Here is a 144,179-nt window from a genome sequence, read left to right as displayed (position 1 = left end):
CAGGTTCTCCGGCTTCCTCCCACTTCCAAAAACATGCCCTTCAGGTTAATTGGCCGGTCCGAAATTGCCTGTAGGAGTGAGCGTGTGTGTGCATGGTTGTCTGTCTTTGTGTATGGCTCCGCGGCGCACTGGTGTTGTGCTCAGTGTCCCCTGCCTCATGCCATATGCCAGCTGGGATAGGCTCCAGTGCCCCGTGACCCACTGCGGCAGATAAAGCGGAAGAAAATGGATGGATTGGCCACCACAGAGTCCAGACCTGATCCCCATTGAGAATCTTTGGGATGTGCTGGACATGGCTTTGCCCAGCAGTCAGATCTCACCAGTGGTGGGCCGTCAGAGCCAGCAATGCCTTCTCTGCTGGTCCAACATAACCAGAACTCATGTAATATTTACGATAAAAGTTAGTAATATTTAATGCATTTTCCTAAAATAAATATATTACATATATGTATACAGTATATAAATATATACACTGGGATAAAATATAACGAACACTGGTGTCGATAAAAGTGGGTGAACACTGGGTCAGTGTTCTATTTTTAGGTTAGAGAGGTTTTAACCAATCAGAATTCAGCTAGCTTGTGTTGCCAGGTTGAATGAAATCTGCCCAGGACCTTCAGAATCTGGAATGCAGGTCTCCCTGCACTGTGAGCGAACGGGAACATATGTTAATACACAGATGTGATAGCCAATCAGGTCACGAGTTGGCCTTCCGTCACCTGCTAGCTAGCCCACGTTCAAGGGCGGCGCTATGCAGACACACATTTGAAGATAAACTCTAGTGAGCAGAGGTAGTCCAATCCCTGAACGAGTTTCTTTGTTACTGGAATGGTTGCTGGAATTAAAACGCACAGATAAATTGTACAACCACTGGTTTGCGTCAGTGATGTTCTACTTAGTTTGACTAAGTAGAACATCACTGAAGGCCTAGGTGTGAAATGCACGGGCCGTCACTGGATCTCACCATTATCAATGCAAGATCTGGATGAAACGTTCATTCATAAACCTTGTGACATTGTAGAAGCTTATCTTAACAATGTCACAGGGAATCCATGCCGTAATCAAAGCTAAAGGCAATCCAACAACAGATGAGAGGGTCTGACATTTTTGTATCATGATCATGTCACCAAATTTTGATGATAAATTCTCAGCACCTTCATACATTGAACGTGAAAATGCAAAAGTAAAAGACAAAAAGAAAATTGACATTTTACTCTGCACGATTTATTGTAGGAAAAGTGAAATTGGATATGGCTCCTGCAATCAATGTCTTTTGGCAAATAATCACAAATGCAAGCAATGACCGTCTGACATTTTACTTTACCTTTCTGCATCCAGTATTATTACGTGTTTGATTTTCTCGTTGTGCGAGGTGACGTCTACCCGAGTTACGATATGTGTAACAGATGTTGATTGTTGTCCAAGCAAATCGAAACTCAGTAACGAAGTCAGAATAACGAGAGAAAAAAGAATGAGTGAATGAATGGATTGTAACGTTTCTTTAAAAGCCTAATATGCTTCGTTAAAACAGTCATCTTAGGTGAAGATGACTTCGTTTTATTTTAGTAAACACTATTTATAACTAGTATTTTGCATTTAAACCCAAAATATACGTAAAGTAAGTAAATTCACCAATGCAGTAAATAAACAAAAACAAAAAACGCATAGTCCGTCAACAAAAGCGGTCCGACTGTCGGTGCGCTCGATCAGCTGTCCGTGGTGAAACAAGCACATTTTATTTAGCCTGCAAAACAAGACCTACCCGACTGGAAAATGTGAACGTGGAGCAAGTTTCGCAATTTAGAACTGCTCCTTCACTTTTATCGACACCACTAAATCCAACTTGTTTCCTCCCACTCTGTGGACGTCAAGCACGAAAATTATATATTCTGTCGGTATAAATCAAGGTGTTAAAACGTCTGGTTCATCTGTCAGCTAGGCTCAAACTTCAGGAGAACAACCTGTTCTTGTTCAACTCAACCATGGACGCGATTGTGAAATTCGCAAACCAAAGCCAAGGAAGGGACCGTATATTCAGGTAAGTGGGTTTACAGTTTTTGTTGTAAAGCCGTCAACGTTATACCGGTGGAAATGTAACACCGAGTTACATTGTAAAGTAGAGCAATAGGTGGACACTGCAAATAAATGACTTGACCGTGTCTTCTATTTCAGGACAACCCAATATGCATGTACACTTTCGATATATTTACTTCGAAAGAACACAGAAAGAAATGACCTCGTGTCCAAACTTAAAAGTCTTGAAGCCACAATGAATTCTGGACGAAAATGTGAGTATGTCCTTGTTGTACACTGAGGGAGGGTTCAGATCTGTACCGACAGCTGACAATTCCGGACTGTTCTTGAACTCACCAGCAAGGGACGCATGTCCGCTGCGTACCGCCTCATTTACACACATGTGTCGCCACCACGTTGTCACACAGAGCTGGAAATGTGGGTCTCACCCCTGAGAGCCTGTCGTCCCAGAGCTGATGGGCTAAATAATTAGGTCTATAGAAATAAGTTCAAAAGAGTCAAAAGAAACCATCATTAGAACCCTTTAACTTGGCTTTAGTTTCTATGTCTCTCTCTGGAAGCTATACAGGTATTATTAAAAGTCTTTACATTCATTCTAAAACATTTTTTATACAGGACACTTATACAGGAAACCAGCCATGTTTGAAATTTTGACTTGAAAAATAACTGAAATTAATCATTATTCAAAATAGGAAGCAACTGTCTTTCTGTTGGCGACTCATTTTTTGGACTAATTGTGTTACATACATACGACATGGGATAGTTCTGGGTTCTCAATTCACTGTAATGCCTAAAGATGTGCACTGCTACCATTTGTTGTTTGGACTTTCCTACCAGCAGGGGGTGGGGCAAAGCATTTCACACTGATACTAAAGGAGACCTTGTATTTTCAACTTTAAACAAAGAGGTAAATGAAATAAGCAAAACACGGCACCTATTAGTGGAACCTTTCATGATTACCTGTGTATTTTCTTCTTTGCAGTTCTAGTGACACTCCCATTATTATTCACATGTTCTGTTCCACGTAGTCTGTAGTTAATGATCTGAAATGTAACAAAACCTGTTTTGATCAGGTCATATCTGTTCACACTACATTACAAATTGCACTGATGGTTATTTTCCCATTGTAAGCTGATGAAAACTTTATGCGCGTGGGTGTATCAATTGGCCTTGACAGCTCCCACATAGTGAATTTTGTCTGCTGTAATAATGAAGACATATAATTGACAAAGGTTAAGGTACATTGGTCGTCCATGCATTATTTTTTCTGTACGTTTGGAGCAGCTCTCCTGCTTCTGTGACCTTTCTGAAGATAATTATATATTAAGATGAAATTTTAAATGAGACTTGATTGTTACAGTTCTAATATATTTTTTCCCCCTTCTCTGTTAGTACTCAGACTGGGAAACACAATAACTTCCATTGAGGCTGCTAAGCGAACCATGCAACTCTCTGATCGAGTGCTGTGCCTGTGCCTAACCGTGGCCAACATCAACCGGGCCGTCTACTTTCTCTGTGATAATGTTGTGTGGGCCAGAAATGTCGGTCTGATTAACAACATAGACAAAGAACGCTGGAGCCTAAACGCCTCTCGCTGCTACTTCTTTTCACTAGTTATGAATCTGACTAGAGACATTTATGCAATCCTGCTGTTAATGGTGCAGAGAGGAAGAGACCGTCGCTTTAGACAGAAAATGGATCAGCAGCTTCATAACAATCCTGAAGTAGCTGATGTTGTCATTCCTCAGCTTGATGCTTTTCTTTTTCTGCTGTTAGAAAGTCTAAGATCACATCCAGATGTTGCCTTGGATGTGCTCAAAAATACATGTGATCTCTTCATTCCCTTACACAAACTAGGTATATACCAGACACATGCAGGTGTGGTGGGATTCTGTGGTCTGATTTCCTCACTGATCGGGATTGTAACTCTTGTTCAGCCCAAGTTAAAAATCAAACCATGATAAGGAGAGTTGAGCTGAACAGAACCAGAGAGAAAACAAGTTTAGTGAGATGTCATCCAAACAGCTGCACTTACAGGCTGAGTTCGATCGAGTTGCACAATGAGAGGTGCTGGCATAATTATTTTAGGATGAGCTAGAATGGCTTCACTTTTCTCAGGTCAGCAATAAAGGGCTCATAAGTTTTGTGTAAATTATTTTGATTAAGGGGTTCATGGAAATGATGACATCATGCCCAACATATTTGAACTGTAAACAAAGTACACAAAACAGGAAGCACTTAAAGTTGACAAAAACCCTGTTAATAAGGTAATAAGCTATTTATATCGTTTGTCATTTAAGAGCAAAGGCAGAACTTTACATTCCTCCAATATTTCATGAATTACTCCATACATTTATCTCAAAAGGTACTTCAACAATAAGAGCTCATTATTGGTGCAAGGTTTTTCATTCATCTCTTTGAAAAACAATTTAGCGATGTGAAAGTAATTTATCAGAGCAGCGTTGCTCCTGCATTCTCTCCATTTAGTGAATAAAATGCTGCTAAATGATTAACCTCGTTATACAAGTGATAAAGAAAACTGATTCTCAGAGACAAGTGTTTTCAAATTTCTCACCTTTTCTAAATCTTTTCTATTTAGCACTGAATGAACAAAAAACCATGAAATATCATTTATGGCTAAATACTGTGTTAATTATTTAAGAATTTCATGTTTTTATGTGCATTTTGTCAATGTCAAAATAATCTGTATCCACTGAGTAAATTGTAGAGAATGTCTTACAGTTACAGGTGCACATTACTGCAGAATCATAAAATAAATATTAAATTATTGAAATCATGTGGAATGGTTTCAACCATTTCAGAAGATTAAATGTCTTCACTGCTGTGGTTTGAAAAAGGTAATAAAACGCTACTCAATGTTTATAACTGGCATTACTTTAAAATACGATTGTATTTAATGATTTTATTTCATTAGTCATTTATGGTGGTGAATAAAGAACAGTTGTGGTTGGTTTACGAACAGCAATGCTGCCTTCTCAGGGAAACATGTTGATTTTCAAGGAACTTTATTTGTCAATTATACTGAGACAACAATACACTTTTTTTTCCCAAAAAGCTGTTTCCAAGAGGGAGATATTGTGAGCAAGTATTCACCATTTAAAATTGCAAAAATATATTCCATTTCCCTTTCACCATACTTTGAGATTTGCTGTTAAGAAAATGAACTAACTATGCAAAGATAAAAGACAAACACATACAAATCAATAAATAAAGAAAAGCTCTCCTAGCCGTAACGATTGCAGTCATTTCTAATAGGCAAAGTATTTGATTTCACATTTCTGCTGAGGCATTGTTTTTTCCAAGGAACAAACCAGTTAAAGGTACCAGTACATGATTTGTAAAACGAGTGTGTTCAGAAAATGGAAATTAAAACATAATTCAAACCATTCTTTCAAAAATATATGCAAATACTTAAACATGTGTTCAGCTGGTGACTTGGAAAACTGACATGTTAAAATTTCCATAAGATAAATGTTGTATTTTAAAATGATTTCATGACAGTACTGAAGAACTTCATACATTTTACTTTGAAAAGTGGAAACACCGTGAAATTACAGATGTGTAAATACTGCTAGTGTTGTAGGAAATGCAGAGTCAAAGTCAGCTTTTTGAATGAAAAGGCACCTTCAGTAGTTAACTCTTGCAGATTACCCTTTAAAAGAAACTGTCACAGTAAGCATTGAAGCCATTTTAACAAGGAGAAGGTTGCTGAACAGCCCCATATGGTACACATGGTAGTTTTCATTCATATGATAATAAATGATATTTTCCACTAACAGTGTCTCCTGTGATTTCAACAATTTAATATTTATTTTATGACTGGCTAAGGACATAGACCAATGTTTATCCCACCATTATCAGTTCATTCATGAATTCTGTACCTTTCTGCAATGAAGGAAATTGTTAAACACAAATAATTACGTGCATCTGAGCAGATCTTGTGTTACACTGGACAGCACCCTGACCAGAACAGAGTTGTCATTGTAATCATCAGACAATGATCCCAAGTAGTGTGAAGCTATTTGCAAAGATTATATTGACAAAAGAAACATGTCTGACATTAAGAGATCAAAATACTTCTTAAGAGAGACAAAACGATAATTTCCGTAGGTGGCCTGGGGCTTTAAAAAGCCCATTACTAAGTGGTCAATACTAAAAAATATTCTTGGTCCTATGTGCGAAGTCCCTTGGTCTGAATTCTTCACTATGATATAAAAAAAATCACTTATTCAAATGAGATGATAAATACTGTGTGAGTAAAAACATAATTTTTCTACAATAACTATTTGACAGTGGTGCTTGATAAGACTGGGCAGTGAATTAAAGTCCTTTACAGTTCATGTTTGAAATGAAGAAAAAGCAAAATGTTTAAGATGTAGATGGTGCAAAGAAACACACAATATGTGTCCAGTAACTTTCCTTCAGATTAAAAGAAATAGTCTGAGAAAGATATAGCTGTGCAGCCTAAACCTAAAAACATTACATAACAGGGATACCGCCATACTGGCAAATGACTGAGTATGTACTTTAAGGCAGAGATTATTATTACACTTACATTAATGCAAATATCCAGGGAACCCCGAAATCACTACTTTCTACTTCAGGCCACATCTAATTCAGGTGAAATAAAATGACAGGCTGTGGTTGTTCAGATTGTCCTCAATGCAAATAATTCCAGAGAGTCCAACATGAGTCAAGAGGCCCTGCTGCAGCCTCTAGAGCAGTGGTTCATAACCTGGTTTCAATTGAAGATTAAATGAAAAGACTATTCTTCCTTTTTCCTGGCTCTGTACCTACCAATAAACCGATCCCTACAGCATTGTGCGAAGTTGCTAAGAAGGGTTCGGTGCATGCGCACATGAAACTGGTGGGGCTCAGTTCCTCCAACAAGGTTAAGAACAACTGCTCTTGAGCTCAGCCTGCTTCTGACACCTAACTGAACCAAAGTGGTTTGATCTGAGTAACTGACCGACAGTGACATTTCCCCCACTCCACACACTCCAATTTGTTCAAGGCATCTCTATCCCATCCCAGCAGAATATCATCAAAATGTAACACTCACTGAAGTGACTCATTCTCATTCAGTTAATCCCTCATCAAGACTTCAAGCAAATAATTTTGTAAAAATAAAATAAAAAAGTGTCAATTTGAACAGCTTGATGACTGACAAAAATACCCTGCATGCTTTTTACAGCTGCATTTAAACTGATGTTCATAGAGCAACTTGTAGTAAATGTAGTCTTAGTGTAAATGTAGCATGACTGCTATGTGACATCTGCATCACTAAACAAACCTGTGATGACATAAGAGACATTTGAGTTAACGATGAAAAGGCAGTTTGTGGTAGGCGCTGTGTGGGTGAAATTTAAACCAAGTGTGCAGAATCACTTATCTCTAAACTATCATGGTGCTAGGAGGAATGTTGTTGGCATGTTCCGATACTTCTTAGAAAAGGAAACTGATTTTTGGCAGAAAAGCGACTAAGTAAAAACTCTTATGATCACAGACAAAAGAACTGGATCAGACTGTATAGCATTTACCTCTGCAAATTATGCTTTACATTCATTCTGTGATCTTTTAACTGATGAGACGGAAATTAGTTTTTGAAAGTTTTAGTTCCATTGAAATAAAGGTTGTCTTTATTGGTATTAAATTGTGTTTGCACTTGGTCTTCAAGTGAAATTTCACCTCCAAATCTAAAATACATATTTTCCACATTGACTGTAGTGCTGTGTGTTTTTTTTTTCTGCAGGTTTTGGCCAGTTTTGCTGAGTTACTGACATTCCAATATCCAATAATCATTGCAATGCCATCTCCTGAATATAATTAGAATACACTGGTGCTGGTTGTACTCAAAGAACTAAAACTTGAATTTAAAAAACTCAACAACAAAGTCTATTTTTAGAAGCCTGGGCAGTTTACTCAAGGTGATCCACACAACCCTGTGGCCAATGTCATGTAGGATGAACTGTCCCTTTAAGAGAGATACCTTGTGACCATATTAATATTAAGTGATCTTATCACTGTAACTGAGGTGATTGAATGGTTTATATCAACATTGTCCTATCACAAACACATTTCTCTGTAAAGTATAAACTTTAGTAGCATTTGCTTTTTTTCTGTACCATAGGTTGAATACTTATTTTTAAAATAAAATCATGTCTTTTATGATAAGATAGAGACTAGAATTAAAATGCAATTAAGTAGAGAGGATCACATCTATTTTGCATTTCAGAAAAAAAAAGATTTGGCTTTCACTGTCATGTGACTGTTTTACAGCAGAACAACTCCAGCCATTACAGCGAGAATCATTGAAAACCCTATTGTTAAAGGGCAACGTTTGATCACGAGTTGGTGGTCTCAGCCCACTTTTGAAATACAACCTCAATCCTCAAGTCCATCCACACTGTGAGGAATAAAGTGAAAAGTGTCTCAGCGACTGGCAGTCTTTGGGTCTATTAGGAGTCTTTTGGTCCAGTCATATTCCACCCGTCTGAGGGTAGAAGATGCTTAATAGGGGAGTTCCTGTGTTTGATCAAAATCTATGATCAGGCTTTTGATATGCGACAGTTTCTGATGGAGGTAAACACATCGCTTCTTCTCTTCCCGATAACCGGGAAACTTCTGGAAAAAGAAAAAAAAATGCACATCAATATCTAATAGCATAGGCAATATGCAAGGCCAGGAACATGCAAAATGATAATAAATTTGATTACAGATGATGTTAAACTATCCAATGACAGACAGATAGGGCAAGCTCCATTAAATCTATGTGTGACACAAGAATTTCCGATCAACTCCTGAGCTGTATCAATTGTTATACCAGAATATTCATCTCAATAAAATAAAACGGGAAAGGATGTTTAATCTCTGAATTAATTTACTATATTAACAAGACATAAATGTTGTATACTGGCATTGCTACACTTTTGTAGAAAATTAAAATGAACGGGTTCATTTGAGCAGTTGATACATTCATACGTAAAAAAAAATGTGGCTGAATTTACATAATTCTTACTTTCTTATATTTTTTGTACTTTTGTAGTATTTGGTCCTCCATAAGCTGAAAAAATACAAAAAGGAAAATGGTTAGTATATTTGATCTTTTCTTTGTTGTTTCATTCAAAAGAGAGCAGTTAAATGCTCCTGGTCCAGACCAGTACCTTGTACTCTTGTGTTCCTGGAGAGAGTGTGTTGATCTTTGAACCCAGCTGAACAAACATCTCTGTGATAGCCCCAATCCGGTCATGAAGCGCTCTGTATTCATCATACTCTGCACAGAAGTCGTCCTTGTACTGTTGACGCTGCTCCAGTGCTGTTATGCTGCTGTACTTTCTGTAAAGGACAAAAAGAAGATAACAAAATGTTTTAGGGCAGACATAATCTCCCGATATGAAGTGGTTGTTTCCTGATCTTTCCACTAGATGGCGCTCCACAACAGTGAAATGAGTTGCCTGCCACATCACATATTTAAGACCATGATGTGTTGACCAGATGTATAAATATAAGACGTAAGATCATTTGTTTTCAAAGTGATTCTCAGTGAAAGCTTTGTGACAGTTCATTTAGACATGTGTTTTACTCTCTTCTGTTTATTTGAATGCTTTGAAGCTGAACTTTTGGGATGAATTGGTTTGTTTTCTCAACAACAGTGGGTTAGACACCAAAACCTGAAGTCTTCACTGACATATGACATCAGAATCTCCATATGTGAAACCACAGAAGCTGGGACAAGTATTGGAATCTGAAATGTTTCCAAGACTTAATTTATAAAGTTAAGAAGTGTCCATTTATCTTACATTAAATAGTCAGGAAGTTCCTCCACTGAGGTTCGATTGACAGGTGATTTTTCTTCCTCATGGCCTGAAGATAGGAAAAATACACACCACACAAACACACACACACACACACACACACACACACACACACACACACACACACACACACACAAAACAAAGAAATGTTAAAACTATCTACCAGTGCAAATGCAATAATTTACCACATTAGGACTGATGGAGTCCTCTGACTGCTTCTGATAAGAGATCTGATCCAAGGCAAGCAGTCACGTCAGCAGCTCAGAGCAGGAGGCAACGCTGCCTGCTGATTCGCTTGACCATAGGTCACCCAGCTGTTCCACAGTCAATCATCAATAGACTAGAGCACGGAATGAGGACTGGAAGGCAGCGAAAGTTTTTCAGGTCCCAACAGCACTTACTGTTCTCTCGAATGAAAACGTATGAATTTCTCTTTGTTGGCTTCCAGCAGCGACTTCAGCTCAAACCTGAGGAATTTTTTTTCCTCTTTGCTAAATGAAAGCTTAAATTATTGTGGCTAGAACATATCATTTAAAACATTCACAATGGCAAAGAAAGCATGAATTAAATACAACAAAATCCTTCAGACAAGGGGAGACTACATATTTATCGCCATTTACCTTTGACATTTTCTTGGTTCTGTTTCAGGTCAGGACTGGTCTCGATCCAGTCTGGTTTTAAGTGTTCTCTTTCTTTGTCTTTGTGTTTTTTGGACCTCTTCTTTTTATGTTGGCCATTGAGGAACTGTTGGTCAGTGCAAATGTCAGTGTGTGGCAGCTTAGAGCTGGGTGTAGTAGGAGCTGGTACTGTCCTCTCCACTTTTGGAGTTGTAGAAATCCCGCAAAGTTTGTGAGGTGAATACAGACGATTTGGACTCCCCTGGAGATGATTGTTGGTCTTGTCAAACTCAAGTTTGACTTGCATGTTAGGATTTCCATGATTGGAGGATGTATGAGCTTCACTGGTGCCACAGTCACCACAGGAGGACGGCTGCAGAGGCAAACTCGGATCTAGTCTTTGTTTTTTGGGGGTGTGACAGTCTGTAGCGTCTGAGGGTAATGGGCGTTTCTACAAGGGAAAAGAGAGCAAAACGATTGACCTGGATTGGTATTATTAAGAGTGCAAATAGAAGTTTCATGAAATTTGTCAAAGTGCCAGCAGTATGTGCATAAATACACATTTACTTAAAAGCTTTAGTTTCATACTTGGGAATGTAGTTATTTACTGAGAGCTAGATGAATTAAATACTGTATGTAAAAATGATTACAGTATTCACAATTTCATGGAGGATTATGAACTAAAGAACTGCTTAGTCATGAGTTGTAATTGCATGCAGTTTTATCTGGTTTTTGATCGCTGTCAACTGATCCTCAGCAAGAAATACTGGAGAGAGCAACATATTAAGCTACTCTAACACTAACCAATGGAACATACTTACCATACTATAAATGAGTTGTATCTATCTTCTCGTCCATCTCTTGATAATTAAATAAAAAACATTTTTTCACCTAATTGCTAAAATATTCTTTAAATTCCAGGTATCATTATAGTTAGATAGTAGCCACTCATATTTACACAAAGATATAAGGGCTGGAATCTACATGTATTCATGTTTTGTACTTTAGTACAACTTTGAGATATTTGTATTTTCATTAATAATTTATCATTCGCAAATAAATTATGAGCTATATCATGTAAATAACATTGCTGATTGTTCCTCATACTTTTGGTGTATTAACTGAAATAAAAATTGAAATGCCGGAGTTTTACTTAGAAGACAGTATATGACATTTATTTAACCTCAACATCTGAGGACTTCTTCCGCCTCATATTCCCGTCATGTTAGTCAGTAAAAAAGGACATCCTTTGGCTATTCTTAGTCTTATAAGAAAGAAAGGGAGTTAACGAAAATGAAACTTTTTTTTTTTTTAAATAAATACTTACCACAAAGATATTCTTGGCAGGACTGAGTTGTGAACAAGGGGAGTCCCCAGCGGTTTTGTGGAATGAATGGTTGGATTGGGGGCTCTTCAGGTGGTTGTTGTGAGGTGGCTGAAGTTTCCTGAAGAAAGTCAGAACATTGTATGTTCAAGGAGACAGCAAGGTGACTGGACTTTAAGGCTAAACAGGAAGAAACACTAATGCAGATGGGGATTTCTGTAATCACTGCATTATGAAATTGTTTCATTATTTCAAACTTTTTGTATTATTGTTTGGTGTGTTTTCTGTCTCTGTTCATGAGGCAGCCAGAAAGACTAAACACAATCCAGCAAGAAGAACAATGGCAGCAGATTTCACCTCCTGTGGAGCCAAACCCTCTTCGCTGTTAATCTGCTTCCTACAGTTCCTTCCTCAAGCAGACAAGTCACCCCCTACCCCCCAGTATATTGACAAAACCCGTCTTTATCATATGGTATGTGTGAGTGTCATGTAGAAGAATTTAACATATTTATATTACAGTTGGAATGACAGCAACAGGAAGAGTTAGAATGAGAAGAACTTTTAAAGAATGAAATCTCAAGGGCAGGAATGTGAAGTTTTCTGTGTTTACAAGTTGTCAAACTCTAGTTTTATACTGTGTGGCCTGCAAGTTTACTGGTAGACAGACGACAAGTGAACTGACTGCTCATTCTGTAAAGCTCAGATTGGCTTTTCTAAGCTAATGCCATTTGGCAACATGATGCAGTGAATATTTTCCTCTGCTTTGATGTGTCCATTAAGAGATTCAACAGCGCAGAGAGGTAGTCATCTAAAAGCTCCCCGATTTCACAATGATCACAGCAGACCTCTACATTACTTCAGTGGTCTTCTTGTATTTATGCCAACACTGTCAAAATGCATCCATCCCTCTGCCGTTACTGCATTATCTACCAGGCAAGTCTTCATAGATCTTAAAAAAAAAAAAAAAAGAAGAAGGAAAGTAACGGTATATCAACCGAGAGTTTGATGAAAATATGGGTACGACTCTCTATACGAGAATTACAGGAACTGTCATGTGTTTACGGAGGAGACATTGTGAACCCTGTTGTCTCTCGTAGAGGTAGACCAAAACCATCAGGGCTGATGATAACAAAGTGAAGCAATGACGCATGAACAATAAACAATTGTTTGGATACCTGACTAAACTTCTGAATGAGCACCTGGATCAACGTGTGACAAGAGAACCTAAAGCCATGTAGAGGTCTTCACGAGATTGCTTCGACATTTCTGTTCCCAGAATCATTAAAAAACATACGAGTCATAAAGTTATGCTGAAATAACCCACAATGCTTTTCAAACCTTTAGAAAATTATCCCCATAAGAACGAATCCATTGTTGTCCAGGACTCAGACTTTTCTGTTGATGGCTTGAAATGGTGTCTGTCGCCATTCAGACTTTTTCGGTATGCAAAAGGAATTTAAGCCCCGAGCTGACACACCCAGTAACAACACATATTTCATGAATTTCTGTTAAAAATTCAGGGATAATGCACACTAGAATTAAATCTGCGTCCACAGCCAGCATTAGTGGTATGTGTGCCCTGTTTTAATATTGCTCTCTACATTCTGAAGAACTCAGCTGGATCGACATGACCAAAGCAATGATATCATGCTTAGACCTGTAGCACTGGTCTAATCATGGTGATTCCTTTAGGGATATAGCCTGAAGATGATAGCTCAGCTTAGTCTAAACAAAAAAGAAAGTCAACAGCTATATTCCCTCTGGTTACAAAAACATACTTGCTGGACCTCTAAAATTTCATTAAAGAGTAATAAGTACAAAAACAAAATACGCTGTGGATATCAGTGAACTTTAGGTGCTGTTATTGTTGCTTCTTTTACCATTTTCATTCTTTATTATGATAATTGCTAATTATCTGCTAGTTGTAGCTTTAGTACATTTCCCAGATGTAAACAGTATATTTATTTCAAGTCCTCTCAAACAAGTGTTTTGATGTACAGTATTCTATATTACTAACCTGATCAGCAGCCGGTGGATGAGTTGTTTCTCCTCCTCAAGATATCCAGGCCAGTCTCTCTGAACTTGTCTGTAGAGCTCGTCCTTCAGAGAGTAGCTGTGGTCTTTAGGGTTCAGTTTACCGACCTGAAAAACAGAAAGTTCAGCTTTGGTCAATAAACAAACCAAAATGTCGTAATTCTATGACATATTTAAATAAAACAAGAGCTTTTTTTCAATGGGCCTTTTACTGTTTACTGTTTCAAACCCTGCTCTTATCCTTAATTCTACTGAAACAATTTAAGCAAGCCAAATACTTTCAATTCAGAAAGTAGTCAGATCCCAGTTGGAGACACCCCACCCCTCTCGTGTCAAAACACAATCTTCTCTTCCCAAGATAATTAAAGCACAGCCCTAATTACAGCTACAAGTGGCAGCACAGTCTCCACTTGATGACTGCAGTGGGACACTCAAGCAGAGCGAACACAGGAAATATGTCTGAGATAAACTTACTGACAACACCATTTCAGATTAGCTTTACAGCTGGCAGTCTGCTCATCGCTGTCATTAGCAAAATAATTTGGGGGCTAATTTATTTTGATAGTTTCAACCACTGACTTGGTGGTACTCATCTTAGCATTTTTCTATGTTCTTCTAGTTGTTGCGTCTGTATCATTACTCAACAATCTCACCTCATCTAGCACTGAGGTCAGGTCAGCCTTGTCCTTTAGACTGGCCCGTTCCCTCTCCAGCCACAGGAACAGCTCAGGTTTCCGGTAGGGCTTTAAGGCCAATAAATGCAGGATACGTTCCCTCAGGGGTCGGTGTGCCACAGGATTGAGAGCCAGGCTCCTCTTGTTGCTGGGGGAGTGCTTGTTGCTGCTATCTGACCCTGATACCAGAGCCTGCTTCCTCTGTACCTTCACACATTTACCTGCAATCAAAGCAAACGGATGCTCATCAGTTTCAACAGGACATTTCTGATGATAAGGGCAAGTTTTTTTTAATCCATTTATAATATCATAATTTTCACAGCAGAAATACAAAGCTACTTTCGGAATGACTATCTTAAGTAGTAAAGTGAACATAAAATCACTAACCCAGTACTTAGAGCACTTATACACTCCTATACAGAGAAAGACTCATTCCTTTAGTCTTAATTATGTTTCTCTGTTGTCTTGTAATCTGCTTTACATACGTAGCCTTATGTCCACACATTAACACCTTCAACTCAAAATGATATGCAGTCATGTACCTTTCTGTGTCAGTGTGAAGGAGCAGTGTTGCTGTAATAGGAAAACAAGGGCTGACAGTCGTGTTCGCCTGCTGCTAAATAAACAGTGGAGCAGAGAAACTAAAGCAACTGACACAGAGAGGCCCTTTCTTCTAGTTGCAGCACTAATTCAGTTAGACTCATGCAGACTGTAATCTCATTACAACATTAAGCCATACTTTGGAGGTTTCTATAGGTTGAATAGTAACAGAACTTTCACAGAGACGTGCTAGAAGTATCGCAAGTATTCATGACTTATTGTAAAACATCAATACTGTGAATATTTCCGTGTTCTTAAAGCAATAATAAATAATTAGTTTTTGAAATTTGCAGAATTTATAGTAATATTCCTCATAAAATTAGAAATTATATTACTATGAATCTAGAATGCAAAATGCACAGGCAGTTTAATCATTGACCTTGAGTCGGGCCAAAGTTTTAGGAAAATACCCCGCCTGCACTGAAACAACCTGCACTGCCACATTTCAGGCAAGCAGAAACGAGACACTATGTTTCAGCAATGATAAATTAAAGGAGCCTCGGGGAAGTTTCAAAGCACTGCAAGGCAGTTTCTGACAGTGATGTCTCACTGACTGCTTTCCACTACTGTGGTTGTATATAGAAGCAACACACACATTTCAGTTGTAATTTGTCAGTGTCTCCTTCAACATAAATTAACTTTAAATCATACATTATGTAAATTGCAGACATTTTTCTGCAACCTGTAATTCTGAGCTGGTGTGCCATTAAAAGAGTCACCACCAAACGACTGTGTTTCTGTGTGATCCACATCTCATTCGGTCTTCTTTCTCGTATCTACTAGAAGGGAACAATGAGTAATTACATGTTTCTAACCAGGATCACATACGTACATGGACATACTAAATATTTAGTAGAGGTCTCAGTACAGAACCAGCTCCAACAGCTGGTTTCCATAAAAAATGTCTAAGCATGTGTCCATTCATAAAAAAGATGCAGAGCACTGAAATTGACATGGGGCTTGTAAATGTCATGAAGCACAGTGGATATATATTTTCTAAACCAAAGGCATGACTGGTTTTATCAAAAATTAAGACTCAAGCACTGAGGTGGCAAATAAATACCAGTAATTGCAACATCCTTCCTTTAAGTTTAATATTTAAGACGTTTGATCAATTGGAATTTCACTAAATTCTAGTCAAAACTTTGTCAGTACGAGACTTGTTAACACATATTTCTGAAAAACTTAATCACATTAATGGTGCTGGCAGGCAGGCTGGCACAGTGCCTGAGCAATCTGGTCAGAATGAAAGGAAAATTACACGAAAGAGAGGCTTGCTCCTCACATGAATAATTACAAGCCAGCACTTTGATCAATTATGTGATAACTTCCACGCCATATGGCAGGGTGAAATGGTGAGAAGCATTGGTTTAGAAGCTTCCTGGAACATGAAAACTCTCCAGGTATCTGTCCTTGATCCTTACGTGTTTTAAAGGCTGGAAGATAGAACAAAATCTATAAAAAGTGGTACCTCTACTTACGAATGTCTCTACTTACGAAATTTTCTACTTACGAAACTTCTCAGCAGGAAAATATTGCTTCTAGTTACGAAGAAATTTTGACTTACGAAAGGTAAAAATACAGTATGGGCTGATACTCGCAGCTCCCACAGGTTGCTGAACGCAACATTCTCATAGCTGCTCTGCCATTGGCTATCACCTAATATCTTCCTGGCATCCCATTGGCTAAGAGGGACCTCTGTGTGGAGCTAAATCGGTGTTTGTGCAGGGTTCTCATCATTCGGCCCTCGACCCGTGAGGTGTTCTGATAGTTTTGCGCAAATATATTAGCTTTTTGAGTATTCACTATGGACCCTAAGAAAGTGACGGAGAAAAGAGGAAAAGAAAAGACGAAGAAAAGGGTTATTTTGTCCATACAAACAAAGCAAGAGATCATAGAAAAGCATGAGAAAGGGATGCGTTTGGTTAATCTCCCCAAAGAATACGCCCATAATGCATCTACAATCGCCACGTTATTAAACCAAAGGAAGCTATAAAACACCAGGAGTTTAAGGCATCGTGTCGGTGGTTGGAGAAGTTCAAAAGGAGGACTGTAATTCACTCTGTTGTTTGGCATCGTGAGGCAGGAGCGCATGAACCAAAGAGGGCAAAAAACAATGGGGACAGCAGTTAAAAGGTAAATGACCATCATTTTTATTCTTTACTCAATTCTTTGTTGTTTATGTTATGCACAACTCTCATTTACCTTACAATAATCTAATCGTAACATGTATTTTTTACATGTTTTGATGCATTTTCATGCTTTATAACACATTTATGTCGGAATTTTTGGGGGCTTGGAACGGATTAGGGCATTTACATGGAAAACGCGTCTCTACTTACAAAATTTTATACATACGGAATTTCTTCCGGAACCAATTAATTTCATAAGTACAGGTACCACTGTACGACTATTAAGCAAAGCTCACTTGGCCCCGGCTTGATCTCTATTGCTGAACGGCTCCAGATGTCCTTCTCCACCTGAGACATGCGCTCTCGGGTTGTTTGGTAGGAGTCATCTGTGGCACAAACTGTGATCTTGTCCTGAATGCTGCCTTGACCCTCCAGTTGATCCCTGCCCTCCCTGTGTGAAGGAAAAGAGACCAAACTTATAAAATTTCTCATTCGGTTCAAAAGCACAAACTGAAAGGATTTCACTCTTATTCAAACTGGTTCAAACTGTGACATTTGTCTGCATGTAATTTTGGTAAAATGGTAAAATGCATTAGTTCTAAAGGCCAAAAGAGTTCCAGTTCTACACCCAATTTTTAACAACCCTATGTTTGTCCCTTTAATGTCTGTTGTGGCAACATGCCTCAAGCACTTAAAGCTAATTTACGCGCTATGGTGAAGAAAGACATGGATATGGACATAGACTTCTATTTGTCTTCTATATTCCTTTCACACATATGTGGAACCATGAAAGAGAATTTACTGTTATGAAGCAACACCACTATTTGTACTATAGCCACAATACTAGAAAGATATGACAATGAAAGAGAAAAGGTGAAGCAAGAAGCTTATTTTTTCTTTTGCCACATTATATTTATTAGGTTCATTATCATAACCTCTTCTGGGCTGTCACTACAGTTGTTGTTCTCAAAACTTCACTGCCCTACTGCTGTCTTATTAATGTTAGCATAACAATCATTACAAAAGAGTGTAGGCACTAAGGGATTGCCCGTTTATGGGTAGACATATCTGTTTACATATGGAAAAGCAGCATAAATGGGCCTTGAGTATTATTATAGTTTTGTTTAAATGTATACAATGGTACTTGCCTGCTGTTGCCACATAACAAAGAGATGGTTGACTGTGTAAAAGTCTGTGCAATTTACCCAGAGACATACTGGTGAATGCAGTCAAAGCTGGATTGAGGCTTGTCTTTGCTGTCACTGGACAGGTAGAAGGAGAAGACTCTGAATCCATCAGGGGATTCAGGGGTCGGCACAGGGATCTTTATGTACTATCAATAAAAAAAACAGAATATGACATATGGAAAAGTGAAAACAAAGTTCATCATTTTCTTGAAGTCATGGTAACTTTAAAAGTTTTACAGTTCCAGTTTGACTCAATGTGTTGTGTAGTAAGCATCTTTTTTCTTTATCTCTTCCAGATATATCCAAATCAATTTAATATCAAAATGGAAAAATACTGTTTAAATTAAAACAAAGTGTAGAATACATAATTAAAATGTATTTGGCTAATATGGTCTTGTATGGTCTTTTTTCCCCACAGTCAATATGACCAAAATAATCTTGGATTTGTATGTTCTCAATTATCCAGATCTTGGTTATCCAAAGCTGTTTAAATCAATCCACAATCAGTTCTCAGAACTAAAGAAGCCTCTTGGGTGAGAGGTGATTTATTATTTATTTAAAAAAACTTTCTTCCAATCCATTGGATTGATTTTAATAGCTTTGGATGACCAAAATAATCTCCCACTTGGGCCAATCCCAGTCCACATGGTAACTCCTAGGTCAGGTATGATGACTTATCACCAGGCACGGAAGAAGCCTGATAGACAAAACCTAACAGTAGGATAACACATGGCTTTTAAACTGAGTGATAACGTCTGCTGCCACTGTCCCCACAATAAAAGACAACAGATTGGTCTGTGATTGGAGTCTAGTCATCAGAAACCTGTTACATAGAATGACCTAAAAACCCACTTCTACAATTCAACATAGAAAGTCATTAACCAACAGATAATATGACCTTTAAAACACATTTCCGAGTCACTCTCTTCCATTCGGCCTGCAGCTGTAAATGGACAGTTTAATACTCTCGTTCACTGGATGCCCTAGATTAAACAGAAACTTGATTAATAACCATCATGCATTGCAAGCACAAATAGCTTCTTGGTTGCCAATGAGTCGCAGTGGTTTCAATAGCTCTAGTTTCTCCTGTTTTATTTAATTTTGCAGCAGACCTTGTAGCGCCACCACAAAGTTAAGCATACAGGTGCATTTGTGGTCAGATCTAAAATAACAACAACAACAAAAATGCTCCCAATAAGTTACTTCTAAGTCATGCTGTTTCCGTGGTAGATGTGGCAGCTGAACTATAACTGTCACAAATGTCCAGTCATGCAGCAAAGCCGTCAAGAGGTTTTTTTTTTTGCAGTTTAGAGCCAATGAACAGCTTCTCTCCTCTACACCCCTCCTCCTCTTCTAAAAGCCAATGCTCACCATTCACCCTACCCCCATCCTCTCCCAGCTTTCGCTCATGTGCACACACACACACCCATGTCAACATAAAATGCAAAGCAGCCCACAAGGCCACGGACACTCGAGACACACTGCTGACCATTAATTCTGACCTATTTATGTCTGGCCATTCCCTTAACGTGTTAAAGAAGATCCATACGTATGCCCATTTTGCTTTTAAGGTTATTAAGGGCTTTTAGATAAACAAAGCATCAACGAAAGCAGGGACAAGAAAAGAGGCAAGCTAAGAAGACAGAAGTAGTGATTGCAATGACCAAGATAAAAAGCAACAGCTCAACAAGTGTGGCTATTGACATATAGAAAGGCAGAAAAACTTATTTAGATTTTTTTTATGAAGAGACCTGATGCATAAAATGCTGTTTTATCGTAAAATTAGAATAAAAATTTACACATTAAGAATAGTAATAGTGCCACCATGTCCTCTCTTTCAGCAGGATGAGCCCCCTCCAGCCATGCTTTAGGTTTGCCTGTCAACCCCTTCCATGCCACCGTGCACACTTCACATTCTAATTCTAATCAATGTCACTTAGGTCAGACTGCTCGGAGGTCATTCCTCTTTTATTCACAGCTTCATAACCATATGTCATTTAACCCATAAGTTCCCAGTTCCTGACTGCAAGCAGTCAAGAAGTGTAGCTTGTGCTTCTAATGCCAGGGTCACAATCTTAAACCTGAAAGTGCAGCAAGAGAAAAAACGAAAATGAAAAATATAAATAATTCCCAAATGAAAATAAATACCATTTGGAAAACAAGATTTTGTTGTAATTTTCATATATCTGTACAGTAAATACAAAGCTACTGCCACTTGTAAGCTGATTTTAGCACAAAAACCAGAGAGGAATAGTAAGCAGCAAAAGCACCTAATTACAATGTTATTGCTGAAGATCTGAAATGAGTTCCTGCCTTTTAGTGAAATATTTCGTGAAAGTGATCCTGGAAAATTTTGTTGACAGTCTGCCTTAAGTGTAACAGTAAAAAGAAAAAAAGGCAATAAACTGAGTCAATACTAGAAGCTGCAAAGTGTTATTTGCTACCATTAGCTAACATCAACCCCAACAGCAAAACTGAACGCTTGCTTACAACAATTACCCGTTACACCCTGTTAAAATAATTAATAAAGTGCTGCACTATGTTAATGCACACTTTAAATGGTGTGTTTTTCAGCAATAGAGATGTTCTCATAGCATCATTAGTTGTGAAAGAGAATTATATTATTTCACACATGCACACATATTAATTGCCAGTTGCACAAAGCAATTCATAAGGGATCAACTGAACAGCCAAGAGCTGTAAAGACAACTGCAAGCAAGAAATGGGACAACATGGGACAATGGACAGCACCATCATATATAAATTTAACAGTAGCATAAAGCAACAAACGCAAGTCTTTCTCTGCAGACTGCTGAAAGGGATAGAACCTCACAGGTAACACTGCTCTTAGAGTTCAGTTCTTCTCGTACAACTTGTGTTGACTTTTGATAACAATTGGGTAGAAAGTGTCCTAACCAAGAATATACCCCTTTTCTACCAAGACAGTCCCATATGTCTGCTTCAGTGCCTGACCTGAAACCAACTCCCTGTGTTTCCACAGCCAAAGACCAACTCTCAGCCAGAAGAGCTAGTGCCAGGGTGAAAAGGATTCCTTGCTGGTGTACAGACCAGAATCAGTTACGTCAGAGGCTGAGGTGTTAAAACCAGTCAGAAAGTCATGTCCATCACTTCTAAAAACAAAGATATCGTAGCATATTGTAGAAAACAACTGTAAAAATGGACATTATGACTTAACAACAAGAAAAATGCCTCCTTGCAAAGTGGTATTTGACAAAACAGCAAGAAATTAAACAGAAAAAGCCACTATTTGAAGCTCTAGTGCCTCTCTAGCCAGAGGAAAGCCAGATTGGTTGTTAGATAGCCAACTCTTTAGGGGACTAGAACCAGCACCCGGTTTAAAGAGGCTTTGCTGATTCACAATATACAGAAGCAGTCGGTTAGAGTGTGATCACGCACTGACCAACCAACCAGAGCGTCAATATCAAAATCAACATAAATTCTCCTAACTTGCCATTTTAGTTTGCTGTTAATGCAAATGTTTCTCTCTTAATCACGTCTGGTATTATACTGTATATCTGGACAATAGGTAACATTTTCAGTGAATACTAACTACACCAACAAACTCAAGCTGTGGTCTCAAACACTAGAGGTTTATAGATTACTTTAAACAGACACTTGGGAAAGCACTAATGATCACAGCTTGTTGGTTACAAGTTGCCTTTCTCATCATTATCTCTCTAATCCTGATGAAATTGACTCACTCTTGATGTGTTTAATCAGTGAAAAGGCTTGTGCCCAAAAGTTTTTGATCCTGAAGCTACTGTCAGTCAAGTAGTAGGTGTAGATTTACAAAGAGATGCTGAGTCAGAGACCTCTTATATAAAGGTTTACTTTGATCCCAAGGTTGTGTGTGTGTGTGTGTGTGTGTGTGTGTGTGTGTGTGTGTGTGTGTGTGTGTGTGTGTGTGTGTGTGTGTGTGTGTGTGTGTGTGTGTGTGTGTGTGTGTGTGTGTGTGTGTGTGTGTGTGTGTGTGTGTGTGCGTGAGTGTGAGTGAGGTCAAATATCTAGATTTCTAGCAGAGAGAAACTACTGACAGTGAAAAATCTGTATTGTCACATCCTGCAATCAACAACAAACAAAAATAGAAGGAAAGATTTTGGATGTGTGCCCCTGTCTTTGAATGTGAGCAGCTTGGTTAATGAGTCACAGTGAGCTAACACATGAGGTTTTTTAAGTTTTCAAATTGGCAAACAGAGTTCAGACAGCTGATAAGAGCCCACAGAAAGCACAGCTCCAGTATTCCCTGGTCATTAATATATGAGTTTGTATAATGTGAGTCATTCACAGTATATTTTAATTTTGTTGTCATGTATTGATATACATGTATTGAAGATATAGATAGATAGATATCTACTTTATTCATCCCGAAGTAAATTGTGACAGTTGTGTAAAAATAACACTTGTGTAAAATGTAAATAAAAAATTAAAACATAATTAAATTATTTGTATGTTTATAATTTAAACACAAATTGAAGGAGTTCAAAGACAATTTAGTTAATGTTCAAACTTTTCAACGTTTTGTCATTTTTAAACATATTTCTGGGTCAATTTCAGGCTTATCGCTGTCTTAAGGTACTTTTCTTTAAACATTACCCAAACCCTACAGCTTTTAGAGATTCCTGAAATTTTACAATGCTTGACACACACCTTCAGTTGCTCAACAGGTCTCCATTGTCATACCAAGTGCTTCATAATGTGTCTCACATTTTCAGTGGGGAAAAGATGTGAGCTATGAGAAGGGTAGTTTGGTACCCTAACTATTATTCTGAACTTTTGGTGAATGTGGATTGGCTTGTCTTATTCACAAACCAACAAAGATATCATTTGGATGGTGGCATGTGTTCTCCTAAAACCTTTATACAACGTTTAGCATTTGCAGCACCATCACAGTTGTCCAAATTACCCATATCATGGGCCCTCACACCGCCAATACCATCAGAGATGCTGGCAGCAGAACTTTGTGCTGGTAACAATCTGAATGGTCCTTTTCCTCTTTTGCCTGGAGGACATGATAACCATGAATACCAAAAACTATATGAAATGTGGACTCAGACCGAGGAACACTGTTCACAAAGAACACTGTTCACTGTCAATCCATCAGATATCAGCTCAGGCCAAGAGATGTCTATGGGTTTCTACATGTGACTGATCTATGCCTGGTACTTCACATTGTATGATTTCAACTTGTATTTGTAGATGCAACAACAAACTTTTTGCTGACAAAGGTTTTCTATAGTCTTCCAGAGCCCGTACAGTAACATGTTCATAAATACAGTATTTAATGCAGTACCGCCAGAGGGGTTGACGGTCACTGGCATTTAGATGCTGGTTTTCATTCTTGCCATTTATGTGCAGAGATTTCTCCAGATGTTCAGAATAAGGGGTTTATGAGCATTCCAAAACTTTCTCAGTCCACATTTTGTAAATGGATTGGTGACACACATTTCAGAAGGACATATTTACAAAAATATATGAAGTTGTTGAGGTACAACTGTAGGTACTAATCTCTTTTTTGCAAACCAACAAGGAGGGAGCAGAAAATTACCGCTTACAATTTTTTAAAATGAAAATAAATGATTAAAGTGCTTTTTTGGAATGAGTTGGTACCTTGCAGTAGCATGACATACTGGCAATTGTTGCTTTATTTAAAGCACCGGTAAAAATGAAAGTCATGTTCTTGGACAATGCAATTAACAATGAATTCAAGTTTTATTCATTTAAAGTTTAGTAAAGTGTATCTGCTTAATGTCATTTCAGCTTCCTCCTTACTAATTCCTTGTTACTCCTACTCATCTTTGTTTAGGTTAACGACGTAACAACTCGTCCAGGTCATAACTAGTGAAGGTAGTAAATACCACATGCTAATAATATTGTTATTATTATTGTGTGAGTTTTGTTTGATTTATTAATAAGAGAAAAGCTTAATGGGGTATTATTGTCACCATTAATGGGTCCTATTAACATGGGGCAACCAAGTAGGACTAAAATGGCAATCGTTATCACCTTGTCAATGCAGCCCCCCATGAAGCGTACAGGCCGATACAATAATGTCCTCTGGGGCCACAGCCCATCCACATCTGCTACTCTAGGGTCTGTGTGTTTGGAGATGTCAAATTCCTTCGAGCAGTTATAAGTTGTGAACTGGAGTGGAAAAAAAATCAAAGCGGGAGGAGCAGTTGAACAAGGACAAAGGACCACATCCATGATGTCCTTGTAAGATTTCATCTTTAAGTCCATGGCCATGTCTAAACAGCTTGTCATCTTTTATGGAGTTAAAGACTTCTTAACCCTGCTATTTGGTTAGGAAAGGAAAAAATTGCTTCACTGGACAGATCTACAACCCCTCCAGTTTTGTGCTTTTGCAGGCCAAACATCTGCAGGGGAAGATGAGAGGATAGTCTCTCTCTGTCTTTCTTTGCTCTGCAGACGAAAGTGAGAAGGCGAGGATATGGCTCTGGTATTTGGCATGGCAACACAGAATTGGGAGCAAGCACATGGATATGTGATTTACATTGAAGTCTTTGCCTCCTGCCTCTGTCTGTCCTGACACTAGTAACCATTGTCTTCTCATCTGAGTCTACTCAGCCATAGCAGCTCTAAGAGCTACCCATCTTTTGTTCTAGAATCTTCCCCCACAAAGCTGAGTGCAATGGACTGTCGTCAGCCCGCCTGGATTATTCATGAACAGCAGGGACGTATGGCTGTGTGTTGTTGGGGGGCTCACAGAGGACTTGGGGGTTTGAGCCTGTGTGGAGGGGGTCTATGGTGGCGTCTAGTGAAGACAGTGCATGAGAGATGGCCCTAAACAGTGTTCCTTCTGGAATGTGAAGAGCAACCCAGCAGAGAAGACAGGGATGGACCCTGGCTGGAGAAAGTATATCTAATCCCAATCCCCATTTTATTTTAGGGTTATGTGTTATAAATACATAGAATAATAGATTGCACAGGTTCAGGAATTGGCCTTATGGTAAATAAAACCAAACATTTTACTGTCTGCCATGTATCCTGTCAAACACACTGTGGGGTCAGATTAATTAATCTTATCCACGATCCCAAAGCACCATTCAGTATGATATACAATTCCACTGTGACTCATTTGTGAAAAACGCATGACAAAACAATGAGATGTGATTTCTAACGGACTGAATGGTGCATGCAATAAGTTGGGTGGATATGGTGGTTCCTGTGCTTAGGGCTCTATTCATTGAGGGGGGTTGGTAGAGACAGGAAAGCTAAAGAAGGAGGGGTGGGGACTGACGGGAGTTAGACTGGGGATATGGGGATGGGCAACAGTCGAACATCCCCCAAGGAACTGCCTGTTATGCCAAGCAGAATCAGTCTTTTTCCAAGAAGCTGGAGCTAATCTGTCAACATCAACAAACACACTCCCCACCCCGACACCCCATCTCCCTATACTGTAGGTGCCTTCTACTTAGTGCAAAGAGGGATGGAGATTTACATTCACAGCAGTTGATAAGGAAGTACTGTATTTCCAGTGTGTAGAAAAAAGAACATAAACTACAGTCACACTGAGATTCTGTTTTTCTGTACAATGATTCTCCCATTATAATCTCACTAATTTGCATCTAGCAGTCAGGATTGTTAAGAAGAAAATTTCCTGTGCATGTTTGTTATTCGACCACAGATGACCCAGTGACACCAGTTGTGTGTTTAGCTGTTATGATGGAGCAACTCCACAGAATCACTTGAGGCACTAAACTCCCATTACCAGACATTCTCTCCATGCAGACAGGTAGTCTATAATCTTTTAGCAATCCACAGATCGTGTGTTGGGAAGTACATCAAAACCTGATTAACCTGTGGGGAAACTCTTCCCAAAACCTTCTGATCGGTCTGTCACCACTGCTATCCCCTCTCAGCATTCACCATTTGCTGATTAATTAGTATTTTTACCCAAACTCTACTGTATGACACTGGATTCTTAATTTCTTCAGATCAATCATCCTCACCTAGTCGTGCACCAATTCACAGGTTTAGCTTGTAAAAAAGGAATCTTTTTGTTTTTCATTGGACGAGAGGAAGTCATGGGGAGCGTCGGGTCACTTCGGCTATTTCCGTCGGCATGCTTTGGCTAAATTCCGTCGGCAGGCGGAAATAGCGGCGTTAGCTAGCGGAAATAGCGGCGCTAGCAAGCGAAAAAGTTCTAAGTTTTAGCCTTTTTTCCGTAAAAATAAGAACGCCACTGTGGCTACACAGTCTGAAAACCTCGTAGCCAATCTGGAATTTACTTCGCCTATGGCGAAGTGGCGAATGGCTAGCGCAAGCCCAGAATGCCAATGGTTTGTTGTTGCTCATAGTAAATCTTTCTTCTTGAGTTAGGTTAAATTGAGCACAACTCAACCAATCACACAACACAACACAAGTCTAAACATACAGTCTTTATTCACAGTGGCCTGTGCTTGTTATCCTTTCATAATTTCCAATTTCCCAGTTTGATGTTTCATATTCAGGACTGGTGATCCCAGCTTAGCTTGGAAAATAAATAAATAGTGCAAATCCACAACAGAGCAAACAAATTTGTTTTCAATTCACTGTATTTTTAATTCCAGCCATATGTTTTTAACTTTACCATAAATTACATTGCCAAATCAGTTTGGATCAGTAATTTCTGATCTTTTACAGCAGTCTTGTCGACATAAAAATACTTTAAAAGACTGCCACAGTCATCGTAGCATCCCTAAAGATCCCTTGTGTGAAGCCAGAGAACATAAAAATGACAGAGAAGCTAACTAAAAGGTCCTCTTATAACTGCAGGATCTCATGAGGTTTGTTCCTAAAATACACTGTGCGATCTAAAGCTACTAAAGCCAAATGCCTCTGCGTAAACACAGTGGGCCTCAGAGAACACAGAGGCTTAACACATCTGGATGAATAGAGCGGCGTGTGCCCTTTCAGAAACACATGGGACAACTCTGCCTCTCTCTGCTATGCCACTGGGAGAGGGCGGCTCTCAGACCACATTCCTTTTATTGTTATTCTAATTAGCTTCCAGAAAAAAAGGGAGAGAAAAAAAATGACGTGCATGCACACATACACAGTCACATACTGCAAAAGCTTATTTGCAGTATGAGCAAGAGGTGAAGCAGAGCAGTGTGGTGGTGGAGGGGGGTAGAATCAGAGCAGCCATGTGTGAGATAGAGGTCCTGATGCCTCCCAAGGTTTCATGCAAGGCATGGGGGGAATGGCAAAATAATCAAGAGGGCAGGCAGCAGGGAGCGCAGGGGAAGCTCAGCCTTCACATACAGTCGTCACGAGAATATCTTCAAGAGCACCTCCGCTTTCCCTTCATCCCAACGTTGCTGCTTTTATGTGACAGCTGTGCACATAAATACAGACTGGACCATAAACAAAAACAATTACTCCATAAAATGCATTTCAGCATTTATGAGGTGAGGGGAAAATTAAACGGGTGTCACAGCAAATAATTTTTTTTAAAAATCTAACAGTTACAGAAACAGCGTTACACTTACGAAACTTGCATTCATTCATACAAAATAAACCAATTAACAATATGTCATGATGTAACGGGATGTATAGCGCTCGAAGCCATCCAGGAATTTAAAAATGAAGCACTTTCACAATGGATAAAACATATTTCCTAATCTATGAGCACCCTGCCCAGTGGAACAAATAAATCAGAACTTGCACAAGTTTTATTTCTCACTAAATGGGTATAACTCATGCCAACAAGGAGGCGCCGTTGCCAGGCCTAAAGGAAAATAAGCACTAGGATGTGAAATTCCAAGCCATGGGAACCCAGACCAGCTCTGAACATATTCCTTAATCACTGGTGAGTATTTCAAAGTAAAAAAATATTTCTTTTCAACCTTCTGCTTTAACATAATGAGAAAAATGTCTTATCTACTTTGTTGATTTCTTTATATTTGCATCATATATTCCCCTTTCTTAAATTTTGTTTCATTCCTTCATACAGTGGATGGATCAAACTATATGCTTCACTTTTCTGCAAAAACACAGTTTTAATCATGTTTCTACCCTATTTAGATGAGTGAGAGCAAAGGTAGGATAGATACGCAAGACAGAATTACAGTGCACATTTTACAGTCAAGCACCAGTTTAAGAGGAATCGCAGAGGTTGTATCTTTCCTCATATGATTATGAACCTTGCAAGGAATTGACAATACCTATGGTTAAATTTTACAGGGTTAGAGAGAAACGCAGGCGAAAATCTCAGTGTGCTATTTCTCAATTGGAAATCTAGCCCCTGATACTGCTGAGCCCTGGGGTAATGCCAGGTTTGTGGCCCAAGTAGACAGTGATCTGAAACAAGCAGTCATGGCTTCTGGGTTCAAGCTCTATCAACTGTCTCTGACAGCTGTCAGTGAACACAAACCACCTCACATGACATCAAGGCCTCAATGTTGCTTTAGAGAAAGAGACGTGCTCCAGTAAACGCTTTCCCAGGAAATAAAATACATGGGAGATCATGGAACATCCAGCATGGAGAAATACAGTACATCAGTATTGTTATCCTGTCAGTATGCTGTATGCCGAAGTGCCATGTTCACCAACATCCTCCCCCCACTAATAGCTTAATCTGGCCTCCCCCACCACCAATAGATGCAGCTACCTCATTAATGCCCAATTGTCCAGCACAGAAACTATTGTCAGAGGGGGAGGGAGCCCGTGCTTGAATTCTGCAAAGCAATTTGAATATATAATGTACGACCCATGATATAATCACCAAATCCTATTCAGTGGTTAAAGAACACTTAAACTGCTCTCACTAACATGTCTTTAGAAGAAGACTTTTACAGGCAGGTTAATCTGCTGCTCGTTTTACAGACGCCTCGTTACATGCTTACATGTTAGTTGTGTTTTGAACATTACACACCTCTTCCATAAAATTCCACTGCTCTTGAATCATTCCTGTGTTTCAAATCTTTCATGTCTACACAGAGACAACAGGCATGGAGACATAGGGGGCTCCCTGGGGTTTGCCAATTCCCCAACCTCCTCCCCCCTCCCTGAACAAAGCATCCCCAGTTGCAAGTCTGACCTAGTAACCTGGCAAACAGCCTGGGGGTACAGCACACCCTGTCTTAGGGCTTCCATGTGAGCACACAGGGCCAGCATTTATGTACATAGCAAAGTCACTTTCGTCAATGCAATCCGCTCTTGCAGGGATTAGAACAGCTCCTTTTAGACGGGGGGGGGGGGGGTGTGATTATGTGGTAAATGTGTAGTAGCCTAGCAGGCAGCACCAGGCGGGGTGTAGTAGTGGCCCAGCTAATCTGTCCAGATACAGGCATCTTTCTTTACAGACACTTTGCATGAATGTAGGCTCTCGCTATCACCACCAGCTATTTTATTAGATTATGTACCATGTTGCTTTAAATACATATAAAGTCAAGAATAACTGACATGGCATATCATAACTAAACTATATAACAGATTTTCCTCATGCTTTGGTTCTGATTCTTTCAAACAAGCCTATTCTCCATCTTTGATCCCTGGCTGACTGAGTTTCAATGTTTTAAGAAATGAAAGAGAGACAACAAAGTAAATCAACCGAAAGACACTCAACATTTGGAAAGTCAAAAGGTCAACTTATTTTGCAAATGCATGCTGCTTACTGAATACATGAGGATCAAGCAAGATGTGAGCAGGGATTGTCACATGTGTCCTCCACAGAAAATCAGAACCAATTAGGGCATTTAATTTCTGAGGTATTAGAGAGTGTATGCAAAACACCTTACCCCCTGGCTCCCCTTGAAGCAAATCGCTGGCTGATTTGATATTGATGCCTGAGGAGAAGAGAAACAGTAGTCAGGAATCGTGTTTATGTCTACTGTAATGGAAGACTAATACACTAAAAGTAAAAATAAATGGCCATTGTTTCAACTTTCATGCATGGATTTCTCTCCATAATTTAAGTCTGACATGAGCCATAGCAGTGTTTGGAATAAAGGCTGAAAACAGATCCTGCAGAAAGACTGCATCCCATCTGAAAGCATGTATATTTATATAAAAAGTGCTTTTATAAGCCCTTCATGCCGCGGTTTGTAACTCTGGACCTTTCAAAAACCACAGTTTACCTTAAATCATAACAAATGTATTGTATCTTTTTCCCAACATATGACCAAAGAGCATATATCTGACTGTGTAGCAATCAATGCATGCTTAATAGTTGGAGACGACGACGTGTGAAGTGCAGCTGTGCTGGTGATTGACAGAATTCTTTATTTATTATTAATCGTGTTGTTACAGTTTCCTCCACAATCCATTAGCTTTAAATACTACATTTTGATTATAAATATTTCTTTACATATCTACCTTTTTTTTCTTACTGATGGTAATCAACGATTTAATTCATGGCTCCAAATAATATTAGTTGTCATCTGTTTTGATAATTGATCAATCATTTCAAGCAACACTGTTAAATGTACAAATTTCCTGCTTAAATTTTGAGTTTGCGAGTTTTGTAACATGCAAAAAATGTTTTAACAGCTTCCTCCTGCCAAAGTATGTGGACTAGTGTTCACTGTATTCATTACTTAAGACGATATAATTATTCATTGTGTGAATTAGCAAATATGAATGAATCTTTACAGCGGGGTTCCTTTGAATGGCGTTTTGCAGTCATGATGGAGATGTACTTTTGGAATGCCTGTCTACTTTGTTTGTATGTTTGTTCATCGGCATGATTAACCTAAAACTACTCGACTATTTTCCATTCCTCCAGTTTGGAAGGCTGGGAAATGGGCCAGGAAAGAACTCATTATATTTTTGGTGTGGATCTAAGTAAAGTCAAGGACTTTTTTCCTTATTTTAAGAATAAACAGATAGGGTGTTTTAGATATTTTCCCAAATCAAACATACAGAACACCAGACTTTGTGTAGGGTTGTGGTTTGAGTCAGGCAAATGAAACATACTGCACATGTGAATGACTGTCTGACAGGAGTGTCTTTCTAGGTCAAACTGCAGACATAGAGAGATTTCCAAGTTTGCTAAAAGATATTTCTAATTACCACACAATATATGCACTAGATATTTTTTTTCAAAGAACCTGGCTACCCGAAGGTTGTTTAATAGGTTTAAATGAATCTATATGACATTGATAAATGATTTACTCTTTGATAATTAATCTATTATGTACAATAAAAAACTTGATAAAACTGTTTTCACAAACGGTGTCGTGATAAAATAATGAAATGAAAATAGAGTATTAACCTGAATTTATTTTAAGTAGTTTATCATGTAAGTCATTTTGTAGTGTTGTAAATATTCTGTAATATTTTATCAACAAAATAATTACTAAATTCTTTTATTTTTTTTGTAAGGACTATAAAATTCAATGCATAGTAAATCTTCTCTTTTTTTTTGGAATACACTCACTTATAACACAGTCATGAGACCGTAAATCACATTCAAGTGGTACAAGATCTCCCACACCACTGGACTGAAGTTTTCCAGAGGGGGTCCTTGGAAAACCTTTTACAGTGACCTCTCCTGCCTGCTTTTGGTGTTGAGCTCTCAACCTGTGTGAGCTCTAGAGTTTATCATGCTTCATGGACCAATGAGCTCCGCAGCTGGGCGGGATTCCAGGCGTGTAAAAGGCAAAAAAAACCCAAACAAACAATTATACACAAGAGCCTTATAACCACTTGCTGAGTCCAACACGGACTGTACAGCTGGATCTGCAAATGCAGGAGGAAACACTCAATCAAACTTTCCCCCAACCGCACTCAAAACTGTGGGATTAACACTCTTATCTGGAACTGCTCTGGGACAGAACAGAAAATAATGACCACACAAACAATAAAACACACACCCCCTCAGAGGACATGCGTAATTTGCTTGATATCTTCTTCATTAATTTGTTCCCGAGAGCGATACGCGCAAAAACAGATTTTTCTTCTTAACATTTAATGACTGACAATAATGGGTCGGCCGACAGTAAAAAATAAAGAATTTTTAGATGTGATGAATATATATAAAAGGAGAGAAAACAACAGGCTTTTTTCAAAGTTCATGGCACGATTACAAATCTCTGGCATAAACTTCAGTGGCTTTTGGTTTTTCGGGAAATTACGCGCTGGTGAGCCAAAAGACAAGCACAATTTAGAAAAGCCTGTCGCTCCTTGTACACATTTCACTATGAGCTTGTTAGTGTTTTAATGACATCGCTTCATTCAACAAAATCGGATAAATATCCTGTTGTGTACTATAAACGAAGCATTTACTGCTTTTTACTTAACAGACTAGATTTATCTTCATTTGTCCAGGACCACAGAGCTCAGGACTTACTGCAAATTTACTTTATTGCCATCTGAACAAATCCCAATTTGGATTTTTCAGTTTCCTGAGTTGGAACGCGATTTAAAAAAAATAATAAAAAATATAGATAGAAAAATACTCCGAAGTTCCAGCCGATAGGGCGTCTTACCTTCAGGTTCTGGTAGGCTTCGAGGGTTCGGATGGCGGTGTCAGTCAGTTTGACGTGATAAAGAGTTGGATTCGGAGTGTTTTTGTTGATTTGGCCACAGGAGAGTCCGTACCTATGCTCCTGTCTCAGCGCTGCCATTTCTACAACTGAACTCAATTGGTGACATTCTGCCTGTTACGTCACAGAGGGAGGGGGCGGCGCTAACAGACGAGCGCAGCGGCACGCATCACACGCTCACGCGCCTGCACGTACACGCGCGAAGGAAGTACGGAACTATTTTACTTTCGCTTTCTCAGACCCCTGTACGTAGTTGGTACCCTCAAAGCGTCCTGCGTGCACGTTTTGGGTTTTTTTGTTATTTGTTTTTTTTTTAAATTAAAATGTGGAAGAATTATATTCTTTTCATTATTCATATTCATGTGTGTACAATAGTAATTATCACATTCACCACAGAGGTTTGTAGTATCATTTTCATTCTTTTGTCTGTTTTCAGAAGCATGTCTAGATATGTTTCCATGAAATCTTTTGAGTTTATCATTAAAAAACTATTTCACAGAGTACTTGTGATGTTGAATGAACAGAAGGGCAAGATGTCAAAGAAGAAACTGTCAACTTTTGAGCAGATTCAGTCAAAACAACAGTCAAACTAATAGTGATAGCAAATTGATTCCAACTTCTCGGTGTATGGTTTCCTAGACAGTGGGTCATGTTATATGGGTGGAATTGTCATTTCAGTCTTGATTTCAGGCACAATAACATAATGGGATAACAGTTTCAAAGGGCTGTTTTCCACCCTGAGTGTTTTGTAGTATTTAAAATAAAAATCAAATCAGAAATTAATTCTGAGCAAATACTCTGTGGTTGTAGAATTCTTCAAATTTCAGATTGTATGGCATGGGCAGTAAATATAGGACATTGCAAATTCTTTTTCAACCATTTGTACTTCATTGAATACACAAGATACATACAGTAGTCTTCATGCACAAGCACACAAAAGTAAGCTTGAAGATCCTCTTCAACCACAGCTGATATGTACAATCTAGGAAGTGAGAGACAAACACGTTTAATTGATAGACACACTTTTCTCGTTGCATGCTCATGAAAAATGAGCACTTTTCATATTATATCAAGCACCACAATAAAGTAAGGGTAATACACTTTTTTAGGTAGTCTTTGCTTGATGTGTTATCTGATCTCCTGCCTTATCACATGCCTTATCACATGTTCTGATTGTCTACATCTTATTTACGTCACAGATTAGAGAGAAATGCTGTTTAACAGCTAATAAGCAATGCAAAAGAGTAAAGGGAGAGTCTTGACCAACAGACAAACAATAACAGATATTTCCTTTTTCAGAGACCTGTATTTATACTCAGGTTGCAGCTAGAAATATTTTTCATACTTTGTTGTCCTGCCAATTTTTTCTAGATTAATCATTCTTTTTTAAATACCTATCACACATTCTAAGATGAAAGCAACATATGAAAAGATCCACAAGAGATCCAATTTACTATCAAACGAACAAAACATTGAATATGGAAATCTGCGGGCAGATTCTGTACATTTTTGACATTTTTAGTTTTATATATATATATATATATATATATATAATACAGTATATTATATATATAATACAGTATATTATATATAAAATACAGTATATTATATATAAAATACAGTATATGTCTCATTGGGATTTGGGTACTTGTAGTCCATACTGGGTACAGATGTTCCTGTACACTATCACAGCTACTTGGTTGTGCTTTTCCCTGTATGCTGAAATAGCGAGCATCTTACACCCTGCTACCACATGCTGGACTGACTCTGGGGCTTCTTAACATAGCCTGCACCTTGGGTCAGATCTACTGTGGTAGATGTTGGCCTCTATTGTTCTTGTACTTAGGGCCTGTTCTTGTCTTGTGCTCCCATGATCAGTGCCTCTGTGCTGTCTGTCGGTCCAGCTATATATATTCCCTTGGTATGGAATGTGTATGTATGTGTATATATATATATATATATATATATATATATATATATATATATATTGCTGGATAGTACAGTGGTTAAGTCAACTGACTTGAATGCAGGAGGTTGTGGGTTCGAAGACCCTTAATGCTATACCAGCCTACCTCAGTCATGAGCGAACACAATAAAGACAGAGTCATACCGGCTCGGACGTTGCCCAGGTTAACAAGGTCCTCGTCAGTTTCTAGGGAACCAGGGCAATCTAATGAGAAATGGGTTACTGGGACAAGACACACCTGGAGCCTCCGACAAATACCGGAGCTAAGTTGTCAAGTACCTTCAGAAGATCTGCTAGAAGATGTGAATGCTGCAATAAGAACCATCCCCACAGGGAACATAACTGAGACCAACAAGCTGATCCACAGTAGAGCAACAGTAATCCTATGCCCTACAGGGCATATAAAACAATACCCTCCATTGAACAGACGGTTAGAGGCCAAGATAAAGGCGACACGGTGAGTAGTCAGCCAGCTAGCTGAGCTGCAGAAGGGGAACATGGTGAATAAAGGGGTACCCAGGAAATACAGCAAGCTCTCCATACCTGAAGCAATCGAAACTGTCAAACAGAGACTAACGGCTCTGGCTACCTGACTGAAGAGATACACCAAAGAGATAGAGGCCAGGAGAATAAAGAAGACCTTCTCCACTCAACCAGCAAAAGTGTTCTCTCAGTGGCAGGGAAATAACAGCAGCCGGTCAGACCAACCAAGAGCTGAGGCGGTGAAATACTGGAAGGGCATATGGGAAAGAGAAGCATCACACAACACCGATGCCCAGTGGTTAGTGGACCTGAGGACTGACCACAGCTGGCTCCCAGAACAAAAACCAGTAACCATCTCAATGGCAGACATCCAAGAAATATCGCTGACAGCACTCCATGAGCGTCTAGCAGCATAGATTAACCAGCTGCTAAGGGATGGGACACACCCAGAATGGTTGACTGAAGGCAGGACAGTCCTGATCATGAAAGACCTACAGAAGGGATCTACCCCTTCCAACTACCGGCCAATAACCTGTCTCAGTACAACATGGAAGCTCCTGTCAGGCATCATGGCAGCTAAGATGAGTAGGCACATGGATCAATATATGAGCGGGGCACAGAAAGGAGTTGGTAGTAACACCAGGGGAGCCAAGCACCAGCTACTGATAGAGCAGTGCACAGAGACTATAAGAATAGGCAGACCAACTTGTGCACCGCCTGGATAGACTACCAGAAAGCCTACGATTCAATGCCACACACGTGGATACTGGAATGTCTGGAACTTTATAAGATCAACAGGACAAAAGAGCCTTCATCAAGAACTCAATGGGAATGTGGAAGACAACCCTGGAGACTAACTCCAAGCCAATTGCCCAAGTTAACATCAAGTGCGGCATATACCAAGGGGATGCACTATCACCACTGCTGTTCTGCATAGGCCTGAACCCCCTCAGTCACATCATCACAAAGAATGGCTACGGATACCGATTCCGAAGTGGGACAACAATCAGCCATCTCCTCTACATGGATGACATCAAGCTGTATGCCAGGAATGAGCGACAAATTGACTCACTGATCCACACCACCAGGATCTACAGCGACGACATAGGGATGGATGTCATTCGGATTAGACAAATGTGGCCGGATGGTATCAAGAAGAGGCAAGATGATCAGAACTGAAGGGGTTGACCTACCAGGGGGCAGGATAGAAGACATCAAGGACAGCTACAAATACCTTGGAATCCCACAGGCTAATGGCAACCATGAGGAGGCCGCAAGGAAGTAATCCACAGCCAAATACGTCCAGAGAGTAAGGCAAGTCCTGAGAAGTCAGCTGAATGGCAAGAACAAGGTCCGAGCCATCAACATGTATGCACTGCCTGTCATCAGATACCCCGCTGGGATCATAAGCTGGCCAAAGGAGGAGATATAAGCCACAGACATCAAGACGAGAAAGCTCCTCACCATGCATGGAGGGTTTCACCCCAAGTCCAGCATCCTGAGGCTGTACACTAAGCGGAAAGAGGGAGGCCGAGGAATAGTGAGCATCAGGGCCACTGTCCAGGATGAGACATCAAAAATCCAAGAGTACATCAGGAAGATGGACCCAACAGATGAACTGCTCAGTGAATGCCTTAGACAGCAGAAGCCTGAGGAGGAAGAGGAGGAGGAGGAGACGACATGGAGGGAAAAGCCCCTACACGGCATGTACCACCGTCAGATAGAGGAAGTGGCTGATATCAAGAAGACCTACCAATGGCTGAATAAAGCTGGACTGACAGACAGCACAGAGGCACTGATCATGGCAGCACAAGAACAGGCCCTATGAACAAGAGCAATAGAGGCCAATATCTACCACAGTAGATCTGACCCAAGGTGCAGGCTATGTAAAGAAGCCCCAGAGTCAGTCTAGCATGTGGTAGCAGGGTGTAAGATGCTCGCCATTTCAGCATACATGGAAAGGCACAACCAAGTAGCTGTGATAGTGTACAGGAACATCTGTACCCAGTATGGACTAGAAGTACCCAAATCCCAATGAGACATACCACCAAAGGTGGTTGAGAATGACAAGGCTAAGATCCTGTGGGACTTTAGCTTCAGACTGACAAACAGTTGCTGGCTAACAAACCAGACATAGTGGTGGTGGACAAAGAGCAAAAGAGAGCAGTGGTAATAGATGTGGCGAGTCCAGCTGATGCAAACATCAGGAAGAAGGAACACAAAAAGACTGAGAAGTATCAAGGGTTGAAAGAACAGCTGGAACAGATGTGGAAGATCAAGGTTAATGTGGTCCCTGTGGTGGTAGGAGCACTTGGGGCAGTGACCCACAAACTGGAAGAGTGGCTCCAGCAGATTCCTGGAACAACATCTGAAGCCTCAGTCCAGAAGAGCGCAGTCCTAGGAACAGCTAAGATACTGCGCAGAATCCTCAGACTCCCAGGCCTCTGGTAGAGGACCCGAGCTTGAGGATGACACACAGGGGTGGTATCTGTGTATGTTTTTTATAGTGTAAAATAAATGTTTGCACAAATACAGTATTCACCCCCTTTAATATTTCTGACAAAATTTTTGGGAGACAATTGTTTTAACTTTTTAAGAATCACATTTCCATTATATTTAAAAGTGAAAGCAATTGTTTCCCAACAGATATTAAATTACATTAAGTTACACCCTCTATACAGTATATCCTTATTCATAGATTGCACTAATGAAAATCATTATGTGACACGACAGTGAAGTCCTTAAGAAGCTCAGAGATGTTCTGGCAGATTAGGATTTTTTTTTCTACTAATCCTTTGGATTACCAGAGCACAAACCTGGTGGCTGGGAGTGCTTCGTTTTGGTGAACAAATTCTTTACACTGATCATTTTTTTGTTTGTTGTGCTCTCACTGCAACGCGTAGATTAAGACGGACCCAAGCTGGGAAGAAGAGAGAGAGATCAAGTGCAATAGAACAGCAAAAACTACATAGCTGTCAACAGAATGAGGTTTTTCACCAAGCCGTGAATGAAGCCAGGAATTAGGGATGCACTCGCGGTTGGATTTGACAAAACTGATTATGCATTACATTATGAGAGTTTTGTTTTTTGTTTTTTTAACAGCGTGCAAATGACTGGAGCTTTTTCACAGCACTACCATTAGCTTGCTTGGAGGATTTGCTGATCAAGGAGGATCATCTGTTTTGCAGGCTAATGCAGACGGTTTCTATTGCTGTGTGTAAAGAAATGGAGACAGAGCCATGTTGTGAAGAGCACAAAGACTCGATAGTAAAGCCTACAAAGCCTGAGGTAAGGCAGGCCATTTCTGAGGCTTCTAACAGGCACAGTAACATTGGGCACCCCTGTGAGTTTGCAGAGGAGGGCAATGAGCTGTTTGAGAGCGAGCAGGCTGCAATGGAGAGCTGCTCAGATTTGAGTAAAAAAACTCAGATAAACCCCCCCTCTGATCATGAGCAGGAAAGAGTAGGCAGAAAATCCAAGGAACAGAGGAAACTGAAAAAAACAAACAGCTGGAAGATGGTTCGATTCCAAGACCCTTCCATGGATGATGACGTGGTGGAGAGGGACAGCTTGGCAGAGTGTCTCTTTCCAAAATACGCAGAAAAGGAGTGGACTTCCTCCACTTTCCAGGAGCTGTTCATGGCAGAAGATTGGCAGGACATCACAGGTGAGGAAACATCAGTGAACAGTAGACATTCTTTAGACGTGGTATGTACAGGCCTTTTCACATCCCTTGATTATTATTTAATAAAAAAAATGTGTGTGTGTTTCGGGCCGGTACCCATATATGTGATTACTTACAACTAGAGTGGGATAATTTCCACTTTGGGGGACTAATAAAGGTTGATTGGTATTCGTAAAATAATATGAACTTTTAATTTGGATTTGTCTGAGGTCAAGCTTGATATACGATTCTTCCTCCTCCTTTGCCAACAAATTGCACATCTACACATGTACTCCAACACTACCATGTTTTCTTACTTCCTGCAGAGGATCGACTGTTGAGGAAGAAGGTGCTGGAGGCCAGCGCTCCAAACACCATGCACCCCACATGGGGCCAGGAGGTTACTATGAAGATGCAGTGTGTCCTGGAGGACCGCACTGTGGTGGAAAAGGACAGGAAGCTTGTGTTTGTTATTGGAGAGGGAGATGTAAACCAGGTTAAGTGATTTTGATCCTGTTTTATATTTCTTCACTTGTGATTTGTGACAATACAAAATGGTAAAATTGGTAAACAAGTATAAAAATGTCAAAACTCATCTTCAGCTGAGATCAATAAGAGTGTTGTCAATGGATGTCAATTTTGGGTCTGAAAATTGCTGGCTTGAGTTCCTTTTTGTTGCTATGGCATACCCTCACAGTCCAAAAATGTGTTATTCAGGTGAATTAGTGCCCGCAACCCCCGTGACTCACTAAAGCGGAAGAAGTGGTAGAAAATTAATGAACGAATAGATGGTTGGTGCCACTACGCACCAGCTCTCTGATGAACTGGCGTCTCTGTGTCAGCTGGGGTAGACCCCAGCCCTCCTGTAACCCTGCAATGAATAAGCAGTAATATGCAATGGATGGAGGGCTATTCATTCATTCATTCATTCATTCATTCATTCATTCATTCATTCATTCATTCATTCATTCATTCATTCATTCATTCATTTTCTCCAACCGCTTCATCAGCTTTCGCGGGTCTTGGGGAGCTGGAGCCTATCCCAGATGACTGAGGGTGTGGGGCGGGGGACACTCCGGGCATGACACCAGTGCATCGCAGACCCACACAGAGACACAGACGCACGCACACACGCATACCTAGGGTCAATTTAGGACCGGCCAATTAACCTGAAGCGCATGTTTTTGGAGGTGGAAGGAAGACGGAGAACCCGGAGAGAACCCACACAGACACAGGGAGAACATGAAAACTCCACACAGAGCGGGTATCGAACCAGGAACCACCTTGTTGTGTGGCGACAGCGCTACCCACTGCGCTGTCGCAGGTGTATGGTGTTTGGAGCCCTATGGATAAATATTATCAATAATAATATTTTGTGAAGATGGGGACATCTCTTCAGATTGAGATCACTTCTTGTTTAAAAAAAACAATATATATTTTACAATAATGCAAACCCACATGTATGAAAATATTAGTCCACACATGGGTGATTAGTGTATTAAAGACAGTAAGATACACAATCCAAAGTTAAAGAAGCTTTCTATAATAATGTAAAAAGTTCAGTCAATACATAACATTTTGCTGTTGGTCTCTGTAGGCCCTGGAGGAGTGTGTCATATCCATGCAGACGGGTGAGATCACATTACTGCTGGCAGATTCACAGTACGCTTATGGATTTCTGGGAAGGTAGGGATCTTCCAGTTGTTGCTGTTCAGTATGACACTTTTGAATTGAGTAGAAAAAGACACAAGATATGGCCAGTTCTCTATTTCTGAGTAGCATCTCGACAAGAGGCACAGGATCTTCTACCTGTTGCTGTGTGGGGGTTTTCCAGTGGTAACGGGGTTAATGAACCCTAAACAGGAGCAGATGGCTTCCGCTTAACACCATTCAGAGGAAGCTTATCAATTGTGTGTTTTTAACCTCCCAACCTGTGGGAGGACACCACTCATGTTACGACCAGTGGTTTATAACCGCCGCACCATTAAAGTCACAGTATACATACAGAGGAGATTGGTTTATTTCTTACCAAAAGCTGCTGTTTATAACTTTTATATTTACCTTTGAGAACACAATAATATGAGAACCAAAAAGTAAGGAACCAAAAACAGTTTTACTGACTTTGTACAATATTACAGTACACCCCTAAAAATATTTTTAAATGATTGGTGAAACGTGTTTGTAGTACAATTTTATTTGTTGGCTGGTTGCTTATGTAGTAAATTGCTTATTTCTAGCTAACATAAGGTTTTAAGCAAATGTTAAAAAAAACTATAATTGTTACACAGTAACCATTAATTTCATCCTCATAATAATATCTGCCCTTTATTAAGTAATAACTAAGCACACACTCATTTAGATGAAATGTTATCAGGCAGTTTCAAACACTTAAAGTCAACTAAACCATAAAATGTTATTCATATAAAAGCTCAGTAAATCCACAGTGCCATGCTAGAGTAGGGCATAATGTAACATTAACAGAATCATAGTGGATTAAACCAAACCAGAATTCAAATTTAGCAGAAGGGGTCCCGATGAACTAAATATATGATTAAAATGTGGTTTTATAGGCTGAAAGTAAAGCATTACAACTGAATGTTGTTGGCCATCAATCACATGTACTGAACTTTGTGTTGTGAAAATGTGTTGTTGTCCCGTGTGTGCATATACAGTTTCATCCTCATCCATGTGTGAGGTCCTGTTTGTTTTATTGGAGGACTGTAAAGGAGACGATGGGACATGGGGCTTGTGAGGTTAGAGCACAGTCTCAGAGGTGTTGTCTGCTTTCTTTTGCATTTGGAGCAAGAGGCCAAAAAAAAAAAGGAGTTGGCAGCATGAGTTAAGTTAATGATTGTTGGGTTACAGCTGATTAGGATTGTGTGCTATGAATTTACTTTAGGAACACAATTACAGTTTCATGCCAGGTCTTTAAACATTATTCACTGACTGAGGTTGCTTGTTGTCCTGAGTGTGATTTTCACCAGTTACAGAGCTTGTGAGCATTTGTCAGATAATGATTTGACACAAAAAGTTATTAAATTAGGAGCACACAAAATAAAGCAGCATGTTGCAATTTCAAATAAATTCCACGATAAACAGGACAATGAAAAAATCCTCAGTCGATAAAAAGAAAAGTTTCTGTTGAAGAGCCCTGAAGGGAACAGCTCGACATAAAATCTGTTTTCCTACTTTCTGTTCTGAGAGTTAGATGAAAAGACAGATATCAACTCATAGCTGCATGAAAACTTATGAACTAAAACCAGCAGCAGATTAGCCTAGCTTAGCATAAAGCTTGGAAACAGTACAAATCTACAAACCCATTCAATAAATAACACACTATATCTTGTTTATTAAGTACCCAGCATTTCATTTTACAGTGTGTTTCATGCCAGATTGTTTTAGGGCTGGACGAAGTTGCCAGAAATTCCAACTGAAGGGAGTTATTGGTCACAGCAAAGAAACAGCCTACAGATAAATGGCCATAAAACAACAAATTATCAGTTTTACACTTTTACATTAATCAGTTTTACTACCTTGGTTAGAGCCAGAAATTCTGTTTCTCATCATTTTCCAGTCTTGGTGCTCACTTAAGCTAGCTGTTTGCTGCATGCAGCCTCAAATTTAATTTTTTGAAAAGAGAGCAGATAAGCTCGAACTTTTTTTCTTTCTTATCAAACTAAAATCCTACCTCATCCTTTCTAGCATGTCATTGTGGGGAAAAAATATGTATTTATTGAACCTTAATCAGAAGTATTTAAAAAGCAAATAAGCTGAGGTAAATCAATATCAGAAGCTGGGACAGACATGATGTTTCAGAGTAGACCTGAAAAACTCACCATGTTTGTGCTGTAAAATCTAATTAACCTTTCTGTTCTGGCAGATTGATTGATTGAACTCTGTCAGTCTCGTGTTGCAATAGTACTACTAAGAGCATTTGACTGTGATTTATCAGCAGTGTGCAAAGCTGGTCGAACTGTGATTCAACACATTGGAGTGGTCTGTACCTCGGTGTGTAGGTGGTGGACTAGCTGCAGTGTGTGGTGTGATCAGAGCTCCAACTGCTGAAAAGGTGAAAAAGAGGATAATGAAACCAGGTCTGGAGCTTTCATCCGATGGACCACAGCACACAAGCCGGTCTGGACTAAAACCTCTGAAAGCTGAGAACAGAACTCCATGCTCACCATTGCGTATACCAGTAATAAACGTCAAAGCTATTCCCCACAGATATGCTTTTTAGTTATGGGCTGGCTTATGGCAGGTCAGTATCCCACAGCAATGAAGCTCACATCTGTTAGTGTCTGGAATACCTCTATTTTAACACATAGAAAGTAATTCTGCTCAACCCAAAAGTCTTTAACATTAAGTGTCAGCGGCACCTTACAAGACCTGCCATACAAAAACAAGGCATCAGAGCTGCATGAAAAGCTATTTCGGGTTAAACCACAATGTTGATATTTTTGGAGTAGGCTGATAATACTGTTTTGCATGAGCTGACCTACTTTTTACTGTTATTACTTCGACAGAAAATAAAGATTGTTTAAAGGAAGAGTACATGTTGTGTAACAACATAATACACAGCATTTAGGGCTAAATTTGTCATTTGCCAGAGGGTGCGATGCCCAAGTTACCCAGTTTAGAAAAAAGCTTTGCTAATACTGTATTCTAACATATTAAATGTTTATTGTGTTCACCATAAGGCAGCATGGTGGTGCTGTCATTAGTAACGTTTCAATTTAGGTTCATTTATGTGTGGAGTTTCAATGTTCTCCCCGTGAAAAATAGACAATCATGATCCTCTCCTCTACAATAAAATTAATGGAGGAATGGATGGATATTCACAAGCTTTCTTTAAAAGGAATTCCTGGTAGTTGTCAAAGCTTTCGTTGACTCTTTTTCAAAACCTCTTCTTCTACTTTCACAGGTCACAGGTCACGGTGTCAAAGCACACAAAAAAATCAACATATTAATTTGTAGTAGTGCTAGAGACAAAATCTTAAATTTAGTGTGTGAGTATACAGTAATAACCTAAATATCATGGCTACTGATCAAAATGTTGCTAATTATGCAAATCATACAATGAGGCCTTAAGGATGCACCTGAAGGAAATCTTTGTTCACACTTGATAAAGTTTGGATGTGTGGAAGCGTTTCACAGAGGCACACCCAAACCTTAGCAGGAGGTAGAGCTGAAAAGGTTAAGATGGTTCAGGCAGAGAGGCGTGTTGACCAAGCATTTCATAGAGCTAACTAAGCATTGACCTAGAAATGTGATCAGTGGTATTAAGGCTGGTGATGAGGAAGGAAGGATTCATGTAGTCATAGCAACCTTGTGTGTCAGTGTGTCAATTACAATGTGTGCATGCATACACGTTCTACTTGCAAAACAATTCCAATCATCCACTTTAATAAGGTGCTGGCAAGAACTGGCTGCTCTACTTTTCAACTCTCTCACCACTGGACAGGTACTGTGAGTCATTTGCTACAGAGCTGGATTAGAGTCTGTCAATTTATTCACGCAAAGAATTTTCCTTTTAACACTCTTGTGTCTCTTTGCTGGCACAGCAGACTGACTACGAACTACACCCAGGCCTTCATGCTGTGTTGCAGGCTGGTTAGTACTGACTGCTGTAGTGTGCTCCAGATAATATCAGGCTTGGGTGTCAGTTTGTCTGTCTGCAACAACCAATCAACCAATGTTGCCTAAGTTTTTGGATAAATTTGAATTTTATCACAAGGCCACATGAAAGACAAGTTTATGTCCCTCATTTAATCTCCTTAGATGTTTACCTTTTTCCCGACAGACTTATCTCCTATCAATAAGGTATTTGTTGTAGCATAGCATTGCTCTGTGTGACATTTACTTCTTCTTTTAGCTGTCATAGGATATTTCCAAGCATAGTAAATGTCACCTGAAAAATGCCTTGATTGAATTTTAGGTACATAGCCTAGATGATGATCTGACATATTTTCATGTTTTATTTTTATTTCTTGCACATTTATTGGAAAAGGTGACAAAACTGTGTAGTTGTAGCGCTAGACTGGGGGCCCAAAGGACCAAATTGTAAAGATATGTGTTTGTGCTGGTCACATACTGCAGTCTTGCAATAAAATACTAAATAAAAAAAAAGATCAGATACAAATATTATTAGCAAAGAGAACCAGAATTCAAATTTCTCAAGTAAAATTACGTTATTCTTATATTATTGGTTTCAATGTTTTATTATTTCATGCAGTTCTTATCAGACTTCATTGGTCTTTATTACCTAAAAAAGGGAGACAGTTTTTTTTAAAAGTTGGTTTTATGTTTCACATTATAAAAATAAATATTACTGTACTGAGACAATCCATTATCTTGTGAAGTGCCATATCAAAGACACATCTGTACCTGCTTCCCTACCCTCACCTCTTATTTGTAACTCTCAGATGTTGGTGTCAAAATATACTGTCTGTTCAGAGCACTGTCATGCTTCACTGACATTACCTCTGGTCCATGATGCCACCAGCTATGCTGTGTTGTATAACCATGATATTGTGACAGAGTCTGGTTTCCAGACCGTGTCATGCAGGTGGGGCACATGGGAGAAACATGTGAGTTGACAATTCAGCCCCACAAGCCACTTTCATACCCATGCAAGGCAATCATCTATACCTGGTATGCAAAATAGCACACCAGGTATTTAGGAAATTAGGGAGGTTTGGGGTTAGATTACTGGTGCAAGAGTCATTCACCCCATGTGTCTGTTTACAACACGCTTCTTTATTGTAATGTGTGCCAACAGCATTGTATTCATAGCTGCTTTCAATGTTCTTCGTCATTGCTAGAACACAGACGCTGTCTCTGGGAGTCTTTAAGTACCCAGACCACCCAGCCCACTCGTCAGTTCTGGCTGAGAGACTAACTTCTTATTATGGCTGTATGATTTTATATGCACATTTCAATGTACCAAAGAATGTAACTTTCCCATAACCTGAGCTCAGACAGAATGTTTCATTATGGACTTAGAGTTGCCAGGCAACTCATAAACCCACTTTACACATTTGGTCCTTGTAAGACCAGTAGAATGGAAGCAGATGGGAGAGTGGGGGCAGGCAGCTACATTAGTTGAGTGACACACCCATTCAGCATGTAACAGGTCTACATCTCCATCCAGGGTTTTTCTTAAGAAATTCAGTGTTGAGGGCAATGCTTGTAACTTTTCTTGCAACATTCTGATTCTACTCTAATTGATGCTTAATGTTTTTTCTTGAGTTGTTCTTCAATGGTCTAGAAGATCTTTGAGCAAAATCTGTATTAGCTTTGTGATGACAGGAAAATGTTTTCTTCTTCTGCTCCAGACAATCCTTTGTTGTTTTCTTTTTTCCATCACCAAAAATGCAAAAAACTGACTTTAAATCATATAGTCCCCACAAAAACATTACATTACTAGTATTACAATGATGTATTTGCAGAAATAAATGGTTGAAAGAACCCTGTCTAATAATATAACGTATAGCATTTAAGGCTAAACGGTAAATGGGAACGCTCTTATTACTCAATTTAGAAAAAACCCTGGAAAAGTCAACATGTTGCCGTTTTGCTTTTATTTCTTTTAACTGTGGCAGAAATCAGTTTCCAGAATGGGATATGATTACCATAAAGCACCATGTACTGTTTCTGTTAGGGATGTCAGGTGCTGCCAGTGAGCCCAGAGGAAGAATCTCCAGCCGAGTGACGAGTGGCACTGGTGTATGTGTGTGTGTGTGTGTGTGTGTGTGTGTGTGTGTGTGTGTGGGTGTGTGTGTGTGTGTGTGTGTGTGTGTGGGTGTGTGTGTGTGCGTGCGTGCGTGCGTGTGTGTGTTGTCATGGTGTGCTTGTTAGGAGGATGTGGAGAGTGACTCATCTCACTGAGACGTCAGAGCTCCGTCATCAGTCGTCTGCAGCGGCCTATCACGGGCACACACACAAACACACACACAGACACACACACTGAGCAATAAACTTTCAAAATATTCCTCTCAGTTAATGACTGGCACACTTCCACCAGCATCCTCCTTGTAAATTCAGACTCGGATGTGTGGTGATGAAGCTTCATGGATTAACTCAATAGATCTTATTGGAAAAGGAATCTCATGTTTTGTGGCACTGGTGGATCAGTTGCACCACAGTGTTGCTGTATATGTTGTGCAAAGAAAAGGTTTTCAATGTAAAAAAAGACTAAATGATTAAAACCTAAAAATCCTCTCTGTATTTTGGGAGACTTATGCCATTGCCGCTGGCTCTGGTCACATAAAGTCAAGCCTTTCTTCTCGTGGAACCATGGTTCTCTCACACAGGATTGATGTTCCAGGTCTCATGTCTCTACACAGGCATCAGACAGACTAAAGGAGCGTGTTGATGGCTCAGCAGCTACATTTGCATCACTTTGCAGACACAGGCGGCCTCTCTGTGACAACGTGACTAATAACTCAGTTAGAGTTCAGTGTGCTGTTATTGATTTGCAGCCTGTGCAGGGAGAAAACAGGATCTAGATAACAGACACGCACACTGACTAAGCCGTCATATTTCTCACGGATCACAATATGACTCTATGGAGACAGTGGATAATTATGATGATGTTTTTGTTTCATGTACATACTCTGTTACTTCATTGAAGTCTAAATGCAGTTGTAATTTATGTCCTTTTGAATGTCTCAGATACATCCCACATTAAAAAGCTGAAGGCCAGATGTAATTGCACGGAGCCACAAGAGTGAGAACTGCTGCTTTAAAGTCACATCTCATTTAATCATCAGTCAGCGAGTGCAATAACTACCACCTGTTTGTTGTGGGATCAAAATAGGAAAGTGATATTCAAAAGAAGGTGACATTTTCTTGGTGTGAGTTATCTGCTTTCAGCACAGACACATCTTACAGCTCAGACCTAAAAGTGTAATTAATTTCTGATCAGTATCACTAAATGACATTTATTCCCCTGGCAGAATGTCATAGCAATGAGAAGCCTGCGGTCCGAACCATTAATATTTACAACTTTGTAAATACAGAGATACAAACAGAAACCCTGTTAAATGACATTAAAGTTTCAAGTATATTTTATGTCCAATCACACTTTCTAGAAAAAAAAAACATGTCTTTGATCTAAATCCAGATTATATTGCTCCTTTAAACAGGGAGCACAAAACCCTTGTTTAATATTCAGATTCATACGTTCACTGAAGGAGACAGAATGAATGTTAAGGATGGCAGTAATAGGAGAGGAGGACTTTTATCTCTCAGAGGGAAGGAGGTTTGGCTTCTTGCTCTGTTTTTGTTGTAATTGAGAAATCTTTGAAGTTCAGAAGTGTAATTCATCCTCTGCAGAGATTTAGTCTTTATAAAGAGTAGACATTACAACTGTGCAAGAAAACACCAAGTTGTCATAGCTGTCAATTATAGAATCAACGTTAGCTCACTGATGGTCCACTGAAACTAAACCTCATTTCCTGAGAAATTGCCACTTGACCACACATTTACGCCTCAGAAATGCCTATTTGTTCCAAGTGAGTGATAAATGGATTGAGAGATCCATCCTGGTTATAAGATATCTTTGGTAACAATGACACTAATTTACAAGATCGTGACCTGACGTGTCGTCGTGAGACAGATTGCTCACCCCACCCTGACAGTGACTCATATCTTTAGAGGAATAATTCACTTAGATGCTGCTGAGCAGAAGAGGCCAAACCTGTGAGAGGTTTCACATTATTGCATAAGGTTGAATCTTAAAATTGTCCTTCCTTCCTGTGAGTCAGATAAAGCTATAAAGCTTTGAATGTGTGTCATTTTTTCCACCCACTCACTAATTCACTGCAGAGGTAGAGCCTATCTGATTGAATTAATAAAAAATTGTGCTTGGATTCTTTTTTTTAGTTGAAAATTTAGATTTTTACAATGAAGAAGGGGTTGAAGCAATAGATAATTATGTCCTACCATTCTTGCCACTTTCTATTTCTAATTTACATTTAACCCTCTGCAGTGATGTGAGGATTTACTGTTTCATATTTCTTTGAGCGACATTCTTTCTAATATAAATCAATCTTTGTAACATGAAGACATCACACATGGTGCTGGAACACTGCTCTCTTCACAGACTTACCTGCACTCATTTAAATGTTTTGGCTCTCAACAGATATAGCTCAGCTGTGTTCCTGGGAGGAGGTGGATACTTCACCTTAGGGCCAGGACTGGCATGTAACAGTGTGAACAGTTCATATCAGAACATAGCGTCACAGATTGGCATTGATGCTGCCATGAATAGATTAGATTGAATATTTTTCCAGTGAGCATTCTGCAATTTACAGACTTTGTCATTCTCACCCATGCAACAGACAAGTGATACATGTGAGTTTAATTATGTTCGAATCGTACTGAAAGCTAAGCAGAGGATTAAGCCTGATGATTAATAAAAGAGGAGTTAATCAATTTTGAAGTTGTAGTTACGGTTAAATATGTCTAAGAACACATATCTGTCAATCATTTTGAGAGACTACATTGATGGAAACACATATTAAGGTGCATATCATTACTTTTCCTCACTTTGTTGAATGACTACAGGAGGAATACAGCACAGTGTGCACAGGTTCAGGATCCCTTGAGCTGATTGTTTTACATACACATGTTCACAAATGGCTGAGTATCACCTGCTGGGGCCCAGACCACAAAAAAGCTCATGCCAATTTTGTCAAGTTATTTTCAGGAACTAATCCTTAAATTATATATCTTTTTGATTATGGAATCACATGACATGTCCAGGTGTGTGACTGTAGGGCTGACCAACTGACTACTTTCGGATTGAACTGTTGGGACTTTGTGCTCTACTGAGTACCTTTCTAGTTGCTCCTGTCACTTGTGCTTAAAGGTTATAGGACATGAGGTCAATTGCCTGAAGCAAGTAGTAACTGACACACTTTGGATGCATTCAGGCACAGTATGTGGATTGCTTGTGTTGTGGCAACAATTAAAGACCAGCATGCTATTACAGAGGATTCTGGCCCTAAAGCATTAAAATTGCTAATCACCCACTGAATTTGTTACCATGGTCATGAAAGCCTTGCGTCTATTGGTCACCCCAAAGCTACATCCACGTTTATAGTAGATAGTCAGTAACAATAGAACTGTTGTACGCTAACATTTAAGTAGCTGCACCACAGCCTGAGCATGTATATCTGGAAACAAGACACCCAAAGTAAAACTATACATGTAAACTATGAGGCTTTACCTTCTGCTCTGTGTAAACACAGCATGAGCGAACATAAAGGTAAATAATTTTGGTTTTGGATTTTAAAATTCAACTTTAACAAAGTATCATGAGATAATACATTTATCCCTAGTTGGATTTCAGTTACACGTTTGAATTAGGAAACACTAAAACACATTATAATGAGAATAATCCTAATTTAATATTTACAGTCTAATAAAATCATGTATCGAAATCTGAAATCTGAAATTTTACAGCAACCACACTCCCCTACTATTATACTGTATAGTCATGCTGTGAGCTATACAGACAGCCCATGGCTGAGATTGGAATCATTTTAACTGGTTAACAAAATCTGCTGTACATTATAAGAAGACTTTTGACAAGCTCAACAACCAGGATGCAGACACTGGCTGCCCTTGATCCCTGTGAGCACAGTTTCATTGGTTCATTGCTGGAGGAGGACATAAATACAACAAGGAGAGGAAAATGCCTGTTGAAAGGAACAGCTGAAAGGTGTCATGTAGACCTGTGATCATTAGCAACAACTTAGTCCCCCCACGTCTGACTGTAATAGATGGCTGTTCTTTGTAAATTAACTAGTAAGGCAACGGGCAAGGAGAAACAGCTGTGAAGCCTCACCAGCGCCAGGATTAAAGCTAAGCTCCTTTGCATGACAGCATTGTGTCCATCCAAGAGTCAAAACAGACAACGAACAACAGCAGCAGCCCCGTGTTTCATTCACTCTCAAAAATAAATAACCTCATAAATCCTCTTGGATTGAACACCAAATTTTATGGCATACTTATCCACTATCTGAGGTTGTAACCATAGCAACGAGTATGAGGTACATCATTGGCCTTTCCAGCTTTTAAAAAAGAGAAGATGACGTCAAACTGTCCGCTGTTTTCCCTCTGAGGGAGTTTTTCCTTTCATTCAGAGCAGCGAGGGGTCTGCTTGACAGATAACACGGTGAGTCAGCAGCACTATCATACACCTTAATGAGGAAGTTTACTAACCCTCAACACATGGATCACATTTATCTTCCCATGAGACAAGAGGGAAAAACCTGTCATTCTTATCGCTTCATTTGTATGAACGCAACAAGAATGGAAACATTCCCCCTTTAACCAGAACTGTTTATGGTCACAATACAAGACATACAACCATGTCGACTAAATGTCACACACAGAAAAAAAAAAGTGCTGGTTGATAAACAGTGAGTGTAAATGTAGATTATAAACTCATTTTATCTGTTTGTTGAAAGTTGTGACAGTTCACTGTGACATTCATACCCAACTTGTGTATAGACAGCTTGACTGTGATAAAAAATTATATTTTCATTATTATCTCTTCTGGGGGACACGGTGGTGCAGTGGGTAGCGCTGTCACCGCACAGCAAGGCGGGTTCACGCCCCGCTCTGTGTGGAGTTAGCATGTTTTCCCCGTGTCTGCGTGGGTTCTCTCTGGGTTCTCCGGCTCCCTCCCACCTCCAAAAATATGCGCTTCAGGTTTATTGGCTGGTCCCAAATTGGCCGTAGGCGTGAGTGTGTGTGTGTGTGTGTTTGTCTATGTATATGTGTGGCTCTGCAGTGCATTGGCGTCGCGCCTGGAGTGTCCCTTGCCTCACACCCCTAGTTAGCTGGAATAGGCTCCAGCTCCCAGCCACCCGCCACAGCGGATGAAGTGTGTTTAGAAGATGAATGAACTAACCTTTTAACATTCATCAAACTAAAAAAAAAAAAAAAAAAAACAGAAAAAATTAAGAGAAAAAGTAATTATCCAGTCTCCACAATCACCTCTTCTACAATCATGCATTTCACTTTTTTTCCTTAGTTTTTTCAATCTATAAAACTCTTGGTCTGTAAAAACTGGTTCACTACTTCTTGTTTTATTTTTCATATATAGGCTGAAGCTATCCAGAAACACGTTGAGGTCAGGAAAAGATTTTGCTACTTTTGCCCTTGAACCTTTTGCATCTTGCAGGAATTTTTTTTAATTTTTTGCGAATCATATTTTTCTGTTATGGCCTCTTTCAGAGAGAAAGAAAGATCTGAACTTTCCTGTAATTTTTGTTCGTGTTGTAGGACTGGTCTATGCAGTTGGAATCAGAAATCTTGGAGCTGTGCTGTACTTATTCCTGAGCACCATAAGCATTAATTCCCATGGTGTGATATCACAGAAATCTATGTAGATACAACAACCAAACGCATTGTTTAAAACCAAAGCTCAAATTAATGTGATGAGTGCTCGAGTCTGTTTGGACAAGGGGAGAGGCTGACCAGATCCTGGTGCTCAGTTTTAGGATGAGGACCTGGTTCAAGTTGCCAGTTCAGGTTTCACTGGGATCTGATGGAGGGATCTCACCCCATTGACCAACCTCTGCTTCCTGTTTGCACTAATAAGACCCTGGGGGCTCCTTGGCTGAGCTTAACATAGCAGCACAGCAGTGTGGTGCTGATAACCAGTCACCCACATGACTCCGTTAACCTTATAGATCTGTCAGCACGCTGGATTGCCAGATTACACAGTCTGTTGCTAGTCATGTTGCTGGACCGTACCATTTACGACATCAGCACAGGATAACGATCACATCGTTCCACTGGTTTGAAGATGTGAAACTTTACTACAAAGTTCTTTTGCTTACTGGTTCATATTAGCTGATGTGCTTCATGACAGTCTGCCTAAAAGATCCTCTGTTGATGTTCACCTGCATGTGAAGAGCAGCACTGTGGGAGAGACTGTTGAATATAACATGCCATTTGCAGGTTTAATGTACCACATTTCATTTGTGCAGCTAGCAACTGGTTCAGCTTTACCTGCATCTGATTTGTAAGATGTAACTCATCATTTGTCATCTGATGTGTCCATCTGTGTGTGACTTGTGAGCATCAAGGTCGGGTGTCTTTTCTCTGAGGAAAATCAGTATCTAATGACCAAACGACACAAGAGGTTCTGCTATCGACCTGCTTACAAAGAAAACAGTGTTTTTCTCAGGTTCTGACGTCCATCAGCCCATTTGGAAATGATTTAATATCCTGTTTCCTTTTCTCCTATAATGAGACATCCAGTTAATCGGTTTAACCTGTACCTCAGTGGTCACTGATTCTGACAGCTGATGTGTGTTTACACATATGCGATTTTCTGATATGTGTACGTAACAATTAAAAAATGAGAATTAAGCAAGTAAGCGCATGTGACAGTTAAGTTAAACTTTGAAGTACATGTATTTGTACTTAACTTATTTGCTTTATATCTTAGTTAGTAGTACTGAGGGGCGGCACGGTGGCGCAGCAAGGTGGTTCCCGGTTCGAGTCCCGCTCTGTGTGGAGTTTGCATGTTCTCCCCGTGTCTCCGTCGGTTCTCTGTGGGTTTTCCAGCTTCTTCCCACCTCAAAAAAACATGCACTTCAGATGCATTTCCTATTTTAGAATATTTTGGAGATTTAATACTCAATCAGCGGAAAATTCATTAAGTCGTTACAAGTGAAAGTCCTAAACAATTGTCAAATAAATAAATACGTACCACACAGTTTAGTGTTTATGTGTAATGTGTAGCATCAGTATATTGACTGTTACATGATATTATATAACAGTCTAACAATCCCAGGGTTCATTCCAAAATAACAAATTTTTTTATCGATTCTTCTTCCATTACTCTACTGAAAATAGTTTGCACACAGTTGAGTAGATTGCTATGTAGACATTATTTATGATGTGTGACAAAGACAAACACTAAAATGATATTCAATAATTTTTTTTTAAAAAGAAAATACATTTTAGTGCGTATGAGTATTTCATTAGTAAATTAGCAACAATTGGTTTCCTCACACTTTAATTTGGAGTTGATTTCAGACCATTTAGTCTGGACCCAGGCACCAGTAGGGCACAGGAGGCCAGACACTGTGCAGAATATTGTTATTCATTGCAGTGTTATGCAACGCACAGCCCTGAAATATTGTGCAATAATTTCAGATAGGAGTATGCAAGGACAAGGAGAAGCAAAATGTCAATGCATTGTACAATCTGTTGAGTAAATCATTGTGTCTCAGGATTTGTGTCTTCGACATGGGTAACATTAGCATTAAAGAAAGATCCGTACTGCTCAGATGTATGACTGATTCAAACGGACTCACATTACCCAGTGGAACCTTCCCTGACCTGAACATAAAGCTTCAGCGCTTGTTTCCTTTTAAGCATATTTCCCATTTCACGTAGTTAATATAAGTAGACCATCCAGCTGCCATGCTTTATATTTCCTTCATATAATAATAACTATAATAATAACAACTTCCTCTCTGCTGTTGGTTGACCTGTTAAACAACTTTTATTCTCGTAAACTTTCAGTGGCATGTGAAAAGATGTCAACCGGACTAAATGCCTCTGTTAAAAATAGGCTTCAACACCTACAACACTTGCATCTACTTACTCATAGCCTTAAACAATAATGTGCCTGAGCACCACTTCCTGTGGACTTGAGTGTGGGGATCTGGCTCAGGTTTCTCAGGCCTCGGTTCAGCTGCTGGTTTCACTCGCGTGTTTTTCCTGCGACAGCGGACGTGGGCTCCTGAGAGGAGAGGTGAAAGGGTAATTGGATCCTACCTGCTGACGCAAACCTCCCAGCAGCTCACGATATGACTAATTGTGTTAGACAGACATTAATTGTGTCAGGGGCACACGATGTTTGAATAAATCATGTCTTGACACCACTCCCTGTATCATTTTGCAGCTAACTGTCACTGGGTGGAGCTGGTTTAAAGCTGCACTACCGTCAGACCCTTGTTTCAAATGTTGATTAGATGAACTCATGAAATCTGGATATTCTTTAAACTTGCAGTAAAAGCATATTATTATTATACTTTTAAAACTACATTAGAAGTGTTTTTGAAACCTCTTGTTTGCTTGTGCTGTAATTGATAATAGTGGCCACTTTAAAATCAGTGTTTCTCAATACTTTCATACTGTCTCTGCAGGCAGTCCCCCCGTGTCTCTCTTTCTGTACATACCTATGGAATCAGGGCTTCCACACAGTGACTGATAATGGACCATTGTATGGCCAGAGGATGCTGGTGATTGAAAACCAAATTAACTTTTCTTCTGAGTGGGTCTTGAGTAAGCTGAAGCCATTGATGACTTGTGGGTTCGTAGTAGTTTTGAATTCCTCTTCTGCTTAAATGAGCCAGAGTGTATTTAGTATTAATTTAGTGTGGAACAAAATCATTCATTAATTTGCTTTACCAACTTGTCCTATGTATAATCAGACATTGGGCAGGAGGTAAGGTTCACCCTGGACGAGTCGCCAGGTTATCGCAACGCCACATAAAAGCAAATTCACCTATATGGTATATTTTTGTGATGGGAGGAGACTGGAGAATCCAGAGAACCCACACAGACACTGCAAGAGAAAAAATGACTTAAGAACAAAAATAAGGTCACTTTATTATTGTATGGATTGTGCAACATTATAAATGCTGCACTAGAATTTAGTATCATTCCAGTAATGCTGTTCAAAGCTGCACATATGATAAATCAGCTCCAATCATTCATAATTTCCAATAGGGATCTCCGTCAGCAAGAAATGGCTTTCACTGAATGAGAAATGAAGAATAAACTGATCACGCCATGAATTGTTATCCATCTATACAGAAAACAACTTTCAGAAACTGAAATGACACAGAAACACAAACAGACAGAATGTAAGGCAGTTTTTTTTAAAACACATTTTCACATTTTAACACATTTTCAGGCAGTGTGTTTGCAGATGTCCTTTGAAACACAGCAAAAGAGTGATTCCTCACCAGTGCTGTGGGATTAAAAAAGGTTTTCTTCAAATCAACTAAACTAAAATCACTGGAAAATTCAACTCAAGTCATCATTATAGGAACTTCTTCAGTATTCTTTGTTTCTGACTAAACCACTGCAGTCATATCTACACAATTACGCACAAACAGAAGCTCTGCAAATAAAACTGTTTGTAGATGTGCAAAAAACTTAGTAAAATGTAGCGTAGCAATCAGTTAAGTCCTCAGTGAGGTACAGTATTCACCATCTGTGAGGGTAAAATCATTTTGCCTCACATAATGTACCAGAACACAAAGACACATACTTGTAAAATAAATGCATGTAGTTGTACATGTGATCAGCAGCATGTTCTGTTAAGACCTCGGGATTTTCTGTGAAAAAGAAGTAAATTTATTTTTACAGGAGACGGTTAAGACGGCAGAGAAAGGAGGGGAGCAGGGAGATAATACAGGATTAGGAGCAGCAGCAGAGGCTGAGAACAGAGCAGTACTTTGAGCTTGTATGTAACAGTGTTTGCTAGTTGTGACTGATAACGTCAAAGCTGGTGTGGATCTAACATAAAACTACCATGGTCAAATCTCAGCTGTTGACATTTACTGTGCATTTACTGATGGTGTAGAGCCAGACAACTTTATAATCACAGATGAATCATTTACTTCATAAATATTAGAAAATAAAGAGAAAAGGAACACAGACTCTGGTGTCTTTGCAACAACTGGAGTGATTCAGTAGTACTAGGACATATTAATGTCAAAAAATAATGAAATATTTGCTATTAACAAGTTTGTAATACAGTAGACAGTTTCCATGTCTAAATCCAGTCAATTATTTTAGTTGTGAACTCTCGCGGTAGTGACATTTTATACATATATTATAAAGCTTAAACTTATGAATGAGGCATTGACTTCAGAATTGAGTGATCAGTGTGTGTTTAAAAAACAACACAACAACAAAAAACCCCTTCTGACCCAAAGTTTACTCCCTTTAGACACTCCTTTACTCTTTCCTCTGATGATGAAGTTTGTGATTGGTTTGTTTTGTTGTTTTGCACACAGGGAGCCTGATATACCCGCCTGGGCTCCTCTACTCTACCAGCTCCAGCTGCTGGACTTCAGGGAGAAACCAGACCCATCGACTCTGCCCATCGCAGACCGCATCCGCGTTGGGAACCAGAAGCGAGAACGAGGAAATTTTCATTTCCAGAGAGAGGAATACTGCCTGGCTGCCCGAGCCTACCTCATCGCTCTGGATGTGCTAACAACACACATCACAGGTACATCAGCATCAAAACCGTTATTCATTCAGAGGAAATATTTCCTTGCTGTAACTTATTCTACAAATTTGTCAAAAGTACTGATGCAGGTATTATGTTCTCAATAAAAGGTAAAAAAAACAAACAAACATTAAACACAGCATCTCTCTAATAGCAGCCCAGCATGTTATAACAGAGCAGTGAACCCTCCGTCCAGCTTCCCACTAATCACATTATCTCTATGCAGAGCAACATCTGTCCGCACCAAGTGACATGAAACATGTTTTACTTTATTCTTTTGTTTAATCAAAACTAATCAATTTTCATATTATTTTGCCTCTTTAATCACTTCAATCATTCATGAGGCAGGATGAGCCTGTGAGGAAAATGTGATTGATCAAGTCAGTGAAGAGAAAAATCATGAACTGTTTCATAATATAGCAATAACGGTGGAACGGCGAGTAAACTCAGTGTGCCGCTGAAAATGGAGTTTATCGGGGGCATCAAGATTATGTAATTAGACGTGAAGATGATGAGCAAAAAATAAAATGGTAACCAATATTTTAACTCTTCTGGGGTTATTTTGGTCCCATTAGATGACATATGGAGTTTTGATATCATTCTAATTGAACGAACAATGAAGCACTCACCTGCAAAAATGTTGCACACTCAGTTTTTTGCAGATTTTCTACAAGACTTTCAGAGGTTTTTGTGTAAATGGGTATAAATAAATCAAACTGAGTTGGTTTAAAAGTATTTTATCACATGAATGCAGCGCTGAGTGCTCTCTAATCAGAGAGAAAGGGAGAGAGAGAGAAGCAGCTGTTTCCATTAAAAAAAGGGTAAGGGTTAGAGAAGAAGAAGAAGAAGAAGAAGAAGATACTGTTTATTATCCCCTTAGGGAAATTACATTTTCCACTCCAGTCTGTTCCAACACACACATGTGTATATGGTACAGGCCCTGGGACACATGCAGGTGGGGGGCCTGTATGGCATGCGGGTGGATGGTGGGGGGTGGGGCAGCAGGCAGTTCCTTACTGGTGTGCCCTATGGGGTGTGCCTTGCTCAGGGGCACCTCGGTGGTGCTCAGGAGGTGGAAGGACACCCCTCTACTGTCTCTAGTACGCTCCAAGTTTTTTTTTGGTCCACGTGGGGTTTGAGCCGGCTGTCCTCCGGTCCCCAGCCGAGGAATTAGTGGACTGAGCTACAGCCGCCCCCACCAGGGTTGGGTTAGGCCATCCATTGTCTGAATTACAAGGATATGTATGGAGAACCAGTTTGTTCATCAGGAGCCAGATATTTCCTCCCAGTAGTCACTTAAGACAACCCAATCTCTAAATCTAAAAATATCCCAATGGAGATCCTAAACTAAACCAAAATCAGCACAAATATTTCTTTTTTATAAGGTAGATATTTGCTTTTAATTCACCATAGCAACTGAAATCTAAACCTGTTGACATTGCATATACAGTCTGTTCTGTTGCCCCTAAAAGACAATAAAAAGGTGTATGCTACTTTAACAGACCTACATTGTAAGAGATTTTTGACTGGAGTGACCAAGTTCAATCATAAATTGGAGACATGAAGTAATCAAACACTGGTTGGACACAGATGTAGCCCCTGACTGTTTGTAGGGACTAAAGAGGTGATGGAGGTGCTCAAAAAAGGTATGAAGAGTGTGTCATATTCACTGCTGCTCCTTAGTCTGGTCACCTCTGCTTCCAGTTGGACATTCTGTTGGTTTTGTGTGTTTGTATTTTTATCACTAGTAAAGAAACTTAATATTAACAGCAGAGTAAATATGGGAGATTGTGTGATTGTGTCTGTACAGATGGTCAGAATGGCAGTGTGAAGGCAGAGGAAGAGGAGGTTCATGAGTACAGAGTGAAGTGTTTGAACAATCTGGCTGCCACTCAGCTCAAACTGGAGCGATACGCTGAAGCGCTGCAAACCAGCCGTGACGTCTTGGCCCTGCAGCCAAATAACGTCAAGGCCCTCTTCCGGATGGGGAAGGTAGGCGCCCATCCTGTCATGTTAAACAACATCTGTAAATGTGAGGGGGCTTTAATTTGATCATTATCAATCCATAAATGATTATTGCAGGATAAGAGTTACTGGTAGGGAATGTATTTTGTTTATTATGGGATCTGATTTAATTAGGTTCGAGGAAAGCAATCGCTGCTACATCACCACTGTCTGTTCTCTGCCGGCTCTGACTTATGATCTTCTCATGCTGTTCTCACATCACAAGTTTTCTAATCTCTTCCAGCTCCTGTCAGACAAGGGTGACTATAAAGAGGCGATGGAGGTGCTAAAAAAGGCCTTGAAACTGGAGCCAACCACCAAGGTAAGATTATGAGGGTGAGCCCCCCATCATCTCAGTGCTTTTATTCCAAATGTCCCTGTGAATTCCTCACATGCGAAGGAAAGGTCATTCTAAAATTAGGCCATTACTATTACAGCCACTGAATCCACCAATCAATACAAATGAACAGCGGCTGACTCAACATTCAAAAATATTTATGTTTTAGTTTCTTTACTGAACACATAGTCACACAGTCGATGAGCTAATAACTCATTACACAACTCAACTGTGTTGCAATTACTCAAGCACAGAAGCTATACATTCCTAATCAATATAATTTTGTAAATCGACCCGCATCTGACAAAATAATGATCTAAAACATTCAAACTTAATGCCACATGTTTTTCCCATGTTACCTAACATGATAAATAAATACACGCACAAGAACCTCACATAAACAGAGTATGTTTAATATGGAGATTTACCAAAACTACAGGTGCCGATAGTTCTGTAAATGTCAGCAAGTTGATAATAACTATAGACTCACATTTGCTAATCATTATAAAATTATTTACTGAATGATACAAATGCAAGGATAAGGTCAATTTAATGCAGTTATCACGAAGGGATCCCACAAATATCAATATATGGTGATGCTAGTGTAAAGGCGGGGTGGAATTTGAGCCCAAAAAATGGACAGCAAAAAACAGGAGACAGCAGATGAGGATTACATTACCAAGTCTACACACTTTGTAATGTAAAGCTGGAGTCGTACAAAGAACTGAGTGAACAGCAGCAGGGATCTGGCAGGCTGGGTGTGGCGGGGCTGCGTTCACATAGAGTTGCCAGATTGCTGCAGGAGGAAGAGCTGGAGGAGGCTCTGTTTCCTCACCGGCACACCTGAAGTCATTCAGCAAGCCACACCCACACACACAAACAGACGATGTAACAGCTAGATGGAAATACAAACAAAGTGTCATCCAACCAATAATTATTGAACAATTTCTGTCTTTGTTGGCTGACAGTATAATCCATAAAAGCTCAGTGTGAACATATCTAAAATTAAATGTTGATTTATGCAACAGTCATAACCCTCTGCCAACAGCCAATAGCTGTACATCTAGTTCAGTACCACGCTTATTCAGAAACATTTATTGCACATCAGACAAGAAATTATTATTAGTGTACCTGACAACTTGTTTTTTATTGAGCACTTAATCACAAGGCAGAACCCCATGTGTTACATATGAAAGTTAGAATTGAAAACTGCTCACACAAGGTTACCAGTGAGCAACTCCTGCTTAAGGCCTGTTCTGTCTTGTTTGTTGGGTTTGTCTAATCTGCCAAATCCTCCACAGAGGCTTTGGGAAACTACACATCTGGCAGTCTGCAGATGGGACTCAGTAAAATTACCACATATGAGCTAAATATTGTCAGTCAATCAAAGTAAAGCGATGGTAAAAACAAAATAAAAAAGTATTTGCTGCTTCATAATAGAGTCCACGCTGGAATTAAGATAACTCTTCTCTTTACTACAACAAAAGAAATTATTTTCTCTCACTGCATTGCTGTGATTGGTGGGAGTCAGTTAAGTGTGAGACCTACATTTCCATCAGTTGTTTACAGCTCACTTTCACCAGTATCACAGTGACCTATGGAGCACATCGCTCACTGTCTCAAATATACGTCTGGGCTTGACTAAACAAAACCAGAATACATACTGCTTTGGTAATTACACCCTCTGTCAGTGATGGATTAAATGCTTTGGAGAGAACTGATTTAGTTGTGTCCCGTATTTTGGGGGTGAACATTAAAACACAACTGTAACTATAAACCACAAACGTGGATGCATATGATGTTTCTTTTTCAATACAACTTGTATGATAACCTCTAACAGAGGCATATAGAAATATATGAAATACTTTGTATGAACATTAAGAAACTGATTTAAAAGGCTAATTTTAAATGCATCATTAAATCATACAAGTACAGTAATTTGTCTTCTTGGTTTTTGGCCTCTGTCTTTAGGTCCATTTTTAAGGCTTTGCGAGTAAGACCTCTGCTCCCACCTGCTGGACATTTTTAGAACTACACCTATTTTGATCAGGATAGAGTTGGCATGTCCTTTAGCTATTAGATTTAATTTTTTCTTTGAAGGAACAAGGAAAATTTATAAAATCAATAATCTACAATCTGATAAGATCTATAGAGAACAGCTATTAATGAATATGTATTCAGATATTTTCTCTGTTCTTTAGGTGATCCACGCAGAGTTGTCTAAACTTGTCAGAAGGCAATCAGAAGGCAAAGATATTAAAGAATGGAGAGCTAAACCAGCTGAGATGCTCGGAGACAGCATCACTCCTTTTATAACTCCTTCTCAGAAGAAACCATCTGTAAGTCATGACATAAAAATTGTAAATATGGTTGATTCTGATAAGCAACAAACTGAATTCTTACCATTTTTGTTGTGTTTTAGGTTATTTCCTGGAAGTTTATACTAGGAGCTTTAGTTGTGGCCTTGGGCAGCTTAGTGACATCAGTGGTTTTGACTGTGAGAAACTGACATCCTCTGCAAGAAGTGCTTTGAAAACCCTCAATCTCATCAGATGCATGCATGTCTTTTTAAGTCATTTGAAAAGAACTTTCTACTGAGAAGATAAAAGAATGTGTGCAATGCCGCCGCAATGAAGTGTGAAGTTAAATCTATAAATATGAGTTTGACACTGTACTAGAACTGTAAAAGACATTTACCGTATTTATGAAACGTCATCATCCAATAAATTCATAATACCAGCCCTGATGTTACTGATGAATAAGAGAGAAGTTTACTTACAGTTTCAACTGTTTTATTTGGTAAAAAGGACTACTTTGAATTTAGGTATACAAATGTTTTTCATATCACATTTACTAAAAGAAAATGAACTTTTCTCACCAAACTACAAAAAGAAAAGTCAATAAATGATAACAGTTTCAACATTACATTTCTAAAAAACCTTTGATCAGTGCTCCAAAAACTGAAGATTTTGAAAAGGGGGAATGTAAAATTGCTTACATAAACAATGCTTGTAATGATGTCCTTAATAAAAATGTTTAAAATATATACCTTCTCTATTTCTCTTTGAGTTTATAAGGACCATTGACTATGATAAAGGGTATGAAAAAAGTGCATCAATTTAACATACTATTTATTCTGTCTGACAAAGCATTAAAATATCATTTAGTATTTAGCATGAACCATCACTGAATCATCAGTGTACCTACATAACTTTATTATCAAATATATACAAATCTTTGAGAAATAAATGCGTGAAAACATTCTGTTAATGTTCCACAAGTTAAAGTCTTTGATCTAAAAGTTGGCACTGATGAAACTCACTTAAAATAGTTAAAAACAAGTAATGAAAATGTTGTTCATCACAAATCAAACAATGATGTCCTTCATGGTTCCGTCATGACTATTGATATCATCTGATGTCGTCTACAGTCCACAGCAGGTGTTAAAAGTCTTTGCGTTGAATGGAGATAGTCTGACCGGAGGATCTGGCTGTCGACTCAGTTTAACATTTTTCTTTACTTCTCTGTGGAAAGTAAAAACAAGTGTTGTCATGGTTTGTGAAGTAAAACCTTCAAACTCAAACTGTCTGGCTTCCTACCTCGCTAGATGCAACACAGCCTCAACAACATTGGTTCCTTCCTTGGCACTCGTTTCACAGAACAAGGCACCATATGCCTGCAAGCACAACATTGACATACCTGACTGCAGTCAGTTTGTTTAGACACGTGGGCGGACTGGGCATCTGGCTAAACACTTTTTTCATCAAGTGCACTGAAAATGTACAAACCTGTGCCAACCGTTCTCCGTGCAAACTGCTCACACAGCTTCCCTCCGGACGCTCCTCCCGCAGGTCGACCTTGTTTCCAATAACACACATGGGAATTTTTTCCTCTGCAGTGTCCTGAATTAAAAACAGAGGACTTTGTAGAATATATGCCCACTTTTTGGCAGCATTCTTCTTTGTCAACCTTTTAACATATTTAAAAGGCATTTCTACAGTTACCTGAATTTCATCCACCCATGCTCTGACGTTCAGGAAGCTGCTTTCTGAAGTGACATCGTAGAGGAGCAGGACTCCATGAGCTTTGCGGAAATAGGACCTGGCAATACTACGAAACCTACAGTAAAACAAAAGATATCTCTTTGTTATTCTTCTGTATTCCATTCTTGAATCGGTATGAAGAGAACAAATTGGCATAGCTTTTGTTAAGGATACAGTGCAGTACCTCTCCTGCCCGGCTGTGTCCCATATCTGTAGGCTTGTCTTTTCTCCATCCACTAACATCCTCTTCATTTGGAAATCAACTCCTTAGTACCAAAACAGAAGAGTTAAATATCTGAAATCAAGCAAGTGTCGGTGTCTGATTACACATGCTTTCTTTGACACCCACCCAGCGTTGTCTGAATGTCCCTTCTGAACTCGTTGAGCGTCAGACGTAACAGAAAACTCGACTTTCCAGCTCCTGCATCACCAGCTAAAACCAGGCGGTACATCGGAGTAAGTTCCTCTGTTTCGTCTATGGCTGCTTCTAAAGGCTTCACAAATAGGATGATAAGAAAAACTGCTCGGTTTCATGCAGAAACTTTCAATTATTATTCACTGAAAGCATCTTTTGCTAAATCTGTTCAATGGGAGATTTAACCAGCAGCTAGTAGCAATTAACATATTTAATAAGTAAAGAAATCAAATAAACATGTCCTCAAATTGGAGGATCAATTCATTTCAGGTTATTTTAATTTGTATAGCGCCAGATGAAAATAAAAAGTTATCTCAAGGCAGGGAAAAACCTGCTATTATAGAATCGAACTTGTCCAACATAAACAGACATTTTTGAGATGGAGGCAAGGAATAAACTTCATTTTAACAAGCAGAAACCTTGAGCACAACCAAAGAGTCATAGTAGGTCGCCATCTGCTTTGACTACATTTATATGGTATTTGGTTTTTTACAAAAGGCACCAATGTCATACTAGACACCTGTTCAGCACTGGTGTGTTCAACATTATACCTCTTTTGCATGCTAGGTGCATGTATGCTATCAAGAATGGCACGCTTGAGTGGTGGAATGCCACTGGCAATTTGTTCTGGGAAATAAAGAGGTGGCAATGAGAAAGGTCTTTGTTGTGGAACTAGTCCGCAACAAAGACATCTGAGATTTCAACCCTTTTTACATTTCAACCCTGTGTAAAAAGGGTTGAAATCTCAGCTGTGATTAAAAGGAACACAAAACCTTTCCACTAATCTTATTCTTTCCATCCATCCTATTCTTTGAAACTGGAAACTCCTCCTTTTCAACAATAACAAACAGATCATTCTTGGATTAAACCCCCAATTTATTTGGAATGAACAGGTTAAACAACTCCAGTTTAAATAATGCAATGCGACAAATAATAAAAGTGTTTTACTCTTATATAACAAATTACACTTTAACTGACTGTTGTTGTCACAAAATTATTCATTCGCTTAATGACAGGCATTAATTTCTTTAATATTCCTAAATTTATCAGCTCATTCAAATCTCAGCCAACATGGGATTCAAGTCAGGAGACTGTGAAGGACTTTGGAATGGTCCAGCATTTCTTTTGTAACGGATATTTGATGAGCTTTGAGGTTTGTTTTTTAAAGTCCAATGACGCGCAAGCTCCACCTTCCTCATGGTAAGGCATGTTCTTCTGTGACTTTCTGGTATTTGATGGAAGCCACCATACGTGCCAAACTCACTGCCCGTGGGCCGCCACATCTTTTTTATGTTCCCATGAGAGCTTACAGTATGTGTTGTAAAAGAAATTGGGAAATAAATTAAAGCGTAATTTCACATAATGTTAATTCTGTGACCTGTGAAGTGATAAAATACCACCACTATTTTGATTACAATGAAATATAAAATAATGCCAGGTACGTGAGAAATAGATTTCACCCAAAAATGCTCAAGGAGAGGAAAATCAATGCAGAAAGAGGGCATTGTCAAGAAAAATATCCTCTTCCTGCAGCTTTCCGAGCTTCAAGGTATGCATTGCTGAAGCAGCGCATGATAAATGTGTGTGAGTCGGTGTTTCCTAACCAGATACAGAATTTTTAAAAATGTAAGTTTGTCAATCTTACACTGAATAAAAGGAAACCTGACTACACAGCTTTTTTGGGAAAGTAAAGGGAGTTATTGAGTTGTCAGATCCAACCTGGTTTTGTGATTTCGTTGTTATGTGACATAACCAAACACGTCACCCAACTAAATCAGAGGCTGCAGGATCACAGATTTCCAGTGAAACTTGAAAACTCTGTGAAAAGAACAACTTGATCAAGAATATCTCACTAACAGTCCTGTCTGTCAGAGCATCTCTGGTTTCTGCTAGTTTTCCATGCTCTCGGTTGGCTGCCAAAAGAAAACCTGTTAATTAAGGAGTTTGATCGTCACGTCTCTGACTTCAGAGCACCGCACTCAGGCTTTGTCATCTTTGCCAGTCCTTTCACAGCTGACGCCAGCAGCGCACCCCCTCACCTCCAGATGAAGTTAATAGAACTTCAAAGTGACAGTGACCAATATGCTCTAATGAAGGCTATTACCATCTACTCCACTTTGACTTGATGCCACAACTTCTACCTGCGTGAGGTGAGGTTTTCAATAATGAATCCTAATACGACCAAACACTGTTTTCCCATATTCTTTATTTAATGTGTAACAATATTGTCATTTTGTTTTGTAAAACATATTTTGAACTTTATTTTGAATTTATTTTATTGAGGAAAACAGAATTATTGTATAATCTTTTCAAATTGATCTTTTCATGTCAAAATATTGCAGGTACTTGACAGTTCAATAAAACCTGTTTAGCCCCCCACATGGTTTGTGTCTTGGATTTTTACCCTTTTGTAATCGGGTTTGATACCCCTGATACCACTGCAGGTAGGCTGTTGTTTTCAGCTTGTGCTTCATTCTTCTTCCCTTAAGAATACAACTACAGCATTTTCCGCACTATAAGCCCCACCTAAAAGCCTTTAATTTTCTCAAAAACCGACAGTGCGCCTTATAATCCAGTGTGCCTTATAACAAAGTGTGCCTTATATATGACACTTCCATATTATTTAAATGGTCTTGGCTGGTTTTATTATTGCAAACAACCAATAAATTATTGCTCAATTTGCTCAAACAAAATAATTTGGATCTGGACCATTTTGCTTAAAATTGTGAGCAACCATGATGATGGACCACAAGTGGAAGTTTCTTTGTTTTGACGACTTGGGGACCACTGACAATGTCACTCACAGCACCCCATTACTAAAAGCATTTAAACCTCATGCAGTTTAGTTCACCTAAATCACAAAAAAAAAAAAAAAAAACCGCTTGTTGAGGAGGTCATGACTACAAAGAACCATTTTACCTTTGTGGAAAATGCTGACAAGCGTCTTCTTATGGATGAAGCAATGGAGCTGGCCCTGCTGGGAGTCACTGACACCGCTGCTTCAGATTTCACCTCAGATATCTGTAAAAGAGGAAGCATGGACTTCAGGACGTCACAACTCAGAAACACATTAGCTTTATCTCATGTGACCTAACTGAACCTGTGTATTCTGACCTCCACATCAGATGGGACATAGGAGTAGCTGTGGTGCACAGTTTCTGCTGAGCTCTCGCTGTCATCACTCTCATAATCGCTGCCTGTGCTCCCAGCTGTGTCCATCACCAGAGAGACTCCACTGTCCAGGTACTTATCAGCCCAGGTGGCCACGTGAGAGAAGGTCATTTTACTGGCATCCGGCTCCGAGCTACACCGACACACTCAAGCTGTAAGCTGTGACAATTTAATTCTGACTCACAGACTTGTGTGAGAGGCTTGAAGTACCTTCCGTGGTTGAGTGTGCTCTGACGGAGGGGTTTCATTCTTCGGGCTGGTATTTCATTTTGAGGCGACAGCTGTGAACATAAAGTCAGGAGGAAACTTTTCTTTTATATTTGACACAATTCATCGGAGCCAATCGGTGTGTGTCGTCATAAAAAAAAAAAGACTTACTCTCCTTTTGGATGCACTGGCCAATGCAGAACGAAGCCCGTCATTGCTGTCATATAGCTTTTTGTTTGTTTCTCTGGTGATATGTTCAAGGAAGCAGAAGATAGGTTCAGATGCAAATATTGACTTACATACTGTATGACACGTTTGTTGTACTGATGATTCAACTGGACCTGATTCTACTTGATTTGTCAAGGCTGGATAAGCCACAGTAAGGAAAAACCACAAAAAGTATTCAAAACTCATTTTCATGTATTCATTCAGTCTATCGTTCTCCTTTGCAGCTAATTTACAATTCATTGTCCACTAAATACATTAAACCCTATTCTCATTATCACCATTAAGAGGTTAGAAAAAAAGAAACATTTTAGAGATAAACGCCTTTGGATGCAAAATATTTATACAGTATTAATAATTCCCTGTAAAGACTAGTGGTCACATTCGGTCTGTGGATTGTCTTCTGACAGTGTTTATGAATATGCTGCAGAAGCAAACTGTGATTTTTTATTTATATGATAAAACAAATCATGTACAGTACATGTTCGATGGAAGCAGAAGCCTTGCATCATTTCCACACCAAACAATTAAACACAATCCAAATACAAAGGCATGAGTGGAGGGGAATTTGCAATGCACAAATCATGTAGTATAAATGATGTGAAGATGGGAAAGTTAATTGTCTTTACATGAGTTGAAATTTTTCAATTTGGCAAAGACATTTGTGCAATGTGGCGTCAAAGCCTATTAGCTTTGAGAATGTCCATAAATCACACCCTGGGCATCAGTGGACATCCATGCAGAAAGGTTCATCATCATTTCTACCTATCAGCCTATCGTGGCTGCATGTGGACACCCAGAGCCTTATGGTATAAGATCATGGTGTGATCATGGTGTTCTAAGACTTTCACAACAAATACAAGGCAGTAATTATATTTATCTAAGTTATGACTGAGAACAGAAGGAGAGGCATAAAATAAACTTCTTTGATATATTGCTTCTTCTTTTTCTCTCGCTTTGGTTTTTCATATTTGGTGTGAATCTCAAAGCCTGAATTAAAACCCAATCTATCTGCCTGGCGTGGGACTTACAGAGGTCAATAGGATATATAGGATATATTTTGTTGGGGGTTTTTTTGTGAAATGAACCTGTGAAACATATGACAGTTGTATTTATTAACTTTTCATATTTTTTCAGAAACAGCAGATTCATTACTTATTTCATTAAAAGACTTATTACATTAAAAGACAGACTTACTGGAGAACTTGAATCTGACTGGAATATGACTGGTACTCCAAAAGCATCTTCTTCAAATCTACCGTTTCTCTGTAAAGATATACAAACTACATTTGCTAAAAGTTGGATCATATTTTTCCCTGAAGTGTGTGAGCTGAAAAACCAGGCCTCACCTTTCATGCTGAACTTTCTGGTCTGAATACATGTTCTTCAGCTTGTCCAGCTCTGAGTGCAGAATGGAGATGTCTGTCTGGGCTTGCAGCAGACAGGTCCGCAGATGATCATTTTCCTTTGAGGAGGTTTAGGTGATGAACTGGAACAGTTGTACACAACACAGCACGTGACTTGTTCAACTTAAGCAACCCAGACTGACTTACCTGAGAGAGATCTCTGAGCTGTCTGTTGAGGCTGGCCACCTCCTCCTTTGACTGTTTGAATTCAGAGTCCTCTTGGCTCTTGATAAATGACATTTATACAAACATCTTGATAAAGCAGTGGCTTATTTTCATTGTTCCATCTTTTAGCACACAAGGGAGCAGAAGGAGCATTGGTATCGCTGCTTCCACATTATCACAGACGTGTCTGTACGGCTCCTGTATGTTCACTGACACATGGCCAGGATTCCACTTTCCTGATATTTATATCGTACCGTATTGAAGAGGATATTGTAATTGTAATCAATAACTTGCACCATGTAACCATAACTTGAAGTTATCACTTGAAGTGAAGATCACTTAGCCTCTAATTGACCTGCTGGGTGACGGCCTCCACTATCAGTATTAATCAAGTTCAGAGATGACCAATCATACTTCTAATAATCTTGTCATGCAATAAATGTATTCACAATAGGTATAATGCAAACTGTATTGTTTGAAAGCCCACTCTAGTTAACAATTTAGCTACTTGATGCACATACAGAAGCTCTGTTTCTACAGGATGCTGAAATTTCCTAATGCAAAAGTCCAACTCTTTAAAAGGAACAGGCCAATATTTCAGACATGTGACACTGGAGCAAAGTAATAGTTATCATTACTTTGATAAGCTCTTGTCACAGGTGTCAACCGTAAAATCTGAAACACACGACAATGTGTAAACACTTACACTGATGTCCTAGACACTTGCCATAACCATCCCCATAATCAACTTCCCTAAATCTAATCTTAACTTTTGATTTTGCAATTGTCTCTTTTTAGATGGGAATGAGACTTTTGTCCAAAATCACACCAACCATTCACAGGTAAGCGGTTTGAGTATCCTTTAAGTCACTTTTTCATGCAAAAGAGAACGTGGATCGCATTTTAATACATCATCTCTGATTAATCTTGAATTAACTGCATCCAAGAAGAACTCAGGTCAATGTTATCTTAAATCTTAAAATAAGTTGCTTCAATCTAGAAAAATGCAGGCAATCTTTTTAAACCAGAGCTGCTTATGCAGGAGATTTTGTGTTGTCCCTTGTTATGTAAGAAAACATCATGTCTTCTTCATACAGTTTGGTCACAATTGGAGAAGAAAGTAAAGCCGTCTTGTGTGAGAACACCTACCTTTAACAGTCTTTCCACGGTTGCATGCAGGTCTGTCATCTTATTCTCATGCTTCCTCTGAACAACTGCCAACATTTCTTCCATTTTTTTTCTTTCCTACGAACATTTAAGCAGACAGGTCAGAGGTGCAGACTGCTCAGGCCTTGAAGGGGGTCTTTCATCTGACTTACAGAGGCTCTTTGTGAATAAAGCTGTCCTGCCTCCGTGTGCTGTACCACAAATATGCAGGTAGCTCACAACAGCCGGAAGAACCGATAGAATATTTAACTTTTTACTGTTGAATTTAGCAGCGAATCATTCTCCATAAGCAGAGCAGATAAGACTTACCACTTCTCTAACCCTCTCTTCTGTCCTGGCTAGCTGCTGCTGGATATCATCCTCCAGTTCTGCCAACTGACTGCTGTTCATCTCCTCTACCCTGTTTGAAAAGAAAAGCACATTCAGGTACAGTTTGTGTTGCTGATTCAGAGCCAGTCCTCCAGCAGCAGTCCCACAGATGAATGCAGCAGGAAGAGAAAGTAGAGTCCATTCAGTTCTATGTCAGTTCTACCTGACTGCTTTCAAAAACACTAGTGGTGAATGCTCTGCTCTCGTCAGACAACATGACCATGAACCAACCACAGGTGGGGGAGGGCCTGTTTTCAACTTGCTGGCATCAACTGTATTAAACACCTGACTTATTTATTTTAATTATATGTAGATATATAGTTTAGTAGATTTATTATCGAACAAATGGCGAAATACCGTTTTTAAAAAAAAAATATTTTTAAAAATTCGGAGCAATAGCATTTTAACTATTAAAATCTTTCTACTTCCTTGATTGAGGAATGTCACCTTATTCATGCCGTGTGAACAATAGAGACAACGAAGACATACTGTGGCATTCAATTCCTGGAACTTTAGGATTACTTTACAGATTTCAAGGAAATGAATAAAAAAGACTCACATATTCCTTAAACCTCTCACATAACACCTAAAATATTTACAACCAGATTATCTTGAATTGTAGCTACCTCCTAACAATTACACGGGGGTGACCCCACCATGGTTTTCAGGAAACAGGTCTCTTTGCAGGTAACGTTTTTATTATGCGTTAATGTTGAAACTACATTATTCTGGAAAACATTGCAGTTAAAAGAAGAAAATTTGGCATGTTGGCATGCTTACACAAAGTGGTAAATAATATAAGTTTAATAAAATAATGTTCCCACAAGCAAATTTGTCACCCAGGTCAAAATTGTGAAAACTGTGGAGTATCTCTCCATTTCCATCAGCACAGTAACTATACTGTCTGATGGGAGGAGGAGGAGTCACACACTTCAGTTTTATAAAAATCACTGATAAGATTGCTTATGGTGCCAATCCTACAAACTAGACCTGGATGCTCTTGGCAAAACAAACACTGTGCTCTTCTTTCATATATAAAATGTGATATTAAAAATAGAGGAAATTTCATCAGATACACACAGTGTGTTGCAGAGTTCCAGAGATAATAATATTTCTCATCATTCAGGGTGCAATAAAGGTCTATACTCTTGTAAAAACAGCAAACAAGAAATAGCAACAACAGCAAATAAAACAACTTTGCTTTCTCTTGCACAACTCAGGCATCTCTCTACTTTCACTTTCAGGAATGAAATTCTGACACCAGCAAAGACCAGCTGGACAATCATAGGTGGACAGGTATGCAGATGAAGGAGAGTGAACACTTCATGTGACCCTGAATGGCTCCTTACAAATCCTCATGTTGCACTGTGTTCACTGTGGAGATGATGCTGTCAGTTGTGTTCACTGTTTAGATATTTATCTGAATGCAGCTTGAAGTGCAGCACAAAGTGATATGTTAATCACTAAATTCTTGTGTTTGAATTGCAATTGCTTTACTGTACTTCTTTCCATTTCACAGTTCAGATGAGGGGAACAATAGAGGCCATCATAACAAAACACTGGCATTTGTCCTTACCGCTTTAAACCACTCTCCAGCCGTTCACATTCTAGTCTGTTGCTCAGGATTTGATTGACCAGAGAGTGGATGATTTCCTCATATTGCTGCAGCAGAGTCACATCTGAAGAGGAGTGAATGGCCTGGTAAAGATCAGCCAGCTGTTCCCTGAGGCTGGGAAGAGAATAGTTACTACCGACAACTGGACAGCAGTCAGAGAGTAAATACCACCACCAACGACAGTCAGTCAACCCAGACAATACCATGTCAAATCCAAATCCGTGTTTTATTCATTTATATCCTGTACATAGACTTATACATATATATGTATATACTGTACATTTACATATATACATATGTGTATATACTGTACATATACATATATATATACACATATACATACATATATATGTGTGTGTACAGTAAAGATAGATAGATAGATAGATAGATAGATAGATAGATAGATAGATAGATAGATAGATAGATAGATAGATAGATAGATAGATAGATAGATAGATAAAATGTAATCAACATTTCTTTGGCCTATCTTGACACAAGATGTCAACATATTCTGCTGGCTGCTTTTCTAGATTTCATACAGACAACCAGACAAACCGAAATAAATGAGCAGGTCAGGGTGTCCTCAAGTACCGAAAAAGTTGACTTGACATTAAAACTTGACATTGGCAGGATAAAGTGGAAGGTGTGCACTACATTTTCTTACTATCTCAACTTAATCAATAATATAGTCTTCTGCAAATATTTCAGGTAGGTCACATGTTTCAGATCTACCTTCGGGACATTCTTACTCACTGTTGACTGTTCTTGTTCCGCCTAATGTGTAGTTCACTGACCTGTCGGAAAGGAGATTTTCCGCATCTACTTCTCTAGCGAGCTCTTCCCACCGATGGTTCTGGGACGACCCGGCTCCAAGAGACGCCGGGTCCAGAGTCTCTGAAACCTCCCGAAACCTGGAGGAGAACTTTTTATAGTCGATAGATCCGACTTTATCTATATCGAACCCGTCGAACAGAATCTGTATCTGGTTTTCAGGGACGTTGAGCTCTCTGCAGACAACGGTGAAGTCCTCGAACTCAATCTTACCGGACTTGTCCACATCACATGCCGAAAATAGTCTCCGGAGGCTGGGTCGCGCCATAGCTGACCGAGTAAAACATGAAAAATATGAAGTGAAGTTTAACTCCCTTTTAGAACTAATTTCGGCTGCGTGTTATTCCAATAACATCTCAGGTGAAATGTCATGAATGTCTCACAAAGATACTCAAGAGCAGTCCATTGGTCCAGATTTCCAGGTAGGCGGGCAACATCCGATTTAAGAGACTAAATAACAGAAGTGCTGCTGCTCGCATCTAACAGCTGCTCAGGGTTGGACTGTTAGGTTAGATGCGTCAGTGCGTCAAGTAGGGCTACTTGAACGCACCACGAACTCAACTTCTTTTCTGTTTACCTTTAAGGTGTGTGGAGCGTGTGAGGTTTATCAGACACTTCCCTTTGTTCAACTTAGTGACTCCACCCTGTGAGATTAAAACAGTTCTTAAAAAAAGACAAATATTGTGGAAGTAATTATCTAAGACAAATTTAAAACTGAGCAATGTGGTTTGTTTTTTGATTCTGTAAAGAAGGCATTTTGTTATGTTTCATGATGCTGTGTTCTTTTGAAACGTTTAATAAATTACCTGTACAATAGAACTCGTGTTTTTGGCATTTGTTTTTTTTTTATGTTTGCAGGATTAATCATTCTGTGGATTTGGTTACAGATGTGTGTTCTGGGTCACCGTGCTTCCACCGTGTGAGATGGGGCCTAGAGATCTTGTCCTATCTAGAGGCAGTGAATGTTTTCAACAGTCATTCTGTCAAATATGTAAATGTAGTATATTTTATTAATCCCTGTAGGGAAATTGTTCCCACACTCAAGATCACACTGTTAGTTTCATCTCACGCATGTGTAGTGTGGAGGCCCGTAACACAGACACACACACACACACACACACGATGGGCGTGTGTTGGTGGTGGGCGCCCTAATGAGCAACTTATAAAGGGGACGTCGCCTTGCTCAGGGGCACCTCGGCAGTGCTTGCTTTGGAGTGCGAGCTGACACCTCCCACTCTCAGCTCACAGTCCAAGGTGACTGGGTGTGAGCAGGAATCAAGCTGCCAATCCTGTGATCACTGGACGACCCGCTCTACCAACTGAGCCACTGCCACCCGTATTTTATTTTCATAAACTAGCAAATATAAAAGTAGTGGTTATTCATGATTATATTTATAAACATCAGATAAAATCTCCTACGGTTTTAACAAACTTGACATAGCTTCAAAAGTTACTGATCTTAATCTTCAACTGACATTTTTCATTTTGTTCTTTAATAACTATCAAACTTATAACAAAACCAATGTGAATCCACATTCTGTGGGTATTATGAGGGTGAAACAATGAGACTCTAATGGAGGTCATTATGTTCCAGTTTTCTGTATCAAAAACAAAAGCAAAAGCATGAACATCATAAATTTCTCAGGTGGTGTAATTGGAATATTTGAACATTTTAGTCTGTCAGTGATCAGTGTGTCCTCAAGGTTAGGGTCAGGGTTAGGGTTAGCACTGATTAAAACCAAATTCCTCATTGTAAAATACTGACTTCACCACCAGATATGATCTAGTCAGACATTAGTTGAAAATTTGTATTTACTATAAATGCAATTGGATTTATGTATGTATTCTGCATCTGCCTCTGCCTAAATAAAGCTAGAATGGAATGTACTACAGCTCAGTTACTCCACTATCACTGTACCTAAAGTCAATATCGTAATAGTCTGACCATCATAAAATAACTCCTGGAAAATAAAAGCCTGTTCCTATCATTTGTAACGTTATGGCTGTCTTGTGCTTGTGCTGGTTCTCTTTTCCTCTCCTACCTTTGACGTGTTCAAAGGCTCATTCAACATCAGAAGAGGTAAACCTCCAGAGTGGGAACTGCTGGTTGCCATTCCCCTAATCCTGGCAGTGGTTTTCATCAGTTGTGTTAATACATTTGTCATTTTGCCATTTGTTAAAATAACAAACAAAAAAATCTTTTTTGATTATTTTTTTATTTGTCAGCTCTCAGGGTGACTTAAATGTGGGGCAAAACAGGAATCACATTCTCATTGAAGATATAATTCTGTTTTAAGGATCTCAATACATCAATAAATTTTGAATATAATTTGACAGTTTTAGAAAAAAATTGACGTTAGCTGTAAGATTGTATAATTATTTGCTAGTTTGTAGTGCTAAATGTTGCATTATCCAGTACACATCTAGCAAAATTACTGTTCATGAAATTTACAGCAACTAGATGTCACATTAGAGCCATATCTTGCAATGTTTAAGAAATAAAAAAAAACACTGGTGTAGAATATGCCTCTGTACTCAGATCTGTCTGAAAATGTATAAATGCTTATTTGGTCCAAAATCCAGTTTCGCAAAGCATTTATTGTTAATTCTTTCTGAAGTTTTTCTGAACGACCTGACTAACAGTCAATCCATTGTTGGAATGTTCATGGAGGACTGATATGCTTGATAGCAGTGGCGGGCGGTTAGCGCCAGAAGGCCTTCTCTGCTGTTGTAACATAACCAGAGATCATGAAAATATTTATGATAAAAGTTAATTATATTTTAATGAATTTTTCTTAAATAAATATATTCAAATATATGTATAAATATATTATTATACATTTGGATATAATATGACATAGGCCAACACCAGGTAAGTGTTCTATTTTTAGATTAGAGGGGTTTTATCCAATCAGAATTCAGCTAGCTTGTGTTGCCAGGTTGAATGAAATCTGCCCAGGACCTTCAGAATCTAGAATGCAGGTCTCCCTGCACTGTGAGTGAATGGTAACATTTAGTTAATAGACAGATGCGATAGCCAATCAGATCACCAGTTAGTGACACTAAGGCCTTCTAGCCGGCCTCACGTTCACTTGACATATACGTGTCCTGTGATTGGATACAAGCTGTGTGATTGTATTGGAAATACACAAAGAGACTTGTGTTCCTGCTGGAAAATAGCCTGCTTTATACACGATAGAGATGATGCAGCATCTAGTATTGTGTTAGTGTATGTCTGTATTTCGTTTCTCTAGCTGTGGTGTCATAAATGATGGATATTTCAGTCGGTTTTGTTCTGTGACGTAGTACGGCCGCGGGTTCTTCTGTGCCAGTGATAATAAGAGGGGCTGACGCAGAAAAGGTATTCCATGCCTTTGGTACTTCTGGACTGTTTTACTGATTAATTAGTGACAAATTGTACCAACAAGTCTATTAAACAGCTTCAGCTGATCTAGAACGCAGCAGCTTGTGTTCTAACTAGATTAAGAGATCATATTTTCCCTGTGCTAACATCTCTGCATTGGCTCCCTGTTAAAGCACAAATGGAATTTAAAACCTTTTTTACTTTTAAACCACCATATCTTGAAGAGGTCATTGTCCTTTATTGCACCACTAGAACTATGTGGTCTGAAAGTACTGGATCTCTTGTGGTTCCAAAAATGTCCAAAAGCAGATCCCATAGCCATGCTGTCATAAACTGAGACTGCTGGGGGAACCTCCAATGACTCACTGAGCTCCTACCTCTCCTTCTGTTTATTCACATTCCATCAAAACGTGTCACTAACTTCTCCTTTTCCCTGTAGTTGTTTGCTCTCTCTCCTTTTGTTCTTCCTCCTTGGTCTACAAGAAAATTAATGAATGAATGGATTAATTGAACTGTATCGTAGAGATAAAGTTTTGCGATCCCTCGAATATCCATCGACATAAATACACAGCATAATGACAGGGTGTGTTTTGTGTAATAAAATGAGGATACATTAGGATAAAAAAAAAATATTCATTTGATCTTTATTTGAAAAATTAAAATAAAGTGCTTTTTATGTACAATACAAAAAAGAAAGAAACAAAACAGTAGTGATGTATAATACAAAAAATACAGTTCACAATATTTTTACATTGGCAGCTGAATTTAAAAAACAATTTGTACATAAAAACTCTTTTTACTTGCAATACATGTTGACAACAGTCTGAGCGACTTGTACTGTCACAAATACAAGTCCAAACTACAGTGGTTTATTAAGGGAGAGCGGACGACAATACTTTCACTGTGGCGTTATTAGTTTAGGTTTGTATTCAAATAAAACACATTTAGTAACTGCACCTATTTGACTAAATCACTGCCACTTTATATTTGTTCTGCACTTGACAAATTTAATGTTGTTCTGACGACAGCCACACCACCAGAAGCTGCCATTTGTTTTTTTAACAGTCAACACACGAGGCTCTTGCTCTACATGATTGATTATTGATGAACAGACATTGTTCACACAAAGTCGTTGTTGCAGTGCCTTTTACAAGAACTGTACTGTAATGTGTTACTATTATTTATAGTTCAATAGTTTTAAATTGGCCAGTGGTTATTGATGTGCTACAGTTTAATAATAAATTTTTGTCCCTGACTGAATTTGAAGCCACCGTAACAAACAGTAAAATGAAGAAAAAACACCTTGTGAGCACATGCTGTACACCGTTGACCTCATTTCTGGTCAGTCTGGTCTGTCACACCTACAGTGAAGCATTTAACTCTACAGCACTACTACCTGGTTAGTTCATTATCCCAAGAGGCACGTCTCTTGATTATTGTTTCAGAAGGCATTATCCATTTCACCCAAGGCAGATTTTATTTAAATCCACAACCTGCATTATACTAAGGCTTTTCAACAACATGTGCAAATCCTATGCAATCCAAGTTAAGCAGTTGGCCTTTCTTTATTTTTTTTTCCTTGGAGTTTTTAAGTTGCTGGTCGTATTTCAACATTAGAGTCAAACCTAAGTTAGACTCAACATTGTCAGTCATTACAAATGCTTTCAAAATACTCCAGTTGCTCCTAAATGTGGTGGTTCATGTAGTTTATAATGGGTTAGTTATGAATCAGAAGATGGCTGATCAAGATAATTAAAAAGCACAATGTCTGTTTTTCACGCTGATGAAAAAGGAATTATTGCCTTTGTAGTTGCCTTTAAAACCAATCAGAGGGCATATCAAACATAATGTGTTATTTAAAATCCAATCATAAATAGGGACATTTAATTCTCCTTCTCCTTCTGAGATTTGTGAGAAATATTGAAAACATTAAACGACTAATTACTTAAAGTGTATTTCTGTAATATAAACATTAGACCATTGTTCTTCTCAAAATAAACCAAAACGGCAAAAATCACTTGCATACGTGGAGTGTAATATGTCAGTGTAATGTGAGTGAGTGTGCTGGGGGTGTGTGTTTGCAGTGCCACTGATCATAAAGTATTTAACAGCGCCAACACCTTTGTGCTTACTCAGTCTCGAGGTGAGGTTTTCTTGGTGTTTACCCCACTTCACATTATTTGCTTTGCATAGGCTGCCTATCTCATGAAGAACAGCATGATAACACCTGGAATGAAATTTTTCCCTTTATTACATTTGGTGACAGATACCCCTGACTAATGTCAGCCTTTTTTTACGGACTAACAATATCAATACATAAACAAAAACATATTATATGCCTTCATTTATGATGACGTAATTTTTTTTGGTGTGTAGTGTTTGAGGTGGTATGAGTTCGGCATCACATCACTGAGGTGATTCCTTGCTTTTTTTTTTTTTTACTTCAAAGTTTTTTTTATCACAACTCTCTGAAGTCCTCCTCTGTCACTTCGAGCAAGTCTCTTAGTCATTCTTGCTGTCTCTGGATCGTTAGTCCTTCCCAGTATGTTTACTTGGCTGCAGAACAGAACGTAGCCTCAGTCAAAGGGAGTCTCTTTACCAGATGACAGAGTAAAAATAAAATGCAGAGCATTGTGTCAACCAGAGTGAGACCTTGCGTATCGCCCTCTTTCAAGGCATCACCAATAGATTTTATGGACGGACTGTGCGGCAATGCGATGAGATTCAGTCACCAAACTGCCGTTGTGACACCACCTCTACACTTGTTACATTCCTGTGAGTCGCACGCGAAGACTCCAAAGTTTGAAGGCAAAATGGAATCCTTCGGTGTGCTTTGAATGCGCTCAAATAAATGGGAAGTAAGAAGAAAAAATGAAATGCACATGGACCACAGAGATGAGAAACAAAAACAACAAAAGTGCAAAAATCTGTGAAATGAAATGCCTCCGTGACGAGTCTGATGTTCCCTCTCAGGGTTATGCTCATCTCAAGTGCGCTCGTTCTTTTTAGTTTAAAATGAGTCTCTCTGTATTTTGTGACGCCAGCCTCACACTATAGAGTCTTTAATTACAGAACCCAGTCTGACTCGTGGCCGTGGACATGTGGGAGAAATCTCTACGTGACTCTCTCTCAGGTTCAGAAGCTTCTTCTCTGCCTCGGAGAAGCTCTTGCTGTTGTCAGGTGATGAGCACTCGTGGGGTGGAGTGCTGCAGATGTAGTTGTCATTAAGGGTCTGGTAGCCCTTGTGATCTGACACAGATGCTGTGACTGTGTTGCCATTTAGCGGCAAGTTCTCAGCTGGTTTTACAACTATTCTGGGTTTCTTCTGTTGCATGCTAGGGCACTCTCCCTCCTTCAGCATGGATTTCATGTGGCTACGATTCCTGTAGACAACAAATAGAGAGAATACCACGAGGGAAAATGCCAGGAGGGCACACACCACTATCAGCTCGTTCCAGTAGGACTTAGTGTTGATCTGCGGTGAGCGGGCTTCTCCTGGCAGGATGACGAATTCCTCCTGGGAGATGTGTGGTGTATGTGAACGTCCTGTCGGGGTGGTGCTCTCCAGCCTGGCTTCGCCCCTCACACAGTAGTTTGCCAGCAGCTGTCTGAAGCCTTCCTCCACCGACCAGCACTCATAAGTTTCCTGCCTGTCAGCGTGAGCTACCACTACTAGCCCCCCCTCTGGGCTGGGGTAATGGAAGTGACCTGTGTTCTCTCTGAACTCCCACCTTCTTTCTGCCAAATTGGAGCGCAGCTTGCAAGGCAGTATTTTAAATGTGTTGGCAGGGATAATGATCACCTGACATGAAGCCATTCCTGTGTAAAGGAAAGCAGAGACATAAATCAAATAATTTATTACATGAAATAAGCAGTTGCAGAATTCAGAGCACAGTGTTTTGACACAATTAGCATATTTGCAATCCAGACTCAAATAAAAAGACATTGCTGCTATGTAAATCTATGGCGGTGCAGAAGAGTAAACGTACGTGTTGGCTGAGGTCTAGCAAACCGCGGGCTTGACACTGTTTTGTTGCATATAGCTGTCGTGTCTGCTTCATCTATATCCTGCTGCCAGGTGCTGAAACACATAAATTCAATCAGAAAGTGACATTTTGAAATGTATTTGTTTATTACAGAGGGAATACATACAACGCTGACATTACATCCACTGAGTGGCAGTGTTACTATGTGACATAAACACAAAAAACACATCTACAAGAGCTATTATGTGACTGGTGACACAAAAAGAATAGATTAAATTAAGAAGAATTCTGAGCCATATTTTTATAGACTGCAGAAAGCTTAAGAAAAACAAACAGATTGCTGTAAATTGTGCCAACACCTGCAATCCAGACAGTTAATCGAGGACCTGCTGTTTGTTGAGTAATCAACATAATGTATGTGACCAGCATATCCTCATATCTATCACATTTGTCAAGAAGCTTGTTACCGGTAACACAGAGATTCTCACTTCATACAGTTGTCCTAATGCGGTGGCACATCCCTACTGTCAACCTCAGAGGCCATCTCTCCAAGTTTACAACCAGAATAACTGCTGGTGTCCATGTCACTATTTTAGTTAAACAAATCTGGAGGAATAACTGCCCATCATATCCTCTATTGAATGTATCTGAAAGATTTAGCTGCTAAGCTGTTCATAAATCATTGTGCAGGAGAGTGCTTACTTGCTCGGTGGAGTCTGTCTCACATCCACACACTGTCTCCCGTTCCAGGCGCAGTACGGATCCCTGGAGAGGATGCACTCCCCACAGCTCTGATAATTAGTACAGTTTGCTACTGGGACCTCCACCAGTTCAGAGAAAGAAGAAACGTAGAGTCGACCCTGTGGAAGAGAGACACCGAAGCAGGGACAGAAAGGAAGTGCCCCAAATACAGTTACTAGGTTAATTTCATCCAGACTCTAGCTTGGTTGACCTTGTTCTAAAAAAAAACACCCACGTAATTTCAGAATTCATTTGCCTGAAAGATGAGCCAGTCCTCAGAATGTGACACAATTTTAGCTGCTTATCCCTTGAAACTGTTTTATGTAATTAGCTTATTGATTATGAACATGCTTTAGGCACAGGCTTGAGACGACTCGGGCAATCACTAACCTGCCAATAACTGTGTTTAAAAAGCATCTCATTAGTTCACACTATGTGTGAAACATACTAGGCTTGTTTTCTCTCAGCATACTGACCCACCTTTTCAGTGTCCAGCTCAATGTGCTGCACTGGTTGAGACCCACGGAAAAGCACCATCTCCTCAATAATGTGCATCTTGTTGTTGATATTAATGGCTTTGTGAAGTCTCCCATCATCTATTTCAAGACACAGGACAACAAACATTAGCTCAATCGGTAAAACAACATACTACAGACGAGTTGATGATTGTTTCTGTGTGATGACAGGAGTGCAGTTACGTACATGTGCCAATGAAGAGTACATTGTAATCCTTTCTTGCTGCCTGTACTCGATGGACAGCTATCTGTGTGTAGCGAACATTACGTTTGAGCAGGAGAGGCTGGCTGCGGATCACATTGTCCATCAGGAAGTGGTCTTTGATGAAATTCAGAACCTTGTCCGGCATGTGCAGTGAAGAGGAGATACCTTGCTCCCTGGCAGCATTTGTGACACACTGTGAAAAAATTATTTTGAGGCAGTTACAGACTAGAAAATGACACCAAATGCAGCTGTGCAGCAACTCAGCTCTTCTGCCCAAATTTTGCTGTGAGTCATCTGTAATATGTCTGCCACAACACTACAGTAATAGTTTTATGAGCTCTATATTTATATTAGGACGGAACATGAGGAGTATTTGGGTCATCTGTCAAGGTTGAAGACGATAATGATGAGCAGACATGGATGTGTAAAATTCATTTCGTGTCATTTTTGTGGGTTCTCAAGGTGAGGGCAGCATGCTAATGCTCACCACTCCAGGACGAGGCTCTGGGACCGGATGGTTGTATGTGTACCACTGTTGAGTCTCTCGATTGACTTCACGGTATCGACCATTAAATGCCTTTTCCACCTGATCCATAGTGAAGGAACACACAGCAGAGCTTCCTGAAGCGCCTTTGTACCTATCAGACAAGAACAAGCATCAATGATAGATCATTTATTTCACTCTAATCACTATCTATGTTATGTAACTACTTATCCCACGCATGGTCATTGGGTGCTAGGGCCTATCCCAGCTGACATGGGATGAGAGGTGTAAATTAAAGCGGGTCCTCACCACTGAGATGTGAAGACGCCATAAAACAAAGTGCTCTTCCAGTCCTCTGGATGGGGCGTCAGCACAAACATGTCTTGGATTATGTTGAAGGGGAATCCATCATCAGGCAGAGAGCACAAGAGCTGAGCCTTCAGGAAGGTCGTCCACTTCTTCTGCAGCACCCTCTCTCCTCCCATGTCACCCTGCAGCACAAATAATGTGGGTGTGGAGCTGTTTAGTAAGTCATCAGCAGAGGGCGCAAGAACACAATACTGACCCCGTCTGAACTGAGAGTGTTCACAATCTGGTGTGGAGATTAGCTGGGATGTGACTGGCATGTCAAAGACATGAAATTATTATATGTACCATATAGTGTAATGCCATTGTATACTTTACATACCATAACAGACAGTATATATTATTTTATGTTAGAAATTTGGCATTTATATTTATTTTCTGGACTACAGCTGTAACATTAAGACAGCAAGTGATGTGTAGCACAAGACCTCCTTAACATGCAGATCAATCTGATCAATATGATATACATATGTGCAGGAAAGCCACTACATCTTCAGTAATAGTTGTTAAGAGGACATGATGTAAAGTCTGTAACGTATTATATTCCACAGGGAGTCAGACCTTGAGAAGATGACTACAGTATTTTCTGCACTATGAGGTGCACTGGATTATAAGGCACACCTTTAATGAATTGTTTATTTTATAATTTATTCCATTTATTAGGCGCACATAATAAAAAAATTAAAATAGATTTAAAAAACTAGTGGCTGTAGTTGCGCTATCTGTCCACTAGATAGAGCATTCATTACTGTGATTACCTTTAATCAGCTGTGAGCAGTCCCTTTTGTCACGTCAATGAGGCCATTCTGAGCCTCATCAAGGAAACCTGATCACTTGATCACTTTGCCATCTTAGAAAGAAGTCAATACGCATATTAAAAAACCTGACATTAAAATCTAGTTAAAGTCATTACGAGTGGACCACTCAGTTCGAACAGAGCTGATTATTTCCTGATCCGAAGTCCGAAGCTGATATTTAAGCTTCGACGTTCGTCTTCCTTTATTAATTAGATATTGTTTCTAAACTATTTTTTAACCAGTTTTTAATGTCAGGCTGCTAATTTACTGGCAAATACGCTGCTGTTTTACTCATAGAACTGACTTTAAAGTCGGTGCCTCACCGTCCAGAATCTCACAGCACGTCCCTGCCAGACAAAAATACACAAGCTTAAATCCCCGCCACACACACACACACACACACACACGTGTGTAACGTGTTGTTTCAGGTATCAACTACATTTGCAAATCAATTGCAGCACACCAGACACCTTCGTCTAGCAGTGACTCTGCACTTGAAATTTCAGAAAAGGATGGAAGTTCAGCTTTGAGGGTCTTTCATTCACCTTTATTCCAGTTTCCAATCCAATCCAATCCAAACTTTATTTGTTGAGCACTTTACCACAACCGCAGTCGACCAAAGTGCAGTTTCTCCGTGTGTTTCCGCAAACTAATAGAATGGACCATCACTAGATTCCAGATTACAGCACAATGGCATTTTTTAGACCAATTAAGTTTAAAGTGGGTTATTTCCGGTGGGTTATTTAGCCGGTCACCGGTGTTCTCCGCAGGCTGCTCTGCCGTCAGACAGCAGGTCAGTGAGGTCAGCTGGTCAGGTCAGCTGCCACTTCGGCGACCGACGCCCCTTGACTACCGTTGTTAGGGGGCGTAGTGCGGCCAGAATACCGTGTGAGGGTGCCCCTGGTGGCGTAGTGTGGCATGACTGCCGGCCAGACTGCCAGACTTTTTTTCAGCGATCTTGTTTATAACCAATACTAATATTAATATTAATCCATATCTAAGGCGCATCAGATTATAAGGCGCACTATGGGATTATGAGAAAATTAAAGACTTTTATGTGTGCCTTATAGTGCGGAAAACACTGTACACAGATTTTACCAACAGAAGCCAAAGACCTTATTCTTGCAAAAACAGCTGGAATTTAAAAGGGGGATTGTCTCCAGCAGCTCCATCATCTCTTTACATTCAATTCAATTTTGTCAGGGGTAAAGATCAAGCCGGAAAAAAACACTCAGAGAAAATAAGTCATTAAGAGAAGAGGAATACTCTAAACATTAAATCATGTAAAGCTTTAATTGAGACCACTATAGTGCTACATTGATCAGAGGAAATGGCAGCATGGGAGGGGAAATGACACATGACCAGTACCGAGCTTCTGAAGCAATTACTTCCTGTAGTAACCCAGGCAGTTAATGAGCAGCATATGACATCCTCTGTCATCCCCCATCATCCCCCTGGCTGTACTAGATTTACAATTTCATTTGATTGTGTTTAAAGTGGCTTCTGAATGATTGAAACATATGCATCCTGATCATTAATTCCTTGTACAAGTTGCTGCCCCCAAAACCATGAACTTGTCTGCAGCAATGTGTTTTCACTGGGGAACTCTACAGTCCTGCACTCAGGAACAAACTCTGTTTATCGTTCCATAGTTAGCCTCAATGACGTGGAACCTGTGCACTAAACACCAACAAAGAGGGGAACTGCAGATAACATAATCAGTCAAGCAAAGGTTAGGATGGAATTTAAGCTCATGACTTATGGCAATAACTTGTTGTTTTTTTTCCATAAAGAGACAGCATACGGTTTATCCTACCTTATTTTAAAAATTTAATTCAGTTGTCTGAGAAGTACAGTCCCTTGAAGTGGCACATGATCATTCACTCCTTCCGATAATGTGTACTACTACCATTTAAGTATACAAAAATCATCATCAAAATGAGTTAACATTTATATAATATTTTAAGTAATTTCATGGATTGAAAAACTGATGTGATAAGCCTTCAGATGGTGTCATCTTCTGATTCACAGCTGACCTGTCTTTGGTACTGCCTACGTTGTTAAATCTGATGATGCAATAATGATGTGTTTTATACGACAGCAGGATGACTGTCAGACACACACCTGGAGATGGCAATGCTGAAAAAAGTGTGTAGCTACATATTGAAAAATCTATCTATGTCAGTGTCGCAGGACAAGTTTGAAATACAGAAACTATCCAACAGCTTTAATCTGGCTCATTTTGTCTGAACATCAGACTGTCAGAGAATATTTTTCATCCTTCTTGGACTGCGATAACTGATTGTTTTCTCAGGAAAGCAGTAGTCTGATCTGCAGAACCATCTTGTGAGGTTACGAAGTTTACAGAACCGAAACCCTAAATATTAACAAATGATGTGTGGTCTTGACTTTGGTTCAAAAGCCTCAGGTTTAAGTATTTCAGCATGGAGCTTATTCTTGATTAATTTTGAACAATTTTGAATTAGCTACTGAGTCTTGTCTGAACACAAATATTTATTGAAACATGGTGAGATAAGAATTGAGGGAGGAGAAGGTCTGGATAAGAGGAATCAAACAGAGGGAAACCTTTAAGTGGAATGTTTTTCTGTAATAAGAGAATCTGCCTCACTTCCCAGACTCACTCCTTTTCTTTTTCAGCTTTCAGAGCTTTATGTTTGTATTACATAGAACACAAATGCACTTGAAATGCACAACGGTGTAATAGATGCATTTAGTGGTGGTGGTGGTGGTGTGTGTGTGTGTGTGTGTGTGTGTGTGTGTGTGTGTGTGTGTGTGTGTGTGTGTGTGTGTGTGTATGTGTGGGTCAGAGGAGGTGCTACAGGGGGAAAAAGGGATAATCTGCCTTCATCTCTCACCTTACACACACGAGCAATACGTGACACAATGGTGTTGTCAAAGAAATCAAACTCCTTTCCTGCTTCACTGAAGAAGAAGTAAATCTTATCATCATCGCCCACTGGGTTGCCCTTGGGCAGGCTCTCTTGAATGTAGGCAGAGCCAACAAAAGATGGGTCTGAAAGAAAACCAACGTAACACAGTATGAAATCCAGGGACAGATGACAATGTTCCCTCTGACATCAGCACCAAATGGAACATTTTGTTGCATCAGGGACTTACAGGCAAATAATTTTCATCTACACAACTTCTAATAGTGTCAAATTATAGCCACACGCTGTATTAGTATTTGATATAAAATGAAAAAATATAATTGTTAAAAGCACTTATTTCTGGTCCAAACATGTACCTTGAAGCCAGTTAAGTGAGTTTTCTGTCTTAAGAGAAGTTCCTTGGCTTAGACTCTTGAAAATAATGGGTTCATTTCCTTGGAAATTACTGACTGTCCCAGCATACAACTCTCCATCTGCAATGCAATAAAGAAATTCAACATTGTCAGTCTTAACTGAGCAGGAATGGACTTCTTATTCAATAACTAAACCCAGAGGTTGTGTGCCTTCATGCCCTTACCAGCTATGATGGCAGTGGATTTGTATTCAGGGTTAAAGGGGCAGCGGCTTCGTCCATCTTCTGTAACAATCTCACCTGTTCTACTCCTGATGAGGGAGAAGTCTGCAGTTTTCTGGAGAACATCAACAAACATTAAATGTCAAATGTGGCTTAGTTGCTAATAGATATATAACCTGCTTTGACACTGCAGGGTCTGTCTGACCCACAGGGAAAAGGTCATCAGTCAGTATGAAGGTAAAGTTCAAGATAAAAGGCACCAGCCATTCTTGTGTGTGTGAGAGAATTGTTCTGTTTTAAAAGATTTGTTGTAAAAGACTGCAAACTGGGTCAAGTCTTGTATAATCTGATCCTATGCATTAAATATTTTTGATCCATTTCCCTTTGGCACAGGAGGTAATAAAATAATGCACATAAAGTATATTAAATCTAAGAGGACATGGGCCTTAGCCAGACTGTTAAGTGGGCTGAGAGGCAGAGAGAAGCAGACAACTGATTTTAGATGCTCTTCCTAAAAAATCTACTAAAAACAAGAACTGATGCAGTCACAGACTGCAACATCCTGCGACACCCCGGAATTCAAAATTTCACCCTGGCCTACTTGCATAGGTCAAATATCAAAGCTAGTGCTCTGACCTATTGTCATTGATCAAAGCCCTAACTTTGATCTATGGCCTTACTCACAATGGCCTTCTCCCTCGTCTTTCTATCTTACCCAGTTCGTGAGTGTACAAAAGTTTAAATTTGACCTTGACCTATACTTTTCTCAAGATCAAGGTCATCACCTCACCTTCATCACCTTTGCTGCCCAAGTAATGTGCTTTTTGTTTCATCCTTTTATCTGCAACGGTTGCGAAGGTATTTGGTGGACAAATGAACAGATGGACGGACACATGAACGCTGACAATCACAATACATCACCGCTTTGAAGGAGGATATAAAGATGTTATGTATAAATATAAGGACTAATCATTTTGATTGATGCAATAACTGGCACAGCTTTTTAAACCTAGTCAGACAAACAGCTCCAGTAGGACAACAGATGTGACTTTTCATAACAACTTACAATGTAAGCACAGGTGGGACTGAAGGCATACGTCCCACAAACATACAGGTGAGTGCTGTTCATACGCAGAAGGATCTTTATGTAGTTGAAGCAATCCGTCTGCATAGGAAAATAAAAATAAAAGTTTAGTCAACGTTTGAAAATTCCTTTTGATCTAATCATATATTATGAAATGAGATGAATGAAATCCAATGAAATAATCTGAATAATAAAGTTGTGTTTGTAAAGATAAATAAGGCTGATAGTTTTGTAATTATAGATTTTTCACCCAAACAAAAATATATTTTTCAAAACTTCACAGCAGTGAACCAAGACCAATTACAATATGAAGATAAAATCTACACAAGTGATAAAATACAGTAACTTTGAGATAATCTTTCATATAAAATTTAAACTGCGATTTTTCCTGTTAACGTTCCCTCCTAACAAATGAGTAATCATTAATTCAGGCCTACGTGTTTAGATAGAGTGGTGGTAGTGGAGTACATACAAAACAAAGAGTGCACAAAGGAAAAGTTGGTTTTAAAGGAAGGGGAAAATCAATTGTCAGAATGGAAAACTACAACTTGCCAGGAAATTTCCAAGGTTCTGCCCTGGCTCTGTTTCCTACATGCCAGATAACAATGGTCAACTTGACCAATGAAACGGTCGTGTAAACATTATTTGCACCATCTACATTTAGTTGTATTTAGTGAGTATTAACATCATCAGTTAACTTGCCTGCAGATCTTTGCCTTTGAAACTGCACTCATCTCTCTTCTTCTCTGGAGTTTTCCATGTGAGCTGAGGGAGGAAGAGTCAGACTAATACTGTAGTTGTAATACAGTGAATTGGCTTTTAAGCACATTCAAGTTCTGGGAATGTTTCATATTTATAACTATATTCATATTGTACTTATTATAGATGTTATTATAACAAGTTTCAGACAGATGCTTTGGTCTTACATTTCTTTGGAGTTTGACTGCACTGATATCAGTGAGACTGAGAGCAAAGAGAATCTCCCGTGCACCAACATAGAGAGCGTTGTCTTCTTTACTGAGGTGCAGAGTGGTAAAGTTGACGACTCCACTGACTGAGAAACTCTGGCTCATTCTCTCCTTTGCATCTGAACACAAACACAGACAGAGACATAGGGTGTCATTCATTTGTCATTCAATTATTTTACTATTAGATGAAATGTATGCATAAAGTATACAGTATTATGACTGATGAAAGCCATAATAAGCTACTGACTACTAAAACAAAAAAAGACAGTTGCATGAGTTATTGATGTTACAATACCTCGACTTAAATAACAAATCTTCCATGCGTTCAAAAACTTTTTGAGCATTTTTGGACTGTTTCTGACTTTTATTCGACGTAACAGCTGGTGGAAAATGAGAAGGGGGTGGACAACATGTAACCAAGGTCCCAGCAGGACTGTAATTGAAGTTGTTAGTGTACACTCAACATGTAGACCACCAGGATGCTCCAGCTGAATATAAATACCTGAGGTCATTTCAGGTTTTTTCACTACACACACTCTTATTGGACTTTGACTTAAAGAAGCAGCAACATCATCTGAAGGAACTCTACAGCACAGTTAAGCCTCTAGGTCTTATACAGTATTCACTAAACCTGGAGAAAAATAATAATAAAAGGAAATCAATGTGTGTGTGTTTGTCTGTGTGCAGCTGCAATTCCTAAATTATTGGCTGACGAGATAGCAAAAGATAACAAGAAATAAATGAACAGGATACAACGATTCTTTATATTTCTCCAACATTAAGTGAAAGATTCACTCCAGTTCCACCGACACCTTCAGAATGAAGCCAAGGGTTAATCTACTCCCTTCATCGCTGCTTTAAAGGCCACATGTATCAGAGGTTTGCAGCAGCCTGGAGGCTTTTTGTTGGCCCAGCTTGAACAACTTACCTTAATTGCATGCCAGTATAAACAGAGGCAGAGAGCTGATGGAAACTTAATGCGACTGAAGCTCTGATACAGGAACTTTGGCCCAGTAATGAGGCAAATGAGGAAAAAACAAGAGAGACTTACTCGTCACTTATTATGAAAACCAAGGCACTCAACAGATTTAACATTTTCTCCAGACCCTTGTCTTGACTTGTAAATCAAATATAAATCATAATGTCTTATTGGAACAACAATTCATCACATGACTGTGAATGAAACATTAAAAATTGAACTGTTTATGAGCAATATTATAATATAAAAAAGATTTTTTTTAAAACCTAGCATCAATATAACAGCCAAAGGGCCTTCACATATCTCTTATTATAACCTAGCATGGAGGTGGGAAGAGCTGCTAATATTTACAAATCTTAATTTATGAATATATAAAAAAGAAATCAGAACAAACTCCATCCCCCTCTCTGTTTTATGATTTCTTCCTTCCACAAAGTAAAAAGGACACAGTGCTAAGAAATTTTCAAGTAAACAACAACAAATTGACATATTGGTTGGTTTTACTCTTGTAATTTGATCTAATGAGCCAATCTTCACTGTAGATTCACTTTCCAAACAGGCAGGCAGATTCTTAATGGGTGATGCTGGTGGTAATTATTACAATTATGGCACTTCCTTACCTAAAAAAGGAAGTAAGTAAGGTGTCATTATGTTGTATCGATAATAAGCACAATATGTGGTACCTACTCTGTAGTACATGTGACCTGGAATAATCTCACCTAAGGGGTAGGTAAAGGGGGTTGAGAGACTTCCTATCCCTTGGGGAAACAACATGTTAATAGCAGCTCATCTCCGCAGCAACAGAGCCACAGTGTAGTTAAATATGTCCGTAAAACCACAAGAGACTCTGCTCTCTGTACTGCACTCTCTCTTTTTCACTATCATTACAGGATAAATGGAGTGCCGTCTCATGCCACTACAATTCCCCTTTTTCTTCCCTGCAGAGCCTTGGGCGAGTTTAGCTGTGATTTACAGAGAGACAGACACAATGGCCAAAGTCTGAACCAAAACAAACGCTTTGAGGGATTGTGACAGAGGACACTGGCTACATAATATTTTCTTTGCAGTCAAATCATCAGTGTTATACTTAATGATCACGGCTGACAAAGAAAAACAATAAGGTGGGTATCATTAACAAAATCCACAATGATTTGAAACCACGCAAAGGTTTCCATTTATACCATAAGGAAAACATTAATCGTCTGTCAGATGTTGAATTGGTTTACAATTCTTTGTAGGGAGGTAGGTCATTGGTCAATGTCATGTTTTGGTATTATGTTTTTCATGAATAAAATATCAGCTCAAATAATTGACTAGTCAGTCTTAAAATGGTGAAAAGATTAGATTGGCTGCAAGATGTTTCAAATACCTTTAATCAATAACGTTTTTAGCATCTTTCAGCTGACTGTGATTTCACAAATTTAGCTAAAAAGGTTGTTTTTTTTAAATTAAGTTATTTCCCTTAGTTGGATAGTTGGATAACACTAAAACCACAAAAATGAGTGAACAGATTTAGAGACAAAACACTGAATACATATAAAAAATAAATGTAATCATAGCCATATAGCTCCAAACCACATTTCTATGGAATTTCTGCTCTAAATCAATGGTATTTTTCTATATGAAGACAACAAAAATAATTTGAATGTTTCAGCTAGTTTTGTTTGTTTTAAGGATGTGGCAGACATTGGTAGCAATACAAACCAGAGCCCATAAAGCCCAGACAGAATAGTACTAAAGGTCGCCCACTGTGCAGACTGTTAATGAGTACCCTACATGAACCTGCCCTTCCTCACCTCCACATACACCAAAGCCTCTATTGCTGTTCGCCTGTCTGAGGTTGATTCTGAGGCTCAGTTCATGACTATGCAGCCCCACAGATGGCAAGAAGGCAGAAGTCAAGGACAGGACAGTTCAGAGAAAGAACTGAAGCAAGAAGAAACAGTTTGTGTCTTCTTCAGCCTTAGAGACAGGTGTCAGAGAAGGCAGTCAAGCAGTCCCAATGTGACTACAGTGTACAGTATATCCTTTTCATTTTGTTAAGACATTTTGTCAGTTGCTTTGTTTCTTCTAATGGAGTCTCTGAGAGAATCATTTTTCTAAAGGATATAACATTTCATTGGATATGGTAATGGTAATAGTATTCCTAACTCATTTTTTCATTTACCCTCTCTTGGATCAGCTCAATAGTTTTGTGTGTGCACTTTGTGCATGTTGAGATAATCTCCCTTACTTGATTACAAGCTAAGAGAATTTTACTGCTGTGGATAAAACTTTTTAACATATTAAAGGGGACTGTTGAGCTTGTAAAATTCTTCTATTCCGTCCCTCTTGTCCCGTTAGGGTTCACCACAGAGTGTCATCCTTTTCCATGTCAGCCTGTCTTCTGCATCTTCCTCTCTAACACCAACTGCCCTCATGTCGTTCATCACTACATCCATCCGCCTTCTCTTTGGTCTTTCTCTTGCCATTTTACCTAATATCCAATATTGTAATATTTCCTGATGATGTTCTCCCTAACCCTGACTTGTTAAAATAATAACAACGTAAAATAAAATGCCTGAACTGATAAAGTTGTAATTTGTTGACCAAAAGTTAAAGAAACTATAAAAATTATTAGCAGAGATGATTACACTTTTAGGCTAACTTGATTTTGTGCCAAATTTCCTCCATCAGAGGCTTCTGTTGAAGGCCAAGAAAAAAGGCGAGAGGGAGTGGCATGCAATCAACAGGCTCTGGGGGCACTTAAGGGCCAAGGCATCTGCAGCAGCTGAAGGGATGTGCCTCCCTAGACAGCAGTGATCTGGAATAACTCCCAGAAAACATATCAGGGTCTGTATTTCCTATGTTGAATCGATCTCTACCATCACTGCTGGATGGAGATTCAAAACCTGGTCTTCAACTGCCTTCTTCAAGCCAGGTAGGAGGGTCCTGACACTCAACAGTACCTATACAGTGCTACACGGATACTGCAGAAGATACTGTACCATGCAAGGTACCATCTGCTATTTCAAAAGAACAGGTTTGCTGGAAAACCCAAGAAAAATTCCATCATGCACTCTGTGCCCTACTTTGACTACTCTGTATAGCACACTTCTTCCCCAGTGCACCAGTTTTCACAGTGAAACTGCTACCTAATGGATAAACCTCACAGTTCATGGGAGGCGTGCTGAGATCCTACTTATGAAATGAATGACAGCATCCCTGGAGGAGCGACAGGCCAGCTCTCATCTGCGTGTTGCAGCGGATATAGAACTCTATCTAGTAAGTAGATTGCCTGTCTTTCTATGTCTCCTCTAATCATGACATTCAAACTGAATATCTGTAAATCATTGTGATGACGCACTCCAATGTTTTGTATACACTCTATGTGCATGCCCGTGTAGCTCATGTGTCTTGAAGATTATCCACATCCTCTGTCAGCTGGGAATGATCATCATACATGTAGTTCATGTTTACATCTTTCACAACAAAATGCGACAGACAAAATACAACACTAAATTATGCTTGACTTTGCTCTCACTACTTGATGGTGGAACACATTTCACAGGTTGAGTAAGGGTAAAATGAAAGCTCTACAATTCTACTGTATATCTCACTCTACGACCAGATCTCTGGTTAAGAGAAAACAGCGGATTCTAGTTCAGAGCAATTTATATTTGACCATTTATAAAACTGCATAAAAACCCAGTCCTTCAACCTCTGATAGTTGCAGGCAAAACAAGATCATTGTCATTATTATGTAATTAAATGTAATTTTAGCAAATGAGGCTGCTAAATGGATTGCCTAGACTGACTTACTAATCTATTTAGAGCCGAAATTAATTATATTGAGCTGGTTATAAAGGAATCCTTCTACATATTTTTAGCTGATTGCCTGATGGGTCTAAAAAAAGTAGAAGGATAATTAAAGTTTGGAACATCCCCTCTAGAGTGGAGCTGTGGAGTAATTTGTCCTTTCGTGACAAATATCTAAGTGCCGTCTTCTGTGGGGTAACTAAAACAGGCTGATTCAATCAGTGCCCTTTCTAATGAGGGTGCTGCCTTTATCAGCTCTTACAGCTGTGTGTAAGGGAGACCAGATGATTACATATCTCATTAAAAGCAATGTTGGTTGCTTACCTTCTGCCAGAGTAAAAGTAACTATTGTTGCATGGATACATACTGCATAAGTGGTAAATAACTATTCATGCAACTGGAGCAAAGTGAGTATATACGTAAATATAAGAGCCAAATAATGACTGGAAATGATATGCAGTATATGCTCTGCGATGAGCTGGTGTCTCATCTGGGGTGAACCCCGCCAGCTGAGATAGGCTCCAGCAGGCCCATGACTCACAAGGCTGCAGATAGAACAACTGCAATTGTCTTGTCTAAAATAGAATAGATGGATGGATGATATACATAGTTTTATCTTACTTTGCTGGTAGACTTCTTGGTAAAAATGACCGCTTCTCTTTACTGATATTAAGCACTGAGCTTGATGGAAGAAGAGAAAACTACATTGGGGAAGTAAAGGAGCTCTGAAACAGAACTAAAAGGAAGTATGTAACCTCTTTTTTCTCTCCATCTACATGCTGCATTTGTTCAAGGACTTGGTTCAAGCTTGAACAGACAAATCCATGTGCTATGAGAAGTGATTATGTCCAGAAATGTGAGGAAAAAACCCATGTGAGTCTGTCTGGGTTGGTGTCAGATCATTGCTATAATTCCCACTAGTGACACATTTTGTGGCGACAGCTAGACAGAAAACAGGCCATGCTGCTGTGCTACCTTAGTTATTCTATGCAATTGTAAAGGGCTACTCTTGTTGTGAGGGAGAGGGAACCTGGTTAGCTGACTGACATGAAGAGAAACCTCTGATCTGTATTAAGACAATGCACAATTCACCAGTGGATTTATTTGACAAGCTGTTAGCTGTCTATTTGGCTTGGTAACTTGGTGGCAGTTTTGAGAACAGTATCTTAATGTCTAGAAAGTTTCTGTAAATGTTGTGAGGTCTGTAAATTCCAAGGAAATTGTAAAGTGTAGTAATAAAGAACTTTTACTGGGCAGTCACACAGCAGGGACGATCAACAGCAAGTTTTGGTTCATTTTATTAATGGGATAGAGGTTAATAATAAGGCTATATCTTTAAAAAAAAATTAAAGTAAAGCTTAGCTTGAACTTGATTTTGGGTTTTTTTAAAAAAGCCTTCACCTCAGCTCTGAATAAATTTGTTTCTCATGGAAAAGGTTGACAGGACAATCTGTTGCTCAGGAACCAACGCAGCCTAGTCCCAGGTTAACCACTATAATATAAACCAGGTGCTGGTTCTTCAAGAACTCACCGTGACCTTTCTCAGATCTGGGCTAGAGCATGAAGAACAAAGAGACCCTACATGAGGTCGTGACACGGCTCTAATCATACAGCAGCACTCCTGACCTGCCTGACTCCATGCTGTGTATTGACAACAAGCGCAGACATTGTTGTGGTATCCTCATAAAACCTTGAAAATTAAAGTGTGAAGAAATGTTTTACAGGGTGTATGGCTCCTGCTGAACTTGATTTATATCCCACCACCTGGAGGATTGAGCTCACATAATAGTAGTATCAGAATCAATGATCAGTCTTAACCTGGTGGATTGTGATCAATCATCTTTGCTGTAAACAAACATTCACAGAAGTACCACCTGAGGATTTCTGATATTATGTATCTCTACCTGGACCTTGGGCATGAGAAATGACCCCTTTATCCAGTATGTTCTCATGGTCAAGCACAGCAGCCTCCTCTGTTGGGAGGGGCTTTGAAAGCAGCGTCGCAGCCAAGAATGGAGGGAGAGGAAGGAGCCAGGATTTGTATTATCAGCAATCACATCTTTTCTCTTTTACTTTAGTATTTGCATACTTTGGTTCTAATAGGAAGTAATAAATTCACTGGGACTGGAACTGCTGAATATTTTAATTACCAAATGATTGAATTCTGTTTTCTTTGTTGGGCGCTTGTTTTGTTTTAAAGACCAATGATATGTTCCTTGTGACGTCTTTGCCACCATTATGAAGGTTTGCATTCAACTCAGTAAAATTTATTAAAATAAAATAAAACGTTTTGTCCATCGTAGGCTTTCATAAAAGAAGTTTGAAGTCAAAATTTCTTTATGGATGACTGTGATATAAAAATGTGTGTCAAATGTACAATGCAAAAAACCCCTCATGTGTCTGTTTCCTTGTTCTTGTAGTTTATGATTTGACCATGCTACCATTCAGACAAGATATAATTCGTAGCATAAATAATTGTCAAACAGTTACCATGACTTCACACATTAGTGTCACGTCATTGAACAATTGAAGTGAAGTGTGTTGAAGCATCCATGCCATTAAGGGCTTCTATTTAGCTCTGATACAGCATTGAAGAACGGTTATCTCACTTGCCACTGCTGTCATTTTTAATTACGTGATACATGTTTATTCAGCTCTAACAGACATTGTAGTTTTAAATCATTTAAAATGTGTCCCACCGATGTGTTTTTGGGAGAGGTCCCTAAATAAAACTGCAGCACAACTGTCTGCACGCATGTAGATGTACAGAGAGATGCAAATATGAACATCAGAAGACCAGCAATGGAAACGACTTATGGCGTGCCTTTAAATAGTACTCCAATACCCACTAAGCCACTCAGTATTGTCTGCATTAACAAAAGCAGAGAGAACAGCAGATGCAGGATCTATTCCCTGAACCCATGATTCGTCCTGATAGGCACATAATGAGAACCAGACAAGTGTTCACACCATAGCACATACAAATCCCCATTCATTATTTATGGCAGATTACCCTCTTCATTAAGACTAAGGCGGGGACAAGGGACAGACAGGGCAAGGCAGGAGAGGAGGGGAAGTCAGTCTACAAAAACGTTACCGGATGAGAGGCAAGGCAACTCTAGGCTGCCTACGCTGACGAGGTTACAACATGTAAACCATCAAACTAACTGACATCCAGATAAGACAGAGAGGACCAGAAACCATATCAGGACAAAACAGTTTCCTCTGTGTAAAGCTGAGGTCCCTGAGGCCTGCAGCACTGTATTCTGTTTTGATACACTAAAGACAATGTGACAGACCCCTTCAGCAGAAGGCTGGAAAATATCAGTATACTAGAACCAGCATTACCAAAGTAAGACAAATTCTGTCACCAGGCCAGCTAACCTTCATTGGCAGGATGAAGCTTGTTGTTTCTCCTATGTCTAAAGCCTAAAATCTGGTTGTTCAAACATAGACACCATCAATGAGGAAGGCTTTTATACACTTTTACATCCTCAGACCCCTTGTGAGACCATATACTGGTGTGGTGTGCCCTGGGTTCCCCCTAATGAAAGACAATGCTCGACCTTATGTGGCTGGAGCGTACCATTTCATTCCATCAGATCTACGTGTTACTTTAATGCTCCCTTTATTTTTTTGAGCAGTGTATATAATTTATCACACTTTAGGCAACGGCCAGTGATGATATTTTAAGTCACTGCACCTGAGCCACATTTAAGCAAACTTACTTGTTATTGTCTCATATTTAGATTGTAACCACCTCTGTTGTTAGTTACAGCAACAAACAAGTAGATGACTAAGGATAACTCTAGTTATCTTCAGTGGTGCTAATAAAATAGACACGGAAAAACTTTGCTCAGCCTTTGCCATACTGAAATCATGGCGTACATCTATACTTGTGTTCGGTTTTGTATGTTTTAAATAAGAGTTTAAAAGCAGCTGCACACCCTAAAAGCAAATCTTTCCATCACAACAGGGTGTGGTGCGAACGCACCTTTTTACTGAGTGATTGATGGTGTGTGTTGTTGTGAAATGCTCCACCAGGGACGAGCTGTGGGCTTTGTTGAAGCTTTCAGGTGATAAAGATTACCTGATGGCATAGTGGTCCTGCATGGCCGAGTGTGCAGGCTCAGACAGGCATGTTGGCGAAACCTATTTGAAAGTTTCCTGATTTAGATTTAGCTTCACTTTTCCTGGAAAAGTTATCCTTTTCTATAATAGATGGCTAAAAGGGATCTATAAACAAAATCTTCCCTGGCGTTCTGAGTCTAATGATGCCTCACTCACTAACTGTACTTCAATCACCAAGCCATCATTGATCTTATAATCCATCATTTCCTGTAATTTTCCATGGAAATGATAATGCATATTAAATGCTTAGATCCAACTTGTCATCTCAATTGCACGGGGGGAATCTTTTGAATAATTACATGCAGGATAACGGTGATAAAATCAGTACTCGTCACTAAAGGCCACAGCACTTTCCCCAAGGAGAGCACAGCAAATTATGTTACACAAAAGGTTAGTAGACAACATTATTTTGAATGAACTGTGAAACATTGGTTATGCTGCAATTCTATCTCAATGATATGTTATTGGACCAGTTAAGAAATTACATAAGAGCTATAGGACTTGGCCTCTAAGTCACCTCACAATAGGAATGTTCATTTTTTAATTACATCTGACCTGTAGGTACTCGACTGAATCCCCCTGATCAGGCAGCTATTGACAGTGAGGATTTATATGGACCTCTCTAAATCCTTTTAGTTGTTACAAAGGACACATATAAAATGCATTGATTTTTCGTCAATGGATGGACTTAATGAACAGGAACACCACGGGAAATTATGTAATCACTCCTGAAGGATGTCACAGGCTAAAATGAAGGTATGCTATCTTATAATCAAGAATATGCTGAAATAGTTGAAGAGAAATCAGTTATTTCTGCTGTTTCTGCTCATAATGGTTCACAGAAATGTTTCCTATACAATTGTGGAAGGTTTTTAAGTGCAAGAGCAGTGTTTTTGCTCTTACTGTTGTGATGCTGTTATTGTGCTGTACTGCTGTAGTATTAAAATTAGGGCTGTCACTTTAACGCGTTAATTAGATTAATTAATTACTCTGCAAATTAACGCGCTATAAAAATTAACGCAATTAATCGTGAGTGGCAAGTCAATGCGCAAGCATTTTAAATTTGGCCCACTGAGGGACCCGTAGGCTGCAGTGACATCACTTCCTACCTGCACCACCAGTCAAAAGCAGGGTGACTGACAACACAGATGGACGTGACACAGGAGAGCGAGGTAAGCCCACTCGGACCTTTTGGCGGAAAGTTTATTTATAAAAAGAACAACTCGGGACTATCAACAAAAACGCAGTGATTTGTACGTTTTGTAAAAGCGAATTTTCACACCATCGAAGCAGAGCCAGCCTAATGTATTATTTAAATGCAAAACATGTCAAGGACACAGAGTTGTCTGTTGTCAGTTCTTGTAACGTTAGCTTAACCCTTTTAAAGGAAAAGCCTGTTGGCATCTTGCTATTGATGTTGCTTTATTTAGAGGCATGTTATACTATTCATTTTGAAATGCTTTAGAGTCAGCTTTAGTATTCATTTTGAGTAGAATATAACTTAATTTATCCCTTAAGGAGGCTCCATCAGGGAAATTAATTAATTGATTGATTGATTGATTGATTAAGAGTCTGCTTATGCGCCTATTTGAGACTCAGCCTTATATTTCTGAATTTTATTTATTTTATTTACAGTAACTGTATTTGTATTGCATTTTTGAGAAATGCACCTGGCCTAATTGGGTTGCTGATGTGCTTGGCCTTTTTTCTTTTGAATTTCATTTATAAAGCACACTTCACCAATAAAAATGTGGATTTCAAATCTTCTCTTCTTGGTGCATTCTATTGATTAGTCATGCACTACAATTTTGTAATGTCCTAGATTCAAATTCTCATACCTGCCTTTAGCAGGTATGAGATTAAAATGTGATTAATTACATTAATTAATTACAGGTAATTAATTAAATTAATTTTCTTAATCGCCTGACAGCACTCATTAAAATCTGTCACTGATCTCAACTTGGATAACCAGACACCCCTAAATAAATCACTCTGAAAACAGAATAGTTTCCTATTGTCATGAAAATCTTTTTTTTCAGTCATGAAATTGATAAAACTTACTGTAGGAGAAGGTGAGGCGTGGAGTGACATCATTTTCTGTGACAGCCGTATGAAAATAACCAACAAGGAGGACAGTATAGGCTGGGAGACAGAGCCAAGCCATTCTCATTGTCCACATGACTCCTTGGGACCAAGAGTCAACTTGCAGTATTTGCCTTTCAGGTTTTTTGGGAAGTCATGAAGTGTCTTTTTTAAAAATGATTATTTTCTCTTCCTCCCTCTATTTGAAGCTCCTTAAACAGAGGGACTGTTGTTGTGTTCTGCAAGCTCTCCTCTGGCCTGCAGAAGATAATGATGGTTTGGAATGATGATGTGTGTCTTCAGAGCAAGACAGTGAGTCTCTACCACCATGTGCATCTGCAGGGTCTGAGCTGGAATCTGTAAAGATGAAGAAAATTTATATTATTAATTTGTTTGTGCAATTTCAGGTTATTTCTTTTTGATCTGGAATGACATTGAAACATGCCCCAGGACAACAGGCCCCACGTGTGGGGCTTACATTGACTTCATCACTCCTCTTTTTGGAGAGAAAAGCTGAGCAAGCGATATCACTGTAGCCATGATTTACAGATTGCTGTATGAATGAGCTTTGCTTCCAGAGCACAATACTCAAATCAGGTCAATTTGATAGTGTCAGCTACTGACAAACAACCTCACACTCCTTTACCGCCTCTGCAAATCCATACTTTTTGCTTCTGGTCTGAACAGAAAAGAAAAGCTTCTTGGGAACCTGTACTTAACCTTAAAAAGGCATGTCACCCAGTTCATACTACAGGAATTGGAGGGGTTTAAGCCAACAGTCTTTCTTGGTTATACTTTAACAATGGATTAGTAATAAATTTAGAAATTTAATGTGTTCAAAGCCAATGGAGCTCAGTTGCTGAATGAACTAAAATGAATGCAGATTGTTAGATTAGAAATAAATTGAGCAAACCCAACAACTGTCCTTAAGTGAGGATAAAAACAAAGTTAGGACACAAGTATTATACCAATCATGTAGCAATGGGCCGATTTGAGTGATGCTGTTTCATTGAGCCATAAAGGGAAATTCAATACATACAGCTCAGTTACAACTGCAAACACTTCATCACAATTGTTCCTGATTAAATGCAACCAACAGGTGATATAGTTTCTACAAAACTGAATAAAAAGAAAAGATGAAATTAGCAAATAGCAGTTTGTTTTGGGTTTGTTTGTTTGTTTGTTTTGGGGTTTTTTTTTGGGGGGGGGGGGTTACAGAATGGCAGAGTTATGATGAAGATGTGAGGTGATGTACAGTTGCTGCTGGTGATCTATTAATTGGAGCAAGGTGAGGCTGTTCAGATTGCCAAAAACTATGTGTAAGCTCTACAATCACAACAGAGTTTCATAATACTTTGTGTGCATATCAAAATCTCAATGTGGACTTGTCTAAATTATCAAAGATTGTAAAGAAATGCAAAGAGCATAACAGGTAGTGGCAGACTGCTAGTTTAAAATTGTTTTCAAAGTGATGCTAAAACATTGTGATTGTTACCTTGTCAGTTATTTAAAGCATGATGCACTGATAATATAACATCAACTTCATTAGACCTCTACAATGACAGCTGGACATTAAATGAGTTGACCCTTGACGTATTCAGAAAGAGAACAATCAAGGTTTTAAGAGGCATTTAGATTTGAAGTTCCAATGTTCCCTGCCAGCGTCCTACGTCAGTGGACTGTACCATACAACGAGGAGACGGAGCAATACCAGGAGGTAACCCATAGGCATCATTAGCTTACTTTATTAAGGATGATTTAAAGTTAGATGCACACTAACCAAAAACAGTGAAGCTGATCTTAATTCTGGGTTTGTGACAGACAGTCAGGGAGAGATGGGCTTGCATGCATCAAGCTGAGTCTGACTGAGATATGTAGAGAGAGAGCTCAACTCAGCAAGAGCAAGAGAACAAGGCCTCCTCTGACAGCACAGGAATCTATATGCAACTCTGCACTTCACTGCTCACTCCTGCATGATGCATAAACTGAATCATCCCTTTCACTCCCTACACAGATGTGATAGTGTGCTCTGGCTATGGACACCACTCTCGCGTCTCTGTCTCTGAACTCCTCTTAAATCTTTTGAGAGGTTTTTTTCTCAATGCCCTTCCGGCATCATAACAGCCTTATCAATTTGATGTAGTAATTGCATACATCAATTTTGCTCCACAGATTATAACACAAGACACATGTTTAGTTTTAATAGAGGGAGGGATAATTAACTCTGCAGATCTTCAGCCAAGTCAAAACTGTTTATCTGTCTTCAGCTATAATAGAAAAATAACACATTACAGTATAATGATTATATATGCAGTCAGAGTCTCAGTTAACAGAAACAGGTTCAACTCAATTAGATGTAAATGTATTAATTATCTCACTAATAGAAAATTTGTCAGCAGCACTGTTATAACAAAGAACACAATTTTTTAAACTGAAATGCAGTTTATTCCCTTTGAAATGTTTGCTTGCCTACTTGCTTGCTTGCTTTTGATTGATTGATTCATTCATTCATTGATTCATTAATTACATTAGTCTGATAGCTGTTCCAATGCATTGTTGCATAAATGCCAATCTAATACTAGAGTATATTTAGAAGTGTAAAAGGCTGGGCTTGCACTAGGAGGTAGTATGACTAAGCCACTGTGGCTCAGTGTAAAAGAATTGAGTAAGCCACAAAAAGCCACATTCTGTGTCCAAGTCATCGGCTTGCTACAATAGCAAGTAAAACTTACAAGTAAACATTGAGTAATACCAAGAATCAAATTTATTAAAATCAAAGTGTCTAAGTCAAAATTGAAATGTCTTGTAGTCCAAGTAAAACTTCAAAGTAAACATTGAGTAATATTTTGAATGACTGTATCTTCACATAGTGAATGCAAGTTTTCAATTTTTGGGGGGTGTAAAACCCCCCACAGGGAGGTTCGGGGGGGTGGGGTACGGGAAATTTATTAGAAAATGGGGTTGTTTTCCTGCATTCTGGTGCATTCTGAGGGCAAAATCTTCTGTTCAGTTTACCTACAAAAATACACTTAAGTCAATAGTTCAAGCTGAACTATCTTTATTTTTATCGTACTTTATGCAGGTATAAATGTGAGATTCAACAATTGAAAATTTGCATTCACTATATGAAAATACAGTCATACAAAATATTACTCAATGTGTACTTGTAAGTTTTACTTGGACTAGAATACATTTTAACTTTGACTTAGACAACACCATTGGTATGCCATAGTTTAGTTTTGTTTGTTTTTTAAATTCAATAATACGATTTTTCATTTCAATTTAAAAAGGCATGAAAAATAGCAAGCAAGGTGAATACACATTGTCTGTCACCACTCCTACTCACTCTCAGCATTCACCATTTGTTGTTCAATTAGAATTTTAATGCAAAATCTACTATAAAACACTCTATTCTCATTTTCTTTCAATCAATTGTCCTTGCCTTGTCTTACACCAATTTGCGGGTTTAGCTTGTAAAAAAAGAATCCTGTTTTTTTTAGTGCTGTCAGGCAATTTAAAAAAAAGAATAATTAATTACAGGATTTGTAATTAATTAATGTAATTAATCACATTTTAATCTCATACTTGCTAAAGGCCCCAAATAAAGAATTTGAATTCTAGGACATTACAAAATTGTAGTGCATGACTAACCAAAAGAATGCACCAAGAAGAGAAGATTTGAAATCCACATTTTTATTGGTTAAGTGTGCTTTATAAATGAAATTCAAAAGAAAAAGACCAAGCACATCAGCAAACCAATTAGGCCAGATGCATTACTCAATAATCCAATACGAATACAATTCAATAAAATAAATAAAATTCAGAAGTGAAATAAAGCTGAGTCTCAAATAGGTACATAAGCAGACTCTCAATCAAAATGAATACTAAAGCTGACTCAATACAGCAATTCAAAATGAATAGTATAGCATGCCTCTAAATAAGGCAACTAAATAGCAAGATGCAAACAGGCTTTTCCTTTAAAAGGGTAAGCTAACATTCAACTCTGTGTCCTTGACATGTTTTGCATTTAAATGATATGTTAGGCTGGAGCTGCTTTGGTGACATGAAAATTCTCTTTTACAAAAGGTACAAATAATAATAATAATAATAATAATAATAATAATAATAATAATAATGGATTAGATTTATATAACGCTTTTCTGGACACTCAAAGACACTTTACATCGGATCCATTACTCATTCACTCCTCATTCATACTTGGTGATGGTAACTACGTGTGTAGTCACAGCTGCTCTGGGGCAAACTGACGGAGTCGTCTAGAGCGCAGATGGGCAGCGCAGAATCACTGCACTTTTGTTGATAGTCCCATCTTTGTTCTTTTTATAAATAAATTTTCCGCCCAAAGGTCCGAGTGGGCTTGCCTCGCTCTCCTGTGTCGCGTCCATCTCTGTTGTCAGTCACCCTGCTTTTGACTGGTGGCGCAGGTAGGAAGTGACGTGCCACTGCAGGCTACGGGTCACTCAATGGGCCAAATTTAAAATGCTCGCGCATTTACTTGCGACTCACGATTAATTGCGTTAAATTTTATAGCGCGTAATTTGAAGCATAATTAATTAATCTAATTAACGCGTTAAAGTGACAACCCTAGTTTTTTGGTTTTTTTGGGCACCCAGCGGGTGCCCAATATTGGGCGAGAGGCGGTCATGACCCAAGTGCATATTTAATGATCGGAAAAAGCAGCATGCTATTGTTTTCTTATTTTACCACTCGGGGATTTTCGCGAGTCCAAAAAACTTGCAAGTTTTAGACTTTTTTTCCTAAAAATAAGAATGCCACTGTGGCTACACAAGCTAAAAACCTTGTAGCCATATGGAATTTACTTTGCCTATGGCAAAGTGGCGAATGGCTAGCGCAAGCCCAGAAAGGCACACAGTTACATAATGCATAAGCATTTACCCAGCAGGCCATTGTTCAACTGAGTCATACAAATAGTGTTGGTGGGGGTGAAATTAAATAAAAGAAATGATTAATAAAGATTTGCGAATAAAGTTCTGATAAATAGGTCAACATGAAACTGAAACGTTAGACTGAAAAAATAACATCAACCCATAATGCAAAGTGAAATTTGCAACGTAAACTGACAATGTCATAAACTGCCATGAGCATGTCATATTGTTGAATTAAACCTTTGTATATTATACTGCCCATACAGTCAAATGTGTTCATACTTCCCTGTAAGTAAAGAAAGAAGAATTCAGGTTTACACAATAGGGAGATTCCCAGCACTGTTTATGAGCAATTTACAGCAATAAAGCTCCTGGTATCCAGAAAACTGTCATTATGTATCAGTGACTGATACATAATAAAACTGGTAATATAATAGTGCTTACGTATATAGGTAAAACAGGTGGCACCACCATTAACGTTTGCCATCTGAGTGAAGTACTGCCAAGGCTGCCTAGATTCCACACACAGTCTGTTGACTGGAAAAGTGTTGACTGAAAAATATGACCTCTTGGCACGCCTGTCATCTCCAGAAGCCACCTGTGGACACACATGGAAATACTTGCCACCTACACCACAACCTTGGGACAAGCCAGGTCACGTGCTTCCATATGTTGCTTCAACCTGTGATCAGCACTTCCCCTCACATACCCTTGATACCTCCTCACCCCCAAAGGATTCACAGATGTGTGAAGAACCAGATGCAAGATGTTCAGGCCATCACCTATCGGGGGAGGATTTAATGGCTGAACAAGCCTGCACATATGGACCGGTGGGCTGAGTCACCTAGTGAGGTGTGTAGGAGTACAGTCATCACAGTTCTGCACCAGTCCTACTGCCTCTTGAGTTATTTCATAGCCGATTATCCAGACATATAAATACCCATTTGTAAGTAAGATAATGAAGCACTTCCATCAAAAAGCTTGAGCAACAGGCCACAGGGGTTACATGAAAATCAAAATCACATGAATCCAAAGGTAATCTCTCATTAAAGATGTGGCAGCTTTGTTACCCAACAACTTACAAAGGCAGAACAGCAGCAAACTAGCACAGTCAAATGTGCAACAACCTTTGCACCTGGCATTTATCTCTGTCTAAAAAGTGATATATGTTTTAGGTTATACATCTTCGTGTGATTGACCCCTGAGAAAGTTCAAAGCTAACAATAAACTGCACAACATGTGTGTAAGATCAATTTGGTCTGGGCAGATGGAGCTGCAGTCAACGTTGGCAGTTGACTGCTTTGGGTTTGTTTCTACATTGCATAAGATTGTGGCGAATGGGGACTATCTTATGTCATCTGATCACATAGTCCTGTGATCGTAGGCTTTCACTCATTTGTTTATTTGCCCAATTTAAAGGGGGCACAAAATGATCCGAATAATTAAAGGAATGGGGTGAGCATTACCTTTGGTATATTGGAAATTTCACAATATTAGATGGTATGCATGGAGGCAAGAGACTCTTGAAATATTGAGGATATTCCAATCAGAGGCTAATGACAAGAAGTATTCATAGCAACCTAAAACATGTCTAAAATATGATGAACACTAAGCAACATCCTCAGGTGCTTCTTTGAGAACCATTTTCTTGGTACTATCTTGAAAACAGGTATCACATACCAGCTAAACACTTGTTAGCATTGAGCGTTGGGTGATTCAGACATTAACGTCATAAGATGCAAAGGTCTTTGTTACATTTAGCCAGCGGGTGTCACACTAACAAGTACAGCCAATAACAACTTTGGAAAGACTTGCACAAACTTAGTGTAGTGATGGATTCATTATTAGCAGGTGCAATCCAGTCCAGTTCCCCAGTCAGTAGAAATTCATAGCTCTGTGTTTCTGATTAAGTGTGTGTGGAGGCCACAAAAAATATCCCCTTCCCTGCATGACCCATTTCAAGTCCAATCCCCAGACCTAACTAAGTAATTAATGGCTCATTCATCCCTGAGTGAACCATACAGCAGTTAATTATGACCATATGCTTTTCTAAAGACTTTTAATTGCCTAATTAAAATCTTATTAAACTACTGAACAGAGATAAGGGACATTTTGAACTTAAGGTTCAGTGTTAAAATTCATCAAGCTTGCTTCTCCTTTGGGATTTGTGACACATGGTCAGAGGTTAGGAATTTTATCTCAAGCACAGACTTCTAAAAACATCGGAGTATTTGAAGCTATCAGGCACTAAGTATATATTGATAGATTATGGTTAATATATGGCTGTGAAAGTGGATGAACATATTTCATCACCTCTATCTTTGAAACCTTTACAAGTGCCTAAATCAACCCGGTTTCAGAAGTAAAAATATTTTAAATGATATTCCATTTCATTCTTTTTCCCCTCTGTGTAAATTTCCATAGCAGATGTAGAGCCAGCAGAACCAGCTGGCTGATGAAATGTAAAGTAGCAGAGCAAGGCCCGTTATCACTATCAAGGCCAGAGTGGGTGAAAGAGAACAGCAGGAGGTTTCACAAAAAGACAGAAAAGGGCATTGATAGTCAGGAAAGTCAAGGGCAAAAGACAAAAAATGAAAGGGTGAGGCACCTTTTCCTCCCTGAAGTTGATAACAAGATTTACAGTCATGCCATCAAAGGCAAACATATTCACTGGCAGTAGAATGAAGATGGAAATCACCTGACATTAACTGAACTTACCAGAGAGTGAGGGTCATTTACTTGCCTTGGCTTTGTGTCATTTTACTCCTGGTATTTAAGCCCAAGTCACAAACATCAGACAATGCAATGTGGATCAAACACATTTACAAGAAATGAGCAGAATCCTCCTTTTTCTCTTACTCCAAATCTCCACTCTTCTGTTCTCAACAATTCAAAGTAAACTGATCCGTTGTACAGAAGCAGACAATCCGGCTCAACTTGCTGAAAGGGCCTTTTTTTTTTCTCTAGACTGTTTTAATGTTGTCACTCTTTACTTAAGGAAAAGAGCAACAACATCAAATGAATAGAACCTAGAACTAAACTACGTTATATTCTATATATGCAGGAGAGTCACTGCAGGTTGGAGCAGATGCTTGCACCATATTGTTTCTTCTGTTGTTCAGAAATATCTGTTACAAACATTATTTATAAAAGGAAAAACAAAATGTCTTTTAAGTCTGAAAGTTCCAATTTTCCAGTTGCACTCAATCTAAGTTTGTTTTAGAATGCACTTTCTCTGATTCCCTTCCAACCACATGTGAAAGAAATTCTGAGGGTTGATAAATCTGCAAATTTATGCAGGTCGAATCTTTTACACCCACAGCAGCTGGGAGAAAAATAAAATCACCTCCATGAGGTCAACAGTGTTTCTCAGCACTCAACACAGTAAAGCTCATTAACAAGCCTAAAAGCATGAAATGTAATCTCTGTCGTTTTAGGCCTAAACAAGTCCAAACAATAACAAAATATAGAGTTGAATGATGTCAAAGTTGCGTGGGTTAATGGGAGCTGTTCTCTTATTAAATATACACTTTTTCTGTTGAACATATATGGAAAAATATGTCTACAAGTCAGTTGAGGAAAACAGAGTGGCTAGCTGTAGCTTTCTGACCTCGATAGCAACCAGACGTGGGAAAGATATGCCCGTCAGCCAACGTGTGGCCAAATCACAACAAACACCATTACCTACAATAAAATGTGATATTACTGTAATGTGTTTGACGACTACACAAACCAGTACACAAAAAGTACACAACCAATCAAAATATTAAGTGCAGGTCTCATAATTTTTTTAGACGTTTTGATTTTGAAACATTTAATGCTTTTCAGAATTCAAATCTTGTGTATTTGAGCTACCCCTGTGGACTCACCACCCGCAAGGCAGATCGATGGGGTCGGGTGCGCTGCCATATGGGTGTCAGTGGGTCACGATGGACCAGACCCGGGTGGCGGAAGCTGGCTATGGGGACGTGGAATGTCACCTCACTGGCGGGGAAGGAGCCGGAGCTTGTGTTGGAGGTGGCGCGTTACCAGTTGGATCTGGTGGGGCTTACCTCCACACATAGCCTCGGTTCTGGATCCAAACTTCTGGACATTGCTTTACTCCGAATTGCATCAGGTGTGAGGCGCAGGGTGGGTGTGGGGATACTCACAAGCCCCCGGCTGAGCACCGCTGTGTTGGAGTTTACCCCAGTGGATGAGAGGGTTGCCTCCCTGCACCTTAAGGCTGTGGGAGGGAAAACTCTGACTGTGTGTATGCACCAAATATCAGCTCAGAGTATTCGGCCTTCTTGAGGTCCCTAAATGGGGTCCTTGAAGGGATCCCTGCAGGGGACTCCATTGTTCTCCTGGGGGACTTCAATGCACACATTGGCAATGATGGACACACTTGGAGGTGCGTGATTGGAAGGAATGGCCTCCCTGATCTAAACCTGAGCGGTGTTATGTTGTTGGACTTCTGTGCTAGTCACTGATTGTTCATAACTAACACCATGTTTGAACACAAGGATGCTCATTAGTGTACCTGGTACCAGTCTGAGGTCAATGATGGATCTTGTGATCGTATCATCTGACCTTCGACCGTGTGTTTTGGACACTCGGGTGAAGAGAGGGGCAGAGCTGTCAACTGATCACCACCTGGTGGTGAGTTGGGTCCGTTGGCGGAGGAAACCTTTGGATAGACCTAGTAAGCCAAACGAGTAGTGCGGGTGAACTGGGAAAGTCTGGAGGAGGACTCTGTCCGCGAGGCCTTCAATTCACACCTCCGAAGGAGCTTCTCGTACATCCCTGTGGAGACTGGGGGCATCGAACCTGAATGGTCGATGTTCAAAGCTTCCATTGCTGAAGCTGCAGCTGAGAGCTGTGGTCTCAAGGTTTTGGGTGCCTCAAGGGGCGATAACCCTCGAACACCATGGTGGACCCCGGTGGTCAGGGAAGACTGAAGAAGGAGGCCTTCAGGGGCATTTTGTCCCTGGGGACTCCTGAAGCAGTTGCAGGGTACTGACAGGCCAAAATGACTGCAGCCTCGGCTGTGATGGACACCTCATGGGACCTCATGAGGAGGTTATCCGTCGGTTGAAGGAACATTTTGAGGAACTCCTCAATCCAACTACCCAAACTGACCCGTCCTCTGTTGCAGAGGCCCAGCTGTAGGATGATGGAGGATTCGAGTCGATCTCTCTCGGCGAAGTCACCAAGGTAGTTAGCTTCACGGTGGCAAAACCCCGTGTATTGACAGAAATGCTGAAGGCTCTGGGTGTTGAGGGGCTGTCATGGATGACACGCCTCTTTAACATTGCATGGAAGTCTGGGACAGTGCCGAAAGAGTGGCAGACGGGGGTGGTGGTTCCTCTTTTTAAAAAGGGGGACCAGAGGGTGTGTGCGAATTACAGGACAGGATATTGAGGCGTAGTCGTGGTGAGGAGGGGTTACAGTATGGTGGTCTGAGGATTGCATCGCCGCTTTTTGCAGATGATACGGTCTTGTTTGCGTCATTGGCCTGTGACCTGCAGTGCTCACTGGTCCGGTTTGCAGCCAAGTGTGAAGCGGCAGGGATGAGGATCAGCACCTCCAAATCTGAGGCCATGGTCTTCAGCAGGAAACCGGTGGAAAGCCTTCTCCGAATGGGGAATGAGGTCCTTCCACAAGTGAAGGAGTTTAAGAATCTTGGGGTCCTGTTCACGAGTCAGGGAACAATGAAGTGGGAGATTGGATGGAGAATTGGGGCAACAGGAGAGGTATTGCAGTCGCTTTACCGCACTGTTGTCACAAAGAAGGAGCTAAGCCGAGAGGCAAAGCTCTCCATCTACCATTCAATCTTTGTTCCTACCCTCACCTATGGTCATGAGCGATGGGTCATGACCGACAGAACGAGATCGCGGATACAAACGGCGGAAATGGGCTTTCTCAGGCGGATAGCTGGTGTCTCCCTTAGAGATAGGTGAGAAACACTGCTGTTCGCGAGGGGCTCAGAGGAGAGTCGCTGCTCCTTCAAGTGGATAGGAGTCAGCTGAGGTGTTTTGGGCATCTGGTGTGGATGCCTCCGGGGCGCCTCCGTAGGGAGGTGTTTCTGGCACATCCAGCTGGGAGGAGACCTCGGGGCACCCAGGACCAGGTGGAGGGATTATATCTCAACACTGGCCTGGGAACGCCTTGGGATCCCCCAGTCAGGGCTGGTGGATGTGGCCGGGGAAAGGGAGGTTTGGGGCTCCTTGCTGAAGCTGCTGCCCCCGCGACCCGATTCCGGATAAGCGTTGTAAGAGGGATGGATGGATGGATGGATGGATGGATGGATGGATGGATGGATGGATTCGAGCTGTAATTTTACAATCGAGGTTATATTTCTGGGGCATTCATATTTAAGAGTTCTGAAAACTGAACTAGATTTGACAATATAGTATAAATTATTTTGGTCATTGTTCTTTTTTAAGGGGATAAACACTTCTAGAATGGGAAACAAGTTGCCAACTTCATCCTGTCCTTAAATGACTAATAATGAGGTTACACTTCATTTGAATAGTCTGATCCTTTTTAATCATCAGATATCAACATTGGTATTCTAACCCCAGTAAAGGCTCTAACCCATTCAAAGTTACACACCATGTACTGATCATGCAATATATAGAATGGGTATCCTGTGACCATTATCATTTTAACAAGGGTTTTAGTGTCATCTGCAAAGCACCACAGCCACAGCAATGCAGCCAGTGGGGACCATTTTATGAAATTATTAAAAAGCACTTTTTGAGGAACTAATGTGTATTTTCATGAGGGGTCCTGGCATCTGGGAGGTGAGGAGCATCAGAGCCATGGCATGTCAGAGGTCAGAGCAGTTGGAACGCTACCTCCTGATTCAAAATGCCTTAACTTGTTTTTCATGTAACTCTTTGTGAAGTGAAATACTGACCATGATAAAGCAGGTGGTGATAACACAGCAGCTACCCGAGAGGCTTAATCTCATCTGTTCTTGTTTACCTTCAGTAACTTGATATGCTTTGACCGATAAGTGTACGATACACAGCTTCTATATGCTGAGGCAGTTGTTTACATCACAGTTAATAACTATTTAAAGATTATTTTTATTATGTAATTAAAATACACTTAAATTAGGTCTAAAATACACAATACTTTTCTTTAGCAGGACTTCTACAATAATTTTGATTGATTAGCAGAAACCAATTTCCAATAAATCTGTGAGCGAGGATCTAACTATAATAACAATAATAATAATAATAATAATAATAATAATAATTAATGAAAAATTAGTGACTGCTGGGGATGAAGCTCAGTGGTAGAGTGCATGCTTCGCATGTATGAGACCCCAGGTCCAATCCCCAGAATCTGCAACCCTACAGAGGCACAAGCCGGTGTCAACTGTAGGCCATTCCCAGGCTCAGATAAATGTAAAGGGTTGGGGTAGGAAGAGCATCCAGCATAAAAAACTCTGCCAAACAGATATGAGTATTCATCTAAAATGGAAAAGGATGCCACGCTTTGGTGACCCCAAATGGGACAAATTGAAAAAAAGTTGGTTAATTAATAGTAACCAAAAAAATGAATATTTTCCTGAAAAAGCAAGTGGGATACATTATGCAATATTATTACAACCAATTTCTTTCTATCTGCAACGGTTATGAAGATATTTGGCGGACTAACAGATGGACGGACGGATGGACGAACACTGATGTATTCAGTATTATTTGGCACCCATTCATATTCATAAACCATTCACCAACAAGTTACTGAAATATTTAACCTTTTTTATTTTCATTAGGATCCATGAAAGGCTGTGAACAAAGTGCTGCAGCTGGTCTCCCTTGATGTCCACACGAAGAAGCTGCACGCATTCCAGTAGCTTAGCGGCTGAGACAGAAGCTCAGGCTATAGGCCACTGGGTAAAGCGCTGGACCCATCCACCACTGTGTGAGAACGATAAAAGGCTCAGAGTGTCCACTTCTACACACACTCATCAACGACACAAACCACAGTCTGCCTTAAACACAGCTTAGGGTTTCAGGGGTGTTTGAAGCACATCGTAACCAGCTTAAGTCTTGATGCTCGAGGTTTCGTGGACCACGGTGTTGCATCATTATTATGCTTCTTTGATAAATAATAAATGAGCTAAACATGTTTATTTAATCATAAAATACTTTCATCTTTTCCTGCGCAATACAAACTTATATATTAAGAGGGATTGTGCAATTCTAAATTGTAATTACCTAGCATTCTATCAAATCTAAGTCTGCTCTGATAATAAAACTTGTAATGTTCCAATAAGATATGTTGGGCAGCAGAAGACTATGAGGGGTGATGTACAGTATATGAAGCTGATTCACTTTAGTATAACATAAAACTGCTTAAACCTTTGAAGCGAATTTTGCAATAGGAACAAATGAAGCACAACAACTGAACAACAGTAGTAGTTATTCAAGAAAAATATTCAGCACAACAATATATGTTTCTAGAGCATAAACACAAGCACCAATCAATGGCAGGATACAGAATAAGGTGTTAATCCAAGCACACACTCCATTTGTCAGGCATATTTGACGCTGTGAAGGTTACAGGCTACGCTGAGCTCTTAGATTCTGAGAATATTATAGAAGAGAACACGAACCAGTAAAACTTTTTGACTACAAGTGTAATTGCTAGGACCCCTTCTCCCAGGATTACCAAGAAAAATGAGCTATTGGATTGTCCATAAAGATATTCCCCATGCAATTTTCCATTCAGAGATGGATATGCTAACTTCACATTAATCTGAAGTGAGCCATAAAATAAACACATATTATGAAAGTGTGAGTATTTGTAGTACAGGATTTAGGAAATAAAGACATTTTAAGCTTTATTTTGGATCAAAGACGTTTTGAGCACTGTGGGGATTACATAACTAACTATAATATCTCAGCTGAGGAGGCTGCGATGAACATTAATATCCGGGCCAGTCATGAGCACAAGCTTCTCATCCATGATATATGCTATGTACTGTTAACAGAAATAGTAATAAAATGAATAGGACTGAAAATGAAATGGATGCAGTGAACAATGTGTACATTATCTTGAGGATAGGTGATGATTTATGGGAGAAAGAATTAATATTTGAAAGGTACTCTTTCAGTAATTTGAAAAGTTATCCCGGTATTGTCAGGTGAATGCAACAGAAGTTTTGATGAAAATGAAATGACCAACTGTCTGATCCTCTGGTATTAGAGTGCAGTTAGTGAGATACAGCATATACAACGTCATACTGAGGACATAAGTAGACAATTAGCTTTTAAATGCCTGTGGTTGTTCCAGATCAACTGATTCACATCTCTAGTAACCACCATTAGCAATCCTCCTAAATCTTAAAATCAAGCAAAAGTCAAGTCCTCCTTATTTGACCTCCTTATTGTACAGACAGACCCCACATTGACATATCTTTGTGGGAGCAGCCTCACCCCTTTATGCTGAGTCTGAGAGTGGGGCTGCCCCACACATGCTGTGACCTCACTGAGTTAAGATCAATAGTGAGCTGCACATTCCTCACTCCACATTTTGAGGAGTCACTTAGGCCCTGGTATCCCAGTCATTCACACCATCTCACGAATCTTTTAACACACTGATATTTGGGGTAAATTCCAATCATTGACATGCAACATCCTAGACAACCAGGTTTGACCCCTGGGGGTAGCGTATGGTAAACCATACGAGGGAGATGAACTCATGTCACTCAAGAGTCTCACCCCTATGGGTCACTCTATTGCTCATCAGGCTGTATTTGCCAGGCTAGCCTTGTTACTTTAGATTTCATTTAACATAGTTCCTTTTTGCCTGTGCCCTCCTCCCATGTTCTCTTTCAGCCACACTGTACACAGGCTGAGCAGGAGAATTATGGGGCCCACATTGATCCTAAGGCTGAGATGATTTAATGGCTGAGTGCCTGTTCTATTTAACCAGACAAGCATAATAAGTGGATTAACAGCCTATCAGATGACAGGGTTCAGTGTGCTTGGCTGCAGGTATACGGGCAGATATCCTTTCTCACATGATTTGTTAATCAGTTTGCAGATGCTATAAATTAGTTCATTCTAGCAAGGTAAAATCAAAACAGCTTAGACTAACAACTGAAAGAAGTATCACAATTATTCTACTTTTAAATTGACTTCATATTTTCCAACTTTACAAGTTAAGAAACAAAATAATGCTGGTCAACACTTGAAGCTTATGTACTTCTCAGATGCAATCAGAATCCTGACATGTCTGTACAACACATAGACCCCCACAGTAGGGTGCATGTAGGTGGGTGCTGATGTCATGGAGAGATTTGGGTAAAATGAGCCGTTACTGGAGAACGTGATCAGAGCATGTGAAACGCCTTCCACCATGACCTGCTTTCACAACATATACGTAAGGTCTGGTAACAATACATGCAGTGGGTACATTATGATTTTTTCAGTTAGTAATGAACCATCTTTTTCTTACTTTCATTTGCAGTTTAGTTTCATACATGTCAGTATAAATAAAGCGAAAAACATTCATGTCATGTTACTAAATATCCCCAAGTATCTCAATTCCAAAAAGCCCATAAGGCTGCAGTGTGGCTCATGTCACAGCAAGTGGTTAATCATTTTATTTCATAAATTAAAATTTAAGATCAGTGATTTGACATACCGTACAAACCGAGACAGAAGAAGAGTCTGCAGCCAGGAGACCATATGTCAGTCAGGACTTGTTCGCTGTCAGTAGGGACAGACCAGATAACGCATTCCGTGTCGTTGGAAACCCGTCACCTGAACCAGTCACCAATTGATCACAGCAGAAGTCAAATTGAATTTGAAAAAAACCCAAACACTGACAGCGTTAGTTCCTGTGAGCTGAAACTACACCTGTATTCTGAGCAGCTTCATCTCCTCCAGATGTCTCGAGACCTCCATCAACTCTCAGCCAGCGCATCTATAACTGTCTCCTCGACTGCCCGGACTTTGGTGGCTAAGTGCCAGAAGGAAAGAGGAGATGCGGGGGGGAATCTGAGCCCTTCAGCCACGCATGCGGCACGGAACTTGCAGAAAGAGGCCATAAGATGCTTGCTGTGTCTTAATATATCACATCTTCAATACGATCTGATGAATTATTCATTTGCTGCTATCTACTGTGCCTCTCACCTAAAACATCTGCCCTGCCAGCCTGTCTGCCAGGTCTGGCTTACACTGTGTCCTGCCACAGGAAGCTTTTAGTCTACTCCTGTCCTGTGGCCTCCGTTACATTTAACAGCCTTCCTCTATCTCCAGTTCAATCTGTTGGACTGAAGGCAAAATACATGGAGCAAAACAGATTATGTTACCATATCAAAGATCAGCAAGTGAAACAATTTTTTTTCTATAACTGTGCAATTCTCTGGGTAGTCAATGATGGACCGTGCTTGACACAAAGCAGCTTGTATAGAGTGTGTTGTCCATCTGAAGGCAAACATGTTTTAGCAGTTAGAAATGGCAAAACTCAGAGACTGTAAGACATGTATGCTATCATACAGAGAAGAGATGAAGAAGGAAAATGCCAAACACTTGGATAACTAAAGTCAGACTTGGCCTGCATTGCCATAAAAGTCATATATAAATATTCCTGCTCTGGGCTCCATCAACGAATGGGATACAAAGCACAAAACACGAAGCAGAGGGAGTTACGTTGTATACTTTGAGAAAATTAAAAATGAGAAGTGAGTTCCCAAAGGATAAAAGATGCACACTCAACTGCCCTTGCACTTTTTATGGATCTGGCAAAACATGAAATGACTCAATGCGGGCATCGCTCCACCTCCCTGAGATCCCGTCTGCTCATTTCCCATAAAAACATCTCAGCAAGGATGTCTGCCCCCTCCCAACCAGTGCCACTTGTGACTTACATTACAGAATAACTTTGTTAGTCACTCAGCAGACTGAAAATTGTTTCAATCTCAACTGTCTCTTCAACCTACGTCTTCATAAAGAATGGTGCTGTGCATTAGTATCAGAAGTAAGCGCAGATTGTTTACTGTGAAGCAATTAGACTCCTGTGATCAGAGACTTACAGCAGAAATGTCTGAAAGGGTCAGTAGCACCATTAGCAGAGAAAAGGGCATAACCTGGAATGCTCAAAGATATCAAATCACAGCGGTGGGGGAGGGATGGCTGTTAAACAAGGTTTGGTTGGAGGTTGATTCTATTAATCAAGCCTGCTTTAAGACTCTTGTCAGCAAGTACATGAAAATATCCAACCAACAACAACATCTTGGTGCATGAGACTCCTTCTTGCAGGCATGATACTGGAGTGTGGAGTTGATTAAGTTATTCAGACTAAAGCAGAACTTTATTATTACATGTAATAAGCAAGAGGCGCACGTTATTGACAACCGTGCAGTTCTTACATGTCACCATGGTTTCTGGTGTTCAGTCATAAAAAGGTGGCATCCCACAGAGTGTGTGATGTCCGGTATCATTGTGTGACGTGTTGAGGTGAAGTGATTCATACAGTTTAGACCTGAGTGTATCTGAACCTCAGACCAAACTCAGCAATCTGGCCATGCGCCATATTCACAGTAACTTCCCACATCGTGGCCCAGTGCTGGACTGGGAATAAACAGAGGAGCCTGCTGTTCTCCCAGAATGCATGCTTGCAGAGTTCCCATCAGTGAGTACACAGTAACAGGACTCCCTGAAGGCCTGTATTTAACCTTTAGGTTACAAGTGGTTGGCCACCACACCCCCAACCCCCCACCCTCGCCTTAGCTATTAACCATTTTCTCTCTTAATTCAATCACCAATAACATAAAAACGATTACTCTAATTATAAGACCTAAAGAGTATGTTAAATGTTAATGAATCTTTGATTGTGTTCACTGCTCTTCACAAAGTCAATAATTAAATTTGAAAATCAACTTTCAACCATCAACAATTGAATAAAATCTGATATGTCAACATCTGCAGTTCTGAAGCGACTGATGAGGGTCATGTTGTATGATAATTAACTCCAGTGCATGACCTTGTGGTCAATGTCATTCTGACCATCTCAAATCTTTCTAAGTATTTACAGCACGTTTGTTGTGGTTCTGCAGGGAAAATATCTATTGTCTCAGGAACAGCTTGAAATATTATGGCTAAAACGTACAGTATCTTGAATTTCCTAGAAATGACATGATCATGACGGCAATTTATCTCAGAGATAATCACTGGTTCCATTGTGTTTGGGTGCAAACATTTCCTCTTTTAAAGTTGTGCTATTAACTTGAGATCCATACAGTATTAACATTTGTGACAGCAAACCATATGGAGAGGGAAACATCATGTTACAGTAAATAATGAAGAAAACATTATTTTTCTCTCATACACACACATAATGTCTTTAGTATATAAACAGATGAAGGAGATGGATCATAGTGGCCTAATGCTGAAATTGCCCTTGGGATATGCTGACAAAATGGAAACATGTGCAACTGGGACCAGCATGGGGATAAGTTATCATAGAACAATGTGATATAGCCAGATTCATTTTGTCTGCACTGTAGTTATTTACTTCTTATTTTCCTATCCTACTGATAAATAATGTGCAACAGGTTATTCACTGCTTTAAGCAGATTCTCAACTCAGGTTTAATTTTATCCTTTCCACAAACTTGTCGAGAAGCACTACATGAAACACATTTTCATTCCACTCAGCAGTTTCACATGCCTTCTCTAAAAGCAGCTGTCGCTGTGTCATGAACTATACTTTTGCAAAGATGCATGGATTTGAGATATTTATATATGCCTAACCATTGAGCCAAAGCTTTTCTGACAGCATAATACAGGCGGTTCATTGTCGGGACCGGCAGCATCTAAAATGCAACCAGCAGTTGTTTTCTTTGTGGATCAACCCTAAAGAAAACAGCAAGCCAAGGTCAGCACAGAGAGGCTTTTCTCCTGTAGCAGACAGTTGAATCTGCATATATGAGGCTAGGAAACATAAAGTCTTTCTGTCACTAACAAGATAGCGTGCTTGAATATATTCCACCCTCTTGTGGAATAATTGCCCATCCTCTAACCACTTGTGAAAGCTCCTGTTTGTTCCAGCTCTAGTGAGAGTTAATTCATCATTGGAAGACATCTGTCTGTAGGTGTCTTTCCAGCCACATGTTCCGAAGCGCAATTTCCATTTCAAAAAAATAAATAATTGAAGATCTCAAAATAGCACGTAACTTTACAGAGGGCAGAAAGATTGTTTTTGCAAAGCAAAATTTTAGACATTCCAGTGGAAACGGATTTCATGAACCACAACAAAAACAAACCCTGTCAATCTGTATCTCTGTCTGCTAAAGAGATGAGTGACAGTGGAAGACAGAAACACGTGACCTGTACGGAAGAATGAGAAGTCACTGCCCAAAATATATGAAAAGGTAGCCCTGTTCGATAATGTGTAATTTTTAAAGTTCTGTTTGAAAGTACAGGTTCTGCAAGGGTTCCAAAAGAAAGGAAAACGCTTAAACAATCCTATTAGAACTATTGAATACCAAAACAACTGTCTTTGCTCACTACAACTTTTCACAGATGAACAAAAACAGAAAGTTATTAGATAACTGCAAAAATGTCAAGTCAGTTGAAAAAGTTTGACCCGATGTATCCCCACAGATTTAAATAATATTTACATAACTACAATGAACAGACACACATTTCAATTCACATTTGTTTTTGCAAATTATCTCAAAATTCAGTTAAATTAAAGCCGACGATAAAGCCAGGGGATACTTTGACTTATCTGAAAGTGTGGTTTGGAGGGAATGACCCATGTTCAGCTTCATGTGCTAGCCTGTGGAGCCCAATAACTCTGCTTTCATGTAACTACAGCTACGGACAGACTGAGGGATGTGAGTTGCAAGAGACACGTTTCAATAAGCAGTTTCACAAAAATAGCTCTTTGCAATCTCAAAGACAAACTGTAACTGTTTTCTATTAAAATGACAAATACTCTATGCGTCCAGTCAAAATGGAAATCTCGTAAGGATTGCACAGATGGAGGAACTTCAAACAAGGGTAACATACACACTTAAAACGTTTAGCACATAAACATTAATAATGACTTTTATCAAGTCTAGCAGTGACTATTCTGGACACATATCATCCAGCAGATTGGATAATTTATTGTTTTTTCCGATGGAGAATAAAGGCTGAATGTCTGCTCATCTTTGGAGCCATATTAAACACAAACTGTTAAAATGTAAGTACAGTTTAATATTATATATGTTATGTGTTTAAGCATAACCGTGAATGATCTTTAAATGTAGAATGAACACACGTAAAATCAAAAAAAGCAGAGCTCACAAAGTAACATGTCTTCAGAAAACATTTTGCTTTGTAAATGACACAGGAGAGCTTTTCAAATAAAAGGTATTCTGCAGCACAAAAGTAAGCAATAGGAGTAAATAATAATCTTGGGTTTGACCTCCTCATTGACTTTTGACAAATCTGTTATCCATTTACTTTTTCTAGACCCAGGCAGCCAACAATTTGGCATTAGTCAGGACTGTGCTGGCAGCGGCGTGTGGGTGGGATATTTGAATTTCACACAATAACACCTGATACTTCTGTCTCATATCCCCCAGCATCGCACCATGAGCACCCCGCCAGTGTCACAACACAGAAACAGTTTGACCATGCTGTCCCAACAGTCACAGCCAGGCAGAACGCACTTAAGACACAGTGTTGATATTTTCATTCTGGTTCTTGCCCATCAGCTTTTCCACGTTTTTTTCTGCACTGGCTGCCACATTCCCTTCCTCCTATCTGTGGAAATAAAAAAGGCCCTGCTCCCAGTCACAGGGTCCTGATGAGTCAGAGCCAGCCACAGTTTTTTTTCACACACAAGCGAGTATTAAAATATGCACACACCCATGTAAAGGGCTGTTTCTAAAGAAAATAAATCTGATACCAACATCTCCTAATGGGAGGGTAGCTCCCACACACACAAGATGCAGTCAGACTGGATCTTTAATGACCCCCCTAGCCCTGCTATCACCTTGCAATAAAGGGCTACAGGAGGGGTTGGAGAGCCGTAGTGTGTCAGCCCACACCCACTTGCCCCTCTCAAGAAAGAACCTGACAGCAGCACCCCCCATAAACTTTGTCATAAAAAGTTTATAATTCTGTCACACGGAAATGACACGTCATCCTGGCAGCATTTCAACAGGTAACCAGGACTGATCGTACTCACATCAATGGTTCATGGAGCCACGGTCCACGCAGTCAGTGAACACAAGGGTTTTCTCTACAGCAGCAGTGCCTTAGCTGTTCCACCCTCAGCTGAGAAACAAATATGTCCTTCAAATCCTGAAGACGAGTTGCCCTTAGATGGCAGAGACAGAGCGATCAGACGTAAATCTACAGAAACAACAGGGTTTACGGCTCCAGCAGATGACAGCGTGTGTGTGTATATGTGTGTGTGTGTGCAGGTCCACACTCTCCCTCTCTCTGGCACGGTGTCTACTACAGCCTGGCTCCAAGCACTCCACACACTAGAGCTCCTCCCAACACACACCGTCAGGGGGAGGGAGAGGAGATGGAGGAGGAAGGAGGTGCACATGAACAAGATCTTGACACACTTGACTGAAACCATTACAGAGCAGGTTTTCATATTACTCACGTTTTTAGGAGTGAAGCTATTACTGTATGGTAGAGAATATGTTGCCAGATGAAATGATGGCTGTGTAAGGGCTCTTATATGGTCTTATATGACTTTTTTAACAGTGTGAATGTGGTAAAGATGATTTAGCTAGAGGCAAACAATGAGGATTTTCAGGCTTCATGTTTTCTTTAGAATTTCTGATGTAATAAAAGAAAAAAAAGAAAAAATTTAAATGTCCTGAGGCTTTAGTGCAATTCCACAGGTTGACCATTTGTCGGGTCAGTGGTTATGTTTGGTAGTTTGAGTTTCTACATGACATTGAAAATTTTTGAAAAATATTACCATAGAAATGAAGTACAGTATTGTTATGTCCTCCAATAATACTCTGAGGTTGAACATTTTAAATTCATAGTTCAATGAGTTCCCTATAAAGGGTTAATATTATTTTAAACGGAATTTGAAGCAACTCTAACCAATGACAGCACCGCAGGCTGCTTAAAAGAGCCGCAAAGTAGTTCAAAAATAATACAAGACTGTCAAGGGCAACATTTTCAGGCCACGTACTGAGTGAACAGTAGAAGAGTATCAGGATGGCTTTTGAATAGATTGTGAACGAGACATTTCTCTTTAAGTTTTAGAAACAATGTATTCTAATATAAATGTTTTTGAATCTACATTAATTTAATACATGTTTAATATGTAATATAATGACACTATATATCCCACAAGAGATATGTAGATAAATGTTTGAATATACAGTAAAGCATGTTAAAGTGAAGTGTTACCAAATAACTTCACATACCTTTTCCAAAAATAATTCTAGGGTAAATAGAGAGAAGCGTAAGAGGGGTGCTGAGACGGGGGCGCCTGTGTCTGAAATAGCAGGTGCTAATTATACACTTTAGGCAACTGCTAAGGAGGGAGACATGATGCCAAGTTTGAAGGGTTGGGATGTGAATGTCAGCTCAGTGTTTCTCTGCACGGTCAAGAATCTGAGACGTCTCTACGCCACAGCAAGGATATCTTATTTACAGACTCCAAGCTTTCCACTACTATTTTGGACCAATAAGACACCTTTTTACTGATTTGGGCCATCTGTCACTGCTATGTAGATGACATTTTGTCATTAGTCTGTAATACACCTCAGAGGACACCTCATGCAGAATGTTAAATGACGCAGAGCAGTCAGACAGGCCTTTCTTGACCATGTTTAACAAATCCAACTGGGCCACATGAAAATGCTAGTTTGATCACATCACCTCAGGGCGTTTAACACACGTGGCAGGACATCCAATGGTGGGTCATTCAATATAAGCTAATAACTCTAGAAGAATCATGTTTCTGTAATAAGTCACTATACATCTCATATTTTGGCTAGAGAAACAATGACAGCATCCCTGATGACCAACCCTGCTGTTATCTGTTCTGTGATTAGGGCTTAAACTGACATCATCAGTTTTATGACTGTAATGTGCACTTACCTCTGTGCTAGTCAGTATGTTGAAACACAGTTCATAAAAAGAAAATGACAGATAAAAAACATTACGCCTACGTCACTTCCTTTTTACTGAAACTACACATTATTGCAGTAATACAAAAGGAATCTGCAGATTTTAAGATCAAGCCGTGTCAATGGGAAGGAAATGCAACAACATTGGATGCTCAGATAAATCCCTTGCCAGTATTCATTGCCATAGCCAGCAACGATAGGACACAACACAATTTTTAAGTCTCACATAGAGCAAAAGCCGCGCAGGTGGAAAAGTTTTACTTATGCAATTCAGAACAGATTTATTCTCAGAGAGCTTTAGCACAGCATTAAACATCACATTTATTTTTCACTTGCTCTATCAGAGAATTTATCTTCTCAGTTCGAGTGTCGGTGTTGAGTCCTCGGGGTATTGGATGTTATGCATAGATCTTCCTATTGTGTGAGAGGGAAAACCTGCCTTCATTTTTCTCTCAAATGCAGCCCAAGCAAATTGTTTTTCTTTTGTTTTATGGCAGATGGCAAACCACCAGTTTACTGAAAGATTTGTGACCTTTGTTTCTTTAAATCTGTTTTACAACTATATATCAAACATATCTTATGCCACCAACTTTCAGAAGAATATTTTTTGGTAGAAATGTAGAAATGACTAACTGTTTTCACACTTTGGCATGTCTTCAGCACTCACTGTGTCCTAAGCAAAATGCATTACACATCATAGCGTGAGCATTTAACAGATTTTTGGTAGTTGCGTAATCATAACAGGGGACTGGGCAAGAGTTAGCTAAAGCTCTACCAACTGAAAGTAAAATCAAGGCAAACAAACCTGAGTTGTAAAGCAAACAGGTATTCAAAGCCTCACCTTTTCCTCACATTTGACCTCATTGATAGTATTGACTGTTAACTCCAAAAACAGAGTATTCCCTCTTCGTAGGGTTGAAATCATACAGCTGAATCCTTTGACACCGTCACACTGACAGGTAAATAAACAGTTTTTCTTCCTGTAAATCCAATGTTTGCAATTGATTATTCACTTCCTCCTTTGAGAACACATTTACTGTTAGTTGGTGAGTCATAAAATGAGACTGGGTCTTATTTATAAATTTTACCAATACTTAAGCCTGACCTACTTTAATATCTTTGTACATTCTGTAATATCCCCTAATGTTTAATTCAAAGTAATGCAGGCTTGAACAATAGTGAGCTGCGGACCATGAATTTGTAATGACCAAACCATTACAAATTCATGGCAGGTCACAGTTTGTTATTATGGGGATTAAAAAAATGTGTTCAAAAAATGACAAACTTACAAATTTTTTCTTTTTCCCTTATTGTTCAGATATTGTTTGATGTTTTATGATCTAAATAACTTACTAATAAGCAAGATATGTGCGTCCATGACAAAAATTAAAAAATTTCAAAAACTACAAAATAATGAATACGGATGAGGTGTTTTTTTAAATTCTGTTAGGTTCACTCTATGGCACATGTGTGAAACACAAGGCCCAGGGACCAAATGTGGCCCACCACGTTATTTTATGTGACCCGCTAGTGCATAAAGGGTCAGAGTGTCTAAAAAGAAATAGGTCACAAGTGTGCTTTGACAAAAACTACATTTCCCACAATGCAGTCCTTAAGCCCATTTTAATTTTGACAAAAACATTTCAGACAAAGTTGATGTCCCAACTTGTGTTTGTTGTTATTTATCTTTATTCACTTGGATAGTTTGATCCTTTATTAATGGAGTTCTGTGGGTTTAATAACCTGACAAATTAAAAGGATTCATGTTATAACAGCTGTAATGTTTGTAACTTGAATAAGAAATCAGTTATTTATTTAGCATTACATTGTTATTTAACATTAAGGAGTAGTTACATTTATTTCACATTATATTGAGTTACATTAGTTATATTTATAAGGAACCACCACCTTATCGTGGTGGAGAGGTTTGTGTGCCCTAAGGATCCTGGGAGCTATGTTGTCGGGAGTCTTGTACTCCTGGTAGGGTCATCCAAGGCAAACAGGTCTAAGGTGAAGGGCCAGACAAAGAATGGTTCAGAAGATCCCATGACAAATCGGAAAGGGAAAAATGTGACCCCGCCCGGAGGAAGCCCGGGGCCCACATCTGGAGCCAGGCCTGGACGGAGGGCCCGTCAGCGAGCGCGTGGTGGCTGGGTCTGCCACGGGGCACGGCGGGCTCAGCCCGAAAAGGCAGCGTGGATTCTTCCCACCCCTGTGGACCCACCACTCACAGGGCAGACCGATGGGGTCGGGTGCGCTGCCATATGGGTGGCAGTGATGACAGGGGGTCACGACGGACCAGACCCGGCGGCAGAAGTTGGCTTTGGGGACGTGGAATGTCACCTCACTGGCGGGGAAGGAGCCGGAGCTTGTGTTAAAGGGGGAGCGTTACAAGTTAGATCTGGTGGGGCTTACCTCCACGCATAGCCTCGGTTCTGGATCCAAACTCCTGGATAGGGGTTGGACCTTGTTTTACTCCGGAGTTGCATCAGGCGTGAGGCGCAGGGCGGGTGTGGGGATACTCACAAGCCCCTGGCTGACGCAGTTGTGTTGGAGTATACCCCGGTGGATGAGAGGGTCGCTTCCCTACGCCTTAGGGCTGTGGGGGGGGGGGGGGACTCTGACCGTTATTTGTGCATATGCACCAAATATCAGTTCAGAGTATTCGACCTTCTTGGGGTCCCTAAATGGGGTCCTTGAAGGGATCCCTGCAGGGGACTCCATTGTTCTCCTGGGGGACTTCAATGCACATGTCGGCAATGATGGAGACACTTGGAGGGGCGTGATTGGGAGGAATGGCCTCCCTGATCTAAACCCGAGCGGCGTTATGTTGTTGGACTTCTGTGCTAGTCATGGATTGTTCATAACTAACACCATGTTCGAACACAAGGATGCTCACAAGTGTACCTGGTACCAGAGAACCCTGGGTCGGAGGTCAATGATTGACCGTGTGTTTTGGACACTCAAGTGAAGAGAGGGGCAGAGCTGTCAACTGATCACCACCTGGTGGTGAGTTGGGTCCGTTGGCGGAGGAAACCTTTGGATAGACCTGGTAAGCCCAAACGAGTAGTGCGAGGGAACTGGGAACATCTGGAGGAGAACTCCGTCCGTGAGGCCTTCAATTCACACCTCCGAAGGAGCTTCTCGTGCATCCCTGTGGAGGCTGGGGGCATTGAACCCGAATGGTCGATGTTCAAAGCTTCCATTGCTGAAGCTGCAGCTGAGAGCTGTGGTCTCAAGATCTTGGGTGCCTCAAGGGGCGGTAACCCTCGAACCCTGACCACCGTGGTGGACCCCGGTGGTCAGGGGAAGCCGTCTGACTGAAGAAGGAGGCCTTCAGGGGCATGTTGTCCCTGGGGACTCCTGAAGCAGTTGCAGGGTACCGACAGGCCAAAAGGACTGCAGCCTCGGCTGTGATGGACACCTCATGGGACCTCATGAGGGGGAAACAGGGAACCATCCAAGCTGTATACGGCAAGGATGGGACACTGTTGACTTCGACTGAGGGGTTTGTCGGTCGGTGGAAGGAACACTTTGAGGAACTCCTGAATCCAACTACCCCAACTGACCCATCCTCTGTTGCAGAGGCAGAGCTGTAGGATGATGGGGGATCAGAGTCAATCTCTCGGGGGAGAAGTCACCGAGGTAGGCCCCGTCCACACGATAACGGATATTTTAAAAACGCAACTTATTTGTTGTGTTTATGCCTTCCGTCCACACGACAACACAGATATCCGGGACGAAAACGCAACTTTTTAAAAACGCTGGCCGAGGTGGATTTTTTTTAAAAACGCTGGGTCTGTGTTGTTGTGTGGATGGCCTATCCGCGACTTTTTAAAAACACTGACGTCTTGCCTGCGACGAAAATCGCTGTGACATCATATTTATGGGCCCATGTGTTGTGACAACAAAACACTGAGGATTCCTATTGGATAAAATTTGACTCAATACTGCCACCACATGGTTTGGCATGCTTATAGCCATTTTCGAAAACGCACAGCTGCGTTTACGTGTGGACGGAGATTTTTTTAAAAACGCTGTCGTGTGGACGCCAATTGTTTTCGATGAGTTTTTAAAAAGTTACGGTTTTTAAAAATCCGTCATCGTGTGGACGGGGCCGTAGTTAAACAACTTCACGGTGGCAGAGCCCCGGGTGTTGATGAGATTCACCCGGAAATGCTGAAGGCTCTGGGTGTTGAGGGGGTGTCGTGGATGACACGCCTCTTTATCATTGCGTGGAAGTCTGGGACAGTGCCGAAAGAGTGGCAGACTGGGGTGGTGATTTCTCTTTTTAAAAAGGGGGACCAGAGGGTGTGTGCCAACTACAGGGGCATTGCACTCCTCAGCCTCCCTGGGACAGTTTACTCCAAGGTGCTGGAAAGGAGGGTCCGGCCGATTGTTGAGCCTCAGATTGAGGAGGAACAATGTGGGTTCCGTCCTGGTCCTGGAACAACGGACCAGCTTTTTACTCTCACAGAGATCCTAGAGGGGGCTTGGGAGTATGCCCATCCAGTCTACATGTGTTTTGTAGACTTGGAGAAGGCGTATGATTGAGTCCCCAGGGATATACTGTGGGAGGTAGTACGGGAGAATGGGGTGAGGGGGCCTCTCCTCAGGGCCATCCTACCCCTGTACGCCCAAAGTGAGAGCTGCGTTCAGGTTCTCGGCAGGAAGTCGAACTTGTTCCGGGTAGCTGTTGGCCTTCGCCAGGGCTGCGCTTTATCACCAATTCTGTTTGTGATTTTCATGGACAGGATATCGAGGCGTAGTCGTGGTGAGGAGGCTTTACAGTTTGGTGGCCTGAGGATTGCATCGCTGCTTTTTGCAGATGATGTGGTCCTGTATCCTTATATCTCAACACTGGCCTGGGAACGCCTTGGGATCCCCCAATCAGAGCTGGTGGATGTGGCCGGGGAAAGGGAAGTTTGGGGCTCCCTGTTGAAGCTGCTGCCCCCACGACCCAACTACGGATAAGCGGTGGAAGATGGATGGATGGATGGATATTTATGAGTTACATCTGGCCCTTTGAGGACAGCCGTTATACTGATGTGACCCTCAGTGAAAATGAGTTTGACACCCCTGCTGTATGGTATTCTATCCTTCCACGTCCTTATTTTATTTTATTCTTATTTGTGTTATTTCAAATGCTTTGGTCTTCATTTAAATTGTACCACTATTGTTATCAGGATAGTTTGTTTATGAAAATGTTCTATTTTCCATGAATAAGTGTTTAATAGCTTCTAAACCTGAATGAGCTGTCTATAAAAGTACCAGCTGAAGAGGAACAGTGTGACCCACAACTGAGGTGAATGAGTCACTCTGGCATTGAGGACGACTGGTTCATTATATTGGCCGTGTCTGATGTGCTACACCTTTAACACGATGAATCACCCTCTTCTTAGAAGGTCTGTTGTAGTTGAGATGTTAAGGGTTTTCATCCTTGCGCTTTGACTGTTTCGGGAAAACAATGAGGCAGTGATACCCGACATGAAACAAGCATTACTCCACCACTTCTGACACTGTAGTTTTCCAGTAGAGAGGGATTGTGGGATGAGTGCCCTCTGGCAGGGTGGTAATGCCAATAAACCAGTCGCTGGTGTGTGAATGTGAGCTCTGCAGTCATGTGACTCAGCCCTGGTCTTTTCATTAGGCTGTTGCATATGTGATCATTCTCTCTATGTCACCGTCTTATACATTACTCACTAGCCTGAAACCACTATTACCAGTCACATGTTGTCTACATCACTACAGTGTACCTCAGAGTTACCACACCTTGAACACTGTCAGGTGTAATGTGAGGCTGTTTTACCCTGAATCCTTTTAAACTATTTGCGGGATTAACAATTTGTCAAACCAGAGCCAATGGCACAAGTCTAGAGTAAGGAGGCCTGCTTTAAATTCAACAGACAGAACAAGAGCAACAGCCCGGATGCTCCTCAGGTGGCCCTCCGCATCGGTGGCAGCAGCTCAACATGCCTGTATATTCTACCCGAGCTCCCCATCCCCCTCTCACATACACATCCCGACTGCCACATACAGTAATAACCATGTCCTCTTCTGTGCAACAGAGGGGGAATTTAATCAAGCAATTTCTATCTCTTCTCGTGGCTAGAAATTAAATTCATTAGTCCAACGTTGTCTTTATGATGTTTCAAAGCTCATATCATTGAGTAAACCATCGATGAGGCCTCACATATTGTGAGACAATATACTCTACGCACTGTACGCTCTCAGCCTTAACAAGTTGTATTCTGCGTGTAATGTGATAGATATTCTTAGCTGTAAATCAGTAACTCAGTAATAGATCAGTGGGGCCATTCCTATCGTTACCTTAGTATGAAATCATCTATATGTCAAACCTTTAACAGCTCAAAGTTTGATTTGAAGTTTTGAGCTTTCTTACAATTCATTCTAATAAATAAGAATAAGTAGTGAGATACTCCCTGAATAAAACAAAATAAACCAGCAGCAACTTTGATAATTCATGAATCATTGAGGTTGAAACTTGATTACACCTTGTCAAACATGACGAAAGGAAAATGTGTGAGATTTGGTCAGTTCAATTCAGCAGAATTAACATGTTAAATTATTTGTCTCCAAGTCCTTGCAACCTGTTTACATGTACTCAGCACTTGTACATTGTGCCCCCCCCCCCCCCCCCCCCACTGCGTTTTGCATCTTGCGTTTTGTATTTAGTATAGTTATTTATAGTATTTAAAGTATTTAGAATAGTTAAATTAAGGTATGAATGTACAGTTTGAGACACCACCTGCCGGAAACAAATTCCTTGTCTGTTTTTCAACAAACGATGGCTAATAAAACCTATTCTGAATCTGATTCTAATTCAGAATAATGAGTATGCAGTACACTGTATACCAACAGTGCATGCAACATACCATATCACTGTTTTGCAGTTAGTAAGAATGATCAGAGGGCAGATTAATTTCATTACCAACCAAGCAATACATTTTTATTAAACAAAAATGAGCAAGCCTTATTTAGATGACACCAGAACACAAGTTGGTGTGAAAATGGTTCAGATCTGACAGCACATTTAACTGTACTAAGTGGTTAAAATCAAACACAGTCTCACCCAATTATAAGTAGCTAAAACAATCTGGTAGTGTCGCCTTACTTTAAGATAATAATGACAGAGGTGAAAGCGTAAGCCGTCCACTAATAACATAAATTATCTGACTGGATAGACCATTTTTCAGCAAAAGGAGATGAATAATGGCCTCGAGGGTAATATGCTATGTGATGGTGAATTACAATTACATTCATTGTAAACATGACCCCTATCCCCATGGGGATATCATTAAATTATCCTGAATGTTTCTCTAAACTGTAACCAGAATATATCCTCAACCCAAAGGCTAATGAGATTGTGATATTCTGTATGTGTTAGTTCATAGAGCTGATTACGACGGAAAAATGAAATATTACACGATGAGGGGAATGACTTAATAGTCAATGGCAAAAGACGAAAATGTAATGAACTGACTGAAGAGTCAAACACGGGGAGATTCCTGAGGGTGAATTAGTCAGTTCGTCTACATGTAGGGCAGACAAGGCATAAATTATTAACATCTGAGTGCAAGAGTTAAGCTTAAACAACTTCTGACGATCACCTTCTGTACACTTGAAGCCACTGTGGTCCTGTGAGAGAACCACATAACTCGTTCAAAGACGAAGACGAAGAATAAAACGCATTAGGCTAAGCATCTACATAATGCACCGTCAATTTCTGAGGCAGACTAAAATCTGCATGCAGATAACGCCCACCGCATCATTCACCCTGGCTTGCATGACTGTGATTGTACACGCCCAGTTTTTGTAGACAAATCAAAGTGACACATATGTTACACGGAAGTGTGACTGAGAACACTTTTAAATCAAGAAGTACAGCAAAACCCATAATCTTTTCCAATTAATATCCACATAACTGAACCAAAAAAAGGATTTCTGTACTCTCTCTTCAAATATGGAAAGGAGATAAGAAATCACTTCATATTATAGGTTAATTGTAGTTTTGTACAACAAATCCTGAAACACCTCTAATCCAGCACAGAGATCAGTCTCATCTTTTCCATGGAAACCATACTACAGTACATGCACACACTGAAAGCAAATTGCCATGGCATCCAGCACTGTGGAGACAAGAAGCTTTCAATTGTCTTAGCAGCTAACTGGACACTCAGTAAACCTTCTGTGTATCACTCCCTCTTTAACTCTTTCCTCCTCTGTGCTCCCTTTCCCTGTCTTTTTAATTTAAATGAATCGCTTTTGTCATGAGCCAGAAGGTTTACCTCTTATCAGCGGAGAACGAGGTCTTGCGGTGTTGATGAGGAGCGGCTTTTTTGGTCGAGTGGTGACAGGAAAAAAAGAGCTCTGCAGGGATCCCGAGAGATGCTCAGAGATGCAGCTGAACCAGCGCCGCACGCACGCATCCACGCATCCACCACCACTACCACCAGTACTGAGAGCAGCAGCGTCAGTGGCAGATCTGAAGGGGAGGGGAGAAATATTTTAAAAAACCAGAAGAGGGGGGTTGCTCTATCAGCAGCAGGAACATTACATCATAGACTACCTCAGTGGAAGGGTGGGAGAGGAGTGGACAGAGGAAGGGAGGTGCTCTCTCTGTCACTGCTGAGCTCTTTGCAGTGCTTGCACAAATCCACATTCAATATTTATGATCTGGAGCTGTAAAACACCCTCAGTGGGTTGAGCCAGACATAGGAAATAATTAGATCAAGTGTGCTTAATTGTGTACTGTCAGTGGGGTTTGATGTGTGTGTGTGCATGTGTGTGTGCGTGTGTGTGTGTGTGTGTCTGTGTGTGTGTGTGTGTGTGTGTGTGTGTGTATTTGTGTGTGTGTGTGTGTATTTGTGTGTGTGTGTGTGTGTGTGTGTGTGTGTGTCCAAACGATGTTGATTCTGCAGTAATTCCATTGCATGACCAGAGCTTGTCCTCCAGTGCTCAAAAAGCACGCTGATATTCATCCTCTGAGAAAAGGTCATCTGATTCCTTGCAGGAGTGAACGGAGAGGAGCTGTTGTTAGGATTTAACATCTGCTCATACTGCTTACATTTAAACTTGACTGACACCACAAATTTGTCAAAGTGTGCTCTGCGACTATGCTTTGAGCACATCTGGCAGGCAGAGTCCAGCCATAATGAGGCGGCTGTAACGGCTGTCTTTCCCCCAACATACAGCTGTTAACTGCCTACATGTGGATGTACCAGAGAACATCACAACACATGACCACATTCACAGCAATGGTACTTTAGAAATATGTTATCCAAGTGTCTCCTAACAGAAAAAAGCACCCACATCGCCCTCAGTTATGTACATGAATTGGAAATGAAAAATGTTTCTGTACAGCAGAAAATAGCTTTAATTTTTAAGCAAGCAGTAAATAGGAGGTTTGAGCGCTGGTTGATTCCCCAGTGTGGAGTAATGAAAAGAAGTGAAAAACACAATTAAATTTATCTTTGTTTCATTTAATGTTAAGTCAAATTAATATTTTGTAAATCTTTCATTGTTTGCTCTAACAATTTTCAATCAGAAAACATTGAAAATTCTCCACCGTGAAACATTTTTGTTTTCATCCAACAGTTATTTTGTCCAGTTTGAAAGGGTTTACTTGGCCTATTTCTCGCAGCTTTGAATTTTCTGGCTCATTGTTATGGCTTTAGATTGTGCATTTATTCTACCCTGTGTTTGAATCTTAGCTGATCTCATCAGTCCTTATTGGAGCTGCATTCAGGGTAAGCTCTAATGAACCCACAAAGTTCTACCATCTGGGCACCAAACATAAAGACAAAGCACAAAATGACTGAGTAGGAGACAATCTGAGGATCGGTCCAAATGTCAGTGATATATCCAGTTTTTCATGAAATGTAGACAGAACAATGAAAACCGTCTGCTCGACACGCAGGTCATTGTTCTCTAAATCACTCAAAAAAGGTCTTTTATATTAATTTCACATAAGCAGACAGTTTTCCTACACAGCTGGTATGTGTTACTGTTCAAAAAGCTGACTATGCACAGGCAGTCACTGACAAATTCAAAATCACCCTGCTATATTGAAATGCGGCATTTAAATTTTGGATAACTTCACAGCGGCTCGGAAAGTTTCTGTTGAATGTTGATCACAGACTATAAAATAGATCTGAAAAATAAAATTCCAAAGATGTGTCTATTGCTGTGAGTATGGGAGCTAGTTACCAACAAAAAAACCCAGCATCGTTTAAAATCTCACCAATTTAGTAATTCCTCTTCTAATTGTTCTGTAAACAAGGGAACAGACAGACTAGTGTGAGGGGAGACATTTGCCCCATGTTGTGACATGAGGGTTTCCAGTTTAGACTGCAGCAAAGATGACACAGCATCAAGTTTGACATGACAATGAGAGACCGCAGAGACCTTTAATTTAAGGCCTGAGGGCCAGCTGAGGGATGAAGCCACGGGCGACTCTCATCTGCCATCTGTAATCTGTATTCCATCTACATCATGTTCCACACACAAAGAAAACTACGGAAAAGTTACAGGACTGGCATTAAATATGCATATACTGAAAAATAAAAAACAACAATAATAATAATAATAATTAAACAAGTTTTGTTTATCACAGACAAAGCTTGTTTAGCACACAAAACAAAACTCACGCAACGATCCACTGTTATTTTATAGTCAAATATAACTTTCATAAAAAGTTGCCTTATCATCTCAGTCACAATGAACCCAAGAAGAGATGGAAATTAAGGAGAACTGTTGTGACACTAATAGTGTGACAGTGAAAGCAAAATAAAATCACCCCAATTGCTCCTTTGTTTGTCTTTGTCATTTCACAGTGGAGCTCCAACATTCCCCACATGCCAAGGACTGTAGGTCGGCTGGAATGCAGCCTGTACTCGGACAAGGCTGTGTGATTTCCAGTGTGCGTGACACTATTCAGTGAATGAAGTCTGAAAAAAGAGGGCATCCCAGAATGTAAACAGCACTCCACATAGACCTGACCTTTGCCAACACAAATTCATTGAACCCCCTCATGACCGCAGGGGACAACAGCAACGGAATATTATTGCTGCTGCACACAGAGTATCTTTCTACTTCCCAAATGAACGGCCTCTATCCTTACAGGCTCACTATTGAAACAGATTTATGACAAAAAAAGGAAAAAAATACAATGATATTATTGAGAAAAAAGAGAGCGACTTTAACAAGAGGCAGTCATTCACTAGAGGAACACAGAACACTGTATGAGGTCAACAAATGCAGAAAATGAATATGAGCATTTGAAATAAATAGATTGAAAATTACGGTAAAACAATCATGATGTTGAGGTCAAAAAAAGTTTGATATACAACATCTTGAGTGAGTTTGAAAATAGAAAGTATTACTTAAGAAACGTATTGCTATTAAAAATGAATGACTCAAAAATCTTTTGTTAAACACATAAAATACATAACTTTGTATATACCGTATATGCTGTAAAAATCATAATTACATCATGATCTAATTTAAGTAAATTTCCCCTGCAGGCTGAATTATCAATGAATTATTCAGATTTCACACATGGAGGACGAGTTGGTCAACTGTGATACGTGGTGTTGATTGATCACACTTGGAGCATCATCCTCATTCTTAGGTACCCCACCCCCCCTTTTTAGGTCCCTGGAGAGGATGCCTGAAATTAAAGCATCCAGCAGTGATTGGCTGTCCACCCACCCCCCTACGTACCTACTGAGCAGTGGCAGGAGCAATCAACCATCATGACAGAGAGCCTCATAGTGCATGCATGCGTTACATGCAGCAGAGGAGGTAGGAGTGACATCAGTATTAGTCCAGCGTTGCTGAGGATCACATGAATATTACTCATGCAGGAAATTTCAGTGCCGCTAATGATGAGAAGGTCAATGTAATGCACAACCAGCCAGAACCAGTCAGTGCCCTCCACAATCTGTGCATTTCATTGGTAAAAGCTTTTAATGTCCCTGTTAATTGCAAGTTTAAATGTATACCTGACAAAAAGTAAATAAAAACAATTATTATTGTTGATGATGATAATAATAATAATAATAATAATAATAATAATAATAATAATGATAATAATGATAATAATAATAATAATAATAATAATAATAATAATAAGTAGTTAATAGCAGTTGTTCTAGATCTTGTATATATTATTGATTATGTAGTTATATAATTACAATCTGTCTACAGATCCCTACAGGTGCTTTTATGTTTTTGCCCTTTTCTCTTTCCCCCTTTTCTCTTTTTCAACCAGTCAAAGTAAAGGGTTGCCCATCTTGGGTTCTGGATCTACTTGAGCTTTCTACCAGTGGAAGTTTTTTTTGTTTTTTTTCACCATTGTTTCCAAGTGCTTGCTCAGAGTGGTCCAGGCCTGCTATATTTGGAAAGAGCCTTGAGATAACTTCTGCTGTTATTTTGCACTAAACAAGTAAATCTGACTTGACATTACTTGACATCCTGAAAAAACGAAAGAATACACAGGCGCGGGGGGGGTTCACACATATGACTGCATAGAAAAACATGAACTCTTTAGCATTTTGCCTGCAAATACATCTTGTTTGTTGTTGATAAGCTTCTGGTTTTATTTCTGCTTTGGAATGCGAATATATAAAAATGTCTGTGCAGTTGCTGACATCAGCAAAAAAAGATGAGGGCAGCAGTTGCACCTTACTACTTTGTCTTTAACTCGAGATCTTGATCCCTGGATACAGTTCTTACAGCTAACACCAGATCCATGACCTTGACGGCTCTCTCCAGGATAGTAGACGGTTTTGTTTTAAATTCATAAAATCTCCTTATATTTCTTAACATGTGTTTGAGTAAGACAAACTAAAGACAGTATTCTACAAACAGGAATATTTTCCCTTGTTACACAACCAAAGAGCTGCAGTTAATGACAGATGCCAACAATTTTCTCATCACCAAATACGGGTTTCTTACTAGTTCTCTTATTTCTGAGGCGACAGAGACAGAATGACACACTGTCACATGACTCCTCGGATTATCTGCAGGTGGAACAAGGCGTGGTAAGTTTAATTAAGGTGTGGAGAGTTGCTGTTTGAATAGGGATGACTATTAAATGTGGAGTATTTACTTTGACATATAATTTAATTTACACCTATTTGTCGATGAATGTAACTGGAAGTATTCATGACATTAGTTCAAGCTTACATGACTGTTGATTATGTAGGTTGCTACAGGTTAGGATTCTGGGCTCTTCTGTTAAGGAACTCCCTCACCTGGTACTTTGTTTACTGACTCACTGCAGTATCATGTTCTGTGTCACTACGACAACGTGACGATTATGTTCGCCTCTCCATTCATACCTCACCCCCATCCCCCTAAGAAATAATCTTCTTGACACCACAATGTGTTGACAAAGCAAGCATAATACAATAAGCATTGTTAGACTGAGCTGAAAAAAACAAAAAAGTAGGCAGATCCCTTTGGTAAGGTGAAAGTAGACCAGTCATTCTTTCAGCAAGAGAGATAGTTAAATTATTTATAAAGCAGTGAAAATGGGTGAAGTGTAAAGTTGAATCATTTTGTATCGCAACAGATATAACAAACGTTAAATATACCACAAAGGTAACATACATTAAATATGCTTCACTCCACTGAATATAAATGATTTGTAGACAAACTGTTGACAAACAAAGAAAGTAACCAGAGTTATTCCTTCCTGTTCTTTAAAAAGGTGTTATAGAGGGATAAAATCAAAATATCAAAATGTTTCATGTCTGGACATTCAGTTTGTTTTTGGAGAAAAATGTGCTCAGTGCTGCCTCCTCCACAAACCAAACATTATTCTGGTTATCTGCCTCAATCTAGGGTGAGCAACGGTAATTTGAAGGCTCTGCTTAAAAAACAGGTATGTCAGACGCACGTAAATGCAAGCACAACTGTTTTCTGTAAGCGTCTGTCTGTGTAATGACAGGGTTGGACTCCAATAAAGCATATCAGTTGTCTCAGTTTAAAGCTGGAGATCACAGGGGCTGTATTGGCGATCAGCACCTCAGACGGTTCATGTCTTTACAATCCCGTAGACAAGTTGCAGCATGTTTATCACATCTATGTGTAAATGTGAGCCGCTCCGTATCATTATAATCAAAAGCAGCGCTTTATTACAGACAGAGAAGGAAAGTGCAGTGACATTTCCTAATGCATCTCTAAAGCAGGTTAGCTTAGGACACAATTATATTTCAGAGGTCAAATTTATATACTATTAAATTCGGGCTATGCTATAGCATGTTATTTAATTTACCAATGTGTAAAGTTAAACAATTAAATTACATTTCAACTGTTGTTGTATACACTTTTTAGTACAATGAAGTGTTATAATAGGCATGGTGCATCCACAGTCTAACTTTTATATATAAATATGTAACACCAAGAATTAATTTAAGAATGAAGTCAAACACCCAGGAAGTAGAGGGTAAAGTATTCATGAGACAATGTCTGCGATAATAATAGTATATAACCAGCACAGAGCTGCAGGCCTGTACAGAGGGCTTCAATAAGTTAATGATTGGTTCCATCATCAGCCTACTATGAGTCATTTCATTAAATATTTAGAATGCAATGCACACTAACAGGAGTATGTGGCTCAGTCATATTAGGTAGCTTAGGAGGAAGTGGTGTTTAGAGAGAAATAATGGCACATTGAATGTCACAAGATTCTGAAGTGATGTCCTAGAATAAGTCACAGAAATTACATGTAAAATAACTCTACAATAACATATTCAGACATTCATTTAAATGAAACAAAGATGAAAGATAAAGTGAATCTAACGGCTACATGTGAACATCCAGTATAAAATCTGTTAAAAATCGTCTCAGCATTATGATTGATTATGTGTCATTACGTTGAAGACATGTGATGACAACAACCTAAAAATAAAGAATGCAACATTTTATTGCCATTGTATATTATTTCATGTGTATGAGAATCGCTTGTTTTGAAGTTTGTGAGACAATGAAATAGCTAACGTTATTAGATGGCCAATCGCCATTATTTCTAAATAGAGACAGCATGAGTTGAATCTCCTGTCTTTAAAATAGGAACAATGGAAGACATCCATGAATATTTTTAATTGGGAATATTGACTTGTACATAGACAGAAGGAAATGTGTAATGGGGGTGCTGAGTGAGTTTGTATTGATTATTTTAAAGAAAGAGTCCCAGTGAAACACATCTTTCACTTTTGAGGTCTTCAGAGTGCTTTGGATTTAGGAAAGTTTTTCTTTGGGAACAAGAAGAAACAGGTTGAAAAACAAATTTAAAAAAATAAAACTCTATAATATTCACACCGGGGTGTCTGTCCGTAAAGCAATAAATATTACAAAATACCAATAAAGTCTTGTAGTTACCATTTTTAAGAAAGGTCATTCAAATGATGTGAACTTGACCTGTCGGTATTTTAAGCCTCAATAATTGAGATTGTTAAATAAACAGAAATCGCATACATACTTTTTATACCTCAAACAAATCTCACTTCATTCCCTGTAATTTTGGATTTTTTTATATATATCCAACAGAAATGAGCACCTGCTCCTTCTGTGAAAGAATCAAATTGAAACAAGTCAGTGAGAGTGCTGTAGATGCTGTCTTATACTTGAGAAGCTTTTGATACAATAAAGCTTCAATAAATGTTCTCTCGAAACTGTCTCTAAAGTCTTTTCTGTTCTTTCTAACTACAAAGAAATATTATCCAAAATCCAACAGGAATGTTAGTATATTTTTTGTAGTGAGTTCAAATCCATCTGATATGAGTAATTCCATACTAAGTTGACAAAAAAGCAATATTTTCCTCCTTAGTAGGGACCATAAGCAAGTATGATCCTGGTGCATTATAAGAGTCACTGATTTTATTTTATGTTTACAATAACTATTACAAGTTCCTGTGTCTCCATGACAAGGACAGAAGTGCAGTGAAAATAGCTCCACACAACCTGACGGTTATTCTGGAGGTTAACAGATTCACACTCTATTCCAGCACTGCCTTCATTCACGAGTTGAGAGCTAAATGAATAAAGGTACTAAACACTAATCAAATGACTCCCCCTCCAAGAAAAAAAAGACAGCGGCTTATATTTCATATATATGTTATCATTTTGTGAACTTTGATATCACAGTTCACTTTTTGGAAGAAGCATACAAACTAATGGTCAGAATTTAGGGTTAAGCCAGAAATATGAATTATACCCTGCATACAAACCTTAAATCCATTCCAGGCCTAATAATACACTGACTGTAATACAGAGGGCACCATCGATACAGCAGCGGATCAGGCCTCCATTTCTGAGCCTCGCCCAGAAACACTCTCAGGTCATTCCTCTCTGCAGGCCTCTAAACTTAGCTCAGCCCAGAAACAGACTAGATCAGAGGATGAGAGCCTGCTGGTGGGTCGTGTGGCAATCCCTCAAAGGGTGCAAAGATATGTGACAACTGTTCACATTCTTAGACTACACCACAGATTGCATGGAACCACAACAACAGTTTAAATCCCCCCCCCCCCCCCAAGTATGAGAGGTACCCAAGAACTCCAGAGGACAGGAAACAAGCAGAGGATAGTCTTTCAGTGACACAGAAGATATTAAAAATGACATCAGCGAACAGTTGGACAACTTGTCTCAGGAATCTTTCAGGCCTGAATTTGGATTGCTCTGTGAAGGTGAACTATACATACGTGCATATTCACCTTGGTCAGAGTGAAATAGTCAAGGCCAGAGGCTGCAGAGGGTAATTACCTTCAGTCATTCTGTTGTTTCTAAATTAATTTTGACTTTGTGCAGATAAAAACTGTGTTAATACAGATAAAGTATATTGTTCAACCATGGTCTTGACTCCCTGCACTAGAGGTAATGGACTCTCTTATACAAATTCCCCATTTAACTCTTGTCAACACAAGCTCCACTGACACTGCCTTGTCCTTTGCTACCTTTAAAACCAAGTCATTCTTGTTTGCCCCACTAGGAGCTGCAGGGTGGCACTAGAACACAGTCCAGTATATATTTTTTACAGCTTTCCAGGCTAGCATAGAAACCTGGTGGACAATACCAGTGGGTGTGATGGTTACAAATTTTCCAGCAGTTGAATCAATGGCTGGGGAGTGACATTGATCTGCCATCAAACATCAAGCCACAGGGAGATCTATTGATGTTGATGTGTATACAACAGAACTGATGGATCTGCCGTAAAATGGAAAGAGTATTTTGTGGTACGATACTAGATGAGCAGACATGAAACTGAGACAAAGAGGACAGATATTTGGAAACCTCTCAATGACGACTATAATATAAGAAAATATACTTTAATTTGCATTATGGAGATGGGAGAACAAAGGGATTTGCAAATGACAACGTTCAGTGCTTTCCTGTATTTTAGAGAAATGTCAGTAGGATGTTAACAAGTTCACCTTTACTTTTACTGTTAGGTGTCAGTAAAAGTAAGTACACAAAAGAGTAGTTTATTCATAAATTCATTCGTATTTTCTTTATTGGATGGACACCAGTGAGGCATCATCCTATGAGTTAAATTTCACTGTGTTTGTGATTTAAATGTGGTTTCCAGTCAAACATTCAAGGATCAGATCAAGGAAATCAACTCCACCATGACTACCAACATTGTGCTGCTTACCCACAAGAGTCTTTAGTATATGAGTAAAGAAGCCCAAAACCATTTAATCAGAGTTGTAATTTCATCAGTACAAATGAGACAAGTGTCAATCGGTGTGGCGACAGAAGACAGACTATTTACTTTGTATCTATATCAAGACAGACCTGCAAAAAGTCCTACATTGGTTAGGTTTTACGCACTGTGGTTTTTAAAATAAATGCTCTGATTGACAAACATCTGTGACAAATGGGTTTGTGGTGGAGGGCTGAGAGGCTGCAGACAGCAACATCATACCTCTCATACAAATATGCAGAGATACACTTTCATTCCACTGAGAGAAAACAAATCAATGAGTACTGTCCTGGCATACATGGAGAGTAAAAACCTGAAACAATCAATTAAATCTACTGTTGAACACATAATGTCTATGTGTCTTATATAGTAAGGAAAACTTCGCACTCCAACAGACACAACAACTGTACAAAGTAACATGCTAAGCTGGAAATAGCCCAGTGCTTTGGAGTTTTAAAAAGCCTCATTAGATGAATGCCGCAGAATGCAGAAGAGAGAGAGGCTGCTCGTGCTAGCTGTGATCTCACCAGGTCGATCGTGTTTGGGACCATCTGTCACTGAAGGCCTTTGTGATATCGGCTCCTCCTGTGTGTTGTACCTTCTGTGCTTACTAGAATCACTCCATGACACATTGTTGACCACCCAGCTTTAAACTGGCATCAGACACAAGAGACAAGACTTTTTCAAATCAGTTCTGGATTGTGGGACCTAAGGGATAGCTCTTCACTTGACTTTAAATTGACGTGGGAATCGATTATGAATTATGATTTTTTTTCATCTTTGGGTCATCTCTTCCGTAAAGTGTGCAATGTATGTCATGCATGGATCCAACTGCATCATCCAGTGGGGTTGAATAATATCACTGATACCTTTACTAGAAAAGAAAAGCTAAGACATAAAACCAACTCTGCTTGTTCTATTGTCTCTTCTCTTCTAGTCCTAAATTAAAGAACAGCCCTCCAAACATCTTGTTTGTTGGGTGGAGAAGCCACAACATTTGCAGCACAGCAGACAAATCCTATTGCAAAGCTTTAAAAAGTCACGGTGCATGTCAAGTGAAAATGAGACCACAAAAGTATTTATCTTGTCATCCTTGGGGCAGCTTGATATTACAATGGAATTACAAGAAAGGTCTCATGAAATAAATACATTAATTAAATAGTAAACAGGGAGATTTACAGTCTTCCAGCCAGCACATTTAAGCCTACGAGTTGCTTGTTGGTAGCAAGTAGTAATCAGTATCATCCAAGCAGGAATCTTAATTTTACTGTATTTAAAACACTTACTTAAAATATTTTACATTTTTTTATTTAAAACAGTTAAAATATTTTTATCTGGCCATCTTAAATCGGTCAAATAGGAAGTTTACAAAAAAATGCAGCATTGTTGTCTTCTTGTCCAAAAATATGATTCAACTGTTGTGTGTACAGAAGAGTTACAGACTCGATGCTCAGTAAACAGTGATGAAATGATAAAACAGGCTCCAATGAGTTGGTCAAACATGTAGGTGAACCACGGCTTCAGAAGAACCTGTGTTGAAACTCAAATATCAAAGCTCCAACCATTACAAGTGTTTCACTGTGAGGTGTATTCACTCTGATGGCCTTTTATGCTTGTGTCCTGAGGCTACAGCTGAAATAACCACAGTTAGCTTTGACACGTTGGATGAAAAACAATGACTATTGAGAGAAAAAGGGATTTCACCAAGGATGATAAAAGCTGAAATTGATATATTCTGAAGGAACTGAATACCTTATCAAAGCAGAGAATTAGGCCTGCAGCACAACATCACACACGGCACTGAGGCCTATTGACTATCAGATACCTGGAGGGGCCTTGTGATGGAGTTTCAGTCAGACTCACAGAATAAAGTCAAACTGGCGCAGGACACCGGGAGATATTTTGACTTTAATTTTTGGACACAGAACGTATCAAATTACAAAGCTGTGGTTGAATTCGAGGAGTTTTTGCTCAGAATAAAGCAACCAGAAATATGGCATAAAAAACAGGTTAAAAGGTTAACTTAATGCTTTTTTTGCTATAGAATTCCCTGTGTGATTGTGCACATTAATTTATAACAACCAACACAGCCATTGTCTTTTAAATACATAAATCAACTTAAGGCATCTTATAGATATAATTCCTTTCACTGTAAGGTAAACCTAACCATGACTAAAGAAGTACTACAGCTTCTTTAGTTCTGTGTTGTGTTTCCAATGAATGTTAAATTAAACCATACTGCATATGAAATGGACACATCCACTCTTTTTGACTGATTTGGTTGCTTGATCCATGCCTCTGATATGTTTTGACAGGGTAAAAAAAAAATCATGAAGCAGGATTATGGATTCACCCAGTTGCTTTCTAAATGAGGCATTAGTGTGATGATCTGCATCTGCCATGTTCTGTTTTGCCGTTTCCATATGTTTCTGACTTTGTCTTTTATTGGTTTTCAGTTCATGTACTTTCTGGTTCTGTCACTGCCACGTTCGTTTTTCCTTGCACCTGGTTTGCTCTTTAGCCAATCCGTGTTTAGTTCTTTCCCACGGTTCACACTTAGTCAATTATTTAATCATCAGCTCCACCTGAACATAGTTTAGCACCCTGGTCTATTTAAGCTCCTTCATTTCACTACATTTGAGTTGTGTATAACGGTATCTACGAGGTGAGAAAAGGCTCATATATGTTTTCTGATGTGACTACATCACATTCTGATGAGAATTTCCCTTTATGTCAGATTCTGTTTCATAGACTACCTTTATTCTTATTCTTGTTGTTGATGCTTCTTTTACAGTGCTTGTGTAAAAAAATTATATCTGAATTGTTACCCGCCATGAAAGCATACATGATTTTAAGCCTACAGGAGTGCTGCAGTTTATTATTTATTCTTTTCAGGTCATAGTCTGATTTGCCAATACAATGCATGTGATTCTGTTTGGAACTGTAAAACTATTCTACATTATAATAATCACTGGGACACATAAATAAAATGAAATGCTTGTGGTGGTCCTCAGAGCACAGAAGCATGAATGCATATAAAGTGATAGCATCAGATTTTGCATCAGCTTTCCACACACATGTGCATACACACACACACACAAGCCTAATCAAAGAGCCCTTCTTGAGGCTTTGCATAGCAAACA

General features: G+C 39.6%; 5 protein-coding genes across 6 annotated transcripts; 2 read left to right on the top strand and 3 right to left on the bottom strand.

The window, feature by feature from the left end:
* The first annotated feature begins 1,758 nt into the window (after window positions 1–1,758).
* Window positions 1,759–6,730, top strand: pex11a (peroxisomal biogenesis factor 11 alpha). Its single transcript, XM_068313358.1, has 3 exons — window positions 1,759–2,038; window positions 2,173–2,288; window positions 3,427–6,730. The coding sequence occupies exons 1-3, from the start codon at window positions 1,983–1,985 to the stop codon at window positions 3,993–3,995; spliced, it is 741 nt and encodes a 246-aa protein (XP_068169459.1). The 5' UTR covers window positions 1,759–1,982; the 3' UTR covers window positions 3,996–6,730.
* Window positions 6,731–6,873: 143 nt separating this feature from the next.
* Window positions 6,874–33,028, bottom strand: LOC137594102 (novel protein similar to elongation factor RNA polymerase II (ell)). Of its 2 annotated transcripts, none has more exons than XM_068313356.1 (12): window positions 32,891–33,028; window positions 30,200–30,247; window positions 18,456–18,583; window positions 17,547–17,701; window positions 14,498–14,739; window positions 13,828–13,952; window positions 11,814–11,931; window positions 10,490–10,937; window positions 9,855–9,918; window positions 9,219–9,390; window positions 9,074–9,118; window positions 6,874–8,679 (listed from the first exon to the last, which is right to left on the bottom strand). In XM_068313356.1, the coding sequence occupies exons 1-12, from the start codon at window positions 33,026–33,028 to the stop codon at window positions 8,566–8,568; spliced, it is 1,797 nt and encodes a 598-aa protein (XP_068169457.1). In that variant the 3' UTR covers window positions 6,874–8,565. The 2 variants fall into 2 exon arrangements, with proteins under 2 accessions (XP_068169457.1, XP_068169458.1); XM_068313357.1 differs by having other exon boundaries at window positions 18,468–18,583.
* A 5,185-nt stretch (window positions 33,029–38,213) lies between these two features.
* fkbp16 (FKBP prolyl isomerase 16) lies at window positions 38,214–62,249 on the top strand. The gene is made up of 8 exons (XM_068314186.1): window positions 38,214–39,063; window positions 39,387–39,556; window positions 40,658–40,746; window positions 57,129–57,346; window positions 59,157–59,338; window positions 59,595–59,672; window positions 61,889–62,026; window positions 62,110–62,249. Exons 1-8 carry the CDS (start codon window positions 38,589–38,591, stop codon window positions 62,194–62,196), a joined length of 1,437 nt encoding a protein of 478 aa, XP_068170287.1. The 5' UTR covers window positions 38,214–38,588; the 3' UTR covers window positions 62,197–62,249.
* An 822-nt stretch (window positions 62,250–63,071) lies between these two features.
* On the bottom strand, window positions 63,072–73,974 carry rasef2 (RAS and EF-hand domain containing 2). Its single transcript, XM_068314185.1, has 17 exons — window positions 73,265–73,974; window positions 72,432–72,584; window positions 70,796–70,886; window positions 70,469–70,564; window positions 69,302–69,379; window positions 69,098–69,213; window positions 68,946–69,014; window positions 67,695–67,767; window positions 67,527–67,597; window positions 67,260–67,449; window positions 67,065–67,166; window positions 64,080–64,224; window positions 63,915–63,996; window positions 63,692–63,806; window positions 63,476–63,589; window positions 63,287–63,363; window positions 63,072–63,211 (listed from the first exon to the last, which is right to left on the bottom strand). The coding sequence occupies exons 1-17, from the start codon at window positions 73,567–73,569 to the stop codon at window positions 63,112–63,114; spliced, it is 1,977 nt and encodes a 658-aa protein (XP_068170286.1). The 5' UTR covers window positions 73,570–73,974; the 3' UTR covers window positions 63,072–63,111.
* A 3,318-nt stretch (window positions 73,975–77,292) lies between these two features.
* Window positions 77,293–121,624, bottom strand: sema4ba (sema domain, immunoglobulin domain (Ig), transmembrane domain (TM) and short cytoplasmic domain, (semaphorin) 4Ba). The gene is made up of 15 exons (XM_068312618.1): window positions 121,385–121,624; window positions 100,264–100,641; window positions 89,253–89,413; window positions 89,029–89,091; window positions 88,309–88,407; window positions 87,246–87,357; window positions 87,025–87,141; window positions 86,636–86,793; window positions 82,906–83,087; window positions 82,600–82,750; window positions 82,095–82,305; window positions 81,873–81,988; window positions 81,354–81,511; window positions 80,655–80,746; window positions 77,293–80,484 (listed from the first exon to the last, which is right to left on the bottom strand). Exons 2-15 carry the CDS (start codon window positions 100,379–100,381, stop codon window positions 79,712–79,714), a joined length of 2,511 nt encoding a protein of 836 aa, XP_068168719.1. The 5' UTR covers window positions 100,382–100,641; window positions 121,385–121,624; the 3' UTR covers window positions 77,293–79,711.
* Window positions 121,625–144,179: the final 22,555 nt, after the last annotated feature.

This window comes from Antennarius striatus, chromosome 4 (genome assembly GCF_040054535.1).
Source record: "Antennarius striatus isolate MH-2024 chromosome 4, ASM4005453v1, whole genome shotgun sequence".
Classification (NCBI taxonomy): domain Eukaryota; kingdom Metazoa; phylum Chordata; class Actinopteri; order Lophiiformes; family Antennariidae; genus Antennarius; species Antennarius striatus.
The sequence above is the reverse complement of the archived record's forward strand: the minus strand, read 5'-3'. Positions and strand labels throughout refer to the sequence as shown.

Excerpts from the sequence above, each read along its gene's own strand:
- fkbp16 (XM_068314186.1), top strand. The coding sequence starts at position 38,589 with ATGCAGACGGTTTCTATTGCTGTGTGTAAAGAAATGGAGACAGAGCCA. Across the intron at positions 39,064-39,386 it reads AGATTGGCAGGACATCACAG|AGGATCGACTGTTGAGGAAG; the intron begins GTGAGGAAACAT and ends TACTTCCTGCAG. Across the intron at positions 39,557-40,657 it reads GAGAGGGAGATGTAAACCAG|GCCCTGGAGGAGTGTGTCAT; the intron begins GTTAAGTGATTT and ends TGGTCTCTGTAG.
- rasef2 (XM_068314185.1), bottom strand. The coding sequence starts at position 73,569 with ATGGCGCGACCCAGCCTCCGGAGACTATTTTCGGCATGTGATGTGGAC. Across the intron at positions 69,015-69,097 it reads CAGAAAGTTCAGCATGAAAG|AGAAACGGTAGATTTGAAGA; the intron begins GTGAGGCCTGGT and ends ATATCTTTACAG. Across the intron at positions 63,807-63,914 it reads GACACAGCCGGGCAGGAGAG|GTTTCGTAGTATTGCCAGGT; the intron begins GTACTGCACTGT and ends GTTTTACTGTAG.
- LOC137594102 (XM_068313356.1), bottom strand. The coding sequence starts at position 33,028 with ATGGCAGCGCTGAGACAGGAGCATAGGTACGGACTCTCCTGTGGCCAA. Across the intron at positions 30,248-32,890 it reads AAGCCTACCAGAACCTGAAG|GCATCAATATCAAATCAGCC; the intron begins GTAAGACGCCCT and ends TCTTCTCCTCAG. Across the intron at positions 10,938-11,813 it reads CTGCCAAGAATATCTTTGTG|AAACGCCCATTACCCTCAGA; the intron begins GTAAGTATTTAT and ends TTTCCCTTGTAG.
- pex11a (XM_068313358.1), top strand. The coding sequence starts at position 1,983 with ATGGACGCGATTGTGAAATTCGCAAACCAAAGCCAAGGAAGGGACCGT. Across the intron at positions 2,039-2,172 it reads GGAAGGGACCGTATATTCAG|GACAACCCAATATGCATGTA; the intron begins GTAAGTGGGTTT and ends CTTCTATTTCAG. Across the intron at positions 2,289-3,426 it reads AATGAATTCTGGACGAAAAT|TACTCAGACTGGGAAACACA; the intron begins GTGAGTATGTCC and ends CTTCTCTGTTAG.
- sema4ba (XM_068312618.1), bottom strand. The coding sequence starts at position 100,381 with ATGTGGACAATGAGAATGGCTTGGCTCTGTCTCCCAGCCTATACTGTC. Across the intron at positions 88,408-89,028 it reads TCAAAGGCAAAGATCTGCAG|ACGGATTGCTTCAACTACAT; the intron begins GCAAGTTAACTG and ends TTTCCTATGCAG. Across the intron at positions 83,088-86,635 it reads GTATTGCTCGTGTGTGTAAG|GGTGACATGGGAGGAGAGAG; the intron begins GTGAGAGATGAA and ends TTTGTGCTGCAG.